Source organism: Struthio camelus, chromosome 5, assembly GCF_040807025.1.
Source record: "Struthio camelus isolate bStrCam1 chromosome 5, bStrCam1.hap1, whole genome shotgun sequence".
Taxonomy (NCBI): Eukaryota; Metazoa; Chordata; class Aves; order Struthioniformes; family Struthionidae; genus Struthio; species Struthio camelus.
Genome location: NC_090946.1, coordinates 53,050,544 through 53,184,583, shown reverse-complemented (window position 1 = coordinate 53,184,583; position 134,040 = coordinate 53,050,544). Strand labels below are relative to the sequence as shown.

At 37.5% G+C, this 134,040-nt stretch overlaps 2 protein-coding genes and 1 long non-coding RNA gene across 7 annotated transcripts; 1 reads left to right on the top strand and 2 right to left on the bottom strand.

Moving 5' to 3' along the window:
• Positions 1-37,178: 37,178 nt before the first annotated feature.
• On the top strand, positions 37,179-54,665 carry LOC138067496 (uncharacterized). Of its 2 annotated transcripts, XR_011141573.1 has the most exons (4): positions 37,179-37,314; positions 40,615-40,777; positions 46,218-46,256; positions 52,110-54,659. It is a non-coding gene; the product is annotated as an uncharacterized lncRNA (long non-coding RNA). The 2 variants fall into 2 exon arrangements; XR_011141572.1 differs by lacking the exon at positions 46,218-46,256 and having other exon boundaries at positions 37,199-37,314; positions 52,110-54,665.
• Positions 42,792-100,377, bottom strand: SCFD1 (sec1 family domain containing 1). Its single transcript, XM_068946384.1, has 25 exons — positions 100,274-100,377; positions 95,335-95,405; positions 94,382-94,470; positions 93,256-93,346; positions 92,280-92,402; positions 90,975-91,062; positions 86,623-86,712; positions 85,076-85,131; positions 84,030-84,115; positions 82,008-82,107; positions 78,470-78,609; positions 77,393-77,483; positions 76,956-77,029; positions 74,704-74,785; positions 66,500-66,596; positions 62,616-62,686; positions 61,482-61,561; positions 60,858-60,920; positions 58,049-58,124; positions 54,324-54,377; positions 50,637-50,689; positions 47,192-47,225; positions 46,025-46,090; positions 44,015-44,083; positions 42,792-43,006 (listed from the first exon to the last, which is right to left on the bottom strand). Exons 1-25 carry the CDS (start codon positions 100,302-100,304, stop codon positions 42,983-42,985), a joined length of 1,899 nt encoding a protein of 632 aa, XP_068802485.1. The 5' UTR covers positions 100,305-100,377; the 3' UTR covers positions 42,792-42,982.
• A 956-nt stretch (positions 100,378-101,333) lies between these two features.
• G2E3 (G2/M-phase specific E3 ubiquitin protein ligase) lies at positions 101,334-124,492 on the bottom strand. 4 transcript variants are annotated; one of them, XM_068946383.1, is made up of 16 exons: positions 123,883-124,492; positions 121,537-121,591; positions 120,917-121,014; positions 118,503-118,604; positions 117,739-117,863; positions 116,370-116,535; positions 115,555-115,661; positions 114,055-114,171; positions 112,572-112,696; positions 112,329-112,461; positions 111,470-111,595; positions 110,043-110,353; positions 109,183-109,364; positions 108,474-108,646; positions 106,560-106,759; positions 101,334-105,959 (listed from the first exon to the last, which is right to left on the bottom strand). In XM_068946383.1, exons 2-16 carry the CDS (start codon positions 121,571-121,573, stop codon positions 105,727-105,729), a joined length of 2,235 nt encoding a protein of 744 aa, XP_068802484.1. In that variant the 5' UTR covers positions 121,574-121,591; positions 123,883-124,492; the 3' UTR covers positions 101,334-105,726. The 4 variants fall into 4 exon arrangements, with proteins under 4 accessions (XP_068802484.1, XP_068802483.1, XP_009668197.1 ...); XM_068946382.1 differs by having other exon boundaries at positions 124,230-124,349; XM_009669902.2 differs by having other exon boundaries at positions 121,537-121,595; positions 123,883-124,339.
• Positions 124,493-134,040: the final 9,548 nt, after the last annotated feature.

Genomic DNA, 134,040 nt, shown 5'->3' with positions numbered 1-134,040 from the left:
GAATAACTGAACTGTGGGAAAGGGAAGACAGTTTTAGGGACCTATAGGAGTAAGACTTTAAGGTGCCTAGAGAGAAAACAAGAAGGTTTTTGTAGAGTTTAGGAAACAATAGTGATTAATGGGGATTTTTCAGGATTCAATCCCTGATTTATACCTAAATTCTATCTCCCTTTTTTTTTTTTTTGAAAAAGAAAGAAACCCTCAGAAAATAGTTTGCAGAATACAATAATTGTAAGGGTTATTTGTATTGTCTCACTATCGAATCTTTGCTATTTTTGCTTCTTATACATCTAACAGTTGCTAAAAAAAAGCATCTGTTTTGATTTGTAGAAAGCATCTAAAATTGATTCTGGATTTTATGTAAGTAATATATCTTACAGTATTGCAGACATTACCTAAGTGTAAAATATTAATTACCATTACTAATTACAAGACTATAACAATGAAAAATCTATCCTTCTTTTGTAACCTTCTCACAAAGCCTAGAGGAAGTATTGTGGTTCAGGGATGAGAAAATGGCTATAGAAGAAACCTAGGTATTATTGCGGTATTTGTTACTCTACATGTGTTGTCTCAGGGAAGTCATCTACCCTCATGTGAGTCTGAGTTCCCTCTTCACCTATTCAGATGTGGTTAATGACTCTGAATGTGTCCATTTTTGGATGCTTAGCTTGGGGTGTCATGAAGACCTAGATTAGCAGACAGCTAATGACAGTGCTTTTTTGAAGATTAAGTTCTGTTAATGTGTTTCAGATTGACCATCCTAAAATAGATGTACTTAAAAACACTGATTGTTTTTTGAACAATCTTGGTCAGTGTTCTTAAACTATTACATCACAGTTGGTGAACAGTCTCTTTTCCATAAAAAGAGATGTATTTTTACTAGCATTTTCAAAATATTTTTCTGTGTGCAAACACTGGAGGAGTCTTAAATAATGAATGAAGGCAAGGATGAAGCTTCACTTTCTTCTGCTGCACATTTGTTCTTCTGCTTCTCTTTGGACAGAATTAGACTATGCACAGGAGCTAACTGCCAGTCAGAAGATACATTTTTGCACTGAGAGCTGGGGATGCTGGTCTTTGGGGTGAGACCTGAGACGTGCTTTGTGGAAGCAGATGATGACTTCCCAGCCATTTCAAATTCTGTTTCTGTGGGTAGCACTTTTATAGTCTGAGGGCTCACCTGTCTGTTCAGTCCAGAGGCCAGAGGTATTGCTTCTTATTCCAAGGGCACAGCATATTCCCTTAGAGAAGTATGTAGCTTTGGGTAAGCGAAGTGCATTTTTCTGCTTCATATAAACATTATGTTAATTCTGAATGGGAAGTGCCTAGTCAGAGCCTGATTGTAGTCATATCGCTGTTGTTGAATGTGTGGCTTCTGTTATTTCTGGCTCTGCAGTTGGTGAACATGCTGTTCCTTTCACTTCCTTTGGTAATGGTCGTCCGCACATTTTGAGGCTAATCCAGGGTACCACACACACACACACACACACACACACACACACATACACGCCTCTTATCCATTCTTCAGAAAAAAGAATTCTTTGTCTTTCCTTCGTGCAGACATAGATATGCATACAATATTCCATAATGATTCATAGAAAGACATTTTCTGATTAAATTTATATGAATATGAAAGGAACAGTGAATTCAGTTTATCTTCTTATATTTGAAGCAGAATGGAAGTTGCAAACAACATACCCTCAGTTAGAATTTGAATTGTTATCTTTTCTCTTGACTGCTGTGATTCTTGAAGAGAAAAGAAATACATGAGCAATATGTTGTAAACTGCATGAGATACAAAAGGCCTCTGTAACATACACTTATTGTCATGACAGAAAGGAAAATTTTGGCAAACCTAACCAGTGTTTGGCCATTTGACAAGCAAGAGCGTATCACTGATTGCCCAAAACCAGAATCATGCAAAATCATTTGCAGCTGTCTTGCATTTCGTTGGGACCTCAGATTTTGAATATTATAAAATAATGAAAATCTAACCTAGCAATAGTTTATTTATGGAAAGAATTTTTTTTCTGAGTATTATTTAGTCATCTATAAAGCTGGTTGAAGAGAGGGGAGGTGTTTAGGAGCCACTTATCAGTTTCTAGAAAGAACAGTAGTTAAAAAAATTATTATTAGAATATTTTGTTTGTAATAATAGTAGTAGAATTTTAATAACTATGAAGTAAAGGGCTTTATGATATTTCCTTATGTACTATTACAGTATTGAGATTCTGATTACACTCAGAGGTTTCAGAAGGAATTGGATTCCTGTTATGACCTGTGCTATATACGGACTTGCAGAAGAATAATCATTAACCCAGGGGACCTTGTATTCTCTAGGAGATGTTAAGTGTCTCTTTTTTTTTTAAGGAAGGGCACTATTTTTTGTCATTTACAGTGATGAAATTTCAGTTTGGGTTTTGCTTCTGCATTTATATTATAAAGATTTATATAAAATATTTATGCATTTTAAACATAAATATTTATATTTTTGGATGAAGAAAATCCAAGCATTTATTTTGCTGAGTGACTAGTTTCTGTGTTCGGAATTTGATTTATATCCCCCAGTTCAGCCCCTTAGGGGCCTCATTCAAAACTCATAGTAGTTGGTGGGACTTACCCCAACTCTTTGCCTGTGATAGCTACTCATCTCCAGCAAAAGGTGAAGTGGTAGGTATTTGTCTCCCTCATTACTTTATCAGCCCATCCGTCTTTTCATTTTTCCCTTCAGTAGTTATTCCGCTGCATTTGCTGACCAGGGGAAACGCACGCCACCGTAATGCCAAGCTATGGGCTTTTAGAAACACACCCACCCCAGCAACTGCATCTCTCATTCAGACAGGACAGACAGTAGGCAGAACTGAAACTAAAGTGCCTAACATCTTTCCTCTTTAATCCCTTCTCTTTTTATTGATTGTTGTTTCTTTCTTTTCACACTGTATTCTGTCTTGGTAAATGGGTCTTAAAAACTTCCTCAGATCTTGCAATCAAAAGAGAGGAAATACTTTCTCCTTCAAACAATCAGAGAGAAAAGATGGAGAAAACAATGCTTCCTTTATTTTTTAAAAGGTATACTTAATGCTGAATACACATTTTCACTTCAGTGAAAACTGTTTTCTGTCAGCTACCAATCTTTTGAAAGAAATGTAAACTATTTTTAAAAAAGCAGTGCGTAAATCAGTGGTCATGCATTTTTTCTCAAGGAGAGAATTTTTAAAAGCAGATGCTGCTATAACCTTTTGTAATAGAAATTTAAAATGCTTTATTCACATCTAGCTGGTATATGTTTGTAGGGTTAGAATCACACTGTTAAGTTCAGAAGTATTGGGGAAAATATTAAGAGTAATATGGATTATAGTAATTCATGAATTGGAACTGTTTGGGATGACAGTGTTCACCTTGATGTCTCTGAGACTCAAATATCCAGTAAAGAAAGATTTAAAGGCTTCTTTGTTTTCTGATTTTTGTTTTAATGCCTTATTTATTTCCCTTCTTTTACAATGGTGTCTATATTGGCTCTTAAAGTCTTATTCAGATCATGATATCTAAAGAGAGGAAGTATTTTCTTGTATTTTCCAGGTTGGCAGAGGAGACACACTAATTCTTAGAATGTGACTGTGACATGAGATTTGGGGTTCCTGTTTTATTGCCCAAGATATTATCAGCATTTACTATCTCTGAATTACATATTTATTTGTACACATCATGACTTTTGCTACTGCGATGTATGTCAGTTCCCTTTAAGGTAACCGTTCTAAGACACAAATTAATTGCAGTTAGAACAGAGTGAATACCTGAAAGAAAATGGAAATATTTTATTTCCATTTTATCTCAAATTAAATCTTTTGTTTTATTCTTTTTTTAAGTTAAATGTTTAATTTTAAAAAATGGAATTCTGAATGAAAAATATGACCAGTTTTATTTTGAAAATGTCAGTAAAAGGCTTCTACATTTCTGAAATTAAGCATTTGATTTTGAAAAATTTGGAATGACATATTCTAACCTTACTTTTAGTTAAGAAAAAAAAAGTTAGAAAATCTGAAACTGTTCACCAGATTTAATCTTATTTTGTAAACCATTCTGTCAAAGTTCACTTTTCTGTTTAACTTGTTGTTAGCAAGCAAAGTTCCTGCATTGTACTTGTATGCATTTGCTAATGTCTGTGAAATAAGCTGAGTAAGAAATGTTTACATGAATTAATTGGTATAGTAGGTGATTATAGTGCAAAAGCAAAACATGCATTCTGAAATTTTTTAACTCAGTATATGTGAAGCAGCGCTTGTCAGATGGAAAAAATAAGTCAGTAGGAAAATTTTGTTTTTCGAAACTATGGAAATATGAACATGAAACTGTAATCAACATGACTAATAGACAATATAATTAACATGAACATAAAAAATTATCAAAAGTTTTATTTATACCATAAGGGGCTTGTAGCTCTGAATGTAGAGGGAGAAAAAGCATATGATGGACAGAAAAATCTGGATGAAATATGAAAGATACAGAGATAAATCAATACATGAAAAGACCCAGTCTCTGAGGAAGTCCTGAGATTCCCTGGTGAGCGTCCTTTTGCTGCTCCTTTCACAGCAGGCTCCATGCCTCCTTGCAGGAGGCTGAGCATTTCCTGACGGTGGCTGTGTCTCACAGTGGGTTGTCCCCTATCTGACACCCAACGGCTTGAGCCTGATGGGCACCACGGAGTGCTGGGGGGTTTGGGCTTTTTGTCCATTACGTTTGATTTGTTAGGGACAGGCAAGGCTATCACTATGCTAGTGTGGGAGAAACCAGTTTGCTTCTCCACTGGAAAGCGCATCTGGAAAAAATTTTTTCTTGTCAGCCACATTTGAAAAGATGAATAGAGTATGTCACCTTGTAGGCAGGTATTCACAAAAGAGTCCTTAACTTACACACTGGTTACCTAAAGAGGCCAGTCCTGAAGCCAATGAGAACTTTGAATAAGGACAGATCCCAAAGCTTGGTAGGCAAATCTGTGATCAGTACAAACAGATTAATTTGTAGTTAACACTTACGGGACTCAAATGTCTACACAGCCAGCTACTTCTTGTTCTTCAGCTGCCAGTGGCAGGCGTGGCAGTCTCACATTTTTTTCCCTGGATTTGGCTCTCCAAGATATCTGCTTTTATTAGCAGCAGTTGATCTCCCTGTAATGATGTGACCAATTTTTAGCTTTGTCAAATTTCTTCCCAAGAACGGTACTTCATGTTCACATTTTCTGTTTGTATCACACAACATGCCTGTAAGAGCTGATTTATTGCAGGTGCCTCTTGCTGCGAAAGATTGTTTTTACTTTTTGTGAACAGGCATATCTTTTTTACAGAGGAAGATGAGTTACATTTTCTTGACTTTTTCATTTGTTCCACAGCAGTTTAATTAACATTAATTTGGCAAATTCAAAATAAGAGTGTGTTCCAGCAAATAAAGCTGTTAAGAGACTGCTAAAGGAAATTTTAAATGTGTTTTTTTATATTTCTAATTTGACAAGATTCAAATGCCTACAATTTTTTAACAGAACATTAGTAGGAGATCTATTCTTCAGTTTTGTAAATATTTTTTTGCCTCGGTAAGGCCCACAAGACCTGGGATAAGGCCAATGCAGACCAAAAACAAGTTGGCTGAGACATGTGCAGAACTCAAGGCCAATATAAATGCATCTATGAAACATATGTGTATGAAAAATCTAAGGAAAATGGTTTTAAGAAGACCACCAACAAATAGATTACACACGAACGTTTCTTCCTTCTGTTTGGAAGAGAATAATCGCAGAGATGTTCAGCCAGTTTTAGTTGTAGATTTTCATTTACTAGATAGCAAGAGAAACTGTCTAATCTGAGAGAAATGTTACAAATAAACTATTGTGGTAAATAGAAACAAACATTAATTAAAAAAGGTTTTCATAAGTGAAGTGGTATTAGAAATACATACATATTTTAGGATGTTACTTTATAGTGTACATCTCTGGAGAAATGTTTAATCGTTTAGCAAATGCTATAAGCATTTGTGAAGCTAAACGTATTAAATATATTTAAGCTACTGCTACGAATGCTGTACTTCATAAGAAGATTTTAATAATGCATTAGTTGCTTTGAGAAATATCCTAGCAATATGAAAAAAGCACTTTGATGTGGTAGGTAGAAAACGAAAGTGTTGTTGGCAAAAGAACCAGGAGCTGTAACCCTGAGTCATTTCGTGTGAATCAGTCTGGAGTTTGTGACAGTAAGCGCAGCTTTGCATTAGCAAAGTTTCAGCTATTAATTAGGATTAATATTGTATTCCAGCTTTCGAAGAGAAATGTGACACTAATGCAAGCATGTATTTATATGACAGAGCTTAGAGACAGGGAGTACTTGCTCTTCCAAAATCAAACACTATGGGAAGCAATTCTTTCACCCAGGTGGGATGTGATCGCATTGTCACATCTGGCATATACAGAGCCACATCTAATTCTTTTTTTTCCTTGCTTCTGGGAGAAACAAGCCCAACTGCAAAAAACAAAAACAAAAACCACCTCCCCCACAACCCCAGCTACAAAAAATACATTGTGCTGCAGCTGTCCCTTACTTGCAGTTTCCCTGTCCTACCCTTTGTTGTTAGAGATGCTGCTTTCATTTCATATTGAATAATTATTAGAGCAGTATTTTTAAGAATTTTTTTCATAATGGCTAAATATTATTTTAGTTAAAAATTCGCAATTAAATTTTAAGGGCATGTAAGTCTTTCACGCGTAATCATGCAATTCAACTGTCATAAAAGGTTCAGATTTGAAACTGGGATAATTTCATAGGGACATGTGTAATATTGACTCAGCTAAGGTAATTTTTGCATTAGAAAGCACAGTGATAAAGAGATAATTTTGTGGGATTTTTTTGAAAAAAGTAGAATTTATATAGTGTATCTCACAGTCTGAGTTCTTCACACACTTAAAATACAATAACCCCTCTCTAATGATTTAAAGTTTATCAAAGAAAGCATGTTAGTTGTGATGCACATGCACACCATTGACAGCTGTAAGGATTAAAAAGGGAATGTTGGCTATAATTCTCTGAGGAATATTCATTACCATCTTGTTTTTGACTGCAAGCTTGTCTGATAATTTAGAAATTAATCACCTTTGGCTTCATCTGAAGTTAATATAGAAGACAAAGTCGTAGCAGGAGTCTCATTCAGATGCACTTCATTGATGATAGAGGGAACCAAGCTTCCTCTTAACTTGGGAACCCCTCACTAGTGTGGCTGATGTTTGGCAGAGTCATAGTGAAAGGGAAGAAGATGATTTAGGAGATGCCAATCCACCTTCTCCATAAGTAAGTCCCTTAAGTGGCCTTGTGCCTGTGACTCCAAGTGTTGTTTCCTGCCATTCTTGTGGGTGACTCAGGATTTCCACCCCTTCATTAATATCCTGTCTCCACAACTGGTAGGAAGGAAAGCATGGATTTCCATTATGTGTCAAGCTGTGTCAAGCAAGTACGTGGAAGCTTACTTCCACACAATGCCTTGGATATGAATTATGGAAAGGGTAGCTGAACATGTGAGATGATGTGTTGTACTGAAAGATGAAATCTGGGTGGTGATACAGGACCAGCCAGACCAGAGTTTTCATACACTAAGGATAGATCAGGTGATAGTGGGTACAGGAGCAGTCAGGAAAATTAGAGATGGGTCAGGTGCTATGCATGTAAGAGTAGACTGGAGGAAATATTCTGTGCATACAAGTGTATATACATGCATTGGCTTTTTTGTATGGGGGTTTAATAAACTGATACATGTATATAAATATATATGTATATGTATATACCATACAGATACCCATATGCTTGTATTTATAAAGTCTGGAAACTACAAGGGTAAATATGATGGGTTAGTAGAAGGGTTTCAGCATGTTAATTTGAAGGATAACAGAGCAAATAGTATTCAGTGAAAATGTTAGCACTGAAAATTTGGGGGGCAAATGAATTTTAGGAAATACTAGCATTGTGTCAGGGCTATTACTATAAACTTCTGTTGGAACAGCAGTTGGTGACAGATGTATTTTGTGTGCGTGTGACATTTCTGCGGCAACAAGATGTCATCTGGTGTTTGGAAACAGAAGCGGTGAACTGTTGGCATCAGGGGAGAGGCCAAGTGAGGAAAGTACAGGAAAAGGAGCAGGCAGAAAGTGAGGTGTTGAACAAAGATGACGGGTAAGAGGCAGAAGGAAAGAAAAGGCAGGAAAAAGAAAATAGACTGGGTAGTCTTGTATTTGTTGTTTCTCATGCCTGTTTGTCATTTGACTTGTTCATCTTATTCTACTCCCCTCAAATGCTTTGAGGCTTTTGTCCTAGCAGGAGCTACAGGAAAGAGTGGACAGACAGGATGAAGACTTAATGACTTAATTGAAGTGTAGTATTGTTAACAAGGCCAAAGCTTTTTAGCTTCATAGCAAAGTATCAAGATTAAATAAAACCCCAAATCCTCAATGGCGGAAGGGTCAATCCCACATCAGTCTCAGAGGGTGTGAGAGGGTTGCAAAAGCGTTAAAAATAATCTAAAAATATAGATTATAATAGCAAATACTGACATTCAGTTTGGGTACAGAAGTACCATATGCACTGCTTGTTTTTACAAACTGTTCTTACAGCTTGTTCTTCGGACAAGCAGTCAGGTGCCATATGATTACTGGAAAACACACGGAAGAGCTGAGAGAAAAGCCAGTCCTAGGACAACGGCTTTTCCCTCGCTGCTGTTCCCTGTGCTGGGAAACTGTTTCTCCGAACTCAGAGTTCCTCAGAGCAACTCGTCCCCAGCAGCCTGGAGAAGAGAGCTGCTTCTGAGAAAGTAGGACAGGACTCTTCCACTAATGAATAAAAGAGAAGCTCTCGAGACAACATTTTCTCTCCTTCTTTCATTGTTTGCAAATGCACGTGCATACGCACCTCCTCAGTCTCTGTGGATATACACTGCCAAGTCTCAAGTAAAGCTTCAGTCTCCCGTTTTCCAGCCCTATGCCCCTCTCCATTCCTAATGCAAAGTGTCTTCTGTTTTGTGTACCTGTATTTTGGTTATCTCAAATGTACTAGTATTTCCTCTCTGTAATTAATTCAGATGCTAGTGCTGAGTGATACCATCATTAGGAACATGGGCTGCAAGTTACTGTCTCACTAGCGCTGGAAGTGCGTGCTTCTGCTCTGGATAGCTGCTTTGCAATTTATTAGAAGACTTTTCTCTCAGGAGTGTCATGGAAACCCAGTAGTCAGCTTTGACTGAGTTACTTAGAAGAGGTCCAGTTCAGTGAATTACGCTGAGAGGATAGAGAAGGTGAGGAAAATAGTTATTTAAAATTGCAAAATATCTTCTCTGTGTGTCTATTCAGCTGCGGGGACACAAAAAGAAAGGAAAAGGCTTAAGCGTTTTGGAACCTCGTTGTTCTCTTATGGGTATTACAAAAAGAGCTGTATTCTCTCTGCCTCATGTGTCTGAAACAGAATTGTTAAATAAGGATGTAGTTTCACAATAGTCTGCCTGTAGGGGCAAAGCCAAATTAAAGAGTCCTCTGTTCTCCCCTGCCATGCCGTTGGCAACTTGTTCTCATCCTGTACTACAACACCCTTCCCCCTCGACAATGGTTTGGGAGGCCGCGCTGAAATGATCCAAAGTGATCCAGATTAAAAATAACTCTCCAAAAAGGTTATTTTCAGTGGTCCGGTTTACCCTGTGCTCCCACAAACAGTTGTTGTGGCATAACTGAGGGGGGAGCTGCAGCGGAAGGGCAGGACACGCAGCTGGAGGTGGGAGGGAGCAGCTGAAGCCAGCGTGTTGTCACCCTGTGCCAGTAGTCCCAAATGTAGGAGGGACTCTGCTGTTATTAATGCCTTTGCAGCTATGGGTTTGATTCAGTTTATGCTGAAAACAATAGGCTTCTTTACATTGATATTAGTCAGAGGTATTAAGAAGGTGGCCTTCTCCTCAGTTCAGCTCTCTAAAATGCACGTTGTTTTTTCATTATTGGTTTTTTTTCTCTGAGAGTGCTTTGTTGTATCAGTCCTAGTCAATAAATCCACAATTATCCTACATAAACCACTCTTTTCCATATTTGCTTGTTGGATGGTTTGTGTTGATTGCACATTCTCATGCAAAATTAGAAATCTGCAATCAGAAATGAGCAATATTCTGGCATAACCCAGCACAAAATTCACTTCTAATTTGAGTACACAGCTAAAGCAGATGTGCTTAAAAGTGACGTAAGTTTGTGGATGTTCAAGGTATTTGAAATCTCAGCACTCAGCTGGGGGTGTTTTCTATGTTTCTATGTTTTTTTCTATGTCTGAATCACAAAATGGACTAGATATAAAAAAGCTCTGTTTTTTAGTACATTCGTTCAGTCACTTTTTAACAGACTGAATCTGATTTTTGAAATATTTCTTCTCTTGAGCTGGGATTCTATGTTTTGCATATCACTTAAGTGTCACATGGCACGGCATTTTTATAATACTGAAATCAGAAACCTTGCAGGAATGTTGTCTGTTGTGGGATGCTACAGATAATCCATTTGGCTGGGAATAGGAAGCATGTGAAGGTGAATGAGAACAGGAAACATGAGTTCACTTAGGCTGAGTGGGCCCTTAATAAACGGTCTGCCATCAAACCTGACTAGCTAGCCAGATTTAGAAACCACTGTACAAATCAAAAGCTGAAAAAAAAGTAGATGGAGGTGTATCTCATTTCCAGTATTAAAGCACGTGTAGTTTTTTAGTCTTTCACTGCTAACTCAGTAATTTAATATGAAAGTACTGATTGTATTAATCTGTTATAAATTAAGAACTGCCACAACTTCCAAGGACTAGTTATATTTTCTAATCTTGGACAGAATGTTCCTCAACAGTGTTCATTCTTGAGCTTCAATTCATAAAATTCTTCTGAATCATTTTGATATCATTTTGATACCACTCTGTTTTATGATATCCGCTCTGGATACCATCCACTCTCTGCCCCTTAATGTGCTTTTATGGAGAAGTGCTGTCTTTCACAGGCACATCCAGCATATGCATCCAAAGAGATGCAATTTCCTCCTCGTGGTTGAGGAAATTGCAAATCAATTGTCTCTTTCATGTTGAGATGTTTCTCATTTTCAACACAGGCTTGGCAGGTGACAGCATTTGTGTGTTTCAGAGAAGGACTGAAAGCACGCCCATCTGAGCAGCCTGTTTCTGTGTAGAGCAAAATCCCCTTGTTTCTCCACGCTGGCTACAGGTTGTTCATATTTGCTCTATCAGATCAGCAACAGTATCCAGCAAGCTGTATCCTCTTTATGATATCTATAGAGCAGTCAGAAACTGATCCTAGGGATTAAAAAGCAGACCTTGTATTTAATAGGTGCTGACCCACATAGGGATGAATTTCCAGCCCTCTGACCACCTGTCACTCACATCAAGTGCAGTGGGAGTTGCACAGACTCAAAACCTCACATAATTTGGCCCAGGAATAGTGGAAATGATTTGTAAAATGAATTATTAGATGGGAAGTTCTCCATGCAAATTGTTATCTGCGGAATTATGTGCAGAAAAGCTGAGAACGCTGCTTGAAAATTTGATCCTTATGCTGGAAATACTGGTTGGATATCAATGTGGGAATCAAAATAATTTCCAGTGTTTCCCTTTCCATTTCATCAATGTTTAATCAGAGGATTATTTTAAAGTTATATTAAAAGTAAATTCAAAAAAAAAAATGCTGATGTAATTATTAAAGTTGCAGCTGATGTTTTTATTATGCTTAGAAAAAACGTTAACTGACTCCCTAGTAGAAATGCTGGTGCTCATTCGACCGTTTTGTCGTCATTAGTACTAGGACACACATGGCTTCAGTGGTGGGTGATTTTGCTAATTTTCTTGGTGCAGATGCCATTTCATGGAGGGAGTAGAGATACGGGCAGGTAAATTTCAGTAGACTTTTAAGTAACTATTAATAGAAGGATCATGTTTTTAACAAAGTGGAATAATGAGAGAAAAGTAGAAAGTTAAACAGTTTATAAGTATTGTTGAAGAAACAGGTCTGTGATATTACCAGTTTGGTGAGACCATTACAGTGCACGTAATCTCTGCAAAAACAATCTATTGACAGGCACATACAAAAATGATCTGTAAGAAGCCAACCACCACATTTATAAAATAATGCTTCTAAAAACATGCTTCGAACACTGTATCTGTTCATTCAAAACAGCAGCAGAGGCTAAGCTCATCTGAAATCGATTTTGATCTTGAGAATTACTTAGAAAAAACTTTGAATTGAATTTTAAAAAATCAAAAAAAGAAAGCTTTATAGAAACAATATTTTTTGTAAAAAGATTCTTCTGTTTAGTGATGCAGGGGTATTTTTGTTATACTTTCTGTATCCCATTTCCTTCTCTTTTAAAATTAATTCTGGTAAGCCTTAATTTGAATCTTTATTTATCCACATTTATAGGTAATACCTCTACAGAATATATGAATTATAATTTCCTTTTGTTTTCTTCTTCTGTACAACCAAAAAATGGTCACATAGACAAATGAAGCAAAATATATATAAAATAATATAAAAGTATGATTCTTAAAGGTAATGTGAGTTCCCCAGTGACAAAACATTTTCAGTAATATAAGCAAAACCCCTTTCATCTCCTGTTCACTGCCACTGAGAGGTCATGGGTACATGAAAGGAGTAGTGATGCAGGTAATTTACGGTTCTGGTAAAATGACAAAGTTCTGGAATTTTTAGGCTGACTCGGGAAAGGTGGCAGACCCTTTTCTCTGAGGCAATGAGCACATGCAGAAAAGAGTTGCTCTTTTCTTAACAAAGATCTTGTATGTTCCCTCCCCCTTCACTTTTCTTACATGCAGGCTTTTCTGCATTTCTCTGTTTTCCCCTTCATTAAAAAATCTTATGTACCCACTGATTGTGAACACTTTGTTTCTAAAAGTCCTGACTTTATATATAGAGATACTTTGCTTAAATGGCTTACATGGAGAATTTGTTCCACTTTCCCCCCTCAGTTTCTGAGCATCATAGTTTGTTTTATGAAGTTTATCCTCTTGCCCCTCCCAGGCCAACTTCTCTACTTGACTGTTCACAGAATATCTGAAGTCAGTATTTGGTATCTTGCAGAAAGAACAAGTGTCAATGACAGAGTTTGCTTTCATTGAAGTTATACATGCTTTATTTGTAAATTTGCCGCTTTATTTGTAAATTTGCCCTTCATTTTCCATTTTGAAGTACTTAGGTACATACTCAAAATCTCCTTTTTGTGGAGAGTGGAGTTGTGATTCTCCACTCAGTATCTGAATGGTAGACTAAAAAAAAATGAACAGGATTTATTTAGCAGTTTTCAAGTCTTTCTTTTGTATAATCTCAAAAAAACTAACCATTAGCTTCCCAGAATCCTTTGGAAAAGTAGATCTTGTTAAGGCCATCAGACTCAAACAGATATAGAATTCATTGACCAGGTTATGTTTGAGTTATGAAGCTAAAAACATTAGGAAATGTTTCAGTACATTCAAACACCTGATTTTTTTTAGTTTCTTCATGTCTAAAACCCCTTGCCCTCAAATTTGTTATAAAAATTCTGTCCTGGAAGAGGATCACGCATGGGAGATTTAAGGTGTCAAGATATAATTCTTCAGTAAAGTTGGTGTTGAGATCTGGGCTTATAATAGAATTGAAACTATTGGCAGTGTAAACAACTAATTTTCACTGATGTATGTAGATCTGTTACTTTTGGTTATGGATTTTTATTAGCAGATGCTTAGCATATCCCTCAGGTGTGCAGTTCAAACCTTTCTGATGTTGCTGTCTACATTCATGGGAGAATGAGTATAATCAAATGACTTTATGATTGACTAGCTTCCCAGATAGACATAAAAGGTTGCTGTTATTAATGTTCTAGGATGCACAACAATAAATATTTCACTCAACTGTCTGTAATGCAGTCATGATTTCCTTCTTTCCTGTCTTCTTTGCATACTATATTTGAAATGTACTTGTAAATAGCTAATACCTAAATTCTGATCTCATTATTCTCCTTATGTGAAAACTTTGTTCTAGAGCTGGATGTGGTGATATCTAATGGAGTAAGAATTCTCATCATCTTGAACAAGGGCATCAAAATCTACCTCTTCTTATGAATCTCCTTTTTTAGTTTGAGCGCAGAAAGGTTAAGTTAAGAAGTGAGTAGGAAAATATTCTTTTTTTAAGATTGCAGAATAAATTGAGGAATGCTTGTGTGTGATAGTACGTCATCTTTATGTGTAGGCCATCAGGCATGTGTCCATGCTGAGCACAAAGCGTGGCTTCATTCAGAACTGACAAAATTGATATACGTAACTGACAAACACAACTGACAACTTTTGCATTGCGACTGCTTATTTTAAGAATGAAAATAAAATCTCCTTTCTCATTCAATTATTTAATTCTGATGAAAACCCTGAGGTACCTTGAAACTTTAATAAGACCTTATAGATAGAGGGCCAGAGTTTTGAAAGAGAAGGATTTTTTAAAAGAGGTGAAGACAAGAAAAGGGAAAGTATTTCAAACTTCGAAAACAACATGAACATGTAAAGCCAGAAGTAAAAAGAGAGAGATTACTAAATGCAAGAAAGGAAGTGACTAACATAATGAGATCTTTTTTTGGAGATCTTACATTACTTAGACAGCTTATTATAAAGTATTACATACTTTAGTCATATGTCTCTAGCAAAATTTTGTGGAGTGCGATATAATAAGAATATTGTTCCACCTATCCAGAATACTGTCAAGTCAGTTAGATTTGAGTTAGGTTTGAGTTAGGCTTGAGGTTAGATTTGCGTTGGGTTTCTAGACACATAGACTATGTCCATATTTTTTAATGGGCTGTGTTTGCATATGTGTTCAGAATGCTCCATGAACAAGGAGCTGTGTGTTATATTCCCTGAATTTATGAAATCTGAGTTTGAACCAGACCCATTCTACTACCCTTTCTCCTTTTGCCCTGGCCTGAGTTTCACTGCTTAGCGATCCACCTGGGATTTCCCAAGTGACTTGTTCATTCCATGTGTTGTGGACAATTATAGATCCCTAGATATCAAAGACTGACAACATACTAACTTACGAATGCTGCTTCAGTGCTGCAAAACTGTAAATTTTGGTATTGCCATGCGCAGAGGACTAGACTCGTGAATAATATACCTTTACTGCCTACACAGAAAGGGCAGAATAGCGCATAAGATCTGAAAGCAGCTTGTCTTCACTCCTTGCTGTACTTGATCATGATTCGTTATGCTCTAAATTTGAACATCACACTTCACCCTCCTTTGCTAAAACCTGTGGCCCATCTTGGTTAGTTGCACCCACTTCTCTTTTCCTGGTGTATTTTTGGAAAAGAGATGGCTATGAGTGTATTTAGAGGCTTGCAGTCAACCCTGAACTACACCGCATGCAAGTTGACTTGCAGCCTGGTACAAGCCAGGTGGATCACTTATAACTTAAGTGAAAAAGGTTTAGGTTTCTCAGCTTATATAAAAATTTTTGTACCTTATTTTCAAAGGTAAAATCCATCCACACTTCTCTTCTTAGTCTTGATAAATAGAGACAGATTTATACGCAAATGTCCACTTGAAACTAATCCTTGCACCCTGCGTCTGCCAAACTGCTGGAACTGCACCCAGCAGCTAGAAGGCTTGGCAGAACAAGATATCTTCATTTACATAACATTCTGCCATCGCGTTACTTCGTGGTCTGGAAAAAAAAGTGGTGCTTGAAAGTTTATAATCTGTTACTAAGAGACTTTTGAATTATAATGTAGATATATTTTACCACAGACATTAGGAATAATTTGCAAAAGCTTAGAGCATGATATATGAGCTGTTACATTTCTCATGCCTTGGTGAGAGGTACAGTAAGAGCTGAAATGATTTATTTGCAAGCGTTTCTGTGGTTTTCCCATCATCAGGACAAACTACGACTTCTGACAGGGCCAGATGGAGCTGCGGTGTGGATGGGCAGCACAGATTCTTATCAGCAGTATAGAGGCCTCTAGTCCTGTTAGCCTTGATCTCTTGTTAAGCTGGCACCAGTCGTCTCTGCTGGACTACACAGCCTGCTCTTGGGAGCCTGAGGCTGTGTTGCTAGCTCTGCTACTTCTGGAAAAAAGATGGTTACATCTCCAAGCCCCCCTTACTATGTCTAAAATAGGGATAATAATTTTCTGTTTGGCAGGGTTGCTGTAAGTCATCAGTATTTGTACATGTTGTAGCTGTTGTTATTAGAGAGTTGGGGACCACCATGATGGGAGTATTCTGACAGACCAGGTAAATCTCAAAACTTCAGAAAGCATTTATTTATACTCAGCTAACAGGTAACCAATCTGTTAACTACTAAAGATCAAGCAATCAATGTATTAGTCAGGCCTTAGGGATATGATACTGCACATGAATGTCACATTGCTGGCTTCAGTGGCTATGGTCTTTGATGGTTCTTACCTCAGAGGCTGAGATGGCTGGACTCAAGAGCTCTTCTGCAAGGGAAGCTACAAGGTTTTCCAAACTCCGTTTTGCATCACTGATGTTTATGTACGCTTTTCTGGGGTCAAGACCAGTCTGGTCCAAAGGATTGCTTCCTCTTTTCATGGATCAGCCTCTGTTCTGGCTTGACGTGGTGGGTATTACCACCTCAGTGTCACCATCTGGGTGCTGGAGTATTCTAGCTTACTCAGAGCAATGTTACTTATTGGCAGACTGTGTGCTGGTTTTCTGATTCCTTCTAATAGTTGTGGGCTGGGTACTCTTACCTTTGTTTTACTATTTTTATGCATGTATGCTGAACCAGCAGATACTACACAATATTTTGCTTCCTATTCAAATCAATCGGTCTTGTGGTATGTCTGGGAACAAGCCAACTAGAAGTAAAACACAAACAGGCCTTCATGTTATGTTGAAATCATCTAATGGAAACACCGTAGAAAGGTAAAATGTTAGTGTGGTCGCAAAAATATGTAACATTCTGAATAGGGATGTAGAAAAACTAGTTTAAAAATACATTAGAAAATGAAAGGTCACTAGCGCCTGAAAGGGGCTAGCATGCAGAGCTATGACATGTTGTCACCCTTCTGAGCATTAACATAAATATTGCCTCTTTTGTGAAAAAAATGGCTGCATCTGTAGTGTGGAGAAGTTACGCTCTGCAGCTTTGATCTCTGATGTGTACGGCGGCCGTGACCTGCGTGCATCTCTGGCAGATTGTGAGTGTGTGCACTGTCCTCTCACGTGTTCTGTTTTACTGCAGAAGGAAATGGAAGTGTGCCAGGCTGGAGGAAGAAAATCCTCCCTAATGGGTTCCCTTGGATAGTCAGTGAATCAGGAGCGTGGGTACACACACACTTGCCCTACGACTGGGCTGTGTCCCGCAGGCTGCGCACCTGAGACCAGAACTAAGAAGCACGCTGTGGATGCAGCCAGTGAGAGCTGTATCATGGAGGTGAATTGCCTCACCTATCCACTCACTCCTACTGAACTTGAATTAATTCCCCAGTTTTCTCCTTCAGTTCAAGCACACCAGCACACTCTCATGACAGTTGATCTTTGCCTGGCAGAAACGGCTGCTGACTGCCTGAACTCAAGAGACACATCCTCAGCTGGTGCAGATTGCCATAAGTGGAGTTCTAGCAATTTACTTCACCTGAGGATCTGAGTCGTACCTTAGCTTGTTTCATGAGCCTTTCTGTAGCTTTGCTGATTAGTTTCTTTTCTTTCTCTTTTCAAGTAAGCTGAAAATATCTATTCTTATCCTAAAGCTTTACTGAGCAAGTGCTTTTTTCCCTGTTAAAGTCTCTGTTGAAAGCGTTGCTGTATCTAAGGATGTTCTGAAGATTTAACACCTCACAGTAAGTCAATGTGTATTTTGCTTGTGTTATATCACACTTATATTAAATCTGCTAGCATTTAGCTGTTCTAGTTGTACTTCTCATTCAAGCAGGTGTAAAACATATAGTGGAACATGAAAGTTCTGTGTGTATTCAGGTGTCTTTCAGCAAAACAGTATACACAAAATAAATAGTGATGCTTTTTTTGTTTTTTGTTTGTTTGTTTGTTTTTCTCTCTTGGACCATTGTGTGAAAAGCCTAGTATTCCTTTGTGCTATTTCTGTTTTAATTGCGTAAAGTGCTTAGGATAATTGGAAGCTGATTTTAGTAGATACGGTAGAAAAACTGTTTGTTCAAATGGTAATTTTGCAACACCCCTAAGCTTGGGTACAAAATGGTTCTAGCTTGGGAACTAACGTTCGTGACTGTGATCAATCTGTTTAATGGAGCTTAACAATTTGCATAGTTAATCTGATTTCCCCAAAATACTTAATTCCATGCAGGTTGGAAAGCATATGCTTAGAAAAGTACATTTAAGTATTTCAGAAATGGCAAGAAGTTAGAGGCAATAACATAGCAGAATAACAAGGAGTGTTGGAAGAGAGGAGCAGGGGAGAAGTTATGAGATCAAGGTTTAGCACTACTTCAGTCGTTTGTTTTATGAATTTCAGATATCAAAGTGTTAATGTATTTTTTGGTGAAATATTTTCTAATCTAAAGCTTTGTTTCTAGTGATAATTTAGCACTCCAGCTGAAATAGTAGCTAGAGTTAATGACTGCAGTCTTTTATATCAGGGGGAAAAAAGTCACACAAAAGGTTTTAGGCTATGATTCCTGGGAAGAACAAGTCCAAGAAACGGTGAAATAACATTGTGGAGAAATGGTTGCTTGTAAATAAGGGAACAGTGTAAATGAAGCGGTTTCGTCTGTGTACAGAAGCTAGGGAAGGATCCAAAATACATTCTTGGGTTATTTTGAAGGTTAAAGAATTAAAGGATTAAAAGATTTTTATTAGAATTGGAACAATTTTGGAAAGCTTACCTAGCATGCAATCTGTTACTCTTTAATTAAGTTTCCCAGGGTGGTAAAGTGAATGGGGAATTTCAACAGCAGTGTGTAAGTGTGAGGGAGGTGATAGTGAAAAATAAGCAGTAGCGAGTATGTTAGGGGTCCCTTTTAATCAACTGCTTACTCTAAAGATGGGTAGGGAAGAGTGAGCCATACTAAAATAACAGGAGAAGGGGCAGCCTGCGTAGCCCCCAAGCTCAAGGAAGCACTGGGGCTACTTTCTCCCCTCGCTCCTTTGCTCCCGCTGAAGGAAGTGTGCCTATGTTGTACAGAGCTCTGGGGAAGAAAGGGGGTGACCTTGAAGGTAATTACCTCTCCTGAAGAGAAAAAATCCCTCCTTACTCCACATGAACCAGTTCAGCTCTATGCTTTCTTAAAGAGAAAAATCTTGTTTTTCAATAATTATATGAACGATGCGAAATGAACAATGTATGTATCCACTGCTGTTAGAATGGGTCTCTCGCACTCCAGCTCCTTGTAAAAATCTTGATATGGTCACATGAAAACTTCTCTCCTGATCGCTTTGGGGACGGTTACTCCTCCAACTGTACTGCATCCTGACGTACGGCTGGTAGATGTAACCATTTCTTGTTAATACACAACCTTAATGAGAGTTCTGCTGGGAAGTTATCAGGAGAATAACTGATCTGGCAGAAATGAAGCAGCTTTAGCTAGCTAGCTACCATATGTAAGCTACCAGGTGCTTTTCAATTAGTATCATCTTAGACTTGGTTCGTTGTCACCAGATTTTATGCTATCAGTCAATGCTATTGAACCGCGCTTTTCCAAAGGATTTTGTTTCCTTTGAAGTTATGATGTTGAAATAAAAATAAAACCACTACAAAGCCCATATGTTAAAGAGCTTCCTCTGTTTGTGCAATTCAACCAAAAGTATGTTTGATTTTTTTTTTTTTTCATTAAATCAAAATGGGTTAAACTATGATGTTGTTTTATGTTGCATTTTACAGCCTTCAGTCAAAATACTTATTAAATATGTTTAACAGAGATAACCTTAGAGAAGAACATAATGCACATCTAAGGCAAATGGAACTGAGGGGGGGAAAAAAAAGAAAACTGCAAGGTTCTTAGAGTTCTGGGACTGCTTCAGAATATTCTCTTTCAAGTGTCTGTATGCATGTGACATCCTAGCTTCTTATCTGTATGTTACAGGGCACTGAAAGGATAGACAGGGCAACTGAGCAAGCTCTGAGAAGCTGTTTCATCTGTGTCTTAATAGTCTCCTTGGTGTGAGTTCACTAGTTCCTGGAATATGCCAACTGATATAAAATTCCACCCTCTCCCCAAAACTTTCAGACCTTTGAAAGGGATAACCATCTTTTCATAAGAGCAATGGTATTATAGGTAAAGGAAATTCTTAAAAAGCTCAAATATTTAAATTCCAATTAAGTCTCAATTAATTATGGAAATATTTCTTTTCATAAACTTCCCATTTCCTCTTCCCATTCCTGTTGCTTTCTTCATGATGGGAAATGTTTTCCAAACTATTCCTCTCTCCCGCATGTCACCTGAAGCAGAGGCTGGTGTTTGTGAGTCCCTTAATTGTAGATAGGTAAGAGGCTGTAATGTGTGTAGGTAGTGGCTCTGCTGGATTCAGCTGGGGATACCACCTCTAATTCTGCAGTATTCTGCTGGCTCTTCTGGCCTTTTCTGAAATATGTAGCTTCTTAAGTGCTTTCAATAGGTCCTTAGGGATTTACTTTCTTGGCTTTTGTCCATGATGTTTTACATGGGGAGCTGTTTGTTTTTGTTTTTGGACTTCTTGCAAGTAGTTGTGATGTCACTTGAGGAAAATACAGTGAAAATCCTATCTGTGCAAGCGATGGTGGACTGTTGCTAGAGGCAGAGCGGTGCTTCAGTCCCTCCTGGACAGATGTGCAGATTTAACTTCATATTCTACTAGTATTCCAGCTGAAGTCAGAGTTAAATCCAAGACAAAGTCTTTTCAGGTCTTCGTCCTGAGAATTGCCTTCTCTGAAGTACTGTTTCACCAAATCTATTCTAGTTAATGTAGCAGTAGCCTAGAAGTCTGTTGAGTTTTGGTAGGCTCTCTAGGGAATGCTGTAAATGCTAAGTTCCTGAAATCATTGCTTTGGATGTGCTTGAACCCTTCTTGGGAAGTCTTTTAGGGCATCTGCAGTACATGAGCAATCCCATAACGCCATGTCTTAACAACAAATCCTTGTTTACCAATCATTTTTCTGTGCTTTATGACCACAGCAGTGTGGGAGAAGGAATTAGGCCTAACAGTTTTCCAGACTCTTCTTTGCATTTGCTGCATCTTGCTGCATCCTGCTGCTGTTGCACCTGGTTACTCTGATGTGAATTGCATCATGGAGCACCCTTCAGAGCCACTGACATCCTGTAGAGTAAAGGGCTCTGTGTGATTGATGGTCTGGAGTGCAACATTACTGATCTCCCCTTAATCCTAGACTGTGAAGGCAGATGTCCTTGCCCGCTGGCTTTTTTCCAGAGAGACTTTGACTCCTTCATAGGATCTAAGTCCTAGTTGTCACCAGCCATCTTTTGGATAGCTATATCAGTGGAAGACTAGAGAACAAACGTAGAGTGCAGAAAAGGGCAAATCTTTCCTAGTGCCTGGAAGTACACAATCAGTTGCACTTTTGTCCAGACACATCCTTTGAGAAACTTGTGTCTCAAGGCTGGAAATTACAGCTATAGGTGCGATTACATATCCTAGACCTGTGTTTTTTGCTGTCTGCTTTCCAGGAGGCTTGCTCAGAGAAGAGCTATGGACTGTGCAATGTAACAGCCACTGCCTGTGCCCTGCAAGCAAGCAAATAGTCCTCCTTGTGTAGGAGAGTTTGTTCCATTCTCAGCCATTTTAAGTGTTGTTTGGAGTGAGTCACCCAGGAACTGGGGAAGCCATAAGATAAAAGAGCTGCCAAGTCACATCAAGACCTCTCCTTCCCTAGGTTATGTCATGTAAGCACAGCAAATGGTCCTGCTGGTTACCAGTGTTTCTAGGAATGCAGTAGTAATGCTTCACTGGGGGAACTGGTCAGAACACTGGCTGTACGATACTGCCCGTCTGTAGTCATCATGAACAGACTGATGGGACAAGAAATGATAGTAATAGCTATTTCTGGTCAGCAGGCTTGTGATTTCAAGGGATGGAGATGAACATGAGAAAGTCAAGAGAACTGGAGAAGTTTTACTGGGATATAGTATCTTGAAATTGGCTAGTTGAAGCTTGACAGGTCTGTTTGCTGTTTTCCAAGTGTGAGATTGACTCAGCTAGTGTCTACATTTCATATACTCTGTGACAGTCGCAGTTCATGTATTTGCAGATCTTGCCTCCGGGTTGACTTCTCGTTCTTGGCTGTAGGTTATGTCTGGAGACACAAAACAGTAGGCAAAGTGTTATGGTGCATACTGCAGCTGCAACTATACCTCTTAGTAGTACTCTACAGTCAACAGGCAGAAGGCACATTTTTCAAGGAGCAGTGTATTGCTGTGATCCCTTCTCTCATCACTTAACTGCTCATATGCGTGTAAACGACCAACTCACTGAATGTCAGCCCTGGGCCCAATCTTGGAAATTCTGCTCTCTTATCTGTCAAACCTCTCGTAAAAAATGGATGTGTAAAAACTTGCCAGGTGTATGATAAAATTTCTGGAAAACAGCTGTTTAGTGGTTTTTTTTTCTATAGAACACTCTTGCTTTTCACTTTGAAAGCACCTTGGCTGCGGGTATGTAGGAACAGGTAAAAGCGTGCTGCTGAATTGGTGGGTGATGTCTCAGTTGCTGCCTGTTCAGATCTGCCAAGGAAAGGACTATGGAAATCTGCATGTATTACCGTTCAGAGGCTGGCTGATCAGGCCTTTGGTAAGCTGTTTTACTTCAGTTTTTACTGTCTGCGTAAGGCTTGTTCTAAAATAGCTTTTTAAACTTTATTTTTAATTAATTTTCATTTAACACATACAGTGATGTCCTGATTCAGGTTCATGGTTATAAAGTTAAATCAGGAGAAAAAAGCAAGCAAGCAAGTGAGCTAGAGGAAAGAGGCAGCAGTTTGCATGATGTGTTGAAGAACAGTGACAGCTGAGTTTATTTAGAAAAATAACCAATGTGAAAACACTAGATTTTACTGTATATTAATATCAGATTGATGCTCTGGCAATCACTTTGTGTAAACAAAGTTATCTTTGTATTCTGATTTTAATATTCCTTTAATGGCAGGTAGCTTTACCAACTTCGGTAGTGCTGTTCCTGGCCGCAACATTAAGTGTGCGCCCTGTCAAAAACTTACTGTTATTATTATGCTCACTGAGCTTTAGAGAAAATGGAGTCTTTTTAGGGTGTGGGTAACTCTTATGAGCAGACACAGAAAAATGGGACACTTAAAAACATCATGCTTCAGAAAAAATGTAGATGGCTCTCTGTCCTTATTTCACTGCAAAGTTTGTTTATTTGGTTTTGTCTCATTTTTAAATGATGTTGGTATTATTAAACTACTAACAAACTTTATCCTATTCAAATAAGTCATTTAGAATACTTCTTGTCTGCCAGTCTCAATAATAAGTGGTCCCCCAGAAAGAGCTGAGCACAATTCTTTCCATTATTATAATAAATATCTACTCTGAATTATCAAATGAAATTTAGGAATGCTATTTAATCTGGATAGCATCTAGTAATAATCTTTTTCCAAGACTTATGCCCAAAACATGTTCACTTTATTTTAAGCATGATTGAATATCAACTATATAACTTTTTGTCAGGCCTTGTGGAGGGGATTTTCTCACACGCTCATCTATTCAAAAATTAATTTTGCCTCTTAGTGCCCAAATCTGTCCCCTTCTTTCTCCTTATCGATTTGTTCTCAGATTTGTTCTGCCCACTGAATCTTGCTTTTCCTTTTCCCTCAGCTCTGGGTTTACTTGTTCTGTGCCTGCTCTGGGGTTAGTCTTTCTCCCTGCAGGGCCCAACCCAAAAGGTGAGACTCTCTATGCCTCTCTGGGAGAGGAAGAAATGGACTTTCTCCCACCAGGAGCCTGGACTCCTGATTCTCCCATTTCACTATACTGGATCTCCTGTAAGCTAAAGCTTTTGGCAGAAGAGAGGAAGAGAGTACCTGATTCTTGTAATATTTCCTCACTGAGTGCCTTACTGTTGCCTATCCGCTACAAAGTACGTCATCTTTTCTCTCTGTTGTGGTTTAAGATAGTAGGTATTAGAAATTTCTGTAAAATAGTGTTATAGGCTTCTAAATAAATTTGCTTCTGCTTTTTTCCCCCTCATTCACTTTCTAGGGACTGACCTTGCCACTATGTTTAAAATTGTTTTTTCATATTCACTGACCTCACCATACCCCAAATACTTCACCCAATACATCTGTAATCTTTCACCAGGGTTCCTTTTTTATTTTATTGTATGTATTTGGAAAAATAGAAATAAATTAGAAAAGGCATTTAGGAAATTTTGCTGCTTCAGAAAAATAAGATTAACTCACCACTTGAATGCTTTCCTAACTTAACTCTCTTGGCTCATCGTATTTCGAAAACAGCTCAGTGTAGAACTTCCAGATGAGCACATTGACTTGAATCTGTTGGCTTTGGCAAGTATTAGTAGAGGCAAGTAGGTTCTCTTTTTGTTGGTAGTGATTAAGTAGCTGTTGTTGAAATTACTTAGTTGTTAGAACAGTTTCCACATATGTAAAAGCCTCTGAAAGGTTCATAAACAAAGCCAAAAATAGTAATAGTAATTTAACTCCAGGTTCTGTGGCACTATGCAGAAATTACGAAAGTTCTGCAGAAATGTCAAATTTACAAAAATTGCATTGAAACAAACTTAATTTTTAATCTAGACTATTAATATTTTATTTGTTTATTTTTTAATATTACCCTTACTGCAAAATTTTCAGAAATGCTGTGAACTCAAATGAGAAAGAACAATCATAATATTATTTAAGGTATTAAGAAATCTCTATAGTTTTTTTGTGCAGTTATTTAGGCCCCTGGAAATTCAGTAGCGGTTACAACTGAACCTGGGCAAGGTATTTGCAGTGAGTGACTTTTTAAATGAAACTGGTGTCTTTGGTTTTTCCCCTCAGTCACAGACCCAAATTTCTTGGAATCTGTTTATGATTCTAAGTTATTCAGCTTTTTAAAAATTATTTTTTCTGTTAGTATGTGCAAAATTCCTTATTCACTATAGCCAGCTTGTTCCTTGGAAAGCATCACCCATGCGTTCACCCATGCGTCATTTCCTGGATGGAGGGCTCTTCAACCCTTGCAATGTCGCAGGGGGTCAGGAGTTTGAACGTTGGCTAAAACCTGAATAATTAGCTTCACCCATGCTCCTGACAAGAGTATGTTTTTAAATTAAGCCTTTATAAATACTATTTGCAGTACTTGCACAGTGTTATTTTCACTAAAATCCATATTTTAGACATATGACTACTGACTGTTAACAAAATTTACCTATATCATCACCCACTGAATACTGGAGACAGAAATTTTCTGTGTCAGTGATTCCAGAAACTAATAAAGTCAACTTGTTCTGGAAGGACCAAGCTTACAGGAGCTACTCAAACTTTTGATCAGGATGGACCCTACAAAGCTATTCTAAGAGGTCTAATTGTGTATTCCTTATCAAAATAAGCATAATTGTATATTGGATATTTTTCAATTAAATCACTTAAAATCAAGGAAACATTAACAAAGCTAAGAATGGTAAGCAGTATGCTAAATAAGAAATAAAAACACTCTATGATTTCTAAATCAATCAAAGTAAAAAAGAAAACAACCTTAATTTTAGATTGAAACTTTATACTGAAATTATAGAATAAAAGTATCTTTTGAATTTTAAGATTAATCTGAATGAAACGTGAATGATTTTTTTAATATGGAAGATTATAAATCCCAAGTAATTTACTTCCTAGTGAATCTAAATCTCTAATTTGAAGCATCATGGACCTCTGTGAATTGATTTGACAGACAGGAGTCAGACAGAAGTGAAGTGGGTTATCTAACTTCCATGTCATTGTTCCTGTTGAAAATCAGAATTATTCTAGATTTTTACTTCTCTGCTGGTCAGAACATCTTATTTTCTAAAAGGCAAGTGTTGCCAAGGATTAAAGCCAAAATAGCATGTTTTCAATTTTACTCTAAGTCTACCTAAAGTTATTCTACCTGTTTGGTAATAGAGTCTCTATAGTGCACCTTTTTAACTGAAGTTTAATCTAAATTTCTATTTGCAAAGAAGGCTATCCCTACTACCCTTGATTGCAGCCTCAGGGAAGTACTGGCTTTCGTGCTGGGTTCTATTCCATTACTGTGTTTAGGGAAAGTATTGAAGATTATATAAATTCTCATGTTTTCATCTCAAAGTACTGCTTGCTTCTTGGGCTAATAGATGATGCCTCCTGCAACCGTTCAGAAGGGCCTCCTTGCCATCGATGTGCTTTCCGTAGATGTGCTTTTAGAATAGAAAGCCGTGACTGCTGGAATTCAGAAGGTCTTCAGTTAAAATACGGAAATAAAATGCATCTAATAGTTGCAGGCACTGGACTTGCCAAAGTCCTTCTCAAACTTCCTTTGTGAAAAACTTAAATATCTGCATGTGATTATGCAGTGAGTGGAAGATCAGCAAAAAATGAAACTGTTTTTACCACTGGAATTTTATATTTGCCTGCTTTCTTACATTTGAGGTTTTAAAGTGCAGCTTGAAAGTGATTTAAGTGGTTGGGGGTGGGGGGAAAAGTTTTCAAGTATCCCCTTTACAGCTTCATTATGTTACTGATTTTCAGGAAGGAAAAAACAAAACAAAACCACCAAAATATCTCCTTTCCCACTTTCTTGTAGAAAGAGCAAAATTCTTTGCTCTCCTGGCACTTGTAGGCTGCTCTTGAAACGTTAAGTCATTGCCTGACAAAATGTAGGCTACAGTAGAGTCCATCTGTACATCCCAAAGAAATTGTGCATGAACCTTAATGTAAGCTTAATGAAACAAATTATTTTAGCATGGAGTAGACTAGCCTGTTTGTCTGACAACACATACAGGCATCTCTTTCAACAGCAGGAAAAGAGTAGTTGCAGAAAAAAGTTTCCGTATCTGTGCTTGCCTACAACATATCTGAAGGCAGAGGGTGTATTTTAAGATTGCCATATCTAATGGTTCCTATTTATATCCCATATAAGATCTCATTTAAGATTCTACTAATGAGTTAAATAAAAATATTCCCGTACTGATTTTCTTTTTCTTCTTTTTGTTTTTTATATTAAAATTTTCTACCTGAAATCTGCAGAACTTCACAGGGGGAGATACTTGCCGTTAGATCAACAGACTGACTCCGTGTGAACAAATTGTTCTTTCTTCCCACGCCTCAGCAGGTTCTTGCTTTTCTATTAAGGTGATTTAAATGAATTTTAATCCTCTGGCTTTTGACTATGTCCTGTAGTATGTTAGTGAATGCCAAGTGGGGATTTGTAAGCGAGAAAGAAAATCTGCATGTGAAAAATGTCTGTTGGGGAGTGAGCAGAGAGAAGAAATTAAAGCAGAAAAAGAGAGCTTGGTATAGTTTTTTGTTTAGAGAAAACTAGTAAAGGGTGATACCATTAGCAGTAACAGTGATATAATTTTAGTGTGCCTCCATAGTTTCCTGGAAGTTGCATAGAAAATGCTGAAAAGATAAAAGCCACAGTTAGGATTAAAAAGCAAGCTTTTTGATTATGGCTTATGAAATACTGATAGAGTTTGGACTACTCTGTTGAGATCAGTCAATAGTGAGATGGAAATCTACACTGGAACAAAGTGCGCTGCTGCAGAAATTTTTTTCTCTCTGAAGCAGCTGGTATTGACCCTCCAGTAGTTACTGGGCTAGCTGGATGGCTTGCCCTTGCAGATAGCACTGTTGCGATCTCATGTGTTTTGCTGACTTCAGTTGCAGCAGAACTAAGATGATGGTGAGCCCTTTTGATAAAATATATTTGTTTTTGTATAAAGCATGTGCATGTTTTACCAAAATCAAATTAATCTGAAAATATGCAACTTTGAACTTCACTTACAACTCTTTGGAGCAGTGAGAAATCACACAGGACCACGTGAGAGTGAATATGATGAGCATGCAACAGACCTGACTGATGACAGCTTTAAGAGCCTTAATTTACTAAGGTTGTTAAAATTTTCTTAGTGAACTATTTATGGAGATGTCAGTAGGCTTTTTTTTGGTGTCTGTGGTGTCTGTGATTTCTTTGTTATTTATAGAAATAATTAATTGTGAAAACCAAAGGTTTAATAGCAGCAGGAATTCATGTACTTAGTCATAGTTTCTGACAAATTAAACTGTAGAATAGAGTGACTTCCTGAATGTCAGCTTTTTGCACTACACGTACAGATACCTACTAAAGAGGCTGATGCAACTGGAGTTTTCTCAGAAGCAGAGAATCCTGCACTGCAAAAAGATGCCCAGCAGTGCGACACCTCTTTGTATCAGGGCTGCTTCACCCTCCATACAGAAGCGAGAAGAAAACTTTCTCTCTCTCTCATGACTTGCACTGTAGTCATTAGTTGTGAGATTTTTAAACAAATAGATTTAGCTCAGTTGGTTATTCTCAAATGTCGAGATTCTTTACTAGAAACACTGGACTCTAGAAACTCATGGTATTAATTCAGGTTTTCAGATAAGCTAAGCATCTTCACAGACAAATCTGCAGCTTCTGGATGGGCCCCTTTCAGTAAGGGCAGTGCTTGAACTTGATGCAGCTTTGTGTATTCAACCTCACAATGAAAGTGCTCTCTTTTTGTTTACTGAGGCAGAAATAATAATATAGTAGCTGTATTTCTGGGTGCAATTTTCTCAGTAAATATGTATCTACATCTTAAATTGTAGAATATATATGTTAATGTTCTGCTGCTGCTTGTGCTGGAGACAGATTCAAAGTTACGTTATTTTGGTTTCACACTGTAAAAGCATTGTTGGCAGAGTAGCGTTAGAGCTAAGGTTTTTTGGCCTGTTGCTTCAGGCTGTGATGGGTAAAATAAGCACTGGAAATAGTTTGACTCTGTTTCATGGGACTAGTTGGAGTATGAGTAAAATAAGGATGTGTTTTGCTGTCCACAAACCTGTGTAAGCTGTAGGTGCGAGGAGGATACTGACAGTCTGCAATCTGAGCGCTGCGGAGGTAACTGCAGACTGGCCGCACAACTGCTCCCAGGCCTCTTGCTGAATTGGAAGAATTGGTGAGATTCGGCAAATTTTCGCGTTTCTTGCATTCGGTGGTTCATTTGTTCAGACTTCTTGTGGAAACTTAAGTTCATGCCAAAAAGCTTTGTTTAATTTTTCATTATGAATAGTGCCATTGCTTCGATGAAGGCCCAATTTCCAAATGAAATCTGTTTAAAGGTCAAATATAGTTCATAGCATCATTATTCGCCTCGTGTGCTAGTTTTTTGGGAAGTGCATTCAGACACCTGATTGTTGCCAAAATATTTTTGCAAAGCCAAAGCTTTTATGCTGTGTTCTAGAAATGTTAGTTTTGAATTCAAGTGAAATACATTATTTTACTAAGGCTGCAGAGCGATGTATGAAAAACAGATAAGATTAGCACTGTTTATGCACTTTGCTTAAATAAAGCACATTTTGCTCTTGGAGGTACCTTTCTTGGCCTCCTGCCCTTCCTCCTCAAACAAAAGTCTTTAGCTACACATAGCTTAACATCTTAAGTACACTTAAAAATGGTAATTTAAAAGCCCTGTATAGCCAAAATAGTTCTGTTCCGGAACGACTCACAGCATGATATTTCAAACAGAACACCCAACTACTAAGCTGTTCTCTGTCACCTCAAAACATCTGCTGAAAAACAAGGCTATAATAGATACATTGTTCTAAGATGCACTTTTTTCTCTTGGCTGAGTCTTGTTAAATAGCCTGTATTTCATTTCAGGAGAACAGGGTCCTTTTCTCTTGCAGCAGGAAAAACTTTCCTCCTTTAGGGATGTTACTTTCTGTGCGAGTGTGCGTGCTTTCTTCTACTTCTCCTCTTTTAAGAGACTCAAATTAAGAACTAGTCTAACTCAAGTGGTGGCTTTTCCATCCTCTTAGCCACTTCTTTTCCATTGTGCTTATGGCTACCTATTTCCATCCCATTCCTTCCGTTGCACCTATGTGGTCAGTCCTCATGATCTGAACGAGTAGGATGTCTGTGCACCCTGCTTTTGCGCCTGGTATGCTTTCCCCCGCTCTTTGTACTGTGATTCTGAACGTCCGTCACTCTCTAGGTTCTGTCTTTCATCCACAGCCCTTGTCCTCGAAGTAGGTACCATGTATTCCTCCTGCAAGCACGCTGTAGTTCTGCAGCCCGCAGAGCAACAGCTGCCCCTCAGAGAGGGGACAGCTAGATCAACCGGGTGCTTATGCTACACCTCTGGCTTCCATCCGCAATTCCCCACACCCCATCCTTAACAGTAGAGCGTGCAATAAAAGTAAGTGTGCCTATTCTATAAGGACGCTTTGTAGTTACTTTGAGCTTTATTACAGGTCTAGAAATTTAGAAGTTAAAAACAGAAACTAAAAGGAGCTTTGAGTTTCGGAGAGCTTGTAATTCGAGAGGACCCTTCGGAGGGGGTCTGTGGAGAAAGAATCTCCTGTGACTGGGTGTTTTTGTTTGTTTGCTTTTTGTTGTTATTGTTTTTTAGTTTAAGATTATCTACAAAAGCATCTGCTATGAGCTAACCCCTGAGAAGTGACTTTATCCGTAGGCAAACTGGAAATAACATTGCTGCTGCCAGATGATCTTTTAGCTAAATTCTGATCACAGTGGGGAAAGGAAAAAGGAACACCAAGTTACGAAAAACACTTTTATTTAAAAAAAAGTCTATTTCGGGCTAATTACATTCTATTTTAAGAATGGCTCATACTACCCACGTACCAGTCAGGTTCAATACAAGTAGCAAGTAGAATAACTTGATGTCACTTGATTAGTAGTAATTTTGTTTTCACTCACATCATTAGGTAAGCTCTTTTCTCATTTCAAAACAACTGCCTTACTGACTTCTTAAATTTAGACATGTTCTAAATTGATACATGGAACTTTTAAGTATCAGACACAGGTGAAATAAAGAAAGCAACACATTCATTTAGTTATAACTTGGGTCATGGAAAATGTTAACATTCCTGAAACCATGCTTTGTTTTGTTTAATTATGAAATTGCTTCTGTCCTTATGCGTGTGGAAATATTTATAGCATATCTGTCATTGTAGTACATGAAGTACTGAAATTTTAATGAATTCAGGGTTGAGCAAAAGAACACATAAAGCCCTGTTATAAAGATCCTCCATGTAGATATTTCCTGATGGTTAATCTTTCATTATTTTTCAAGAATTTAATCTACATAGAGTTGCATATACTGGCTGCCCTAAAAGACTTGAGAATTCAATTCTCTTGTATCTCAGTGCAGCTGGTTGGCATAAACTAACATTTTCTTTTGCTTCCTGTCAAAATAGCTAGAATGTGCATATTTTTGTAGCAAAAGATTATTTTAATTTTTAGCAAACTTCTATCTGATAGCTGGGCTTGGTTAGGATTTTCTTTCCTTTGAATCCAGATTTTCCTGTAGGTAGCAAGAACAGCAGGACCAACCTAATGTTTTTAATCTCCATCTTTTGTTATGACTGCCAAACCATCAAGTCCTTTGTGTCCCCACTGCTTTATACAGTAGAACTGTAGCTACAGCACCAAACAACATGCAAGATCTTGGAGCCACCTGTAGTCATCTGAACTGTATTTTCTTTGTACTTGTGGCTTCTGTTGACAAAAGATCTGCAAGTAGTCTCTGGGTAGGCAGCATTCATTTTTGCTGGTATTCAGTACTATTGCCTAAATATGTGAATTTATGCACTAGTTCCTCGGTAGCTGATTCTTCTAACGATGCTTGCAGAGTATCCCCTAATCCCATGCCTGGCGCAGCCTGGGCCATGCGGCATGTACTTTGTGGAAGCTGGAAGCTCTTTCTGGGTCTGCTGGGTAATGGATGCTGAGGTTCAGGGCTCAGTGCCCTGCTCCTCTCTTGGCTGCCCACATGGAAGAGAGAAGGGGGAGAGAGATGGCTCCCACCCTTGGCCCATCACATGAGATGGGGCCCACTGTTACTGTTGAACCCTCAGCTCTCGGCTACAGCGTCGAGAGCATGGGAGCTGGAGCCCAGTGTCTCTGCAGGCATGCTGACCAGGGGGGTCATTGCTTTCTGCCCCTGCCTTTCGCTTTAGGGGAGAATCCCCCTCTTGGATTCGTGCTCCTCCCAACACTCCTTCTGAGATCCCTCACCTCTTCCACGCTGCTGCTCAAGCAATCCCTGCCCACGCTGCACCCAGGCCTCTTGGCAAGGGCCTGATTCTCCCTGTTCCCTTTGCAAGACAGGCTGAAACCGCCTTGGTATGGCAGCATTCCCTGGTTACAAATCCTTGCCGATGGTTATGCTGAGTAAAGATCCTTTTAATATTTGACTGCTCCAGAGCTCTCAATGAACCAAAAAAGTTACCTCTGAGCTTTTCAAGCTCTCCAAGCCCTTCCTCCTGCTTGTATTATCCCAAAAACTTCTAATCTGGGCCTTCAGTTGGGAAAGGGCAGGCGGCTCATCTGGAAAAGCCACTGCCCATTTCACTCTCCCTCCAGCCCCTTTCTGACCCCAGCCAAATTCCCACCTACCCAGCAGGTAACAGCGTTGTCTGCGCTGTCTGACCATGGTACTGGGCCTTACTGTGAATTTTGTATTCTCCTGGCGCTCCTCAAACTTCAGATGCACTAGAGTTTGAGGAAGTGTGCCATCCTCACTGTAGAAAACGCGTGTATTGCAAAGCTGAGATCCAGGCTGTGCTGAGGTTTGCAGCTCTAGAAATCATGAGGTCATCAACACAGTCCTAACTATTCTTCAACTAGCAAGAAAACTAAGATGCTAATCAAAATGCATCTGACAAAGGAAACTATCAGTAATTACTTCCACCCCTTCCTTGACTGTTTTACTAGTGTGGAAAAAAAAAAAAAACCTCCAACACTCAGAAAGTATGTTTGAAAAGCTGGTCTTGGAAACAGTGACTGGTCACTTACAGATACAGAGTTCTCAAAATTACTGGTGCAAAATTGGTCTTCATCTTGCATTTAGGAGCAGTATGCAGTGCAACCTTGTCGGAAAAAGAGACAGAACAAAATCTGAATACTGTGTGTAAAGAGACAAATTTTGGGGAGTCAGCAAAACATTTGAACAAAATGGAATCATGTTAATGTAATAATTTTAGGTGAAAGGGAGAAGGAGACTAGAGTAAGAGTGCATTTCAGTTAATATACTTTGAGGCCGTTTAGCTTTTTAGTTGTCACTGTGAAACTGAATATCTCAACAGCATCAAAAAAGTAAAATAGTAACAAAACGATGGAGACAGTGGTTCTTGGTCTCCTGCTGAGGAAGCTTCCAAAGTATGCAGTCCTGATTTCATCTGATTTCATCTTTCATCTTCCTGAATCTAAGTCAGCCAGAGCTAGTTTTATTTTCATAGTACTGTTTTCACTCCCCAGATGGCAGTTTATTAGAGATAGGTAATGGAAAGGTCATTCTGTGCCAAAAGATTCTTCTAAATCTGGTGTGTTTTTGCTTTAGGAACTTTAGATGTACAAATATTTCTGTGGGTTTGGGAAGGCAGCTAGCTGTTTCCTTTGATCAGGTATCAATGCTAGCATTTTGGGGCTAAATCCTTGTCTCTGTCGGGACACTGGAACAAGTTTGAGGCCCGTATGGAATTTGGGGCTCATGCCAGTGTAGATGAATGGACTTTAAAAACTGGCAGGCTTCATAGAAAGGCTGCTGAAAGATAGAAAGGATACTGGTGAGCATTGGCACTTGAAGCCCACATGCTGACAAGACAGAGATTGGGAGCAGGGAGAGCAGGCCAGGAGAAAAGCAGAACAAATTACAGACGACACCTAAAGGAGGAAAATGAATTTGGAAAACATCACGGATTTGGTGTTTGTGGTGGTTTGAATACCACAATTACACAACTACATCATTTTTCATCAAATTGTCCCTGACTCTTTGACTAATCTGAAACCTATCCTAAAGTACGTGGACTGTGGTTTCAATCATTTATATTCCAGTGAATTGAGGGGGAAGATGGAAAGAAAAAAGACGTAAAATTAATTCTAATTAATAAGAGAGAGATTCTCTCACAATAAATAATGAACAACTTCTGCGCAAGAGTGACCTCCTCTTGGTTCACCTGGTTTCGTGTGACTCCCTGAGTCTGCAGAAGCTCAGCTTTTCCAGAGAGGAGTAAGATGTGGCTAGAGGTGTTAGCACTCCCTCTTCTCCGTGAGAGCACTGAGCTGCTGATAGCGCTGCTTTTTCTTGCCCTATACAAATCCCAGCCTCCCCTGCCTCGAAGGTGAACACACACTCTCATTCACTTTTTGTGATTCCAGAGGTGGCTATGCCTGGACTGCTGGTTTAGCTGTTAAAGTTTAGCTCTGATAATTACTGTTTATCATAATGCAAGAATATGTTTAATACCTTGTACATTTCAGTACTTGCAGTATTGTATGTGTTCTGTTGTATCACAGAACAGTTGAGGTTGGGAGGGACCTCTGGAAATCATCTGGTCCAACCCCCTTGCTCAAGCAAGGCCAGCTAGAGCAGATTCCCCAGGACCGGGTGTTGAATACCTCCGGGGACGGAGACTTCACCATCTCTTTGGGCAACATGTTGCAGTGCTCCGTCACCTTCACAGTGAAGAAGTGTGTGTTGTGTTGCTGCTGGTGGTGGTTTTTTGTTTTTGTTTACATTCAAGTGGAATTTCCTGTGTTTGTTTGTGTCCGTTGAGTCTCATTCTGTCACTGGGCACCACTAAGAAGAGTCTGGCCCTGTCCTCTTTACCTACTCCCATTGGATATTTATATACATTGATAAGCTTCTCTTCTCTTGACTAAACAGTCCTAGCTCTGTTATCCTCTCCTCAAAAGACAGTTGCTCCAGTGCCTTAATCATCTTCATGACCCTTCACTGGACTTGCTCCAGTATGTCCATGCCCCTCTTGTATGAGGGAGCCCAGAACTAGACACAGCACTCCAGATGTCTCACCGGTACTATCTATATATATATGTATATATATTTTTGTTAACATAAAGTGTGAGGATTTGAGGGAGAGGAGGGTAAATATTTGGTGGTAGAGATTCCTTTAAGCAAATGCAAGAAATATTAAGAAATTAAATCATAAACTGAAGGATTTTTCATGTTGCCAATGGCAGCTAACGTTTCTAACCGTATGTTCCTTCTGCGCTATCTAGAAAAATAGAATAATGCAATAGTATAGCGCGGAATATTTAAAGAGAGTGAGTAGTGAGGTGACAGTTTTCTGCCTCATATTGAGTTCAGAGCACTCATTCAGAGTATTATAGCTGAGAATCTATTTTTAAGCATGTGGAGGATAGGAAAGTCATTGGGAATAGGCAACTAGGTTATACCAAGGGCAAATTACACCTGCTTCAGCCTAACTGCCTTCTTTGAAGTTGCTGGCTATGTAGATGCAGGGAGAATGGCAAATGTAATATAACTTGCCTTTTGTTAGGCCTTTGATACAGTCTCTTTGTTCAGATCTGGTGGAGGTCGAGGCTGGAAGAATGGACTGCTCTGGAGGTAGGTCATGCCCACAGTAAGCAAAGCAAACTGCGTTGGACTACATTAGGAGGAGCATGGCCAGCAGACTGAGGGTGGCACCTTCGGTCTAGGACCTTTTGGGGTCCTAGTTGAAAAGAGGTGGTCTAGTAGAAGGCCACTTTGGTGGGCTGTGACCTAGAGCGCGCAGCTTGAGGAAAGCCTGAGGAAGGTTGCGTGGGCTGGCAAAGAGGAGCTTAATGGATAATCTAGTAGCAGCCTACAACTACTTGAAAAGTAGTTACAAAGATAATACAGCCAAACTGTTTTCAGTGATGTCAATTGATACAACAGCCATGAGCTTGTGGGGTTGAATGTTTGAAAAAGCTTTTTCACTAGGAGGGTGGTGCAGCATTTCCCCAGAAATGTGGCATCTCCATCCTTAGAGGTTTTCAACACTTGGCTAGACAAAGTCATGCTGACCTGAGCACATCAGCAGGATATATTGACAATACTTCCACTTAGTACTACCACTTCAAGCAGGAGGTTGGATTAGATAATGTCCAGAGGTTCCTTCCGAACAGCATTTCTACAATTGTTGCAGAAGAACCTCTTCGAAATTGACTGGCAATAAATTGCCACTCAAATGTAAGGCAGTACATGTTTGGGAGAAAGGAAGAAAGCAACATATAGGATGTCTGCTTGGACTGGATTTCTGCCTTCTTGAGCTAGAATGTGGAAGTATCATGAAGAGAAAACATAAATGCGTGTGTGTGTATATAAGTATAAAATAAATAGTAAGATGGAGACTAACATAGCAAGCTAAGGAAGCTGGTTTTCATGTTTGCTTCCTTTTCTTCATTCATAACTGCTGTTTTCCTGAGCAGATAAACAGTTTCAAAAATATATTTCAAAATGTAACACAAGATAGCTCTCTGGAACGGAAATAAAGCCTGTCAGGCTGCTGTAAATAATAACTACAGAACAAGGTGAGGTCCTATAGGCTGCAGAAGGGCTCATACTCTGGAGCTGGCCAGATTGCAAGTAGCAGGGAGCTACAAGAAATTGCCTATTGCTACAACTGTGTGAGAGGAGAGGTGCATGCGAAGGACAGATTCAGGAGCTCATAGAGTGAACCAGAGCTAGGGCTTGTATCTCTTAGGGACACCTATGGCTGAGGAGAGTCCTAATGGGCCTCTGCTGACCACCCATGACCGCCCAGCTGAGAGCACACCTGCAAAAGTTTGCCAGGCACAGAGGGGGAAGTGGCAGCAGGGGCTATCTGCACAGCTCTATGAAATCCTAATTCAACAACAGGAAAAGGTCAAGCAGGTCTGTTTGCTTCAAACCACAGGACCTTTGTACTGCTCCAAGGACCTAATCTGCTCTGATAGCTGGATGTAAATGGTGCTCAGGAAATGGGAGATGCCATCTGCAGGACTAAATATATCTCATTGTGATCAAAAAATGCTAAAAACAATAAAATTTAACATTTCGACATTCAAAGGAGACTCTGTGAGCAAATTTCCTGTCAGAAATGCCACAATGCAGAGGCAAGCAACTTAGATTTTGGAGGAAAATGTATTTTTTGGGGAAAGCGGAAGCCCTCTCGCGCAGGTAGCGCGCTGGCTTCTCGCGCAGCGTGAACTCTCGGTTCGGGCAGTGACGTGAGCTCGGCACTGGGTTGTCGCAGGACGTGTGCTCTGCACCGTGTTTGTACAGCTGGGGAAACTGGGTGAGAGAGGTGAGGATTTGCTACAACATAATTCAGGTTAGTACAGAAGAAGGCAATCTGTTAAGAACTTCTTATTTTATTGTCCTCCAGTCTCATAGCAGATCACATTCGCTGGCATGGAAATGTCAGTTCAGCATGGGTAGCGGTTACAAAAGTAAATAAGATGTTAGGCGTTATTTGGAAGGGAACAGAAAGTAAAATACAGAATAGCAGTTAGGTGTTATATAGCTGCGGGGGGGGGGGAGAGGAGAAGCTGTTGGAGGAGGGTTCGGGAAGGCAGGCTGGAAATGTTACTTGCAGTATTGCTGCAAGGCCATTCCTGCTTAAAGAAAGAGCCAGTCTCCCTGTACTGGAGAGCTTATCTTTGAGTTGGCTGCTCTCAGAGAACTCACCTGAGGGCCAGCGCGTTGGCAGCAGGCTAGCGCGCCGTGCTCTTTCACTGTGCCAAACAAAATTAAAAACAGTCCTCTGTACTGCAGTTATGAACGTGCAGGGGTTTGGGGTTTTTTTTGAATGGCTACACTATGGCGTTTAGGAGCAGGTAACAGGATCTTTCCCCATAAATTACCAATTCAAAAGATGTTTGAGTGACTAGGGCCCATGGCTGATTGATGAGCTATGTGAAACGCATCGCTGATGCGTCAAGCGTGGGCTGACATCGCGACTGGAGCTCAGTCACCTGTCAACAAACGCAGCAAAAGAGCAGCTCTCCTAGAGGACTGGAGCACATCACTAAGGGAATCTGAAGAAAATATTGTGCCAGCAGTGTCCTGCTTCATTCACTTATAAGAAGAGAGGGTTTTTTTTTTCAGTGCTAGGGAAACTGGTAATACAGAATATTAGCACAGCTCATATACAAGCTGTACACGCCGAATTGTGTGTTTACCGGCATAACGTTTTGTGATGGCTACAAGGACAGAGAAAGCAAGAAGGAATACTGCTGTCATGAGAGGTTCAGGGATGACAGAAGACGATGCCCTAATTCAGTCTGTTTTGTGTGGTCCCTGTTCGTGGTCTAGAACACGGCAGCATGTGAATGTATGAACAGCTATTTGCATCCGAAACAGATACAAACTATACTTATTTGTGGTTTGGAATTTTTGAGAAGCTTGTATAAGACTCAATACTTGGAATCTACTTTAGAACAATTTAATTTTATGTTTGAGCTGTAAGAAAAACTTTTGAGCAGAGCTCCTATATCCTTCATATGTAAGGTGCCAAATTTGAATCTTTAAGATGTTGCAGTTACTCTCCATGTTTGAAATGCAGTAGGAACTGAGGAAAAAGCTTTATGGTATATAGATAGATTAAGATAGATAGATAAACTATGGAGAGTCTGGATACCTTTGAAGTAGGGCATGCATGTCTCAGTAACACGTGGTCATATCTGAATGCTGCTGAGAACCGGGATTTCTACTCAAAGCAAGTCCCTAAACAGGCTGATTTTTTTCCCATTCATAAACAAAATGGAAATCAGTCAAATAATCATCTACTGAATTCACTTGAGAAAACAATGAATGTTTTCTCTGATGTCTTAAGTTTCAGAGTGGCGAAATCATTGCTGCTATAGCTAGTTTTTCCCGTAACACTCGAGCACTCCCTGAGTGTAGCTTCCTATAACCTAGAGCTGTCTGTCAGCAATGAAACAAGCCAGCCAACCAAAGACAGTGGCTAGGTCTCTTCCTTCACTGTCAGTAAACAAAGGACAGGAGCTTGTTTTGGCCCAACGTTTTTTATTGCAGAGCTGAAAAACTCAGTCTTGATAATTTGGAAGTTAATTCATAATGCATCTACGTATAAACCTTTTTTAAAAATTCCTATTTCCAAAATACTACTATAATTACTTCAGTCAACACATTGGACTAACCATTAAGAAATAACTTTGGATTATATCTTTTAATATCATTAAATCCTGCGCTTAGTTCAACTCCAGTCACGGAGCTTTTTGTGCACAGCAGTGTTGGCTCTCCAATTGTGCATGACAGAATTATTCCTATTGTTGGAAGTACTGCTATATTTTGTGGAAAAGCAGAAGTTTTAGCTTCCGTTCAGCTTGACAGAAGCACAAGCAGTCCTAGCAACGTTTCTATCCTAACATAGGAAAGAAAGACCGATTTGTATCGGTAAGTGATAGTGTTGTGCTAATAAGGGCATATAAATCAAATAGTGGTCTTCAGAGGCTCTCCCCCCACTCCACCCCACCGCATTCTGCTTGTTTTTTATTGTTATTTTTTCTTAAAAAGTCTCACTCTAAAAACCAAAGGCACTAACTCATCATTAATTCACAAAACATCCACCTAACTATTCACAACCCTTTGAAGTAAAGCAAGAAGAACAAAAAAGAAGGATTATTATTTCAAGCTGTGAGTTTTAGATGACAAGTATATACTTCTTGGAAGACAGATGAGCAGATTTGCCACAGCTGAAGACCAGACTGCTGATTTGGTTCCTGAGAATAGATAGAGCAGCTGAAACCCAGCCTTGGTCTGCTTCTACGTTCCTGAAGGAGAAGGTAGCACCCAAGGAAGGGTTGCCAGTCCTAAGCTGCCAAAGCTAGAGTTACTGTGCCAGAGGGCAGCCCTTCCTCAGGGGTATTAACAGAGAACCGTGAGAATGCTCCTCCATGCAGCCACTTAACATATTTAGCAACATGAATGCTGCTGCGATTGCTTTACTTAAACATTCAGTGTCAGAGCCCAGGCATGTGGCTTTCTGGCCCTAATCTGTCTTTTAAGCAAAGGCCTTTGAGGATGTGAAGGATATGGTCACTGGCTATACAGTCAATAAGTTTGCAAAGGGGCCAATTTACTTTTAATTTCATTTGCCTCTGCAAAGTATGTAAAAGCTTTTACATTCCTTGCTCCACAGAGGTATGAAGGGAAAAGGGCCACATCATAACAAAAAACAGCATGTAATAATCAGGCTGTGTCAGAAAGGAAGACCCATGATGGTCATGTTTTACAAAGACGTAGTAGTAAATACGAGGTTTTAATGTTAACACAGAGCTTTAAGCGTAATAATATAGCAAATATGAAAGAAAAAAGAGAAGAATGTTTAAAATACTAAGATTGTATTTATTCATTAATATAAATTTATTTACTCAGTGCATGTTCACACAACAAACCTGAAGAACCAGGTATAAATCTGGACACAAATTAAACCTGCCTCCAGATGCAATATAAAGGCTGCAAATTAAGTTTTCAACTAAATTAATTTCTGGTATTTTTAATGAGCAAAGGAAGATGGAACAAGTAAAAGCTGTATAAAAGCATGTATCTCACCTGTCTATCAAAAGAAGCAGTTGATACTGCAACTGTCATATGATTTTATTTTCAGGTACCTTATTGCTATATATGTCAAGTGAAGCGAGCAATTCCGAGCAATAGTCTTGTGCCATTCCTGTTACCTGCCAGAGAGAGCTGATGTTGGCCAGTGCTGCAGACAGGCTGCTGCGCGAGATGGGCTTCTGCGTGTACCAGCTATGGCTGTCACTCACCAGGTACGTGCTTTCACAAGGGGAATGTGAGTAAGAACATGTTTGACTGAGTTGTTTATGAACAGATATTTGAATAATCTAAATAAATAGCATAGTCCTGTTGGCTGGCAGTTTACAGTCACAGACCTGAATGAGCAAATTCTGTAAGTTGTGATTTAGCTCCCAGACTGCTTGCGCTCACATAGATAAGATCTGTAGGGTTGTACTACGGCTTTGTCAAGAAAATTGATTCTGTCCTTTTGGACAGAGGTACTGTCCAGTATATGTACTTTTGACATTTCCTGGCTGAAAAAAACCCAATTATTACCTAGGCATGAAGCAGCCATCCGTGATTGACTGTAGAATCGAGAAACACCTATCAGCCGGACAGACTGGTGAACAACTCTGTGCTTAGTCACACTGGAAAACTGCTAATTCAAGTTGCTAGTTTTTTCCTCTGAAGTTAATAAATTACCTGGGTCTGTTATATCGGAGAGTCCTAGACAAAAAAGCAGTCAACAGATTTGCCAGAACTTGGGTGTCAGCTGCAAGGCTAAAGCTCTGTTTTAACTGATTTTCCAGGGGTTATTTCAAACTCCTGGAACAAACTCTAACGGGAAACAAGAACCACCTTAAACCTCATTTTCTTTTCCAAATGCACTTTTCTGACCTTGTTTAGCAAACAGTGCACGTGTAATTATAATGCACATTATATTATTAAGGAATTAGAGGAATGATGAACCGCATTTGACAGAGCGAGACCTCTAGCTGGCTGAAGTATTGGAGAGTGCTCACATACAAGAACTATGATTAACATCAGAATAAATACATTTATTGCATTAGTGAAGTTAGTAGTTTAGAGCAGTAGTGTAGAGTGGCTTGCATTACGCTGCTGAGAAAATTAAATAACTATTACTTTTGGATAACATGGTTTAGATTATGCATATTTTTATTGCAATACTTCTATTTTAAGGAAAAGATCAGCTGCACTTCTTGTATAGATGTTCTAAAAAATTTCTACCTGGGGAAAGAATACTGCCTGTGAAGCAAAAATAGCATGAAACATAATCTGAAGAATACAGCAAAAAACACTTGTAAAAAATTCACACTAAGTCAATAATTCTTATGATTTCACAGTTCGTTAATACACAGTGTTTTCTTTGCATACAGTAAGGATTAAGTGTTTTCTTTTCACTTTTTGAGTGTGTTAGGCTTCATTCTGAATACACTGTTATTATTATTGCTTCACCAGTAGCAGTGCAATTCTCAGAGGGAACATTTCTAGAGGCAGAGAGGCCCTATAAAGTAATTGTGTTGTCTTCTCTAAATTTCCATACATATACTCTCCAGAGCTATCATTACTGGGAAAACTTAATTATATCAGCAGATTCGCTGACGTACTGCCCACACCTAAACCTGCTCTTCCTAATGCAATTGTAAAAAGTGTATTTTAAATGTTGGCTCTAAAACAGTTAAGAGCTGTACTATGAGTGTGGCTTAGTTTCTTCCCAAATATAACAGTTAAAGCAGTTACAATAAAAAGTGCAGAAAAAAGTATTAAAGTTTTCACAATTTTACAGGTTGAAACTCTGACTATGTAGGCAGGCAGGCAAATACAGATGCTCAACCTTAGAGAAGACCGCTAAATTACTGTATCAGAAACTTGTATTGAAGTGACTTCAAGTACAACTTCAGACCATAAAGTTAAAGACTGCACAAATCCAAAGACAAGTATAAGGCCTTTGCTAAATATTAAAAAGGCAACAAACAGAAGTAGTACTCTTATGCTAAGACTGTTTAGCTGTGGTCCTAAAATGCAGTTGTCCTTTGCCATTTTGTTAAATAAAGAGAGCCTGCCTTTCAATAAGAACATGTCTCCTAAAAATAGACTTTGTCTTCAAACTCTTGTATTTACTCTAACAAAAATTATATACAAGAGCCTGAAAATGCTAAACGTTGCAGATAGCTCTGTCATATGCCATAGCTAATATGGCATTTAGAAAGTAGTAATGTGAAATTGACCCCCACCAAAAACATAGCAGGTTTTAAGGTTTATTTCTGAAATGTTGTTATACACTATATTAAGTACAGATCTTTTTTAAAAAAAGAAACAAATTAATGGAACGGTTTAAGTTTTAATGTAATGACAAAATTATAGATATGGAGATATCTGAGTGTTGTAACAATTCTTTGTTGTCATGCTGCCATCCAGGTAATGGTGTTTCAGTCTTATTTCTGGCCAAGCTGGGACAACTAAAGTTTAAGAGACAAAAAAATAACATTAGGTTGCTAATCTTATTCTTTCAGTTAAACTAATAATAACCAGTTCATAGAGTAAGCTTCTTCTGTCCTATAACATTTGGTTGTGTCTTGCAACCAAAAGCATGGTAGAAATAGAGAAAGTATTTAAGGCATACACTCACAGGAATGGATGAACCTCTTTAATATCATAAAATGTGAATAAATTTAAGTGGTAAGAGTCTAGTACACACAGCCAGTCTCTGAGGAATGAAAAAGTTAATTAAACTGACTGAAGAGCTGTAATCTGTTTTGTCTCTTTCAAGTGCAACAAGAACGAGTTTAGTACTGTAAAACGTAGTTTTGAATAAGAATGAATTTATTCTCATGTTAGCTGGAAGTAAAACCATAGATGGTGACAGGGACCGAAGGACTATTAGTTGCTGACCAAACATGAACAATCTGAATTTTGCATTTGTACTAGAAAGAGGCACAGAGAAGTAATGGCAATGACAACTTCATTAACTGCATTAAAAGACTGATTTTAATAGGTATGGACAACTTTGAACTACCTCTAATTCTTATAAATGGCAAAATTTAGGACAACGGTTTCAAAACCACAGTTGAGCTCTTCTGAGTTACTCTACTGAGTTACTGAGTTATTAAAATGACCTCAAAAGATATGCTATTTGTAGAGAGTGTCAGGAGATATGGTTTTTTTGTTTTCTGTTTTTGTTTGGTTGGTTTTTTAAGGATTTTTGTTAAGGCTATTGAGAACTTATTTACCTGCATTACCTGTGGAACTAACATTTACAATACAGGGCTTCAAAAGTTAGTAAAAGCAATGACTCCAAACCTCCACTTCAATCAAGTTAATACAGATGACACAAATATGTGTTAAACTTTTAAAGCAATTTCAATTAAAAAAAAAAACAAAAACTTGGTGAGATGTAAAGGTAAACAACTCAAAATACAGCTATATAAGTAATAAAAATTACAGAGATATTGCTAAAGGTAACCTACTTGTTTTATAAACTGTGTGGCATTAAAGAGTTCACTGCAGCCATAAAGCACGTGTTTTCCTTGTTTACCCTAAGAAAAGACAATGGGAAGAAATCAAGTTTTTAACAGAGTAGCAGAAGTGGCTACATTAGTTTAAAACTAATTGTGTATACACAGGCACACACGCACGCTCTCACTCACACTCTTGATAAAGTCCTACATTGATGGCCAGGAAAAGAATAATAATTTGTCCACCAGCAAAAAAAGCCCTGTAATTAAACTGAAATTGAAAACAAGAGACCCAAAGGCAGAAAAAAGTTTAAAAAAAAAAAAAAACAACCCCGAGGCATTTTACACATTTACACCCACTGGAATCCTAAGTTCTTTGATGTATATATGAATGGCATGGAGACGGTAACAACTTTATTGGGAAGGTCATCCTCTCTGTTGCCTCCACAAAAAACAGCCAAATCCTTGCCCTCTAAACTAAGTGGACATTGCTGTAAGAATAGTAATGACATATTTACCACTCCTGTTGTGATAGAACCAAAACACCTCCATCTGTAATGCATTTCCATACTAAGGTGAAGTTTAGAAGCAGCATTTTTTTTTTTGTAAAAGGATTTTGAAACACACTGTTGCGATTAATTAAGTTAGATATCTAATAACCCTAGTTTGATGGTTTACTGTCAAGCAAGTACTATTAAAAAGGCTGCCAAAGTGCCACTTTAGCATTTTGAAAGTGAACATTAGCACAAATAATACAGTTTCATACTGAGTTGTTTCCCAGTTTTGAGCTATTAATCCCATCGTTCCTCAAAATTCAGGGGATAGTCTCGAGAAATCTGTTTCACTGTTAAATTATTTTGCATTTTTCCATTTTACTTAGCTTTCTGTGATTAGGAAAGGAAAACCCTTCTAGGAGAACTCTATATTTACGACTAATAAATGAGAAATAGTCAGAACTGGCAAGACAAACACAGCCTAGAATAAGCCTATCTGCAAAGACTGTTTTTTCTGATCGGAAGTTAAAACTGTATTTATTAAAGAGAGAAATAGGAACATAAGCCTTCACAGAATGTTTCTGTTTCATAAATACTATCAGTTTTGCTGTTTCAGTAGAAAGTAAGAGAAGAAGATGCTAACAGTCCATAGTTGGTGCTTGCATGCTAACTGGGGAGCTAGCAGTCTTGGTTTAAGTACTCATCTTTTCTTACATTTGAGTGATTTCTGATAATATGCTATTCTTATCACTAAGCAGGGTCTTGAGCTTGGGTTTTCCCACATTTCAGGCTAGTTGGGGTGGAGTTACTTTCTGTTTTAATCCCTACACCTGAAAAGCTCAGTTTTTGATCTAAACTGACATTTTGACAGGTCCTATTTTCAGCAGTGTGACTGAACAGCACTTGTTTCTGCATAGTACCAAATACATTTTTAAAAGACAGAAATAATTGTGAAATGGGACTGTTACCTTCCATGCAGCTCTAAAATACACATTCATGTACACTTGCAGTGTGTCATATATATTCTTTTAAAAGGGTAATTTTAAATAAAAACACTTAATGTTACTTAGAACATTTAAGCAAAGGAAATTATAGCTAAATAATTACTGGAGACAAGTTTAAACCCCTTCACATCTCAGATAAAATAACCTTAAGTACTCTTCAAAGTCCAGTATGTTTTGACTGAAAAATTATGTTGGATCTAAATTTCTTGTGCTAAACTGTGTTGTCTAGCACAGGTAAAGACTGAGACTTATTGTCCTTTCTGTCCTGATGCATAGTAGTAAATTATGAAAGGCAAAATAAGGCAGAATTCTGTTTATTATTTCAATTCAGAAGGGCAACATGTGAGCAAAAATCTTCATTTCCTACTGTTGTTTTCTTAGGTATTTTTTCCACGATCGCGTATACAATAAAGATATTAAGGTTAATTTCACAGAAGCAATCTTCTAAATATGTTACATAAAGTCTACTAAAGCTGGCTGCTATCAGTGTGTTGCCACAATATAACTGCCAAAAGTGTACGTACCTTTATGTAGTCAACAAGATTTTGATATTCAATATAGTTGCCTCCTCCGACTACAAATACTATTGCCTAAAATGCAACACACAGATATTCAGAATATGCAATCAAATCTTAACATTTCAGTAGTAAAATATATACCAAATCATTAAACACACAACAACAATTATCCTAATCAATCATGCTTCTTTCTCAGAAGAACTGGAAACAAAACTACTGGCATCCTACTTGAAATAAGGTAGGAGAAAAACTTTACTGGTATACAAAGTGGCAAGCAGAGAGCTTTTAACATGTCACTTTCTTCTACTAAGAGATTTTGGAAATTTATGCCGTTTCAACATGTTGTTCTTTTTCATGTGGTGATGTCTCCAGTGTCCAAAAGAACCGTTAAAAATATTTCTGTGGATCCTTAAGAATTAATTTGGGAAACAAATAAAATACTTTTATAATTATGTGACTACATTATATGAATTTTATATGGACTTTGTTCCTACTGTCATAGTTGCCATGACCGTCTGTTAGACATATATGACGCCTCATGGTATTTCTTTTCTTCAAGAGGATAATTAAGATATTTTAAGAGAAAGCAAAGACACTGACAAGGCAAACATTTTGCATCTGAAACCTGGTAGTAGATAGGTAAGATTGTTACTATTTCCAAATGTTTATGTTAAAAGTAATAAAAGTTAATGGCATAAAATTTTATTAAATGGAAAGGGAGGAAATGATGACAATTGCACTTTTTTTTTTCCCTTAAATTACGACGACTGTCTAAAGTACCATCACTTATCAATGATTGACTGCATAAGGACACACAAAGGATGACATTTGGAGAGCATTATAAAAGCCTACTATAACAATGGGAGTTTTAAATTTCTGAGTACCAATTACGGTATTATTAAATTCCTGTAATTGCCTCCAGAAACATTTTTTTAAATTTTTTTTTCCTTCAGGATTAGTTAATGCTTTCAGTCCTTTGAAGATGAAAAAGATTTCTTCAGAGTAAGTGCAAAGTACAACTAATGCTAGATGTAATTAGACTAAGTGGTTTTTGCAAACAGAAACTTCTAATTTTCTTAATCATGATCATTAAAAATGACTGATACTTTAGGGAAAAAAGTTGATTTTTTTTTAAATACATGAACACTGAAAAATAATTTCTACGTGACTTACCTCCTGGAATGGATTTTTGTTTCTTGGAACTGAACTGTAAGAAAAATAAATAAACTACACTTTAACTTGAATCTTACTTGACACTGATTTAAGTACACAAAATAAGTTATCATATACAAATCACATTTATGGAATACTGTATAATGTTAGACAAGGATTTAAAATAGAGTAGTAATTGCCTTTCTGCATTCATCTTAAGTAAATAATTTATTATATAAAATCATTCATTCTACAGGAATGAATACATGAGTAAATAGGAATTTTACTTCTTCAGTTTTAAAGCTGTTATTTGAATCATGAGCTTTATGACAACAGTTCTGTGGGGCTTGAGCACAAATACAATGAAAGATATGTTAGTAAAAAACTCATCAACATTAGTTAAGGTCGTACATAAAAGCACGGGTCGTGACACTCGGGAATCCTACCTCCTGGCACCTTCGCTAGGTGAGCCGGCCAGCCCACGAGGCCTGCCTGCAGACTGACTTACTGCTCTTTCTTTCACACTCTTAAAAAATTACTACAGGCAGCAGCTGCCTGTGCGCTCCACTGTCAGGTTCCATGGCAACAACAGCAGGATTAAAATGATTTATACAGGAAGAGACAAGTTACAGTTTGAGTGGTACAGATGCTTCCTCTCCATTTGATTACACAGTCTAGCTGCCCTCAGGGAGAGGGAGAGGAACCTCGCCTCGTGTACCACCGTGCACCCTTGAGAGGAAAGGAAAAGGAAAAAGACTGCTCTGAAGCAGCAATCTGCTCTCCTTCCTTTTTTGCTCGCAGGCTAACACTACTTGCTGCCTTGTACTGGCCTGCAGCCCCAGGCCAGTTTAGTCTGTCTTAGCTGCCTTGTGCTGGCCTGCAGCCCCAGGCCAGTTTAGTCTGTCTTAGCTCCTAAAACAAAGCACTATATTCCCACTCCAGCTTATCTTTCCTTTTATTCCAAAAAGTTTTTCCAGATACCTGAAGTGACCAATACGAGCTCATGCAACATAGCTCCCAGTGATGGCGAAAAATAGGTTTTAAGAGGCAGCAGCTAGCTTTAAATATGTTGTTCTGAATCTGCTGTGAATGCTACAAACCCCACACATGCAGAACTGCTAGCCTAAGTCTCCCCTTATTTGAATATGATATGACAAATCGACATACGTTTTTGGGTCACCCTTTCAGATGACAAGCCCCGTTTGTGCTTTACATAGCCTCTACATAAGCTATAAAGGTGTTGGTTTGCCAAGACTGAATTAAAGTAATGAAATCCTCGCTCTGTTTAAAAATAATAGGCAGAAATACCAGTAGTCCTTAAAATGGCAGAAGTAGGTGTTAGAAGAAAATGAGTCCTCTTAAGGAACATTTTTTTAACACTCTTGCATGAATTATTCTATTGAATATTGATATTTTCAACTAGTAATATTTTGTCAAGTCACTTAACCTCTGTTTTTTTGATAATCTATAAATATTTGTGGTACCAGCTAGATGGGAGAATGAGACAAATGAACGTCTCTATGGCGATACTAGAGTTTTGTTGTCATGCTCCAATTTGAGTTAAGGCAATTTGAAATCTTTAAAGTAACCATGCAATAGATGATACATATTAAAGCAGTAAAAGTAAGATGCACATCAATATACAGTCCTCCAAGCATCTTTTCTCTATGTAAAAATTAAATACATCTGACATGCAGACAGTTGCATATCTAGAAAGTGCTCAGTTTAGTGACCATTGTTTTTATGTAACTACATATTAAAACTGCATGGAATGCACTAAAAATAATATTAACTGTAAAAACAAAAAACCAGTAATGACTACTGCATTAGAAGTCTCAAAAGCTGATCCTGGACACTTGATTTTGATAAAGTAATGGTGCGCATCAACCTAGTCTGTTGAAAAACCCAATGGAAAGACACACTTTTTTCTTAGCCCACCAGTATAATTTATAACAGATACATCAAGCGTAGGGTATAATCCCAGAGAAGAGACCTTTGGCAGGTAAGCCTCCATCAATCTGTTCAAACAATCCATATTTTAGCTTTACAGAATGAGGTTTAAATATAAATTGCATTGCATACCATTAACCTAAATGTACTATTAAAACAGATTCCCAACATTTTCTCTAGGACAGGGATACTGTCTCTGAACTACTATTATGACATCTTGAAAAGTTAATAAGAAAACTAGGCTAATTAATTTTTGCACTTCCAGCATAGGGGCCCTCCAATCAAGACAAGGTTAGAAAAGGTACGAGAATATAACTTGAGTTCATTTAAAAAAACAAAACAAAACCCAAACCAAAATTTAAAACCTTCTTTCTGTAATAATTACTACAGCCACAGAGAATGACAGATTCATGAACTGCTGTAGATGCATATCATTACATTGTTTAAACTAACAGAAGGAACACATATAATGGGTAAAAATGCACATTTATGTAAAAAAAGCTGTCTTTAATAAAACAAAATTATTTGTCTCAGATAAAATGCTCTAAAATGCTACAAAAGGAGAATGAAAGAACAAAAGATGCAATTAAAATTAAACAACATACTGTCAATTTTTTCTTTAATACTTTCAAAATCTGCTTAATTTTGGAAGTTATAAAGGCTGCAGTAATACTTTCAAATAAGACAGTCTATGGAATTTGTTTTTCATTACCACTTTTGCTATTGTAAATACACAATATGCAAATATTGTAACTATTAGTCCAATAATAAACTTCTGCAATTAAATGAACTGATTATTCTCCTACAGCTCAGATGGAAATTATTAGAAAGGTTCACCTTTTGTAGAGGTGAGCTTATCAGCCACGGGTATTATTCACAGAAGTAAAAGTTATAATAAATAAATAAGCCCACTACAAATTCATAAACTTATTTTTCTCTCTTTTTAGTAGCAACGTAAATTACATCCCCTTCTCCTTTCATATGTACATGAATATAAAATGTGCATCTGTCTATACAAGAGCAAACAAACTCAATTTTTAATCAGTTTTCAGCAAGTTACTAACAAATTACTAAAAAAAGAATGCATTCACATTAAAATTTTAACTGAAAAGTGAAGGAAGAATTATGTTGCACTATCAAATGACTTCAGTTTAATACTGAATGCACAAAGTTTCAAAAAAACCAATCAGTATTACTGTAAAGACTTCTAATATTTATTATTGCTAATACAATAGCAATATTGTACATAGTACAATATAGTACATATTCCTGTGTCTCCACAGACGTAGATTTTAGCAGTATGTTCAGTCATTGGAACAAAAGTTTTTGTGTGATATTACAAAAACGTATCTCGCTGATCCAGGCTCTAACTGTAAATATCTTCAACATCAACTGCCTTGACTTAGAACTAATACTTAAATACCTTGTGCAGTCAGTAAATAAAATAAAAATGAATTTCTTAAATTATCCATTTCACGTAGCAGAAGGAAACAAGCAAATCTCATAGTAAACTCACCTGTCGCTACCTCGGAGCATCTTAGGGTCAAAATATCTGTAGTCATCTGTCTCCTATTAAAAAGTAGGTTTTTAATCTTAAAGATCATAATCTCAGTTTAAGAATGTTTGCTTATATATTAAGTACAATTCAGACCAATGCAATTTTCCATTTAGAAGTTACACCGTACAAAATTAGTTGTGATGTCCATATATATTTATAATGTTTATACGTAACTGAACCAGTACAGTATAAACAGTAGTTCTTCCACAAAAGTTAGAGCCACGAAGGGTGCTATTGAACTGACTCTGTGTTTCTGGTTCATTTAAAATCCACTATTCTGACATTTCCAAAAAATATATAGGTTGCATAATAAAACCCAGCGGAAAGGCAACAGGCAGAAAAAAAAAATTATTGTGTCAACAGCTTTAGAGGAATATCATGTGGTTAGTTATGAATGTTAAAATTTTCCAGGTTACAGCGATCTCCTATTGATTTAATATTATAAAACAAAACACTTTTATGGCAATGATAGCTAAATATAGCATAGATCAAAATCTGCTACTATTATGAAACTTACCCTTTTCATTTCATGATTTATGACTACTATTAAAACAAAATTAAGTTTGTGAAGAAGTAAGTTCTACAAGAACTGTCTAAATTACACAAAAAATTTTTTCTTCGTGCAAAACATTGAGACTTATCCAATATTTTTATTGGCAACAAACAAGATTTTTGCCAGTTATTATAGATGAAAAACAAAGCTTCTTAATAACCGCTTCTGACAGCTAGTTGGCTTTCATCTGTTTCTATACTACATTTTCAGCTGGGTACTGTGAAGTTTACTTTATGGATAAATTGCATGCGGGAGTTAAGTTGACTTCATTTGTGTGCTACATGCAGGATCTTTCTGTTTTGATGGTTCCATATAGCAGAAATAATTCTTCTTAATTTCCAGGATGGTGAAAACAAATTACAGGATGGTATTTTTGCCTGTACGAGTTGTTCTTTCTGTTCCTGCTTATGAAAAACTTTGAAACCACAACTGTGCACTTGTTTGGCCTTCCTAGTAGTTGTCCTTCAGACAAAACAAGCAGCAGAAACCTGAGTAACACGCAGAGTGATTTAAAGACAACTGTATATTAGTTTTGCATAGCATACTATTCTTAATAATTTTAAATTTTTAACTGACAGGAATATTTGTGAATGGCTGTGGCACAACTTTTACCTGTAGTGTATTACTTAATGCTAAATATAAAAAGCAACAATATAATTTAGATGTATTTATATTCAATTAGCATGACTTCTGAATAATCCATTTTAATTTTGCATAAAAGTATAAACATTTATCTGTATGTACATTTCATACACTGACCACTGTGGTTAGCTAGTAAGATTCAGTGAATTATAATGGAAATTTTTCTCTGTGTTGTTAAAAAAACAAAAAAACAAAAAACACACACCTTAAGCTCCCTCTGCCATGTCTTTTGCCAGCAGGGCAACGGCTGTCCATTCTGAGTTTGGAAAGGACCTCAAACGTCAGAAGAACAGAGGCCACACGGGTGTAAACTGACACACTGTCCTTATCCAGATACACTTCTGTTGATCCAAAAGCAAGCCTAAACATATTTCACAATGACTCTCTGGCTTTCTTCTATTAGCTGAAAGGGAAAACTTTCCTACAGGTTAAGAGAACTATTCTTTACGGCTCCCCTGAATAGGGCACTTATTTTTGGGTCATGAATTCGAGTATCTGACATGACAGTGAACAATGACACCTCTGTCTGAAGAACTGCCTCAATCTCAGCTTTCAAACGAGAAGGTCAATGTTTTCTCCATATTATCAAAGTGATCTAGGCTGTTCTCTACCCAGTACAATTGACAGTATCAAGTCAACAGAAATAAAGCATATTACTTGCAAACTTTTCAAAAGCAATTCCTAAACTTGTAGGTTGAGGAAGTTAAGTGTTTATCCGATTTTTTTTGGTTTCAGTTTTCACTTACTCTAAGTGACCAGTAGTTTTAATTTCAGTTTTCCATAGTAAGTGTTCTGAGTGACCTCTACTGGTTGACAATATAAAATTAGCTAAAAGGTCTTTTCAAACTTGTGGACGTTTTTCTTTCATACAGGCAGATTTACTAGAATGGTGGGGGTGGGTAGCAGGGGAAGGAGATTATCAGTCTCTTGACAGCGCTGGCCTGCACAGCATATCTTTTCCAAGTCTTGCACATACAGGCAACAACCCCCCCTTAGCCCTGAAAACATCAATTTCTTGGTGTGTTAACTGAAAGCAAATTTTCTGCCTAACAATCTCACATATATTTTTAAGAAGTAAAGTTTAAGAAAAGGCAGGGGATTACCTGCATGTTGATTACTTTCTTGTTTTACTCTTTCTTATCTCCCTATTACTTATGATTAATAACCTATTATTAATACAGGCATACCTACATTTCTGTCATAAGCACTGCAGTAAAGAGTAAAACCTATCATTAAACCTGCTGGACTTGAGTAGCTCAGGAGAGGATGCACAACTGACCAGGGAAATACTAACTGAAGTATAGGCATATCCTTTTAAAGAGGCAAAGATGGATCAGTGGATGCAAATGGTCCAGGTCTGAACAGCCAGAAAGCGTGAGCTAACTAGCAGACAAGATCCAGTGTGAAAATTCAGCTAGCCCTGCCAAGTCCATGTGTTCTTTGTACGTCTTTAAAAACATGGTTAAGTAAAACAGTGTAAAAACTTGCTTTTGTAGTGCCAAGAATGTTGTTCAAATGATGAGATCAAAGCAACTTCCCCTTTTCCTTACCCCTTTCTAGACATACTGCTAAGCCAGTGGGATTTTTAATGTCATTAAAACAGGAAGATCAATGAAATGTGGCAGGCATATTAAAGCTTTTCAAGAGACTTTCAAAACATGATTTTTAACAACAAGTTCACGTACAGTATGGTCATATGTAAGAATGCTGAAGAAACTCAGTATATAGTGACAATAAAGCAGGCTTGACTATACAATATGTAGACAAGATTTGGGGCTTTTTTTTTTTGCTGTAAATTCTAGCAACTCTCTTGACCATGCATCTAAAGTTTAAGCTTTTCAAAAGTTTATAACTAACTTAGGCAAATCTGAGTAAATTTTCATAGAAACAAGGAGAAACAAGGGCATTTCTGACACAAAACCAAACCTGCCTGCAAAGTGAAAGACCCAGATAACACTACTTTCCCATAAATAAAGATGCGGAAAACACAGTTTTATGCAATATACTCAGTAACTAACTGCTTGACTTCTGAAATTGCACTCTTGGGGAAAAAAAAAAAATCATTTTAACACAAAGAAAATATCAGGCCACAAAATTAACTTCGAGAAATTTAAAAGCAACAGGAACTGGGTATACTGCAAGAGTATTTAGAAGACAAGAATAGAAAAAGAACTCAAAAACAGTACTTCTGCTCTCACGCCCAGCAACAGAAATGTAATAAGAAAGTGATAAATAGGTCAATGATATACAATAAATTGTCATCATTTAGAAACTCTTTGTATGCTAAAAATTCTGATGCAATACTTACAAAAACGGTTTTATTATTGAGACATAGCATCATTAGATTTAACTGCTATATCAAGTACAAAGAATTGCCATGACTATTCTGTATCACAGCCTGAAGATTTCATTTGTCTCATCTCTTTCCACTTGAAGGCAGTTATACTCACAGGGTTTGACTTCATCTCCATAAGGTTGTCCAATATACGTGTGACTGGTAGATTCTGTGAAACAGAATGTGAAACTAATGGAATACTGAACTGTTTACTAAACATTTTTCACAGGTACACTATAATTTTCGGAATAAGATATTCATAGAACATTTGAAAAGTTACTTTCAACTGTTTTGCTCTCATGTTCTGTAGAAGTTGAACATTTTTATCATCACTCAAATTACTTTCTGTACAGAACAGTTACTACGTTTTTCCCCCATGTTATTTCTCAAAGAACAAATACAAAGCTACTTAAAAAAATTACTGAATCAAAATAAAGCTTCTGCTACAAAGCACAGTATTTTCCTCAGCAGTCCACATTTAATTTTGATCCCCCTTTCTTCCCCCTATTCTCTGTTTAAATAAAAAACCAATTCAAATCGGAAGACTTCTAGAAATTCAAACATGAATAGCTCTCCCAGAAGTGATATGTTGTGCAGCTATATATGCATTGTAACATAGAAACTTCCCAACACTATATGTCTAAGAAGGTTGATTTGGTTTCATGACATGAAGGAAATGTTTTACCAACATGGCTTATTTCATCTAGTGCTTTTCTTCTCCTACGTGTATTTTGTAAAGACTGGCCGAATGCTCATCTAACAGTTTGCAAGCTGAGGAACTTGGGATCCGCAAAGGAGCTATATGGTGCTTTCTAATTCTAGACCCCTGGGTTACAAGATCTTTGGCTTGTAACAGCTTGCTCACTAGCCATTGTTATGGTCAATCATGAAAGACGATCTATTTTAGGAGAGTTTTAAATTCTCATTGTACTATATAGATTGGGCGAAAGAGTGAACAAGAGGACCAACATGTTAGTAATTACAGTAGTTAACTAACTAACCGTACCACTATGCTTAGGAACGACATTTGTTAGCAACAAGTTCTTTACCCCTGAATTCCACAGATGTTCTTTGTATGAAAAATAAACAGAAGTTCCACATGAACTACTAACACCGGCAGAAGATATAACAAACAATAGAAGGCAATGCAGAAACAAGAAATGGTCAAAGCTTCATGTAATGTACACTGCTGTTGAGCATTTTTTCTGTAGGCCAAACTGCTTGAAATTCAGGAAGTGTTTTGAATATTGAATGTCAGGAAGTGAACCAAGTGAAGAGTCTCATGTCCAAATGTATCTATAAAGCTGTTTTCTAATAGCTAGCACAAATACCAGTCCAAACCAGGAAACTCAACTGAGCAACTGCACTTACCTGGAATAACTTAAGAAAGGATTTAACTTACTGTATTGCAAAATAATATGCTTGAACTGTTTTGGCAGAGTATTATTTTTGTAACTAGTTTTATTTCAGTAACAATATAGTATGTCATAATCTAAGAGAACTTACATTTTTTTTATCCAGTTGCACTTTTTATGGCACAGTACATTCACTGTACTACTGCTTCAGTCTTTTTATTATAGCAAATAGAAAGCCTTCACGGCAAATGTTTCTTCCTCTTTAATAAAGTAAACACATCTAAAGTTCAGGAGGGAGAGTCTATTACATACAGAGTGTTAGCAAAAAGGAAGCAGCATGTTTGACCTACAAAGCTGTGTCCTAGAGCCCCAGCAGATGGGGTTTGCTATACTAGCAAAGCTGTTTTCCTAGAGTAGGCAGAAGAACAATGTTCCTATTAAAAAAAGAAACATTCATTTCAAGTTTTGGTTGTTCAACTCAAATTGTTGTACCATAAAAAAAACCACACCACACTGCACTTTGGTTTATGTTTTGAATTCCTAATCTACAGAATACTTAGAGGCATTACAAATGCAATGGCATTTGCAGAATGAGAAAATTAGTACTTGTAATGAACAAGCAAAAAGAAACCCCCAACCCCAGGAAAGCGGATTTTTTTGCTTCTTTATATAAACAAGTGTTTGGTTCGAGAGCATTCATTGGCAGGGCACGCTAAACAAAAAGGAGAAATTCTATGGTCAGACAGCAGTGCTCTCCACTGGATGCCTAGAAAAAGCTGGGATGGGCTAATAAATACATAAAAACCAATAAAGGCTTATGTGAGAGACAAAAGAAAATAATAAAGAAACGACAGCAGTGCTTGTCAAGCAGGGTGAGGCAACTTCAGACAGACTAAGGTCTACAGAGCAAGCTGCTTTCAGAGCCTAGTTCCAGGAGTGTTTTCTTAGAGAGCCGGAGCAACAGCTCGCTCCTTCTTTACTTTTCTCCCACAGAGAAGCTGATCTGTCCTCCGACCTGAGCACAGCGCACAATTCTGTATTAGTGAAAGCTAAGTTTCAGACTGAAAGAATTCCTACTCCAGAGGTGCAAACAGAGCTATGCTGCCCTGCTCTCCATCTTAGTTCCCACCAATATGCTCCACAGTCATCATGCAATTGTAATTCACGTAAATTCTGCTCAGCTCCAGACCACACTGTCCTTAGTTCTACCAATGGCAACCTCCCATCTGCCACTCACTTTTTATCTTTCTGCCGCAAAGCAGCCACAACCTCCATTACAGTTTCTGTAAATCAGCTTGTTCTTTTAGGATATTTTTAGTCATTTTTTGCATGTAGCTCCAAAACCGAAGAATTTTTGACCCAAAGATATGTACGTCATGCTCCATTTTTAAAGTCAAGCTTGGAGCTACCATGATGCTTGTTCACAACTAAATGGTAGCACTAAATGCCGTTTGTGGGCTCAAAACATGCTGAAACAACCCAAAACCAACGCTGGTATAACAAAAAGGCTTAAACCCCCCAGGCTAAATGCAGAAGAAATAGCTCTGCTGCAAGACAGACAATTGTTCCCTAGAATTGCGCAGGAAGCAGGAACAGAGGAAAAAAAAAAAGGGCTCAAGGGTACACCACCACCCCAGGACTAGGAGCACAGTGAAAGAAACCACATAATTTCTGGTGCTTCCACTGAGAGTGATAATATGACTAACCATCTTTTTCTCAGAAATCCTGAAGTTCAAATATTTCAGAGTTAAGATTGTTAACAATCAATATTCAGTAAATATTTAGCTATTGTCACTTGACAAAAGTATATCTCAGATAAAACAACATGTCCTCTACAGGAAAGCAGGTTTCTGGTAACCAAAATTTCAAATTCAGCTACAAAAATGTTATACAAAGTGCATACAGATGTCTTGAAAGTACCTTGAAATTTGCAAGAATTACGCTCTGAAATATTCTCAAGTTAAGTGAACGTTCACAGGTAGGCCATCTCATAACACACACTGATTTTCAAGCATATTTCAAGATTGTGGTTGCGGTGTTTTACATATGTTGTAAATTGGAAATGCTTGAATTGTAACTGAACACAGAGAATGAACGCCTTCAGCCTTTCTGTCACTCTAGAATAGTCGTACTTGATACGTGCTGTTCTAAGCAGAAACATAGAGGGGTTTTTGTGTTCATAAAGGTCTAGTCTATTTTAAGTATTCCCCAGCTGTTCTTTTTATAATGCTGAAATCAGTCTTAATCACCCATATTGGGATCTAATTCCTTACAAATGGAGGTACTCAAAGACAATCTGAACATTATTCATTGCTTGCCTAAAAACTGAAAGCTACAAAGCAACAAATGTATCTACAGCATTTTTTTTACTACTGCACAACTAATTTCATTAAAATTTGTCAGGGACAATGAGAGTCATTTTTCTAAGTGTTCACAATGCTCACTCAATAGTCTAAAATTTTTATTTATTAGTCTTTAAACTTACTTGTTGTTTCAGTACCAAATTCTTCACTCCTTCCATCACAAACTGTGATCCTGTATTCATAACACGTGAAAATAGACTGAAAAAACAAAATGAAGATAACGTGTAAGTTTAAAAAAAAAAAAAGATAAAAAGATGCTCACTTCATCAACATCCTTTCTTTACTCAATGAAACAATTTTGGAGTTGAGTACAACTTCGAAGGAATCCCGCACACATCCTGTTTTTAATCTAACAGACACTAAAAAAATGGTCTAATGCAATAAAGGAGCGCTTTCAATCCCTGTATCAGTTAAAGTTTGCATAAAATTCAATATTTCTTTTCAAAATCCCATCATCTTTTATGGAAAAAAAACAACAATGCACTCAGGAAGTTATTTTGTTATTCCCAAATGTCAACTAACTATACAGCAATAAGCTAAGTGGTCTACATTCATCTTTATACAAAGGCGATAATTTTTTTTTTTAGTAAACATTTAGTGATTTCATTTAAATAAATTTTATATTTACATATAAAAATACATATTTTGTTAATTTAATTAAAAAATAACATACTTCATATCTGTTGCTTACTGAAACAAATTTAGAGCTGCAGGAAAAAAATAGTTCTCGCACAACACCAGTTACAAATAAAAGACATGCATATAGCTATACCTCTGACTTCCAGTAAGTTAGGTGCTATATTTACATTAAAACTAGCCAAAAGCAGCCAGACACAATTGTTTTGAAATGAAAAAAAATTCAATAAACCGCTGATCTACCATCATGATTTCTCCTCTTTGATGCAAACTCTGAGCAGCCAAAAAAGAGCTAAAATATATATACTGCCCCCTTTCTCAGTTACTGTGAACAATACTTTTCCTATCATGACCCATAACATGCACATGAACAACTCCAAATTTGAACATCCTAATTTCACAGGCAGATTAAACGTGAAGAAATCATAGTAAATATCTTGTATTCCTTGTGCTTCCAGATAACTTTTCAAGAGAAATGCAAATTGAAACAAGTACCTTTCTAATAAGGTTTGAATTTGAAAATCCACATTTTTACATGCATTCTTAGCTTTACGTTTATATCCAACTCCCATTAGAGCTGATGGGATTGAAGCACCTGTCAACTGAAACACTGCTCAGAACTAACAGCTAAACAAACTTCATAACAGCTGTAGCACAGAACTCAACAATAAAATCATTAGATATTTACAAAAGATTGAACATAATAATACAGGACTGCCATGTGGAAACCACCTACTTATAAAGAAATGATTGGAAATAATATGTTTTGTTGTTAAGAGTTAAAGTAGGAAAAATTCAGATTAACTCTTTGCCCCCAACCTACACATACCTAATATAACCTATAATCATAGACTAAATAGACTTTGACTAAAACTGTCATTAAAGGGTTATTTTAAATGACAAGTTACTTAAAATATAATGTTCTTCACCAATAAGATGCACGTTTCACATGACGAAAAAAGTGTACGGGACAGATTCACAAAGGGGCTCAGGCACAGACAACCTTCATCAGCGTCTAGTTTAGGTGTCTAAATCCATACAGTATATTTTAAAACTGCTCAGTTATCTCCCCTCAATGACACAATCTCCCAGCTCCAAAAAACTGTGCATCCGGGTATACTCAAACTCAGTCTTTGCTTTACACACAGATTTTCAAAGAACTCATGAACTAGCGCTTTCCTCCACCCTTCCTGCCTGATCCAAAAAGATATTCTTATATCTTTGGGGATACGCAGTGGCACTTTTCTTTTATTGAAGTCAGTCAGTACAGGCAAGATTCACCCAGAAAGAACTAAGATATCCTACTTGTCAGATATTTTGAACCCCATAGTTCCCCCTCCCACACACATTTTTACCCTAATCCTTAATTTACAAAGGGAGTCTGTTGTGATGGAACTCATACATTGCTACTCAAGTCACTCAGGCTTTCATGAAATAAACCATCCTCCAAACCAGAGGGCAAGCAAGCAGAATGGGAATACACTAAGATAGCAGTTAGATCCTCACCTATCAGAGGAAGTCTGGAGTTCTAGCCTCTGATCCACTGAACAGGAGTACTCCTTTCAAGTGGATGCCCTAGTAACAGAGATGATCAGTATCTCCAACCTAGCAAACAGTAATTTTTCCAAGTGAGATAGCATCAGTGAACATGATGGACCCATGCTACCCCAAAGCCTCCTTGTGACAGTGCTTCTTCTGAAAGAATGGGGGGAATGAAGATTCAAATCCTCTCAAGAACAGAGTGACCCAAGTCCCATATCCTGTATTCTAGATGGGATATGTGTACCCATGGTGTAGACACAGTCATTGTGTTCTCTGGTCTTGTCTTGAAATAAATAAGTATACCTTTCAATATGATGTCAGACACCAAGTCCAGGAGATCCTAAGGGAAAAACTGGGCACTCTTACATCCCAGACTGTCTCTCAGCCCCGGAGGGAGTCAGTTTTGAATGCAGAGGGATGGGTCTCCATTTCTGCCACCAGGCTCAGCACATTAGCTGTTGTAGATCTATCTCCTCCTGATAATGAATTCTTCCCCTGTGGGAGCCTAAACATTTAACATGCAGGTACAGATACCACTGTACTAAGTTACTTTGTAGATTTAGTCACAGATCCTTCTATTTTCCTGAGTGCGAGTCCTGTGCACCGTTATGAAAATGATGTGTGCTTGTAATTTTGTCTTTTAAGTTAAAACTTTTTATAGATGGGGAAATGTTTTATTCTTGACCTTGTGCAGCACGAATCACACTTTCAGTACTTCTAAATAAGGTGACAGAATATGAATGAAAAACATACCCCAAAGGTTTAGGCGTAGTGTTCCCATAGCTGGTTGGAGCTGAAGCCATCTTAGTGAAAGCCCTGTAAAAGCAGGGGTAAAAATCAAACGCTTCATCTCGCTACATATCCTGCTGTAGAATGCTCCACGCTGGTCATTTGAAAATAAAACTACTTCTGCTTCTCAAACTCTTTCAAGTAGTAACTATTTACTACATGCATCACTCTTGTCTAGAGATACAATGGTTAAGAAAGTGAAAGGAACTAGATTTAAAGACTTTATAACATGTAAAACTAAAATAACTGATAGCCATCATGGCCCTTTGGTACAAACCAAAAAACATGGTGTCTGAACTAGCCCAACTTCTTCACCGAATTGCCTTCAGTAAGTTGTTTCTGGTTTGGATCATTAAGTACACTGCTTTACATCATGTTCAACAGAGTTCTGGCGTCATTCGAGTTTAGTTTTAAAATAAGTCTTGCACGTATTACCAAAACAATGACAATAAAATGTTATGCCAGAATGGATATTTAAGGATAATTTACAAGATCTCAGAAGTAACACATAACTCTCTGATATCAGTGCTGAGTTGATAAAACTACCCAATTATATCCTCACCTAGCAGGAAAAAAGACATGACTTACTTCCATTGTTTTACGTAGCTCAAAGGGGCAAGATTACATCCTGCATCCATCAATGCTTTTTTATACTGCTCCAAATCAACCTGAAATGATAAAGTGGAGAATTGCAGCTGGTTTAGACTACCCTCTTTATGTGAAAAGACGGATATCCTTATTTAAATATTAAATAAGCAGTTTAAAGCCATAGCATAAAGAAACTAAAGTTAAAAAGAAATTATTAAACTTAATCCCACTCCCTAACAAGTATGAAAATACAACTTAAAATGCATTTTCCTAGGAGGAGCCCTCATTAAATTGAGCAGTAGTTGCAGAATTAAATCCTGTGCACTTTCACCTTAATGAACAGTCTGTTATATCAGCACCTTTCAAAAACATGACAGAATATGGGTTTTTGTAAAATGTCACAACAGAAACTAACAAAAATGAAGAAGGGTTAGGACAGACTTATAGAGACTATTCAAAGTAAACAGATTAAAATAATAGATTCAAAAAGAATGTTTTTGCTTTGCCTAAACTACCACATTTTTTTCTACCAGTTTGAGTCAGTATAGGAGTTCATGCTAAACTGATTCTGTTGTCTATATTAATTCTGTATTATATAACATTTCAACAGTATAATGAAAAACCTCCTTGAAATTGATCTTCATAAACTCAAGAGAAATATTAAGAAATTTCTTCCTGAATTACCCATATATGCGAACAAGAAGCATTTCCTTTTTGTACCTGCTAGTCAACAGACCAAATTTATACTTTTGAATGTACAAGGAGAAAGTGAAAAGAATCATTTTAGAATTTTGTTATATTTACTTCTATTGAGCAGTGGAGCAGAATAAAAGAAAACATTCCAAGACGTGTCTTGTGGTAACTCTGAACTAAATATTTCAAAGAGGAAAGTCTTCAAAAGATTTCAAAGATTTCTTCATTCTTAGTAGCCTTTCATATCTTCAAAAGCATACCTAAACCTTTGAGAGCAGAGAGATTCCCTCGTAATACTACAACATTTGTTTAAAGTTTTACTATTACCTGAGCATTTTGTACTTTTCTTTAAAGAGAAGCAGAAATATCTACTCAGTGCTGAGATGATACAGAAAAATCCTGCCTGGCAAAATTTGGTGTTGCACGCTGTAAAGAACATACCTCTGAAGGTGCCTGAGCTGAGCTTATGTAATAGATCAGAAATAATCTCATTTTGTCTTCTGGAGTTCCTGCTGCAGTGAACAAAAGAGATTAAAAAAAAAAAAATTGTAACTATGCAACTATGTTAATTACCTTTCAGTAATAATATATATGTACATTCAGACCTTTAGCTATGCTAATAATTATTATACCTTTAAAATGTCTATGGACTTGTTCAGACTAAAAAATGGTAAAGAGACATTCAGCAATTTTATTGCAAAATTGGTTAGACTGGATTATTGTTCCTGAAGGTGTTATTGACACTTGCCTGTTTCGCCTGAAGCATCTCTTTTTCACATAACACACAAAATAACAAGTTTCCTAATGGCATTATGTCTCATTTTATGAGGGGATTGCAAGATCAACGGAAGAGACTGAAGAGAAAGCATACAAGTAAAAGCTACAGCACCTCATTTCTTTAGCTCTACAATTTGTTTATGCAGCTCTGTGGCTGAAGGTACTGAAACCGGCAAAGGCTGCAAAAGCGCCTATGCGAAGCTTTGGTCAGAAAAAACAGTCTAAACTTCCAACCTGTCTTCAGGAAGTATTTCACCTCCTGAATCACCTACCATCATACCATTCCTTGGAGAAAAGCATTGCTATGGGTTTTTGGATACAGTTATCAATGGGAATTAAAACTAATCTTTGCCACATCAAAATGATCACGTGATCATTCCTGTGTTACTTAGATTATAACCAACTGTACCAGATTTTGAACAGCATCTACTAGTTTCTACAAGACCAGAACCACTGTTAGCAAAGTTCATGGTTTCAAAAGTAAGATTTCAGAAGCAAAACTTCTTGAAACAAACTTATAAATTTGCAATTCAATACGTCATTAAAAAAGCCCGATACCTTTAGATATAGTACAGCACTAAAAAAGGCACTTTTTTACACTTGTGGGGCAGAAAAGAGATCATCTTTTCTCCCCACCCCAGCCTTGGAATGCAACAATCATGTTGCCAGCAGGGGATCATCTAACTTAAAATGTAACATTGTTTATAAGCGAGCAAGTGTTTAGTTTGGCAGAAGTTAAATAGTCCCTTCCTTAGTCCATTCACTGTCATAACAAACATTTATGAGTGGGTATAATTTTTGTGGGAAATAAGTTTTATTAACCTTTAACAAATACTAGTATGTCAGAAGAACAAGAACTGGAGAAAATCTGCATTATCAGAACCACAAGCCAGCTTTCAAGGTAGACTTGGATTCAACCTGGGTAAAAAAAGCACTTCAAACAGTCTAAATATACAGTGCAGCTGACCATAATTGGCTTCCAACTAGCCAGCTGATAGCTTTCTTCAGTACTTTGCTGATCACTAAGCTTCAGTTGCAATGAAATCGGTTGGCACCTAGTAGCATTTCCCTGAGTGAGCAGATTTATTGTATCTACAAAACTCCTGGAAGGTTTCTGCTCACAGGAGCGGTAAGTGGTCTCACATATAAGTGGTATTTTGTCTTACCAAAAAATAATAAATTGAAAAAATAAATCTGTGATTACATCTTATACCCTTCACTGAATCTTAGAAAACCCATTTTGCCTGGCAGGAGTATGTTTCTCTGAACAGACTACTGACATAAATCATAGCTGTGATGAATCAAAATACCCAGGTCCACTGGCTCTAAAAATGTTCACTACTTTGTTCTAAAGTACGAGCTTGTGACAGCATGGGTGGTGGGAGTGGGGAGCGGGAAACGTTTTGAGGACGACTTAACTAGAATAGAAACAATTTTATTCTCCATTCACAACCCAGCAGGAAGCCTTTAGGGCTACTGCCTAACTATGCAGTAACTCCAGTTTTATCAGTATTCCAGGATGCAATAATATCCACTGAACTAATGCAGCAGGCAGCTAATTGCCATGAGTGGTAGATTAGCTACCAGATAATAAGAAAAAGGAAATGGGAGACTGAACCTGCTAAGTGCTCAAGATTGTATGCTGCTGTGAAAAGCTCTACAGAAATCATTGTCCTCGAGGCAAGTATCCCACAGATAACACAAACAAGCAGCTCACCACTGAATGTGCTGGAAGACTTTATGTATTATTCCTTCAAAATAAATGTTTTCTGTTGGTATCTCACAATGAAGCACTCAACAGGAAGCTGGCCATTTTTACAAGACAGCATGCCCTTAAACAACCTCTGTGCTTTAACTTAAATCCTTTTATCATGTGAACTTACCTTTATTCTAGGGAAAGCATGTGAAATATTAAATTAGTGCGTTACTGTAAATAGCTCACTGCTTAGCTTATGAAGGGAAACTCAACCTGGAAACATCTAATCTTTCTCTTGTTTGAGAACCAAGCACTTTATTAATAGGAATGCTGATATGATGCATCAAGCTTGGAAAATCATTTGATATATATTGCAATCCAAAAATGCATAGAAAATGTGGGTTCAGAGAAAAAGTAACTGATCCAGCAGGAAATACTTGGAAGCATAGTTACTTCTGTTTTCATATATAAGCATCAGCTGTTTGTGCACACATAATAGATAAAATCAAAATAGTACTTGAACACTTAATTCTGCACATGAAAAAGGAATAAATTGTACTAATGCTAAACAGAAGTAGAGATTCTTATTAGTATTACACATTCATATTAACAACAGGTAGCTGTATTGAATTACTTTGTCTGACTACAGATTTTCTGAAAGATCTCAGACTGGATCTGATCTGAGATTTCTAAAACTTTAGCTAGAACTTCCATCAGTCATGTATTATTGCTTTTACTGCCTCTGACTCCGTAGGCACAGAAAAAAAGAAAAGATTAAAAAAGAAACACTGTAGCACTTATATATGCTGTTTCTATAATAGGAACCATTCTAGAAACTCCAAACATACATTATGTCCAGTACATAGCTACAAGGCTACACCCACAGGCATGCAATAATATATATTTTTTTTTGTTAGAGAGCATACTGGGAAAGGAGCAGAGACCCTGCTCGGTCTCTAAAAGCTCAAGGTTTGCCAATACACTTACTAACTTTGTCCACTGCAGACAGGCCTGTGGTCATAACTTCAGTTTTATAACCTTGTTCTGCAGATTATTTTGTTCAAGCTGACTAGCATCAGAGCATACTGGAAACCATCAGAGGGTTATAACAACTCTGGTTGTGAAAGGCTGCAATGACAGTGATCTGAGGCCACTGCCTCTGTGCTATGGATACTATGAAAAGCTGAGAACCCATTCGGGTCTCAATCTTTTGCCAATATAGAATCTAGGTTTCACGCAGTATGCAAAGCTTTGGGTATGCATAAAACAAGCTGGGATGCTCTGCTCTTAGATGCTGAAAGTAAACAGAAAGGCCACAGCTAGATCACGGCATATAAAATCTCTTGTGGGTCTCTAAGTGAACCAGCCAATTTATGTTTTGCTTCTCTTCTCTCCACCTTCTCCCATCCTTTTCCTCACAAGAGCGAAGCCACCTACGCTTCCACCCACTGGGCTGATCAAATCCTGTGAAATATCCATTTTCACACTATTTGTGAGGTTTGTAAGCTTTATAAAATATGCAGAATTCTAATAGAACAGTATTGTTTAGGCTACACAGTTTCATGCTATCTTAGCATGTACTAGAGAAGCACAAAAAGTTTACATATTTGACCTTCAAAAACAAGGATCTAGGAAAGGATTTTGAGCTGCACAAAATTTGCCAATATTTTGGATGTTACTTGACTTAAACAGTATACTCTACTGCTACTAAAATCTGTAAAAAACTGTTTTCTTTACAAGTCTTGCATAACTTACAATAAACATAAGCTCTTTACCAAAACTGAAATCATAGCAAGTATAGATTTATTGCATCTCTTAAAGTTTACACCAAGTCTGGATTTAAAGTACGTACCATCTGGGTCAGAAATCATGTCCAGGAGAGATTTATCCAGAGTAGATTTGCTCATTATTTTTTCCTCATATTCAAAATACACATCCAGCTTTCGAGTCTGTTTAAGAATTAAGTGTTGGAATTAACATATTTATATTGCAAAAGAGTATTTAGTTTCTCCTTAAAAAGATACATGTTTTACTGATCAAGACTACTTTTAATAATTTTAAAATGTAAATTAACAGGAAAAATTTAAGGCTTGCATTATAATAAGCACTTACTCAGTGCTCTCAGAAAACTGATGCTTAAGTAACTTTCGTATCAAAAGTAAAAACTCACATTAGGCAAGGGAAGACTGACATACAAATATTAAACTGGAACAGGAGCAGTGTTTTCAGCTATGGTGAAATCATAGCTGAAAACTACATGCCATGATATGTACTGCTATGCTGTAATAAGATGTAATAATGTTGAAGCATATATTGAGTCAAATTTATACTGAACCTCAAGTCTCTCAGTCAACAAGGCAATTAGTCACTGGTGATAAACGTAGGAAATTCCTAAAAATATGAAGTCATGATCCCAGAGAACAGTTGGCAGTCTTCCACTTGAATCCAAAGGGCTTGTATTGAAATAACTACAATAGATGAAAGTCTTGCAATAACTCTTTCATGTCAAAGATGGGAGAGTTTAGAATAAGGTTATCTGACTAACTCTGGAAAAGAATCTCTTATTATACAGCGACATGTTTAACAATCACGTGGGCCGAGGTGCACAAGTCCTTTTTTTAAGGAGGATGGTATGTCTATTGCATAGAATTATGAGGTAGAAGCTTTACGGAAGGCATCACTTGATCACGCAACTAATGATTGCACTACAATGCATCTGCATAAAGAGCCAAGCTTTGCACTTCTCAATCATCAAATCTTGATCTTTTAATCTAAACAAACAGAAAAATACATTTCAAAGCTTAAACAAAAACATAAGCTCCAGGACAGATCATTCATTCTGAGGATCTGAACATTAAAACGGAGCATCACAACAAATATTACAACTACTCAGTTTACAAAACCTTATTATCTGGCAACTAGCTAAATCCTTATGTTTGGATGCACTCAGCTATGTACTGGTGCAGAGAACAGACTGGGAGAGTCCGTGTCCATCTCACGGCCTTGGAGGTGTTTCAGCTCCACATTGTGGCCATTGTGAAACTGAACTGATATTGCCAGAGTAAGGCACAAGTCTCTAGGTCTATACTTGGGCTGAGAGAATTAGGAAATTTTGGCTGATGTTGCCATGGCATGCAAACTGCTATGGCACCTTCTAACCCACTGCAGAGGCTGTTTTGATGATAGCAACACCAAATAAGAACTTTAAAAATTTTTCATTTATTTTTGCATCCTACTAAAAAACACCCCTGACATCACAAATAAGAAAATGGCATTTTTAAAAACAGTTTAAAAAAAAATCTGCTTCTCTAGCCTGAAGATATTTCATCTCTGAGTATTAGAAGTTCATCAGAGAAGAGTTAGAGGTGAGAATACAAAATAAGAGAAAAGGTAAGTCCCAAGAGTATTTTAATATTGAAAGGTTTTGGCAACCAGCTTATGCAAGGAACTACTCGCCTGTATATACAACACTTGTAATTCTCATTGGCTATCTATTGAACTCACTTAGAAAAGCAGTTACCCACAGAACAGCAACTTAACAGTCTCTGTGGCAGCTTGTACCTACAGTGATAAAAGACACCTATTTCTGAAGAAAACAGTTACCATTAAATGTGCTAAAACAATGACCACTCACTACTTTTAAGGGACAGAAGGACATCTTCTTTCCCTTTTCACAGCAACTAAGACTACATATGTGTATGAGGTGAGCAAGAAAAGAGCCAGAGCTCTTTTCAAGCTGTATTTACCTAGAGCTCAAATAAGAGGAGATTATTCACAGTCAAATTTTAGTTATTGTGTAATACCTTGGATTAGCAATACCTGATTTAGTCAAAAGGTAAGGTGATTATCAGTGGCTATGTTACACTAGTTTAAAGTCTGAATAGACCTGAACTACCCATCTTTTATCAAGTCCTCACTTTAGATGCCACTTGGTATCTGGCCTATCAGACAAGTCCTGTGACTTCAGTTCTACAGTACCTTGGAGACTGCTTGCATTATAGTTTCCTCAACTCCCTACAGAGAAATAAAACAAGTGCAAACAAACCACTACAATTTTTCTAGTCTTTCACATTCACTTGCTTCCTGTAGTTAACTACACTTCTGTCTCTTCACATGGAACAAATTTCAATGCTTTTAAGTTTAAAATATTTTTTCCAGACAAAAGGCATCTAACAAAGGATTGTCAAGAAATCTGGAAGCTTCATCTTATTAAGATAAATGCATTAGTGTTGAATTTGGCAATACACATATTATGTTAGCTGGTGCTCTGTTTAAGACAAATTTATTCAGATGGGGTGTAATACTGTACGATATAAAAAACACATACTAAATAATTCACTATAATATTTGTTCCATATTTAAGTTTTTATTAACGTGCTATTCTTACAGTTCAAGTATGCAAGATTTTAAATCATAAAAATAGATTTACAGTTGTCAACTTTGAGCACAAACTGCATAAAATTCTTCTCAACCACGTGCAACTTCACAGCTATTTGGCTAAGGCTACCAACCAAAACAGACTAACTACAGCAAAGAAAATTCACTGGTTGAGTATTTTTGCTACGCTTTGAACCTAAACAGAAACCTTAATGGCATGTGTATACTTACACTCTTCAAGAATTTTGGTCAATTACTTTAAGTGTGCACTTGGCACTCTTGGAGAAAAAAAGCCAAACTGAAAATCCTAAAAAACTCTGGTCCTTTACTTCTATCCACAGCAGGGACACCAGAGGTAGCAGCAGTATAAAATTTTCTGCATTCTCTTGTTGATGTGACATAAGTATGATCTAAAGAGATGGATCAATATGGCAAAATGAGTCTGCTTAGCTTCTTCTTCACCAGACAACTGACCAAAATTTCTAGCAAAGGTGCTAATTAGTGCAGTATTTTTCTTACACTGGTTCACTAGAAATTAGATGGACACCAAATTAAATTTCATATAGATTACTGAATAGCCTTAGAAACTACTAGTTACCTTTTGACAGATTTCCCAGATATGCCACATCAATGAGACAGTTACTCCCCGAAAAGCCAACTGTTCTAAGAAGTGTTGATATGAAGCAGATGTTCCATTTAATTTAAGTAATTGCAATTTTGCTCACTCATTGGCAAACTTACAGACAAGCCAGGAAGAAAAGCTGGGGGATAGGAGCTAAACAATCCTGCAGATTCCATAAGAAAGCAAGGAAGAGGTTCTTACTGATCCTGAGCTGGTAAGCAAGGTGAAGCAAAAACAGTAATTAAAAAGAAGTAATAAAAAAAAAAATTCAAGATGCATTTATATTTGCAGTATTCCCTCCCTGCTCTTTATTTCCTAATATAATATCTTATTCTACAGTAACACCATTCAGTAGACCTTTCTGACTGCATATTCATGGACAGGACCTATGTTGCAGTTAAAGCTCCACATTTCCTTCCTTTGACTTGTTTTCGTTTTTAGGTGTTTTGTGGAAGCTTTCAACATAGCATCTTTAGAAAGAGTCTGTTAGTAAACCAAAAAATCTGTTTTAGGGAAACTGACTGAGGCTCTGGGGATTCTGGCAGTCAGATGAGGTGAGAGCAGTGGATGTTATCTATCTTGATTTCAGTAAGGCTTTCAGCGTTGTCTCTCCTAACATCCTCATAGGCAAGCTGATGAAGTAAAGGCTAGATGACCAGACAGTGAGGTGGACTGAAAATTGGCTGAATGGCAGAGCTCAGAGAGTTGTGATCAGTGGCACAAAGTCTAATTGTAGGACAGTAACTAGCAGTGTACCTCAAGGGTCAATAGTGGGTCCAAAACTGTTCAACTTATGGCTGGATGATGGGACAGAGTGCCCTTAGCATGTTTGCTGATGATACAAAACTGGGAGGAGTGGCTGATACATCAGGTGGTACCGTCATTCAGAGGGACCTCAACAGGCTGGAGAAACGGGCAGAGAGGAACCTCATGAAATTCATAAAGAGAAGCTCCTAAAAGGAAGTTCAGAGCCCTGCACCTAGGGAGGAGTAACTCCACACACCAGTACAGGCTGGGGGCTGACCTGCTGGAAAGCAGATCTGCAGAGAAGGACCGAGGGATCCTGGTGGACAAGAAGTTGACCCTGAGCCATCAACGTGCCTTTGTGGCAAAGGCGGCCAGTGGAATTCTGGGCTGCATTCAGAAGACTGTTGAGGGAAATGGTTCTTCCTTTCTACTCAGCACTGCTCAGGCCACACCTGGAGTGCTGTGTCTAGTTCTGGGCTCCCCAATACAAGAAAGACATGGAGCTACTGAAGCAAGTCCAGCAAAGGGCTACTAAGATGATGAAGGGACTGGAGCATCTCTCCTATGAGGAAAGGCTGAGAGAGCTGGGCCTGTTCAGCCTGGAGAAGAGAAGACTGAAGGGAAATCTGATGCATGTGTGTAAGTATCTGAAGGGGGGGGTGCAAAGAGGATGAGGCCAGACTCTTGTTGTGGTGCCCAGTGATAGGACGAGAGGCAACAGGCACAAACTGAAACACAGGAAGTTCTGTCTGAACATAAGGAAAAACTTCTTTACTGTGAGGGTAACTGAGCACTGGAACAGGTTGCCCAGAGAAGCTGAAGAGCTTCCATCTTTGGAGATGTCCATAAGCCATCTGGACATGATCCTGGGCAACTTGCTCTAGGCTTGAGCAGGGGGGTTGGCCTAGACACTCTCTAAAGGTCCCTTCCAACCTGTGACTCTGTAACTCTCCACCCGAGTGCTCTAATCCAAAACAAACACAACATTCCTTCCTTTTTAAGCAGAGAAGCAGGATCCATTTAAATGTGTTGGAGGGTCACTTTGTAAGGTCTTGTAGCAGAGTCACCTATCCTCTTTACAGTAAAAAAGCTTTTCTTTTTAGAGAAAAAATATGCAGAAAAAAAGAAAATAAATTCTCAAAGAAGAAATTACCGGAAGGAATCTTTCAAAGACACTAACAAAAAACGACCCGGCATCAAATAAAACAGCAGAAAATAACAGCTGCCATAGAAGTCAATGGAGTAAGCGAGGCTTGTCAGGAAATTATAGCCTGCTCTCATCAGGAGGAAGAAAAACTTTGGGAGAAGGCTGAAAGAGGCAGATAGATCTAGTTCCTTTTGACTGAGCTGTACAGAATTATCCAAGGAATAACATGAAAGAAAGGCCACTATAACTGAACTCATCAAAACTGTCTCTTATTGGGAACTTACTTAATAATCAGTTCTGAATCACACAAAAATAGCCTGGCTCACTGACAGTGACATATACTTCGCAGCACACGCTTTTTCTGTTCACATGGTAAGACAAAAACGTGACTTGTATTAAAACAGAGTAGATAAAATAGTGGAATTCTGTCACAAAATAAGAAATAGATAATTTGAAAGACTATTGGCAACAGAGGTAAAGGAGTTATTCAAACTATCAGTCCTTGAAATCAAGCCAAGTAATAACTGCAGAACTGGACGTATATGATAAAAAAATTACATAAGGATTAAAACCCCTAAATCTATCAGCAATCTAAGTTTGACAATAATCCACATAAAAATTTGCCACTTAGGTTCATAGGTATAGCATTCTAGCAAGATGTTATCTAATATTCCCCTTAGAAAAGTCTAAGTATATCCCTTTCATATGTCATAATTTAACATAGTCCAGTTATCCTAATATTAATATTAGGCAGGCAAGCAAAGACAAGCGTCACTCAGAATTCTAGAGCAGCTAGAAAGACATCCATCGTTCTATCCTTAGAACGTTTTGGGCACGTTTCTTTTAGTCCACAGCTTCTTCAGAGCAAAGGCAATCAATGCAAAACAAGGATTCATTTGTTCTAAGCACTGGCAATAAATATTTGATGGTTCACTTAGTGAAAAAAGTAACGCATTCTTTCCGTCTTTTCACTGAACACGTCGATATGCCAGAAAACTGCCAGTACCCCTGAGTAGGTGATTAATTTCTGGTTTCCTCTTACTGTGTCTCAGAAAATGATCCAAGACAATGTGCAAACCAGCTTTAAACTGAACACTAAAATATGACCATTAATAAATTAAACTTACTTAGTTGATCTAGAGCAGCTCTCAGATAATTCTTTTCACTGATTCTCATATGCAATGAAGAAAAATGCTTAAAAATTTACTGTAGTAAAAACCGTAATGAATAATGCAAACAATGCATTTTAAAGTATAATTGTGCTTCCAGATTATTTTAAAAGTGAAAATATAGCATCCTGAAGAAGAAAACAGATTTATATGATACCTCACTACCCTCTTACGACCTTGGCACTTGCCCAACATTTTTTTTAATCTTCCTCTTAGCCTAGCCTGGTTTAATTATTTAACTGTATGTAAAACCTACTATCACAGACTCAAGGTGCCATCAGAATTTCTCTGTAAACATTGGCTGAGATATTGTTTCTTTTGGAAATGTTTTTGATGGCTACATTAAGTAACATCTCAGCTTACTTTAGAATTCTACAGCTCAAGTTAGAAAGATACTGTTTGTAATAGGAGGATGAAAACAGGGGAAAATGGATGGGACAAAGCCATTAGAAGAAACTTCTTATTTGTTTAGTGAAAAGGTTTTGGTGAAGGTAAATTCCAATGGGAAAAACATGTGCTTCCACATTAGTATGAGTTTTTAATAGTTTTCTAAATATTTGGAGAGGAAGGAAATGATTCTAAATCAAAAGAAATGATGATACAGAAGCATATATCATCAGCATACTGAAGAAAATGCATGTCTGTTTATTTTGTGATCTTGACAGCTATACAGTAAGAAGATAAGGAGCTTGAGCACTTTGCAGTTCCAGAATTAAGAATCATTTATGGAGGAATCTATCAGCACTCCCTGGGAGCTTTCTGATACGACCCTAAGGTAATTCCTGCCACCTCTCTGTAATAGAAAAGTGTGTCACTAGCACGTAACGGAGAATCAGCATGGGCATGACTCCAGTCCACTGCCAGGAGGACACAGGTGATAAAACTCATGTCATTTCAGTCCACATCCTGCTCTGAAACCTGGCTAGCACATTAGATAAAGTACTACTGGTGTAGGCCTGCCACAGGCCTACATAAAGTGACTTTATACACCAGGCATCAAATAAACCACCACTGTAAATCTCCATTTTTTTGCCATGGTATTAATGTACTGCTTTTAAGAGCTGCCAGATCTGATAATTGGCATGCCTAATACTGCAAAGGCATATAAAATCAGCCCCCACAGTAATAAATCAAGCATATAGGGACACACTTATATCTCCTCCTCAATTTAAAAACTACCAATAAGATTAATTTCTACACTAAAATTCAGAATGAGTGCATTTACAGCAGTGAGTTAAGAAAAAAGTAGCACCTAGAAGTAAAGACAGACTTCACAAATGTTACCAAAGTAGGCTTCAACACACATTGCCTCCTATGACGTTATAAATAGCATTTTCTAACTACTGACTTTCAATGAGACCTGATGCCGAAATCACTTTCAAGAACAGAATTCCAATCTTTCTGCCTCAGGAGAACAGAAATTATAGATGAGCCTTTCAGAAAGATAAATCTTTTAAATTCTCCTACTAGTAACCATAGTCTTTACTTAATACTGAGACGGGCTGCAAATGCTTTGTTACAAAAGCAGCAGGAGGAAGACAAACATCCTTCTGAAGTGCTTTTCATCTAGTACAAATTATGCAGAATACACACGTAACACAGACCCTCCTGGAAAGACCGGTTCAGCAGCTGGCATCATTATTTCACAACTCAGGAGACTGCTTTCATGTCGTGACCAATAAAACACTACTTTCAATATGTGTATACAGAAGACAAAACTGCTTAGATTCAAATCATAACTTGCCAGGACATTTATCTGAAGCAAAGCAAAGTCTTCTTCAAAAATGTATTTAAGAAGGACTTCAACCCACAATAAAAGTTTTTGCCATCATAAATAATGCGTAGGCATTCAAAATTCAATCCAACTCACCCTTCAACGCTAAATAATGTTATAAATGATTTCTTTCAAAGCTAACACATTTCATTCATTCACTTGTTCAAATATATTTCTCCAGGTAAATTGTATTACAGAAAGAAAACTGAAGCAATCATACCTTTATATGCTCCAAAACAGCAGTTGCAACATTTGTATGGAGATCAATTAGCCTCTTCTTTTCCAGTAGCTCTGGAAGAGAGCTGAAAAAATTAAATACAAACTAACCTGCTGAGTTGCCCAGTTAGTTGAATTGTATATTGTACATAGTTGGTACAACAAAACTATGGAACAGTAAGGTTAGAAATAAAAAGTTAGAAAGTATAGATATAATAATTCTCATACTAGAACTAAAATATCTACATGGAATATATTGAAAGGCTTTTTTTTTTTTATCTTGACTTGCAAAAGACATATAACACAGGTAACTTAGCATTGCTATTGAAAGCTCATGATCAACAACAACAGATATTTGTCCTTCTTAGCTAAACAAATAACCTACTAGAATTCTGGTTTATCTAACTAACACTTAGTTCATTCCTGATACAAACAGGAGTGCAGTTATCTGTCAAGGAAGTCACAGAACCTCTGGATGTCCTGGAATGTGTCACAGGTGCTACTGCATATGACACAACTCTTTGCATAAGACTCAAGATTGAAGAGAAACCTTTTGCAAAAAGGGGAACTGAATGGTTAAGCTTACTTTGTAGTAAATGAGTTTCTTAAGATGTTATAAGCTATGTTATTTCCACTGCTGGGATCTGGGCATCGCCGGTATAAAAGCTGGTTTCTTTTGATCAGCAGTAATTGTATCTGCTCAGGGTCTATATACAAAAGAACTGAGAGCAAAGACGACCAACTAAATGTCAGTGCATCAGTCTATTTAATAATAATAAGATGATAAGGCACTGAATTACATCAACTACATTTCCTGAAGATCCATAAAGTTAAGTAACCAAACTTTCCTCTTTAAGTAATTATAAACGTGATGTCACCTATGATGATTGGTCCTTAATGACACTGTAGTTGGAAGGTGGTTAGGACTGCATTGGTAAAGAACTGCATCGAGAAGAGGCAGGAGAATCTCTTGTTTAGAACCTCTGTTTTTAATTATTATTAGATATTCCAAAGTTTTCTAGAAACCGTAAAGCCTCAGAGGCTGAAGCATGTCTTTTTCCTACTAAAAAATGATGTACGACAACAGAAGAGCAAAGCCCAGCTAAATTCTCCCTGCAGAAACACGCCTAAATGGTAGATCCTTAACAGTTCTCAGCATAATCCAAAAGATTAAGGCTCAAATATCGCAACAGAAGAGCTTACTGCGTTACATGCTTTTCTGAAGTAGGACAAGATTTTCCTTAATAATGCCAGATTACAGGAAACAGTCATGAAGAGACTAATTGAACAGCAAAACTTCCTGAGAAAGCTTTAGTCATATGTGCTGCCTTTTTTTTTTTTCCTCCTTTTCGCTTAAGTTTTTGATGCTTGTCTCTTTCACGTCTTGCTGCCGTAACCCAAGAACCAGCATCCTGAGAACTTGGAAACATTTGTTGGCTTGTTTGGAAATGTGCGATCAAGACATCCTTTGTAATTCCAACCAAATGCTAACTATAGCAGAGCATATAAACAAATTTGGGAACTCACCGAGAGACAACTAATTAATGTAGACACATAATGGATTTACAGGACAATGGGCATATCACCCTACCTATACTCAGAATTTTTCTAATTCCTTCCTTCTGCCTCACACTGATAATTGGGGCCTCAGTGAAGAACAGCAAACTGAACATTTTCCTTCTCCAAGGCAGAAGCAGAATGAAGAGGAGATTTAGAGTTAGCAACAAGTCTAAATCTCAGACTTTCAATCTCATCCATAGTGTCTAGGTAGCCTTTAGCAAGGTAGTAAATTTCCACTGCAGAGTTCTGAATGACTATAATTTTGCTAACAGATGTTAATATATTAACTACAGTAAATACATTAATCAAACATTGTGCAAAGAAAGCAGATGCTTCAAGAAGTGGGTTTCACTGGCAGACTTTTAAAAAGGAATGTAGAGGTAGCTAGGTGTTTCCTGTGAGAGAATGCAAGCAAATCCATGATGCAGTAAAAACATTCACCACTGTTCATGAAACATCACAAATTCATGTTTATAGGGCTTAAACTGCTCTCAAAGTTACATGAGTAAGTACTCGTCAAGAGGACGGTCTTAAAATTTTCCAGAGTAATAACACACTTAAAAGTTTTCTATTGAGCTGAATAGCCTATTTTTAAAGCTATTAATTTCAAAGGCTATTAAAAGTGAAATGGCAGAAAGAATTAGAAATTGTTCCCTATTAGCTTAATTAAACAATAATGTGTTATTGATGACTTACCTAACAGCTGAAGTTAGCTTAGCTGTATTATCAGAAAGCATACTTATTGCTCCTTCATCCTCTCCTTCTATACCCTGGTTTTGGGGAAGGATTTGAGAAGGGGAATAAAAATAATCATCATAAATATGAAAACTACACATACAAGTATAGTCACTGCATTTGTAACTTGTTTTCTCATACTGATATTAATGTCTGGATCATGTTTTGCAGTTATTATGGAAGTAACATAAATGTAATGCCAAAAAATACAAGAAATTGAACTTTATGAGTACTATGAAACATGGTACTCCCAGGCGTACATTTCAGCTTACATCATGCCTACAATTATCAGCATGGGCTCATATTTGGAAAAAAACACAACAAAAGGTTCCTCCCCCCAGCATCTATACAAGTGCTATTGTACTTTACTTAAAGCAAATATATGTGATAAACCTTACCATGATACTTTTAAGTCTTTTGACTTCATCTTCCTGGGCTCTGTAGGACTCCAGTTCTTGCTGAACAGACTCAGCTACCTCTGGAAAAGGACTAATGTAATACTCTGTATTAGGCTCAGTTAAATTAACAAACTGAAACACTAGAACCAGACAAGGCTATATGATCAGGATGATAATGGGAATGTATTTCAGAAATATCAATACACTACTAATCATGCAGCAGACTCCAGTGAAAATAATGACATCTTACTGAATGTTTACTGAAACTTTCCAAAGTATATTCACTTTCTCTACATTTTATGTAATTCTGATAAAAAGTTTTATTAATTTTTCTGATAAACATGTCAGCAGCAATAGTTGTGTGCTCTGTAAAAAAAAAAAAAAAAGCAGATATACAACAAATGCGGACAATGAACTGACCATTCAATTAAAAAAACCAAAACTTCTAATATATTTCCAAATAAGCTTACAAGTAGAACTACCAGAATATGAAGGAATCATTAGAATATCCTCACCACTTTTATTTTTTTAATGATTTACTCAAGGAATTAATTCTACATGTAATGGATTATCCCCCTAAAATTTAGTATTTTGTAAAACAGATGGGACAAGCCATATGAATGAGATTGCATCTTTCCTTAAACGCAATAAACTTACAGGCAGACACAACTCTGTATAGCTATTTGTTCATCTGAATAAGAATAAAGACAACACCCTTTTCTATTTCTTTTTGTCTCTCCCAACCAAGAACTGTTCAGGGCCCCAAAAATATTTTAGCAATCCTAGCACAGCTATTAGTAGGTCTTCTATGATGGCTGCAACTTTTATTGCGGGTTGAAGCACTTCTAAAACAGTATTAGAACTGTTATTAATACCCTTAAAAGTAAGGCTTAAATGGCTGCACTATAAAAAAAATATACCTAACTTTGTAAGATGATACAAAACTTCTCCAGGCATATGTTATGATGTGTGAGCCTCAGCTGCAGTACCTTGATCTAACCATATGCCCTTATAGCCAAACAAAACCAAAAAAATCCTTCCATACAAATCGACTAGATAAATATCTATTCAGCTTACCTGCCTTTATGCTTTTGCCAAAATTTATCAGATGCAGTTAAGTCATAGGACTTCTTATTTTTTTTCTTAGGTCTAGCACCTGCTGGAGAACTTTCCGTTCCTGCCGATTCTTCCAAGTTAACTCTATTTAAATGGAAATCCTAAAAAAAGAAATCTTAGTTAAACATTCGACAGTTTTAAAATTATTTCATCACTATTTTATACTCAGCCAATTATTTTCTAAAATATTTTCTAGAATGAACAGAAACGCAGCTGTTTATTAAAATTTCCTAAGAGGGCAGGAAGCAGTTTCCTAACTAACCAGATAAGAACAACAGCCATGTTAGAATTCTAAAATTACTCAAACTTTTTGAAAAACTACCAAACAAAGCAACAAATTTCAAACAAGAATATCTGATTGTCTCACAGGCAGGCAATCTACTTAAATTAAACTGATAGGAATACTGTTTTCTGCAGGGAAAATAAATTATTTAACAATAACTGAGCTTTAACAGCTGACTAAAAATTTACCATCATAAAAGTTTCTGTGTTGCAGACAAAATGACTGAATTCCGCTTATGCAATTACTCTAGATGTATCAAAGCTGCAAAGATCATGACATGGGCAATGAGAATATCCATTGTGAGGACTATTTATCTACACCTTCACAAGTCTTCGTCCCTCCCTCCCCGCATTTTTTAAATGCTAGTGAAATAATGACCCCCAATGAAAGTATAAAAGTATTACTTGCAACAAAGCTGAAACTTCCCTGTATAGCTTTTCTTCTTCCACAAATGCATGAACCAAGAAACCACATTTTCAGCTAGATGACACAGTTACTTATGCTCACTTGCTATATCATCATGGTCCTTCCTGTACACGTTCCCTTCCTTTCCCTGATAACATTTGCCGAGGACAGCTCTCTCTTTTCCGCAGCATATTCCCTTGTTTCCAATACAGAGCTCAGCTAGTACCCCATTCACTGACTTTACTCCTACTCATCAAAAAACATCTACAATTCCAAAGGAGCTCTTTGCTTGTCAAATAATGATAAAAGGAATCAAATTTCGGACTTCACAGAATTTCTCCAAAAAACTTTCAGATTTTGTATTTTTTTCCAGAAATACAATTGGATTTTATTATGCTCATTACGATATTCAAAACTAGATCATTATAAGTGAAATCGTCACATAAAAACAATTAAAAAAGTTAGTTTTAACAAACTAACCAACCAACCGAGTTTTACTGGAAACAAAAAGAAACAGCTACTCAAAGGAGGCATATGCAGTCAATCTAACAAGACCTGTTTAAGTTTTCAGTAAAAAGAGAGTATTTTTCACTAACATTTGTTCACTAAAAAGTTAAAGGCAAAAAAAAAATCACTTGACTGAAAACTTGGCTGTAATTTTTTAACAGAGATCTATGTTTTGACTCAATTTAACTCAGCAGTGACCTGAGTTTCCAAGTTAGCTTTTGCATTTATTAGCTTTTATCAAAATGATTCTTCTTCTTTTATCAAAATGACTCACTCAAGTCCTCCTCCTCTCCTCCTCATTTTATCTTTAAAAGGTTTTCTATCCACGCCACCCACTTTTCCCTGACCACTACTGGAAAGTATTTTAATCACAAATGGCAATCTTTTCATTCCATTATTATCTAAATAGACACAGCAACAAATTTGTGGTTAGGTTATCATTTAGTTCAACATCCCACAGGGCCCTTGGACTATTAATTGAGAATTTAAATGAAAAATTTAATGTACATAATCATCACCTTGGTAGCATTTTCACTGCTGTAATTTAGGGCCTTTTAAAAGGCTATAATGTTCATAAAACATTATACTCAGTTTGTGAAGAACTTGACATGCTTACGTTTAAACTGAGTAACTTGCCTGGTTTTGAAATTAAACCTTTCCCCTTAACATGAAACACAGGCCATTCAGTTACAATTTCATTAGACAGATTCCACAGTCCTATCAACTCAGTCAAACATAAGACACAACATGCTACATTCAATAAGTTGTTCCAGAGAAATTACTGAAGCCTGATGCAGCACAGACATACCCAGTGGTCCTCAAGCCATTCTTTTAGCGTTATTCTGATACCTCTCCATAACACGCAGCATTAGTTATCCTTAGCTTCCAAGACATCTTTGATCCCTCTGCATCTTGACGCACCAAGTCCTGCCTCCAGACATGCCCGAGGCCACCCAACACAACCTTCTCTACCTACCAGCTGAGTAAGAGGCAAGCACACAGAGGTAGGCATGTATTTACTAGCTGGTCAGCAAGTATTTGCTGATTGAATGGCAGACAAGCAAAGGAGCCTAATAAGTTGCCCTTGTGCAATAGCGTTTACATCTATGACGACTCTAATGTGGGTCTCCCCCCTCTTCTTGTCACTGATTCTCAAAAAAAAAAAAGAAAAAAAAAAGAAAAAAATTTAGTACCTCTAATTGCAAGTCTCCAGGTGGTTCAACAGTTATTGGAAAAAACAGTGGAAACCATATTTTTTCATATATGCCTTTCCTAAAGAAGGCCCAAGGTTTTTTTTTTTTTTATTTGTAAATACTATCCTTTTGCTTCAAAGAGGAAGGGACTTTTCATAAAGCACATAAGCAATGAGATACACAAAACAGAATTCTAGAGACCTAAAACATCCTATCTGTGCTAATAAAACTTCATTACAGCAATGCAAGTTTTTAGACACCATGATGTATTACTATTTAATTCACAATAAACTTTGAATGCAAACACCACATAACCTTATCAACATGTGTTTAACGTGTGTATATTTTACATGTTCCTCTAACAGCCTCAATCCTAAAGGCAAAACGTTTCTCAGAAAAGCTACATATTGAAATGATTTGCATGGTAACACTACAGTATAAAAAAAGTCCTCAAGATATTATTTTTACTCATATTATCTTTTATTATTTCATTCCATAATTATGTATGAAACTCATAAATCCCAAGTAAGCAGTATTTGCTTTTGTTCAGTACATTTCTACTACTGGTTTTATAAAATAAACTCCAGAAAATGAATGTGCTTTAAAGACACGCGAATTTCCAAAAAATTATCCAAAAAATCTATTATTATTATTACTAGATTCCTCACAGTAGGGTCATATAATACTTGGCATTTCTATACTAAACAGCTACACCACCCTGTGGAGAAAAACAGGAACAGGCACTTTCAGAAGTTCTAACTAATACCAAAAACAGCTTAAAACTTATTAAAAGTATTTCATTTTCAAAATTGAGTTGCTTCTGACGTAATTTAGGGCTTACGCTACGTAAAAGATCATGAACTACTGAAAAACACAGTAGGGTTGCTGAATTATCAATGTTTTGATAATATCAGGATTGCAACTTTTTAATTATTTTAGATGGTATTGTCAAATAAACCTTCTAGAGGAAATCTTCCAAGCTGTCTTTAACTAAACAACCTCCAAATAAAACAGACCAAACAGTGTTTGATTAAGAGAAAATATGGTATTAATGTTAATGACAAACTGAATGAAAAAATATTTTTGGTAATAAGATCAGGTTTATTCTTACCAGTACATCATGCACTAAAGCTTGGTATGTCCAAGTATGATGTAGAGGAGTTGCTAAATCTATGTTTCTGTCAACAAGGACTAATAGGGGCCTTTGGAAGCTGAAAAGATGACACTGCATTAGTACTTCTTTAAACATGTTTAGAACATTCCAGTAACATCCTGAGTGACATCAGCCACCTTCCACCTCAGATTTCAAGTTAAAAGCCAAACTGTCTCTACAGAGTTTCTCCAGCCTTCCCCGAAGCAACTGTGGCTGACCACTGCCAGAAATTTCATGAATCACTGTCCTAGCAATGGTAAAAAGATATTTCTGTTTGTACTAAGTGAAATTACCACTGCATAACAGTCAGACAAAAGTCAAAACACCAAGCAGTAACTAGCCGTTCAGGTATTAGTTAACAGCTTTCTGGTGTGGATACATATTTGAATTCTAATCAACAGTGTTCCGCTAAGAGCTGAAGTGGGTCACATTCAACCTTAATCCTCATTATGAACCTTAAATATAAAATCTCGCTCTCAAGTGTTTTTCATTTCATTTTTCCTGTTTGCTTATATAGGAAGTCTATAAAGAAAAGATTATGAACTTCTGAGATGCACTGTAATGACTTCATCAATACTCAATTTTATGGAAAAAAAATTTCAGATGAGCCTAAATATCTTGGGGTATGGTTACATAAACAATTTATAGTGAAGACAGAAACTATGAATTTACAGAACATTACTGTAACTATCCCATAACACACATTAACCCCACAGTAAATGTGAGAGCTAAATTACAGTGCATTTGAAGAGAATAAAAGCATGCTAATTCCACAAATTAGCAAAATTCTGGTTTTCCTTGCCATAAGTACTTTCATGGAGATGAAAACGCTCAGGAGCCTTATTCACCTGCCCGTATCATTCTGAAAAGCAAATTCAAGATCTGAAGCCACTTAAATGGTTAAAGGTTCCCATATTTTTCTTTTTTTGCATCTTGCTTTTCCGAGGGTAATGATGCTATATTGTAAGAAAAAATCAGCTACCCTTTTTAAGGAAAAACAGTGGTTACAATTCAGCTCCCGTGAAATGAGGGAACTGGGATTTCACAGCTACTCGCTCTCCTTCTACTTTCTTACAGCATTCAATCTCACTTTATTTTGCCACACTTTCATATGTTTTCCTGTCTTTTGTCAAAGTGCTCTCTTGATTTGAGAAAAAAATACCGTGTAAAGACTATTTTATACTCAGCTAGGAGATCATAACCATTTATTTCAGCTACAATCTTGCCAATAGTTCTCCTTACCTTTTCGTGTACAGTGTAAACTACCATAATACCCACCCCCGCCCAGGTAGCCTGTGGAGTCTTCCTTAAGATCAACTATCTGGGGGCAAAGGGATGCGGGGGAAGCTACTGAGAACACATATTAGATGAATGGAAGCATCTGCAATGTCTTTTCCTACCGCTCCTTCCCTGCAAACAATTCAGATGTTGGTGACTTAAAATTTCTTAATTGCCTGATGATCCAAGTGGCAGTCCTTGTATAGTCCTTGTGTCCTCTGCTTCTGGTAGAAGCAGAGATGAGCTAAGAGACACCTGTTCTTGATATAATTGCAATTGATAACAGTGCATACAAGTGAGAAGATGTGATTTTTTTTATTTTTTAATTGACTAAAGGATGTCAACAGATAAGTTCAGACACCCAGCTGCCTATTCTAGCCCTGTAAACCATGCATATTGGCAGGGACTTAGTTCTTGCTGAGTTTAGAGGTGAATGAGATTGCCTGCTTCTTTATAAATAATTTTTGACTCACAGCCTTAACACTGCATACTTCTTAGCTATGAAAGTTTTCAACCTGATTATACAAAGAGATAAGAAAACTTACTTAGAAGAACTTTGATTCTTTTAATACAAGCAAGCTACTCAGAATTTCAACCAAATCTTTGTAAATAGTTTTCAGTACAGTGATTTAATTCTAAAGAGATCTTTCAGACAACTGAAATATGAAAAATGTAAATACAAAGTTATTACTAACACCATACCTGAACTGGCCAGCTCCAAGTGTGTCACCTGTAAATAGACTGTTTCTGGCATCTCTTAGATTCTCTCTGAGCTTCTTATCTAATTTCTGAGGGGAAGAAAAACAAAGCAGCTTTTAACGATCACTGGTTTTCTAACGTTTTTATACGAACAATGTTTAAAGATTGACTGTGCTTTTTTTTTTTTTGCGGTGAATAAATCTGCAGGAAATTTAGGTCGACAGCATGCTGAACCCAGCCCGAGAAATCTCTTCCTCCTCCTTTCTCCCTCCAGCATTCTAGATCCAGGACTGTACAGTAGATACTTCCTTTATGTCCACTAACCACCCTCCCAGGCAATTAGCACCCTCTCTCTAAACACACGAACAAAAAACGCTAATACGAGGTACCAACAGGGAACCATAGCTCAAAAGACCTGCAGAAGCAGCAAATGGGCTGTCAGACACTGCCACAGTGAATGTTTCATAAGGATGAGACTACTGCTCATCCTTATGAACACACGCACACTGAATACTTAGTTTTAATCAGCACAAGGCATTTTTTAATCATCATTTAGTTTGGCAATTTCATCTCTACTTGATAATCAAGTTTACTTTGATATAGTAAAGAAAGTCTTATATCTATAGGGTTTCCCAATAAGATAGCTAAAAATTTCTTACCCAGACACACAGAAAACCCCAAGCCATACAGCTGCTTTTCAGACAGTGTGGGTATAGCTTAATGGTTCTAACTATAATGCCTCTCAGAAAATTTAGATCATTCCTACTCTAGAGTTTATTATTCAGATTTAAGTTTCTCATCAGCTGACTCATAATATTCCTAATCCATAATATCACAATATCATAATATTATGATACTACAGTTTCTACAGATGTGTTCCATGGAACCGAAATCAGAGAGGAGAACTGGTTTATCTCCTTTCCAGTTTATTTCCCTCATTAAAAAAAAGCGTATGATGCCACTGGATCTCTGTCTGGTACTGAAAAAAGTAAACATGCTGTTAGAAAATTTTTAAAACAATGATACTTGTTTAGAAAATAAGTTCTTACCACAGCCACCATTTCAGCTGCAGTTCCTCTTGAGCATCTGATTATAGGAATAGCTCCTAACAAAAGAGGAGGTCAATTTTTTTAAGTGGACAATACAAATTACATTAAACTTGTCTCTTGCAGTCATTATCTATGAAACCAAAAAAACTCTATTGAACTATACTGAAGTTTTACAAAAGTAAATGAGTATCTCATGCAGGCCTTTGTAAGAAGTATAGCGTAAGTAAAAAAGATAGCTAATATACTGTGGAGGGGAAGAATAAACCTCTCATAAGTAAAATAATCTCATATGGAAGTGTTAAAACTGAACATTTCAGAACCTTAGAAGTTACTTGAAAATAACAACAAATTGTAATATAGCAATAACAACCAAACAGCGTTATCAGTTACAACTCACTGCAGGGGAATGTTCTTTTCTAAAAGACATTTTCCATTGGATTGCAGGTTTCAGTATCTTTAGCTGTTTCTGGCTTATGACTATAAAAATATGAAAATTGAAATACCATAGAGTTTAACTGGCTCAGTAAAAGAGATTTAATTTGTATCAAGCTAACACTTCCAAGAACTCAACAGGTTCAAAGAAATCTCTCCTGAACAGATTTCCCCATAGAGATTCCAAAGTCTCCTTGAGAGAATTCATTTTCAAACAGTGAAAACTGTTATGGCGAGTCAGTGAGTTTAGCATTTGAATGCTTTTAATTTTAAAACCAAGAAAAACAAACTACATTAACTGCAACACTAGTTTTAAGATTTATATATTCATGTCACTGCTTCAAGTTAAAAGTGACACTGATACATTGACATAATGATAAACGCAAAAGATTTCGTCTTTTATATTACTTTAAAAATGTTTTTATTTGTAGTTTTAAAACTGCAGTATGTTACAAAACATTGTAATACCTAGCTGGCAGCAAAAAACACAAAAAAATACACTTTTTGGTGGGAATTTCGGCTTCTGCCCGTTTTCACTACTGTATTTAAACTATTAAGTGGTGATATATGAGTTTCACCACCTAATGGCAGTAGATATGAACAACTACTGAGTAGCGAAGGAGAACTTACGTAGATGACACCAGCATGAAAATGTATGAGCTAACCATCAAGAAAACTCACAATAAACCAAATAAATGTAAGATACCTTTATACTCCTTAGCTTATTTCAGTTACACTGTTGCACAGTTTGTTTTAGAGGATTTTGCTGCCTTTTTTTTTTTTTTTGGCGAGGCATAAATCCAAACTCAAAGCGCTGCTGATTTTCAGTGTAAACTAGCATTTTTGTAAAAACAATGAATTCAAAACCTCGCATTTCAGCAGTATTCTTCACCCATTGATCTTCAAGGCTAAGAGTCAACTCCTATGTAGGACGGACTTTATGTACAGCAATAATCTTGGCAACTCACACAGTGAACTATTTAAGACTTTTGCAACAAGTATACTTCCACCTTTCCTTGGTTACTTTAATCACTGAACTTCTAGGTATCTAACTAAAAATGCATCTCTTCTAGAAAGAAAACACATTGGAAATATGCTAGAATTTGAAGACTTACCAAGCGTAACAAAAAAACAGAAGAGACTATCAACAATAGTGTCCATTATTGTCTCCATTTCAGTGTCTGTTATATCTGGTCTGTTAATGGCTAAAACAATGAGGAAAAAGGTTAAGAATAGGGTTAAAGAAGCTCATAATGCCATGTTCATGCTGAGAAAGTGTTCCATCTCTTACCCAATGGCTGCAAATAGCCAAAGCTTCTGTTGACAAAGAGATCAAATGTGAAATGCCCCTTTTAGCACTTCCGTTACTTTCTTTTTTCAAGTCAGACATTTGGAGAACTTAACTACTACTCATTGTGTAAGGTTGCACAACCTTCCCCCCCCCCCCCCCCCGCTATCTCTCACAATGTCTAGTACAACTTTTTGATTGTATTATCCTCACTGTAAGTAAAAACCTCATAGAAAACCATGTGTTATGAAATATGAATAGCTGTCCACTTGGAAACCATTTTTCAGATGTGAAATCTTCAAGAATTAGACTTTTGTATTTTTAAGAGAATTACAGTATGCTGTTATCTTTATTTAAAGATTCTAAATACCACCTCCTGCAATGGAGCTCCCATTTAAATTTTCTTAAGAAAAATGAAATTACTGTCAGTTTCTAGTCTAGGGAAAATTCCCTAAAACACTTCATGCTACAGAGAGAAAGATTTCCCTCTGCTGTTTAGGTCAGTAAAAGAATTGCTTAGCAACACTTCTGGCAAATAAGTAATACTGACAAGAACATAATAGCTGACAGGAAACATCAAATCTCATCTTATCACGGGTATCAAGACCAGCACTACCTCAGGACTCATGCTATAAATCCCCCCTCCTTTATTTTATATTACTTTTAAAAAATCTGTGAAGTAGTTACCTGTCTTATCCCCTTACCTCAAATAGGAACTTCACTGCTCAGAGCATTAATAAGCTTTCCATCCCAAATTTATGCATGGCCAGCCATAATCATTCTCTAACTTTAAGGGTGATTTTTTTCTCCCTAGCTTTTGTCCTCTGAAAACTTTACAGAGATTAATCATATTAGCAGTTTTTATTAGTAGCTAGATGTAACAAGTCACACTTATTTGGCTACTAGGATGACAACAGAAATAGGAGTGCTGCCCTCAGCACCTTTTTCATTCTGTGTTCCTCTTTCTTAAATGTCAGTACCTAGAAACGCGGACTGTTCCCAATACCTGCATTTTCCTGTAACGTCCAAGCTTTGACATTAACTAGGGTTATCGCTTTCTGTAGTTATCTCCAACTACTGGTCTCCCAGTTTATTGGGGGAAAATAATCTTATTTTTATTCCTGCACTATTTTCAATTTTAAAATTCCATTCCCTTCCTGTTATGTTCAAAATCATAATTGATGCTGTTCCAATACTCCACATACTATCAGTGCCTTCTAATTTTGTCTAAGATGTATATTATATGAGCACATTCCTTTTTTTGTACTATAGCAATCAACAAAAATACTTAATATGACTGCTTAAGTAAGACCAACCTTTCAGAATCTCATAAATATTCTTTCAGCAAAACATTTTATCAAGTTTTCCCTATATTCATCTCTCTCCAGCCTAACAAGCTTATTGAGAATGAAGCTATTATAGAAAGTGGGGTTAGGTTTTCCTCCATTTTCTTGTTATTTTACCAAATCAATACAAACGTATAGAAACATTTGAATAACATCCTCCAAGAACATCCACGTTACACCAACATTAGCCACTCTTCCTTCTACACAGTCACTGAAAAACAGAACGAGAGGGAGGCTGAGGGATCATCTAGTCTGTCCTCCCACCCAAAGAAGAGCTAAACGTATGTTATTTCCGTGAGTAACCAATTCCTAAAGGGCTTCCAGTGATGGAAATGCCATAACCTTTATAGGTAATCTATTCGAATATTTCACTATCCTTAATGTGAGAAAATTCTCCTAATATCTGACCAGAAACTTTCTTGTTGTAATTTAAGCTCATTACTTCTACTCCATTACTACATGGACAGAGAGAATACACTATCTCTTTTCTTGCTCTGAAAGCCTTTTACATAATTGAAGAATGTTTTCATGCTTTTTTTCCTGACATTACTTCTCTGTAAATGCAGTCATACAGTCAGCAAAACAGGAAACTGAAAATTAGCCTTCTTTGCTGTATTAGTGCCTAGTTCACCTACTCAGTTGAATGTGCGGCCACATGATCGCGCTGCCACAAGAACAGCAACCCTCTTTCAGCAGCAGATTCCCAGTGGCTTATACAGATTATGAAACTCCACACAAACTGGCAGTTTCCTGTTAGGGCCACTCTCAAAAAGGAGAGGAGACAACTTCTGCTTCGGCCACGCGTTCCTGCTGCCCCCCTGTGTCAGATCTAGAGCTCGTGCACTGAGATCGGCTCAGTGCTATAATGGAATATGCAGTCACTTCTGTATGGTAGGTTAGATTTCTGTTTGATCCGTTTTTAGTAACAGCCCACGTTTAGATTGGCTTAAACAGAGTGTGAAACCTCATGGTGTCTGGCAAATTTCAGCAACTCAGGAAAGGAAAGCAAAACCATAACTCATGGCATCTGATGGCTAAAAATGGTGTTCAGTCATTTTAATTCAAATTCCTTGTTAGCTAGCAGGAATCCTATGAGACCTGCTCAACTCAAGTATCTTTACGTACGCACAAATGCGTCACAAAAAAATTATTACCACAGCTCTTGACAACAGATGTTCATAAATGGAATAAAACCCCAGTGCGAGACAGAGCTTAGTAGTAGGGAACCAGTTCTAAAGAAGGGTACTGACTTTGGAAATTGGGCAAGAGAGGGGAAAAGCCCCACCGCTAAGTGTTAGGCACAGAGACTTCTCCTCTCTCTGCCTGGTCGTTAAAGGAGAGTATTCGGTGCATCCAACTAAATCAGGAATTAACTGTGAGGGTATAGCTAGACACTGTGACTACGGTGAAGAAGTTAAGAACGCTGTTAACGGATGGTTGTCTTCCCTCTGAATTGCACACGTTTGCAACTTTGCTGCATTGGATTTGTAGATCACACAAATGCAGGGTGAGCTGGTATTTTCTACAGAATGAGCCAACTAAACACACACATTCTGCAGCTGCAAAATTACTAACTCTGATGTAAAAGGGAGGCAAAGGTGAGGGAAATGACAGCAGGGGCAGCAAGACAACTCACCCTGCAGTAGCCAGCCATTAGAGTAAGAGGGGCAGTGGATGCAGGGTGATAGCTTAGCACACTGAATGGGTCAGGGAAGCACAAAAATCAGACCAAAGGAGGGAGGAAAAACCACATGGCTGCTGATGACAACTACTACATGCGCTGACTCAAGCTGCAGAAGCACTGTAGCCCACAGGCTCCTGACCTAAGGCTGGCATAAGCAGCCACACAGTTTTCCTGTTAGGTTCCAAAACAGGGGTGACAAAAGCCTCAAGATAAGGGAAAAAAAAAAAAAAAGAAAAAGAAGTTGTTCCATGAGGCTGACTTCGCCTGCAGCTCTCAGATTTCATGGAGAAGCTGACAAACAGCTCCTTGGTTCAGGTGCTCGTAGAAGCCATTGGCATTTCTTACTTTCTATACTCTCCTTCCCCAGATTCTTCCCTGCACTACTCCACTCCCTGATCTTAACCATCTCTCCTTTGCCTATCACCACATGATTGGATCCCTCTTTTCATGTCTTGACTGGGAAAAGCAGGTGCTGACTGGTTACTGTCTAGTAGGTACATACAACTCTTTATCGACTCAAAGTCATTCTTCTGGCTTTACCTTCCTTACAGTCACTTGATCACAACAGATCATTCACACAGATCCTTGAGAAGTGCAGAAGAGATATGACTAAACAGTAGTGCCTACACACAGCAGCCACCCACACTGTTTCTCTATATGTGTAAATAAGGAGAAATATTTCCTAAATAATTCCATGCATAAAAAGCCCTACAATCCATATATAAATCTATGCTACAACTTCCCTTTACTAAATTTTATTATTTGAAAATTAAAACTAGAATTTTTAAATGTTCAACAATCTTAGAGAGAATCTATATCTTAATTCTTTTCCTAAGTGAAAATATGTATTTACATTTCACTATAGCAATAGTCACATGGTAAAGATGCTGTATTTATGACCTAAGAACTGCCTTCTTCATGATTTTAAGCTACGCATCTAACAGATTATCCTGATGTCCGAACAGGTCAAAGATGAAAAAATATATGTAGATGGAGAGATTTGTGCATGAAATCTACATTATAGCACAGTAAAGAGTCTGGAATTAGAAAGTCAAATAGAATCATTGTTAGATATTAACCACAACTTCAGAAGTAAACACCAACTTTAGATATGCCAGTATAACTTTTGTACAAATAAATTTTACTTACCACGATATGAAACAAGCTCTTTGTTTTGGTTACACAATACAAACATATCATCTTCCAAAGTAATAAAATTGAGATACTGATCAAATACCTAGAAATCAAGGAACAATGATCAGAACAGTCCAGAATAAAGTATGAAATATCTATTTGTGATTTACTGGTACTGCTGTCTGAACCTCAGTGTTACAGAACTACATGTAAAACATTGTACAAACTAAAAAAGCCTGCGTAAGCACTGAGTGATAATGCAGAGTATTAGAAGCACTCCTGAAGAGTGCTCAAAGAAAATAATTCAACTTCAGGGACTTCTATGGATAATTTTTTTGTAGTCAAGCATCACTGAAAAAATACATATGAAGGACAGTGTAATATTATAGGTTTATTTTTTACCAGTATGAAGGACTACAACAAACAGTGCTGAGCTCTCAGTCAGGAGAGATGAAAGAGAGGGTAACACCTATACAATAAGAAATTACATCTCATACAGTTCCAAATTTTCTGTAAAATACTTGTACATTCCGGAGAAAAAAATGAAACCTCTTTATAGCATAAACTATGAATGGGATAAATAGATGTAATAAAGTTAGTCAACAGCATTACACCAATTTACCTCTGCTGAGGATCTAAGGCTTAAACAACATTAGTAGTTTTTCATTTAAATTCACAACTGTTTCTTTCTCTCACTCCAATAGTATTCCCCAATAGGGATGAGAAAAAGCAAACGTATTTAAATACATATGAAAATAATTATTTAATGATATGTAGCCTTGGTAAAGGTGTTAAACAAAAATGAGAGATTATATGCCAGACACTGATCTTTAAATCATAAAGGTCTAGGAGTGTAAAGTATCACAGTGTATATGTATGGAACATCCACCTCTACTGTACTTTGCCTCTTTAAAATGACAACTGCATTCATACATTGTCCTTGTATTTATGAGCTAAAAACTCCACACCATTAAATATGACTGGATGCAGTCACTGAGTCGGTGAGATCGGGAATGCTCGGGAAATACCACTGTATTTCCTCCCTTATCATTCACCACAAAGGTCTTGCAGCATTTGGACTTTTGACTAAGATGAAGTGTAGTACTAAGCAGCATTAGTGACATGACTGTAGATTCCCTTATTTTCCCCAATAAATCCATGCCTGTCACTGAATCAAGCTATATAAAAGAAAAAAAAAATCATTTATTTTGTTTGTGATTCAGTCAGAAAAGCTGTGTGGCACAGAAGTGGCCAAACAAGACTAAAAGAATATCTGTAATGGCAGGATCTTTAATATTAGAGACCGTGCAATTTTCTTACCTTAGCCACTTGTGCTACTGCATTAGCACCTATGGCAGCGTTTGCAATATCTTCCAGTTTACTTCTTGAAATGGCAGAAATAAAGTTTAAATAATATGATTCATACAGCTGATTTCGAAGATCCTAAAAGCAAGGAAAATCACAACCTTTTTCCTGAATAAGTACTAATATATTTTTGAATAATTAAAAAACAGAAATACTTTAAAAAGGTGATGGTCCAGTATCATCACCAAATTAAATTTTCTGAAGTGCTTAGATGCCTAGTTCATACACCGTTGTATGTAGTGTTTTGACTGTAATTACTAAACAAAACATACCTCACATAGAACTACAAAAGCCAGGAAATTAAATTTAATCTACCAAGCAACAACTACTATTCCACGCATTACCACTGACAACAATTATCCTTGGCTATTTTTTCTTCCTTTGGTAAAGATATCAACTTTCCATCAACTCCTCCCACAGAATCAGAATTGCTGAGGTTGGAAAGGACCTAGTCCTATCCCCCTGCTCAAAGCAGGGTCAACTCTATCAGGTTGCTGAGGGCTGCGTCCAGCCAGGTTTTGAACATCTCCAAGGAGAGAAAGTCCACAACCTCTTGGGGCAACCTGTTGCAGTGTTTGACCATCCTCACATTAAAAAAGGTTTTTTTGTTTTTCTGTTTAACTGAAATTTCCTGTATTTCAGTTTGTGCCCTCTTGTCCCCTCATTCCCAAAACTCACTCTCCAAAACTCCATAGATACATTTACTCTTCTACTCTCTGGGAATCAGACGTTTTCCACGTAAAAATGTTGGGAAATGTTTTTGTATGACACAGATTTGCTAATAAACAATAGAACACAAGCAAAGGTATGTTCAGACACGCACGGAAACTGGATACAGAACAGTCACGTTCCCTTCAGGGCAAGATTACTTCACACGCTCTCTCTCTCTCTGCTGTGTCTACTCATTTCAGATATCGAGCATGCAAGCTACCTGGCAGATTCTGTCAATATTTTCTTCTGTTGGCATTACAAAGTAAACAGCTGGAACATCTGGAATAGCATCCCGATCTGAATGTAAGAGCCTGAAAGGAAGAAAATAAATCTCTAATGTGTCCCTCTTTAGAGCTGTGTAAAATTGTAACGCTAAAGAGATCACTTATCTATATAGAAACAATCTAATTCCCTAGAATTTCTCCTTACATTTTATTTAATTAGATTTTAGTGAGAGCACAACATGAAAAAAATGCAAAATCGCATTTAATTTTTTTTGGTAGCTGCGTATGTCAATGGAGAGCTCCAAAATTGATTAGAAAGTTGAGAAAAAGCTTCAAAAATCTTCAAGACTGATTATTCCATCCAAAGAGAGCTAAAACATTGCTTACAAAAAGTTCATATACGAACTGCTATTTGTTGGCCAATTTAAAGCATGACAACAAAAAAACAGTTTATCTTATATTATTAAACTTGCTTTTCCTGCTCTTCTAAAGACAGATAGGCAAGGTGCTAACATGTTCCTATCGCATTTCTGCAGATGTGTCAATATATTAAATTGAGTTTCAATTTCCAGCCTTCACTCAGCAAAAGTTTAAATTTTTGAGGAACCTAAAGGTATGTTCGAAGTGCCTCCATGGCTATTACCACAGCTACAGAATGACAGTGAACTAAATAAACACAATTTAAAGAAAGAGAAATCAGAAATCTCTTAAAATAATACTTAAACATTTCATATCTTTGACAAGATAGATTTAAAGTCTGTGTGTAAAAATGTATGCAAAGAGCATACAACAGTCCCATCAAACCACTTGTGCCAAAAAAATCTTAACATATAATGAATATAGAGGGATTTGTACAAACAGATGCCCAAAAAACCCTACAGGATAATTTTTAATGTTTGGACAGGGGCCTCCTGTACTGAGTAGAAAATCCTACCAAAGACTATGATATCACCAGTCCTTGATTCTTAATAATATCATTTGATTTTAGGAAAAAGTAAGGGTATAATCTTTATTTTAATAGTTGTCCATTAAATGATTTTTGGATGTATTGTTCATGACTTGTTGGGAATATGAGATAAACTTCTTTTATAAAGTCTTTTTTTTTTTTTTTTAAGTACTTACAGATGCAAAGTGATTCCCATATCTCTCAACTCTTTCACTGACAGCAAAGGTGAGATTATATCTTGGCCAAATCTGTCATAAATGAGAACCTGTAAAACAGACATGGCTATACAGATACACTCCTTCTTACAAAGCAGTAAACAGAGCGGATGAAGAAGCTCAGGTTTAAGGAACTCCTGCCACAACTTTGAAGATGCTAAACATTTTCCAATTTATAATAAATCATTAATTTATCACGGACTTCCTCTCCATTTGTGCTTACTAAGACAAAAAGAAAAAAAAAGAAAAGAAATTCAAAGATAAGTGGAAAAAAATTCATCTCTTCCTTCCGAAAAATGTCAGTCAAATAGGAATCAGTGGCTGTCGGCAATTTGTTACTCTAAGTGCAGAATTTCTCTGACTACATTTCGAGGAAACAGAGGCAGAAGCAGAGGAAAATACAGGAATTAGTAATAAAAGACAACATAATAGATGAAGACATAGAATATTTGCTTTCTGGTAGCAAAAATTTCTTCAGAATCACATGCTATTTATTTCTTTAAAGCTAATGAAGGCAGCTTGAGCTCAGCTTATCCTAAATTTAAAGTTTTCAATAATTTTCCCTTTCTACAGGTTTCTTCTTGACTTTTGTGAGTACACCTGTAAGGTCTCATCTAAATTTATGCCAACAAGTTATCAATGAGACCTAAACACTTTTCAAAATGTTCTCCCTATTTGCTTATTAAAATATTTGCCTAAAGAATCAGTTAGTCTTTGGCTCTTTAAGTAACCAATTTTTCAAATATGTATCATCTTCAGAAATTCTAATATGCAATTTCTATATATTCATAATAGGAAAAAAATATTCTGTACAAGTTAAGAATATTAACCTAAATTTGATTTAGTTAAATCTGAAAATCTAAACTTTCTAGAGCACTGCAAAAATCTGCTGTTGCAGTTCAAGTAGTACTTACCTTCCATACTGGTTCTCCTGTGCTGTTTTTAACAGGAGGAACATTGAAGTTCAACATACGTTTCAAAGCCACTGGAAAGTAAGTAGAATAATGCTTTACTCTCTTTACACTTACACCACTTTGCACAACAACAGAAAATAAACACCTTAACAGGCATTAATGATAATAGTTCGTTTGGGAGGGAAAAACCCACAAAATATAAATACAAGCTACATTGTCTATTATTTTTTGGCAACTTTTGACTGACAAGTGACGCGTATCAGCTAGAATTCATGGGCTTGGGGAAACACTGCAAAAGGGAAAAAAAAGCAGGTCCCAACACATTAAGAAAGAATCTATTTTCTTTATTATATGGGCTGTACTCTGTCACAGTTTGCCTTGAAAAATAATTTCAGTATCTTTCCAAAGGGTGCACTCTGTACATTAAGAACTAGTTTGCTCCACCTTTCCCACCAAACTGGAACAACGCTATACCCACAAAGCCAAAAATACCTGTCTGCCTGACAACAATTTTGATGCACACACTGAAACATTTTGAGAACCTTTAGAAAACATCAGAAGAAATAGCTGCTCTGAGGGATATAAAAATTCCTCTAAGTCGCAGTAGGAAAACTCTTAGAAACACTAATTTGTTTTCATTTAACATTCCCATTCAACACAGGAAACGTGGCAGATTCCTTAAACTACCTCTAACTTACAAATCATCTAAATAAGGAGCCCTTCCTCATTTACCTGATTAGACAATACACAATGTTCTATTATCTCATCTTTGACTAGAAGCAAAAAAATATTTGTATCAGTACAAGTTTGTGGCTATTCTCTCCAAATTCATGAATAAAATCATCACAAACCTCACAAAGAGGAAAAATGTTCAGAAATCACAGCAATGTACACCAATTTGCTCATAAAGAGGTAACAGTAAAAATGGTTCTAACTCTTACACCAAATGAAGCTACTGAGGGTACTCAATGCAGCTCCCATGGAGTTCACAGGATCACAGGACAGCTCAGCCTGGAAGGGGCTCAGGAGGTCTCCAGTCCAGTCTCTTGCCCAAAGCTGGGCCAGCGGTAATGTCAGACCAGGCTGCTCAAGGCTTTTTCCAGGTGAGTCTTTAACGCCCCCAAGGATGGAGATGGCACAACTGCCCTGCTCAATCTGTCCCAGTGCCTTGACTGTCCATGCAGTGAAAAAGCATTTCCAGCTCGAACATCTCTTGTTTCAATTCACACTCAATGTCTCTCATCCTCCCACCATGCACCACTGGGACACGCCAGGTGCCTCCTCCTTGATGGCTCCATGGTAATGGAGCGCTGCTACCTTGGTAGCTTATGGGTCCCACCTAAGCTAGCCTCTTCTCCAGGCTGAATAAGCGCTGGTCCATCAGCCTCTCTTCACAGGGCAACTGTTCCAGTCCCCAACCATCTTGACAGCCCACTGCTGAACAGACTTCAGTTCATCAATGTCTTTTCAGCCCCTTGAGGGGCAACATTCTATATATGGTCTCATAAGTACAGAATAGCAGGGGACAACCCCTTCCCTCAGTCTGCTGGCTATGTTCCTGCAAATACGCCCCAGGATGCTGTTGTGTGGCGGTACGCTACCGACTATAATAGTTCACTGTCCACCGCAACCCCCAGTGCCTTTCCAGCAGAGCTGCCCCACTGCTTGGCAGTCCCCAGCCCGTGCTGTTGCAAGCGGCTCTTCCTTCCCAGGTGCAGGACTTTGCATTTGTCCTTGTTGAACTTCATAAGGTTCCTGCTGGCCCATTCCTCCATCCCATCTAGGTCCCTCTGGATGGCAGCCCTGCCTTCGAGAGTGTCAACTGTTCCCTCCAGTTTAGTGTCATCTGCACACTTGACGAGAGCGTACTCTGACATTTCCTCCAGGTTATTGATAGAGATTTTAAACAGGACAGTCTGCAGGATGGGCACCATGTGGTGCTACAGCTGCTACCAGCCTCCACATACAGTATGACTGATTAACCACTGCTGCCTGAGTCTGACCATCCAACCATTTTTTTTCTCATCCAACTGTCCATCCACCCAGACCATAACATCGTAAATTGGATGCAAGAACACAATGTCAAAAGCCTTGCTGAAGTCAAGGTAAATGACAGCCTCTGCTCTCCCTTTGCTCACAAATCCTGTCATTTTATCACAGGATGCAATCAGGTTGGTCAAGCATGATTTACTGTAGGCAAATTCATGCTCACCTTCTTAGGTGATGAGAAATATTTTCCAAAAGGACTTGCTCCATGATTTTCACAGGGGTCAAAGTGAGGCTAATCATTCTGTAGTTCCCTGGATTGTCCTTTTGCCCCTCTCTGAAGGGACAAAATTTGATTTGCTTCTCTCTAGTCATCAGGGACCAACCCTAGTCGCCATGACTCAAAGATGATGGAGGTGGCCTTGCAAGGACATCAGCTAGCTCTCTCAACATCACTGGATGCAGCCTATTGGCTCTAATGGACTCATACGGGTCAAGCTCTCCCAAGTAATACCTGCCTCAACCCTCGTTCACTGCTCGTAGTTCTTTCTGAACCCCTTCCGTAAGCACAAAGGCCTGTGAAACCCTGCTGGTGAAGACTAAGGCAAAGAAGGTATTTGGTATCTCAGTCTTATCTCTGTCCCCTGGCACTAATCACCCACCCCAGTCAGCGATGGTCTCACATTTTACCTTCCACTACTAATGCAGCAGCAGCAGTTCTTCTCATTGCTCTTAATAACCCTTGCAAATCTCAACTCCAGTTGAACTTTGGCTTTCCTAACCCCATATGCACGTGCCCAGGCCTAAAGCCCTCCCTTACAGACCGTCCCTGCTTCCACTTCCTGTATACTGCATTTTCACATTACATCACCAGCAATGAAACTGCTGGCATGTTTACCCTTTACTGTGGCAGGAGGCAAGCTGGTACTGAATACTGGATCTCGCTCCTGGACCCAGCCTTCTGCTTTCCCCCTTTTTTTTTTTTTTTTTAAATCATGGACCTCTGAAAGCTGTCTACAAACAGTACCTTGAAGCTTCCCTCCCTCCCTGCCAGCAACATCTTCTGTACCTCACAGCCATGTGAGCAATTTTGTATAAAGCTGAAGGGTTATGCGGGTTTGGTACAACTGGATTTGAAGCAGCTTCTCTGTAGAACTTACTACTTAAAGTAAAATTCAGCATCAGTTCTCTACAAAAGAAGATAGTAATCAGGCTATCGAACATGCTGTGACAATCATGACAAATGTTATCCTTTCACCCTTTATCTGGGTTTCTTTTTTATATTCACACCATCATTTAATTTATGTTTAGGCTGAGCGCTCCCTGGAGGGCAGACCAGGCTTTTACTTTGCCTGCACAACGACCTACTCTGACTGGTCATGGACCAGGACCAAGGTCACAACAGATAGTGCACATGTATGGTTATACAAATACTAAACGATAATATATCATCTCAATTTTCTGTCTGAGCATCTTTTAGTTGCTCAATCCACACCCTTGCAAATTATGTCTCCAATAGGCAAATTATCTCCCCAAGAGAAGACAACGTGGACTCAATGGTGAAAGATGACCAAAATATTCAAGTGGCAAGGAGAAGCATGAAAGAAAAGAACAAAGTTGTACGAAATAAAGACTCAAGGACAATGTGCTTAATCAGAAAGGTAAGAGAGTAAACAAAAGTAAAGGATAATAAAGGAACATCAAATAGTACTATTAGTGGTAGGAAATCAAAGGAATGAGATTATGATAAGTAGGCTTATGATACAGAAAGGCTGACCATACTAGTAAATATTTAAGGTCAATACAGAGACTCAGATTGAGATTCTCAGGCGAATGATTTTAGAAATTCCATGTTAAATAAATGCACCCAGAATCCTCAAGGCCACCAGAAAGATACTGCAGTTGTAAGCTATAGTCTTGTCACCTTTTCCTTGACAACTTCTGCAAACAAGGGAACTAAACAGGACTATGGAGTGACATGCTCTCCATTTCAGGAACGTGGTCAAAGGGAGGGCTCAAGGCTCCACAAAGCAGCATCATTCCTCCAGTTCTCTGAGATCTACCCTGGTCATAACCAAGTTAAAATACATTACTTAAGTTTTAATCCCTCAACAATTGCAATCAGAATAGGTTGCTGTTTGCTACAAGCACAGAAGAAGGGAAGTGCATGCAAGACGGAGGAGAAAGTCAATTTTGAACTCAGAGTAACGTGTAAGGATGAGCAGAATTACTATCCCTTTTACCCACAGATGACCTTCTGCATAATTAACTGTCATGGTTAATTTGCCATTTTCAGTTTCTCTCTGCGTTATCTTAGCATGAGCATCACAGCACCTTCAAACGCCGTTTCCCATTGATTCTTGCCGCACACAGCAAGAAAGCTGAAGCGAGAAGGGGGGCACAAGCCCCTCCCCAGCGCCACGGCAGCAGGGCACGGCCCATTTCCAGGCGCCGTGCGAGCCCCCTCGGGGGGCGGCTTCCACCCCGCGGTGGCACCGTCCCTCGGCGGCCCGGCCCACCCGCGGCGCGCGCGCGCGCGGCCGTTGGACACCGCGGGGGCAGCGCCCGGCCCGGCCCGGCCCGGCCCGCGGGAGCCCGGGGGAGCCCCGGGGAGCTGCCCCGCGGAGCGCCGCTGCAGACGGAGCTGAGCAGCGCGCCTGCGGCTCCGCCCCGGCGGCCGTCGAGGGGCGAGGAGGCAACGACCCGCCATCTCCTTCCCCAAAGGCTCAGAGCAGCAGAGCGGGAAGAACCCCCCGGCGGAGACGCCCACACCCCGCCCCGGGGCCGGCGCCCCGGCTGGGGGAGGGGGGCGGAAGAAATTGGGGAGAGAGAGGAAGGGACGGAGGAAGGCGGCCAGGGCCGCGGCGGGGGGCAGGCCGCGCTCGCTCCCCCGCCAAGCCCCGAGAAGGGCAGCTGCGGCGCCGCGCCGGCCGGACCGCGGGAAGCCGCTTACCTGTCTGCTTCTCGCGAATGCCGGCCGCCATCTTCCCCCGCCGCCTGCCCGGCCGCGGCGCCGCGCCCCGCCCACCGCCGCGTACGCAGCAGCCGGGCGACGTGGCGGCCCGGCGCGCGGCAGGGGGCGGGGCGGGGCCGGGCTTGCCCTCCCCGCCCCCTCCCTTACCTGGGCGCCGCCAGGTGCGCGGCCCGCGCCGCCCGCTCGGGCTCGGCCGGGGCCTTTCCGAGCCGCCCCGGGCCGGAGCACAACCGGGGGGCGGCGGGCCGGGGCTCTGCCCTGCGTGCGCCGCGCGCGCGAGCAGGTGGTCCCTCCGCCCCGTAACCAGCCCCCGCGGCCTCCCGTTCTTCGTTCCTGTCCTAGCCCTGCTTCACGTGCCAGCTGCCATTAAGAAAGCGCGTTTTGCGATTTGAAATGTGGACCTGCGCTTCTGCGCACACCAGACAAGGTTTCCGACAACGGCTCCGCTGCTTCCTTTGCCTCGCACCTTCAGCCTTAGGGCACCCCGGCCGCCACAGCCGGAGCCAGCTGTTTCTGCTCTACTAACAAGGTTGCATTTGCAAGAACAAATAACTGAAGATGCTCCCCGGCAGAAGAGCCTCAACACAACCGGGCAGCTCAGCGACAACGGCACTAGCCCCAAGAAAAGGGCAGATGGTTCCCAAGACGTTAGCTAGCTACAAGTAAGTCGTCATCTTCTTAAAGAGCCCTGCCCTAGGTAGCGTGGGCACGAGGCGTAGGTACAGGATTCTTTGGATTCTCTTCGCCTCAAAGTCACTGCAGCAACCGACGTGTCCTTGGAGAAAGCTGGGAGCAGGAACGTCCCTGATCAAACAGCAAAAACGGCCCCTGTGTGGCTACGAAGGGAAGGAGGGTATAGATGTTGTATGAGGCATAGAAAGGTATATATGTTAACCAACTAATGTACATAAATGCTACTGGAGATCTATCTGTGGTTACAGACGGCAGAAGCTAGTGATGCCTCCTAGAGCTGAAAAACGTTAAATTGACAGAATAAGAAGTCAAGCAGCTTTTGAAGAAAGTTTCATGTATAATACAATTCAGCAATTTAATCCTTTATTGCACTTTGAACATATACATGACAGTTATCTCCCACAATAAACAGTTCAACACTGATGCTACACCTGTCAAGTATGATGCTGCTTGAAGCTGCAACATTTCAGGCACTGATCCTGCAGTTGACCAAGTTAGAGCTACAGATATTTACAAAATTATATCTTCTTGTATAATATTACCACCATAGCTTTAAAACACCCACATTGTTTATATGATACAAAATTGCTCTGGGGCGCTTTTTTTTAAAACATCAAACTAGTATTTTGACAATGATTAATTTTCTGTATACAGACACGTCAGGAATAATTTTTACATTTCACTTTTTCTTTTATCCAACCGGCTGTTCCCTTAACTTAAGCAAAACCAATAAAACTTACACTTCAAAATACTTTACCACCAAGTACAGAATCAAGATAAACTTTGCAAGCACATTTTGTAATTTCCAGAGTTGCACTTTCCTCAAGAGAGTAAAAATCTTTGTATGTTTTGAAACTATTTTCAAAACACACATGCAGAATGTGATTGAGAATGTGCCATTTCTTTATATGCTGCTGTACATTTTAAATATGCCTCTCAAAATCCTCAACTCTTCTGTTTCCAGGGCTGAAGACAAAGAAATCAGAGCTGCAAAACACAATTCTTTAGAGTTGAAGTACAAATTGAAATTAATTTCTTTTCACTGTGACTATATTTTTAACTCGTAACTGTTAAAAATACGCTAACAGCTTTTTCTAGCAGGTATCCTTTACTTGGGTGAGAATAAGTTGTAGAAAATTCAGATTTTTAATTTTAAACATAGATCTAAAATACTTATTTTAATTACATATGCTAGGAGAGACCATACTAAAAAACACTAGTCTAGTTTACTAGGAAGTGAGCACTATAAAAAATAAATAGCTTATCAGACACTAACTCCAATGGGAAGCTTAGGCTTTGATGCAGAAACTCGTGGGTGAAGTTCTTTGGCCAGTCAATCACAAAGAGGTCCATAATAATCTCTTGTGGCCCTAATGATGAATCTTACCATAAATATGTAATTTCTAGAAAAATATATTTTAATATGTAACAGCTACTGCATATGCAATTACTCCTTGTGTTATAGAAATACTGATATAAAAATAAGCACCTTCCCTAATTTCCAGCTGTGCCTTATGTAAAATGAGAAAATTACCTGAGAATATTGCACTTCAGTGACCTATTGTATCAATTAAAAAAACATTATAATGACCATCAGGTCAATAGAGCAGCAGAAATTGCTCCCACACGTTTCAAATGAAAGAGACTGCTCTGTGTTTTGACAAACTGGAAGTCAGCTTATTCAATGCAGTAATAATTATAATGAACAATTCAAGCAAAATTAAGACTGGCATCTATAAATAAATGCTGAAAATGAGCAGAAAAAGACAAGTTCATCTCCTCCACAGTAGCATTTAGGAATGCAACTTGAATAGATCAAGGATTATTTTAGACTGTCTAGACAGAGCTGAACAAGACTAAAGAAAGGACAAGACAATTTGGTCTTGGACATGTATGTTAGTATTAAAAAATGGGAATAAGTTTTGCTGCGGAAAAATCTTTTCACACAGTATTAAAAAGTGGAATTGACAAAATCCAACAGCCTTTGCTATAGCACTATAGAGCACTGAAAGAGTTTGAAAGACTAAGATTTCTCTTGCAGCTACAAAAATAAGTCAGCTTTATCTTTATATAAAATGTAAAACTGCTGAATTTAAAACTGATAAGCTGTAACATAAAAGGCATGAGCTCTATTTTTATCTAAGGTTCTTTCTGAAGCCTAATGGTGGCATTATTACTTGTTTCTCCACTGAAGGAGTTATAATGCAGCTTATTTAGTTTCAAGTTCTAAACCATTTCGCTTGCCACTAGAGGTACCAGAAGTTCAGCCACTTCCCACACTCTGCTCACCACTTCTCCAAGTTTTGTTCTGTCCTGTCAGAGCAGAAACGTGACATAACATCACAGAAGACGTTAGCCTCTAACTAGGCAAAAAGAAAGAACACTGCACTTGGCACACCGCTCATTTTATATCTGCGGGAGACTCAGGGTTGAATTTAAAAAACATGAACATACAATGCAAATCCTTATTATGCAAATTAGCTTGCAACAGGTTACCTTCCTTATAATAAGACTATTCTAAAGGCAAATAAGAATATAAAGAATTTTGGCAGTATGACATTCAAAAATTATGAAAGAAAGGCAAGCACAGAATATTACAGGAGGAAAAAAAGCCCACAAAATCAGAAGACAATGAGAAAGTACTGAAGATTACAAGCAAATCGAATGACTTTTTTAAGAGCTCATTAGCAGGTCTCTAGAGATTGAAGTTTATTTTAAAGGGAACTTAATAGAGTTTTGGCTCAGAACCAGGAAAACACCACGGGCTCTGTCATTCTTTAAAATGTTCTTAATTCTGATGAGAGGGCAATTACTTTCAAAGTAGCTAAAAATAATCTAATGAGAAATGTAAAAATGTCTAACCGAAACTTTGGAAAAAATTGCTTAAAGAGACTTTAAAATTCAAAAGGAAATGCTATGGACGCTATTGCTACACACTTGTAGAAATAGGTCTCAAAAAAAAGGAAAAGAAAAAAAAAAAAAGAGTAGCACATTCCCCAAAATCAAGAATTGAAAAGATGCTGTAGCAGCTTAAGAAAGTTTTTAAAATACCTACATATTTTTAAGTGAACTGTGCAAGTTAAATATCCATCAGCCTTTTCATGTTTAAACTTTCAGAGCATAGTCCCAAATAATGAAAGTCATGACTACCACTTCCACAATTCTTCTGTTGCAGTAGGCTGCTATGTAACTACCATTTAGCAATGCAACTTTTTTAAATGAGAAGAAAAAATATAGCTCCTGTTAATAAACCAGAATCTCAGACTGGGTTATTTTAGGCTTCTTTTAAATGTCCCTATCCACCTTTATAATTTAATGTGGATTTGCTTTTCTGCCAAGACATTCAAAAGGAAAGTAATTCTGCTTGTATTTTCAATTAAAAACAAGCTTTATTAATCAAAGTAGTTGATTATTTACTTTTCAGTATTTTAAGAATGCAAGATTAGACATATAGATCAATCTATGTTTCAGACATAGTATAGATGACCAAATACGGGGAAAAAAGTAATTTCAGAAGACTTGCATCCATTTAAAAAAAAAAAAAAGTTGTGCACTTAAATACCCTTTCAGTTTCATAGTCTGAGTATTAGTAAAATTAAGATGTTACCATATAGGAACTTTACTACCTATTAACACTGAATATCTATTAAGGCCAGATATTTGTTGATCCAGACACCTGCAGTCATACTGATTTTTCATGGCTTAATGTTATTTATACAAATACTACAGAATTGGTATATATTTTACACAGGTGAAGCTGCTCAAAATGCAAAGTTGAAAAGGAGTTCAGAGTAACAACTAGAAAAGCGTCAAGCACTCAAAACTTGGTTTACACTGCAGCTTAACATCATAGTTTTAGTACATATTCCTATGAAAATACTGACTTCCATGCAAGAATCATGTTGTAATGAGCAAAATTTTATGCATAACTTTCATACTCACCGACTTTCATATTTATTTTTGAAAAAATGCTTATTTTTGCATATTAAAGATTTACCTTAGCATTTATTGTTTTGGCTATATGTGAAGTTAACAACTACCGTATAACAGTAGAATGCAGAAACATGTGCAAATGCCAAAGATTTTATTTAACAGCAAAAACTCAAGTTAAAACCAGATTTTGTTCTTGCACTTGATTGTTTTGTCTAGGTATTCTCCAAACTTCAGTTATATGTTAATGCACTAAACAATACCTTTAAAACTCCGTATTTCCTAACTTTCATAGGTTTAAAGGAATCATCAACATATAAATGAATCGGTGAAAAAAAATTAGTGAAAAAGTATACACAAAGCAACTGGAAAAACTGCATCAGTTTTACTTAAGAGACACAGCTCTATAGCAGTTATCTTAAAAATACAGCTGATAAAAAAATTATTTATGAAAGTCAAAAGTATGCAATACGTACACATACTTAGGTCTTGGAAATAGCTAAAAATGTTACGGAGATGTGTAACAGTTCACATCTGTCTATAGCGAGAGTACCAATTTTTAAGGACTGTGTTGCAAGAGACTGCTGGCTCTTGAAGCCAGCTTCAAACAGGAAGATGATTCAACAGAAAATATCAAATTTTCATTTCCAAATTGTTTTCCATCTTGCATTATTACCACTTTTAGCATATCTTCAGGGGAAAAGAGGAAAGAGGCAGAGAGCATGCCGTCTGAAAATGCAGTAGTTGCAAGCAGACACTCCCACAGAAAAACTAAAATTTTCCAGCATCCAGTTTAGTAACAAAAATATTTATTCTCTTTCTACTCTTAGTGTGTTTCTAATGGTGAACTCCATTTTATTTTTAAACTGCTCATAAGTTTTTGTTATTGGGAGCTCTAGGCAATTAAGGAGTCTGTTTCCAACAGGATACCTTCTATGCAAAAATTTAACTGTGGGTTCAGGATCAAAACCAACAGGTGGTATAGAAAAAGAGCCTGTTCCAAAGAGCAGAATGTCCTCCAGTGTCACTACAGATTCACCACCTAAAAAAAAGAGGATTGTTAAATCATCACTTGCTATTACTCATAAACCATATCCATACAATAAGTGGGGCCGGGGGAGGGGGGGGAGAAGGGAGAGATAGAAAAAGAAATCTACAAACTCCAGATCAATAAGTTGAATGAGTTTGCAGGTGTAAGTAAGGCCAAATAAGAAAAATCCAGTTGGGTTAGTTCAGAAAAACCTAAAATCAAACAGAAAAATCTCTTCTGCAAGATGGGAGACCAGTCAAACCTATTTCCTACCATTTCTTTATTCGGAGACTAATTATAAGCAGAGCCAAAGTAAGGAGATTAAAAGGATATCTTTTCTTCACCCCTCAACTTACTTTCTAAACCTGACAGGAGTGCTAATACCAATCTTTCAGATATTTATCTAGCTCAAATTTGGTTGTAATTGGGCAACAGTTTCCGAAATTATGATCGAGAAGGAAGATGGGAAAGGAGAAACAGTTAGAAACTGACAGTGACCTCAAAACCTTTATCTATCACACTGAACTCTAAAAACCAAATCCTACATGTATATCAGCAGCTAAGTGCCCTGGACAGGGAAGAAGGAGGGGGAAAAAAAATTTTTTTACTTACTTTCCACATCCTGCAAATAACCCATCCAAAAATCAGCACCTTCAGCTTTTTTTATATCTGATGAGCAATGGATTGTAAAGAGATCACAAAGAGTTTCCGCTGAAAGCCTTTCAGGTTTATGACACAATATGCTAGAGAACGCATCTGGATGCATCTGCATTTTCTCTAGCACACCAAGAGTTTTCAGACCTTGCCTAAAACTAGGAGCGGAAGGGGGGGGGAGGGGAAAAAAAAGCAGCATAGATCAGGAAGTCTGTAGGTAGTTAACTCTATTATGTTTTACACAGCTGTAACACTGGAGACAAATCTGTACAGTGTCCAAATTTTGTCAGTAAGGTCTACACAGTACCATTTTATTTTAATCTTGGAAAATCAGTTTAGATTAATTAACTCAGATTTTAACAATCCAAATATTACTGTGGAGTTTTTTGGGAGGATGAGAGCAATACACAGAAGTGAACTTTCATTTCTCTGGTGCTTGACCATATGAGCATGGTCTGCTTTTTATTTTTTTGTGAGAACATATTGAACTCCTGTGTTACAAATAACCCCTTTGAGAAAACAGTTTCAACTCCCTGTCTTCAGGCAAGACTAAGTTTCTTAAAAGCTAGACTTCATTTGGCTTCTGGAGTCTGCAAGAGTTTGTATGGTATTATTTATCTTAATTTTATTAACAGCTCTGCAGGTTCAAAATGTTTTCATCACTTAGATGTGCTGGATAAATTGTAAAGCCAATTTGGAAGGTGCTTAATTACCCTATAAAATCTGAACTACAATGTAAGCTGTCAACTCATTATTCCTTAAAGATCAAAAGGCTGAATTAGTAACATTCAAAATAATCACATATTGGCATTATACAATCAGTGATGTTCACTTGCATTTAGACCTTGATATTTACACACAAATTTTCTCTCTGCTCACTTTTGCACATTTTTAAGCCCATCTCAGAAATATTCAACATTGATTTTCTCCATAAACAAGCTAATTATTGCCTTTCACTTTTTAACTGGCTAGCTCAGAATATGAGAAATAGACTGGTCAAACATGCCACAAAGGACCTTGATTGAAAGACTAATTACTCTCAAGTCTAAGTTGTCAGAAAAACCTTATACACAGAATCAGTTTTTCACAGATCTTTGGGAGATTCAGTCAATTCAAATTTGCCCAAAGTAACACCATAAATGCATTAAAAATAAATCCGACCATACTTTCTCGAAAAACTGGAATGCTTTTTTACTGAGTAGATGAAGAATTCAAATTAGAAATGAAGCCAGACACCAAATAAAAAATGGTTAACAATTGCAACTAAGTCCTCACTATATCACGAAAACACCAGTTTCATAAACCAAGTGGAAATAGCTGGTATGGTGTTCTTAACAAGCTTTTGAGAGCTGCTTACATGCTGAAGTAGTCCAGCCTACATGTGTGCACACAATCACCATCATAGTGGTATATAACAACTCCATAGCTAGAACTCTGGACAATTCATTAAACATCTAAATGTATTTTTAACACTTAAAGACTCTCACTTTGAGCAATTCTACATTAAAACTGAACATGGATTAGAGAAATTTTGTGTTGCAAAGGTCTTTGTCAGGCTACAATTTACAACTGTCAGTCTCCCTGCTTTGTAATGTTAAAAATACAAAAAGAATATAATCAAGGCAAAGTGCAACTGATCAGATACTCAATACAAGACAAAAATTAAGCAGAAATGTAGAGAAACAAATTTTTCTTTCAGTTAAACTAATGAACTAATTAACAATCACCACTTAATCTTTTGCAAATGACAGTATAGTTCATTGGTTTAAATGGAGAATAGGTATGAATGTGTGAAATTTAGTTTTAGCAACATCTTCTGTATTTTAGTGAGGAAAAATCCAGCAAGTTTCAAAACTCACAAACAAAACAAACCTTTCCAAAGGTGAAATAATTCTCTTGATTACATGATGGATCAGTATGTCATTCACCAACACATTCTTATCACATAAAGCTGTTACAGGTCTTAAGCATTCAGCAGCAGCAAGAAATTCATAGCAGTCATGTACTGTTGACTGTAGGCTGGCCAAACTATTTGCGTATTTTATCTGCATCAGAAGATAAGAATTATAAATGTTTACCGCAAGTACATACACATAAAATCAGTTTATCTGAACTAAGGTTATATTTAAGCCATTCTTTATCTCCCAATATAAATTGGAACTACATTTGTTCCTTCAAAAGAAAAAAAAAAAAGTAATAAAAAACCCCATCCCTTTTATTCAAAATAGCTGTCAACAAAAATACAAAAGCAGATGTAGCTGTGAAAAAGCCCCACTGTTGGGCTGGGTTATGCTACCAGGTAACATGAGTAATACTAACAGGAAAGGTCTCTATGGCTGATATTACCAGTAAAATTTCTACCAAAAGTAGAACTAGCCATGTAAAAAACGATATGGCACTATCACTGATTACTGCTAAGGTAGAAGATTTTAAAGGCTAATTATGTCCAAGTAGCAACTGGAACATAACTTTGATTTACAAGTTCTAAATTCTGAACCATGTCCTCTCCAAATTACAACCCTCAATCTGGTATTTTAAGGCTCAAAAACAAGAAGTTGCCAGTAAGTTTAGCTTTATTTACCATTTTTATTGTTTGTGCTACACCAACATCAGCAACATCTTCCAAAGCTGGTTTCACATTCTCCGGACCATAGACAAGACAATTGAACAATGTTTTGGAAAAGAAACCAAGAGATGGGCCACCATGAACCAGAGACACTGCAATCATTTTGCCAGCTTCAAAATACAGATTCTCTTTGAGAGCTGCAAATGAAATAAAGTATATGTAAAAATCTATTGTGATCTTGACGAATTTGTATACAAAAATCTCATAACACAATTCATTCACGCTTTAGGAGACAACATATAAAGCTTGCCGTCTCCTGCTGGTTGAAACAAAAAAACTGATAATTTTTACATAGAAGTACCAGCTACTTAACTCTTCCAGTACTATTGAGGTTTAGGAGGACATATAGCTTCCTCTTCCAGATTGTACCCAATGCACATTTTATTCTCAGGCATAAGAACTCAAAAAAGCTAGCTTTGGATCTTTAGGGAGTATGCTTTCAGAGATAAATTTTCTAGAAATTTGAGAAAAGGAAAATAAATATCAGAGAATCAGAAAGGATGAAATCAATTTGCAGAGAACAAATATATATGTTCCAAGTCTCATTGTATGCTTACATTTTGTATTGGTTATTATCAACTTTTTTTAACTACACCAAACATTTGTTTAAAGTAAAGGATACTTAGTTTAAAGATGTTCATATTACAAAAAAAAAAAAAAAAACACACTCAAACTTTTAACAGTGAAAAACAAAGTGATTCACAAAAATAATTTCTATCTTTCAGGGCTACAATCTTGAACTAACAATCAAGATGAAGTTTTAGAAATGCTTAAGATTACATAGTCTTTGATTTATTTTTGAACAAAGCATTTACCTTGAGAATCAAGGGACAGATTCTTTGCAGAAGAGCCCTCAAACAGCGATGAGTTCTGAAGATGAAGCATTAATAATTGGAAGAAACGGTGTTTTGATCCATGAGAAGTATCCATCTTCAACCTATTTTTGCAGCTTGTGAACTTTATTTCAATAGTGTTTGTAGGACTAAAGTTGCGCTGTCTAAATCCCTTTAAAGCACTATTCCAGATATTTTCTGTATTGATGTTAAGCCTTGTAGTTTTTGTATTAACTTGTAGCTGTAATTCCTTCAGTATACTAGACACCTCCCTTCTCTGCTGTCTTAGATGCCTACAAGAAAATTGCACATATTTCCAAATGATTCATGATTAACAACAGTTATATTGAAAACACTGTACATTCTTTTTGGGGGAAAAAATCTGCTTGACCACTTTGGTATAAACTAGATAGTATCTAAATTATACGAGTAAAACACTTCATATAAATTCTATGAATTTTAACTCTGTACTGGCAAATTACTTTAAAATAACTAAGAATTAGAGAAAAAAAGGAAATAGAACTAATTACTTTGGCATAACATGAACAGTTATTTTCTCAATTGAATTATTGCCAAAGTAGTCCCATATAATTCTTGCACCATCATTCTACGTTTGAATAATGTGAAACAAGTGAAAAATTAAAAGCACTTGTTATGTTTGTGTTCAAGAGATGTTTTGCAACCAAGTTAGAGCGCTCCATTTAACAGCGCCTGTGAACTACTTGCTAATATTTCTTTGTCATCATAATCAAAAATTTGGGTGGGACAAGTGTTGCAATTCTCATTAAAAAGCCCTAGAATTCAGTTAAAATAAACAGTTTTGCTTGAGAATTAGAAAATGAAAGAATTTTTAGGTACACTGCCTACTAGAAATCACTAATTCCCTCATTAGAATTTGGTCACATATTATAGGTAGAATTCATAAATTAAAGTAGTAACAGCAAGACATAGAAATTTTGTATCCTTAAATATACTATATTTAAACATGTTATTTTACCACTAATTTTAGCATAATCACAAATTAGCCTTTGCAAATGCAAAAGCACTGAAAATTCAGCACACGTTTAATTTGAAGTAGTTAGGAATTTTTTTTTTTTTTTTTTAAGTACCTCCCAAAAAGAGCTAACCATGCTTGGGTAAGTAAAAATGTACATTCCAGATTTTTGATCCCTCACTACCTAAAAATTTTAAATATGTGTCATTCTTTTCTCCTCATCTCCCTAGCACTGAGAAACAACAGAAGCCGTTACAAACTTATGACTTTGGTTCTTGAGAGCAACCATTCCATTTTTCTAGCGATTTTTTTCCCCCCCCAGGTGCAGTATGATTGGGCTACATTCTGTAGAAAGTATGACATAAAAGCATGTGCTAGAGCATTCTTCAGTATAAGAAAAAATAAAATAAAATACTTTTTCCTCAGTGACCAGTTCCTGTTTGACATCAGTGGAGATAAGGACATTGTCATTCTGTTGGATGCTGGAAGTTCTAGGCGCGAGCAGGGAGTCAAGTTGTTCTGGCACATTATCTTTGGTGATCTACAAGCAAAACAAAATATTTAAAGAGGAGTTACAACTGAAGAATGCATAAACACTTTCTATTTGAAGGTAGAAATATATTTTCCCCTTGGTTCAGTATGAAATCTCATTTGCACGTTCATTTAAATGAATTTGATCAGTAGCTGAACTACAGTTTTAGAGAGAGAATAATTCAGTGCTTTTTATTATATCGTGGTTTTAGGGTCTGCATTTAGTTGCATCCTAGATAAGAAATGGAAGTCCTTTTACATTAAGTAAAAATTAAGAAAAGATTTAAAAATGTCAGTTTCCACAGACTTAAAAATTTCTACTACTGCAGAGGAAAAATATGACTTATATAAACATTAAACTAGATTCCTAACACACTATTAGCATGTGCTAGAAAATCAAAAGATACCGGTAAGCAACCTCAGCTCTAAGTTTTGCCATTTGTACATTCAAAGTTTCCTCTAAATTGTTTAGATTGCTTTTAGAAGGATCTAATTTTACTTGTCAACCTAAAAAATGGTTTAGATGCCACTCAATGTGAATTTGCATACAGTCTATAGCAAATTTACACAAAGTTTATGGCTTACTCTCAGAACTTCAATCAATAAACTTTTTTACTCAAATTTTACTCAGTTTGCAACTCAGTAAAAGTAGTCTTTCCTTCGCAATAAGCTATCACCTCCTCACGCTAAAGTATTATTTTATGTTATAATCTGCCTCAGTTTGAAGACAAAGATTTACACACTGGAGAAGAAAGCTGTGTTGAGATCCAGATGACTGCCGAGGGCACTTTGGAGAAGGCTCTTCCAACAAACAAGTGGTCACATCTGTCTTTTCAGAGGTAGCCAAAGAACGCTTTTGCTGTTTACTATAGTTCCCTGCACAATGAAATAAATATAATTTAATGAGTTTGCTAGGTGTTTAATTTTATGCATATATTATTAAAATATGCTCTCTGAAAAAGTCACTGTAACATGCATAATGCTACCTGATTTTGCAAAGATACTCCTGCACTCCATGCACTCCCAGTTTTGCTCCCATGATTTCATAGATGAACAGGCCAGGTGAGTTCCGCGGGAACCACAACACTGACAGCGCTTTATTTCCCATTTACTAAAATTAAAAACTCATATTTAGACACAAGAACAACACTAGTTAGAAAGAGGAACATTCAACGGTAAATCCAACGGGCACTAAACTAACAAAGCGTCATTTGTCAAGCCAGTAAGTGTATATAATCAATGGAAACTTTCTTCAGAGAAGAATACAAGTTTAAAAAAACAAACAAAAAAAAAAACAAAAAACCACCACAAACACGTTCTCACACCCTGAATTAAAAGAGGCTATGAGTTACTGTGTCCCCCCAAGGACAACAGTTTGCAGCTACTGTTGTCGCCTCATGTTGCTCGCCAGCAACATCCCCCTTATTTTATGAAGGCCTACTCTCCAGCATTTCCAAACGCTGTAAAGTGATAATCAGATTATTCTTACATGTTCCAAATAAGATTCTTCATTAACAACAGTACTTAAATATCTGTTAAATTACTTGTCTAGATTTATGACACTCTGCTTAAGCATATTATAAATGGAACGATGCGACTGATACTAGTTCGAACGTTGGAAGGCAAAGGTACAGCTCTTAAGACAATCCTGACACACACAAATACTAAGAATATACCCAGCGATGCTTGGCCAAATCTGTACAAAGAGAAGTTAACACACCTGCCTATGGAAAATAAGCTACGACATTAAGACAGAAACAAATCTGCACAGTAGGGGCCCTGCCTGATGACTCTGAGCATACTCATCCCAATAGAAGATATAGAAGTAGTACACAAAAAAAGCGATAAAAAACAAGGCAGAAAATGGATGCGCTGAGTGAAAATTGAACAAGTGGTAGAGCAGAATAAAATGTTTTATGTGATTGTTCAAGCCCCTCTAAGATACCACCATAATTCTAGTTGCCATTTGGGTGCAGAGGGATAGCCTTCCCTCATTAAGTGACTGGAATTACCCTCTAAAATATTGACCAAGATCACACTGTCACTGGCAGAATTATTTGGCCAAAATCCCACTTTCAAGAATATAGGCTCAGTTGCTTATCGAACGGTACAAAAGCTTGGCTGTCACTCGTAAAGTAGATCGATCATACACTACTACTTATAAGCTAGGTCTAGTATGTCAGCGAATTTCTTGTAAAGGAATTTTAACTATTCTAAACATTATTAAATAGAATTAATAAAGCTGTGAATGACAGACTCATAAGGTATAGTTCAGGCACATGCTATTCTATATGCTGTTATGTTGACGTACAAATTCCATTGCATTAACATTTTATTCGGAAATAGTGTCTTGGCTTGACCTAAAAAGTTGATGCTGAAAAGTATTACTTAATTAAAAAAAACAAACACACACCACCACCACACCCCGATTCCATACCAGGTTACATCTCCCTAAAACAACTGTCATACCTATCAGGTTCATTATAGTCTCTTCCTTTCTTGCAGAGACATCTTCTAATGTCACAGTGCTGATAACACTGCAGTAGGTCTTGATATGCATTCTCTTCAAGTTCCCAAGATGCATCCCTATAAATAATGACAATGTGGAAGATCTGTGTATTACAGCTGTGTTCTGATTGTTTAAATGGGTTACTCTGTCTTTGAAAAGACACAAAAAAACCACTTTATCTAATAGCAACATGAATGTGGCAACAGGAATCAAATTATGTGATTTCAGACAATACAATCATATACTCGGACAACGGCTAGACAACTGGGAGAGGGGAAGAAAAAAGAAATCTAGGATGAAATAACAATCTTACAACACAGAAGTTAATCTTAACTATCTGCAAGACAGTCCTCAGCTAATCTATAAGCATTGTCTGTTTTTTATATTACTAGGTATCACAATAGTTGCTATCCTAGGAAATCACTCTGACAAAATAAGTTTTTTTCCCTGATAAAATACACGCAAAACCTCCTTTACGACATCTTTGGATTCCCATACTAATTACACAGTGTTTTTATTTTCCACTATTCAGGGAAATCGTGAAGTAGGAATAACAAAAATGCTGCCCTAAAATATACACTGGCAGACTTTTTACTGTATAACATTATTTGGATTAAAGTATTTATTTCTGCACTATCTCAACGTGTGTTTCTCCCTGTCTCATATCCTGCTTTCTCATAGCAGACAAGAATATTAGTTTTGGCAATCTAATGAAATTGCCACTGAAAACGGTATTTTGAAAGACAACTCAGTATTTGCCAGGCCAGTATGGCAAAATACGTCAAGTATTTTGACTGCTCCTCTCCAGGATCTTGGATTTCTGTCTCAAGAGGGAATTAACGATTGTCTCTGAAGAGACTAATAGCTATTGAAGCATAATTCTAACAGGTAAACATCACTGATTACTTTTTGCCTTATCTCGAGTCCCACCAAATGGTGGAAACTATCGTAGAAGTGAGCTTATAATATTGGAAAGTTTTTACATACCAAATATATCCTTACAATCCCTTAGGAGAAGAATGAAGCTGTATAGATGAGTAATCAGGGAATGGTAATACTGGATGGCCAGACTATCAGATACATAATTTAAAGGCAGTCATTAAAAAGAACGACAGATAAAATACACTTCTCACCAACCTCTGAGTTAGTGTGAAAGGATCACATTTAAAAAGTGTTTTGATCTTTTAGATGTGTCCCTGGTTAAACGACGACTTTGGAAATGACCTATCAAAAATTAGTCTCCTGCTCTGCGCTTGAGATAACCGATTTGACCTTTTACAGGTCTGACGCATAACTAAAAGGAAATAGGCTACTTCTCACCAACAAACAGTTCTACCCCTAAAGGTAGTGCTGAGGTTTCACGGGCTTCAAGATGCAATTGCACAGAATAAACAAAAGAGTTGTCACACCTTATCAAAGTAAATTTTTATAAAACAGGAATTATTTACTAAGTTACTTACTTTTCTGGAATGTGTATGCCCATTCTCAACATTTCCTTCTGAAATTTGTCCTTGTTATTACATACTGTACACCTAAAGAAAAATACCCCAGCACTCAACGCTTGATACTGTGCCAGGAAAAAAACAAAACAAAACACCAAACCAATTATTGAATTATTACCACTCTTAAGATGCCAATAAATAACGCTTCCATAGCTATAAGCATTACATTCATGGACGTTAAGGCTGACGTCAACTACTTGACTTCAAAACAAATGTTGGGGATTTTCTGTTCCTTCAGAGGGTAAGTGACTCAGAGTTCACATCCAAGAATCAGGTTCATAAACAAAAGCACAAGCCTTCTTTTCTGCCAGCTTCTCTAGATCTAGGAATTTAGGTTTATAAAAAGAACTTTCCAATTTTTTCCAGTGATGGACTTCGGCAAAGAGAACTGATTATGGATAAATGACATTTTTAGCACTTAGATTCTGCACATTGTGACCTGGAAGAAAGCAGCTACCTAGGTTGGACTTTTTTTCCCCTCACGTTCTGGAAAATAACTGCAGCCATGAGGTGTATCACACATGCAGAAACATGGAGAGAGGAAAAATCAAACAAACAGAACACCCCCCTCCCACCCTTCTTGTAAAACATCCCTCTCCAAATCACAACTTCAATATCATCTGTCTAAGCTTTTTTATTTCCATGCCTGTTGCCAAAATTATTCCCAAGTGATTTTTACCTAATTTTAAGCAGCTGTTCTATTATTTCAATCGAGAAACAGAAATACAATCTCCACGGATGCACAGACAAAAGAAAGGGACAACCTGCATTACCTGCAAGCATTCTCGATGAAACCAAGCATTTTTACAGCAAGGACTTTTCAGTACACTGTACAAAGGAAGCTGTTCAACCAAATCCAGGCAGATTGTACACTGTGAAGATTCTCTAGATTCCTTAACTGAAAACTTTTGGACTGGTTTATGTTCCCAACAGTAAGACCTAAAAATAATAATTTAAAATTCTTAATCTTTGTTTTCATAAGAGAAAATTCATCATAAGAACTGAAGATAAAACTAATATGCTATCTTGTTATTTGCTTTTCATGAATAAGTACTTCGGGACAAGCAAAAGAAGGCGTACACAAGTAAACAAATTATGCATCTAACAAATCAACAGAACAGTAGTAAGAAAAACATGTTGCCAACCGATTTTTGGTGGGTTATGGGGAACATATACCTCCTTTCCCTCAAATACTTCTGATCCAAATAACGTGTTTCTTACCCGTAAAACCTCAGGTTCTTCCTACATTTCAATATGTTACAATGATATTAAAAGGTCAGTTTTGAATTTGCACAATGATTCTGCAAAGTCTAGGTAGCATGATAAATTTTAAAATTGCATACATTTTCAAAGTAAAAAAAAAAAAAAGCAAAGAAGTTCAGTTTTAAAAGAAACCCTTTTGAAAATGCATTATTTTTACATATGCTTGACTCAACTAAATATGACTCACGGTTTTATGCTAAATTAAACAACTGCCTCCCAGACTTCCATCTATCAGTTCTGCAAACTCAACTTGTAGTAGAGAGAATAAAAACGTATTATCAAACACACTCAAGGCCATTTTGACTACCATTAGGATGCCATGAAGATGGTAGTAAAAGAAAATAACCTTTTATATAAAAAAGATATAAAGTCAATTTCTCCTGTAGTCTCTCTCTGATAAGCAGTTCCAGAAATTTTGTTTTGAAACACAACAGAACGGCATGCAGCGTGTTTGGACAGCTGAGAGGGGCAGCCAAACCAAGGGAAGGAAGCAAAAGGTTTTTACTTGTCACTTTAGCAAACACAGAAGAGACACGCAAACCAAGGAGAAAATCCTAGACGTTCTGCCATTAGTTTCAGAATTCAAGATTTATCACTCAGTTTTATAGACAACTTAACTATTTATAGAAGCATAGCATTATATCTTTAAAATCACTGCACACTTAGTTTATCTATAATAGGTATGTAACTGCTTGACCTTCATGTCTTCCACAAATTATTTTTCTGAGCTAATTCAGATGTTATTTATACTTCAAACACTTTGAAAAAAACATTTTTAATAGAAAAAGCAACCATATAAAAACAAATCACCTCCCGTTTAATAAAAAAAAGTATCATTATTATGAAAGTAAAAAGGTAACAACCCCCCACTCAACTTACCTAAAGTCTTCCATGAACTGGAAAATACATTCCTTTTGGATTCCACAGGGAAAATGGTAACTTCGCTTGCATTTGGGAGCTACACATCCAATTGAAGCACCCTTTTTCTTACAGATATTACATTTCTAAGAAGAATTTGGTTTAGAAATAAAAGAAAATAAAAGAATTAAAGTCCAACTAAAATTATGGGAATACAAACAAAAGAAAAACCACAGAAAGCGTGCAAGAAATATCAGTAATGCAAACTGTTACGTTATTCAGTAGGTGTGACAAGAATCTTGCATTTTATATATCTTCAATCTTTGAAATGTGCGTAACTATTTTACAGAATTTCTGATTATGAGTTTTTATATGCATTTTGACTGTGACATGTAAGCTGAAATACAAAATACTATACCAGTAGCTACACTTAATTACATCTGCAAAACTACATAAGGTTAGTTTGAGACGCAACATATGTCATGAGGCAATACGCACATATGCTCTCATCCATTTATCTGCAATATAAAGAAAAATATTAGGGAACCTCCACAGGTTTTGTTTTACTGTCCCTTGCTGCTTCCAGGAACCCAATATACGCATTACTTAAATGTCAAATTCAGATGCTGGTATAGGTGCTCAGCACTGCCCATGGGAAAACAAAACATAGGTGCTCAGCACTGCCCATGGGAAAACAAAACAAACGAAAAAACTCGCAGATGACACAAGTGCACTTAATGAAAAGTTACTGTTTTTTCTTTGTAAACCAAAGACTTCATTCTTACCAGTTTTGCAGCTCTATTTACTTCTTTTCGTATATCTCTGATTAAAAAGCCATATACACCTTCATCTTCTTCTCCTCTCTGCCAAATGCCACTTGACATCAACTATAAAAATAAATTAAAATACGTATTTTAAAAAATTCTGCTACATAAAGTATTAAGATTACCTGTGCCATGTTTGTTGAATAGCAGAGAAAAACGTTCCAAGACAGCTTTCACTGTTGTGTAGGATAGGCTTTCTTGCTCCAAACATTGATACTGGAATCACTACTGAAGTCTGTCATGGCTTATGTACATTTCTAAGACCTCGATAGTATCTAGTCTGAGGACAGGCCTAAGGATTCCAGAGCACAACATCAGTAAATGACCAGGTAATCTAATCCTGTTTAGATACATACAATAATTCAAAAGCTGATCCAAAATAACTAGTATTTTTGTCTGGTATGAGAAAAGAGAAGTATAATCAGTGATACGAAAATAGATATACAATATAAATATATTTGTATTTGACTATACAAGTTAGACTGCTTCAATCAATTTAGGGAGTATATATACTTGCAGGCAAGCAAGAATCATTTAAGTTTCATAACATCAAAGTCCTGTGTGATACTGTAAGGCCAAAGATGGTGTATTTTAACTTTCCTTTTTTAAGTATAGGGACTACTCAGATAATTGTCAAACAATTCCTTTCAGCATATAAAACTTCAGAGAAGAAGTGAGTTTAATCAGTTCATATGAATGAGGATTGTGTTGAGGAGATAATGAAGCACAGTGGGAAGTATCTGTACTGAAGTGTAATCTAAGAGGAAAGTAATTCACTTTAGAGGAGAAATAAATAAAATAAATAAAATCAAATACACTGGCAAGTCAGAAGACTCAGTTTAGATTCAACAGTTACTTAGGAACGTAGTTACATCACAGACTTCAAAATAACTAAATGGCTTCATGATCTGATGCCTCCTGTATACTTTCTAATCTCATTTTATGTTTTCTTTTTTTCAGAAGTGAAATTTCAGTATGGCACTATTTTCTAACCACAAATCTTTTTCAATATTTTCAGTCTTAAGAAATGTAAAGGTTCATACTAAAATCAATTAGGAGATTTTTCCAAGTATCAGGCATCCAAGCAAAGAAAAATGAAGTGGTAACCCTAACTGGCCTCTTTCTAGAAAAATTATTTTCTTATATAGTGCTCAATATTTGAATTAAATTATTATTATTAAAGAAGTAGGCTCCAAAGCTAAGAGATATCTGCAAGAAGCTCCTTACAGTAAAGTATCTTAAAAATTAGCAATTTGAGGCCTCAAACTCCATGTAAAGCGTGCCCTCTCTCAGCTATTACGAAAAGCCATAAACTTCTTTCCTCGTTTGAGCAGGAGCATATCTACCCCATCCCACATCAGAAAAGCGTGGGCTTCCCTGGGCAACCTGTTCCAGCGTTCAGTCGCCCTCACAGTAGAAGTTGTTCCTTATGCTGAGACAGAACTTCCTGTGTTTCCGTTTGTACCTGTTGCCTTTCATTCTGTCACTGGGCACCACTGAGAAGAGTCTGATCCCATCCTTTTTACATCCTCCCTGCAGATATTTATACACACTGATAAGATTTCCCCTCTCAGTCTTCTCTTCTCCAGGCTAAATGGTCCCAGCTCTCAGCCTTTTCTCTTATGACAGATGCTCTAGTCCCTTAATCATCTTAGCGCCCTCTTGAGATCATGTTAATCAACTTGGAAAAAAATTCAAACAGTACTTGTTTATTAACACAATTTTTTTGTTAAAAGTTTTGTTTTAAAGAAAAATGTAAAGCTTACAGTTTGAAAGTTAGTTCAAGTGGAATATGAACTTCAGAAATTATCAAGTGTGATAATCAAAGTGTTCGGGTTTAGATTACATCCATAACTTTGCCCAACTTTTATTGAACTGTGACATACCACAGCTGTAAATTATCAGTAGGTGTCATATCACTAAACTGAAAAGTAGGATCGTTTCTCTAGTGTTGCAGCGTACTCCGTAATGTCACAGAATACCTCACCGCCAAACAAGAACCAATGATAAAACATGAATAAACATGAAAGCTTTTCTCTATGGTTTTCCATTAGAGGTGGAATTTTGAAATACGAAATTGTTCACTTTCTTTTAAGACACACCTTTATTGTTGTGATTGGTTGGGGTATTACCTAAGTAATTAACTGAAATTAATGAGGAACAGAATTTAGCTCTGAATAAAAGCTTGCTGGGGTTTATTTACTTAGTTTGCTATACCTGACACGTACAAGCCTTCTGGCCTACAAGTTAAAGCTGAAAGTTCAAGACTTCCAACAACAGCCAGTTTGGACAAGTAATTTCTACTTAATAAGCATTACATTTACTTTTTCCTCAGGTAAAACAGATGAGCTCCAACATCAATACCAAATACATACCAAACAGTAATAATGAACAGTGAGATTGTATTCCACATAGGTTCTCTTTTCGCCATACTTTTCAGGGCAGTCATCTGTCCGTCCACAGAGAACACAGGCTAAAATACAGAACTGTGTTTTAGGATGCTTTGTCATATGCTTACGTGCTTTTAAAACATTCAGGGATTTGAGACAAGTTTGGTGTCAACTAATCTCTGCACTTCCTAGCCCACCAACCTACTTCTACAGACACGCAGTATTCATCTTCTCTTTAAATCTCAATAGAGATATAGAACTTTTTTAAATCTAGAAGTATTTTCAATCCTCTGATATCAAGAACAGTCATAGTAGTGGAGAGAAAAGAGATACTGCTTCAACCTAAGAAGAAGTCTCGAACGACAAATCTCACACACAGCTATGTGTAACCTGGCAGCTGAATTCCCAAGGATACTTTTTTAGAACATCTGCAGAAAGGTCTGTATGAACAAATCCAAGGAAATTGACAAGAGTTCTTTTTAATTCCCTGAGACATGTTGTACCAACACAATTTGACTCTTGATAATTCACTCATTCTTTGAGACCAATAATGAGCTGTAGATGGTGTTAAAGATGTATATCAACACAAGAGAAACCTTACTTACGTGAGCTTTGAATGTCACAGTGGCTGTTTTCATTCATTCTAGTGAATTCTTCTAGCTGTCTATCATGAAAAAGAAATGGCACGTTACATATGTCTGCTGCATTGAGAATGACCACCAATCATTGCTTTCCAGATTTACTTTCTGTTGAATTCAAAAAAATCCCAAGACTCAGCAACATTTTTAAAATGGAAACAAGACGACTAATATCAGAATTCATCTGTTCTTCTGAAAGATAGAGGTTCAGAAAGCTGGATGAAGATGTTCAGAAGAAATACACCCAGACCAATGGAACATGCAACAACTTCTCTCTCTTATTTCCCCAAATTATCAGCAAGATATTTTATGTATAAAAGTCCAATACAGCAGCTAGTTCTTTCGAAAAGAAAAATAGAAGAATTTATAGTTATTTTCAACATTGAAAATAATGATCCAAGTACAACCAAGGCAGTGACTTCTGTTCAAATTAAAGATTTTATTAGCATGAGTATCTTAACGAGAAGATAAAAATTTCTCCCTTTTTTGGGGAAAATGCAGGATCCTAGCCTATTCAAAGAAACCTGATCTAAGTCTACAAAAAAAGCTGTGAAGAATACAAGGCAGGGAAACACAAGGGAACGTGCACTGTTAAGAACTATACGCCTTATATTCTAAAGAGGAGAATAATCTGTTTAGAAACATGAGCCAAACTTGCATTTCTTTCAAACATCATATGACCCTAAAAATTAGATCCATAACACCATTAGTCCACCTCAAAAAAAAAAAAGTCTTCACCACAGCACTAATATGATTATCCTTTCAACAGTGCAACAGAGCTCTTCCAGGAAGATATCTGCAGATCTTTGGCGTGCCTCCTCTTCGGAGCTGAAGAAAACATTACAAAAGCTTGGGAAGATAAGAGTCATGGGAACGCTTCCTGCAGATCCATGCTTGACCTTGCAGGCAGGTGAACAACTTCCTTGATAAAACTCAAAGCGGGCAGGGGAGGCAATTGCAGCAAGTTCAACCTCCAAACTGAAAGTCTCAGACTCCCTGCTTTCAGAGCTTTGGTATTTACAGCTTAGATGACTGCCAGGTAAAGATGGCTTTAGGAACAGCTCTCAAGCTGATCCCAATTACTGCAAATACAGCATTGCAGCCATCTGATTAGAGTTTTAGGAAAGAGGTTGCGCCAAGGAGTGAGGAAGAGGGGGGGAGAAAAAGGAGGCAGAACTCTCAGGCAAAAGGCAACTGTTCTGTGCAACTGCACTTCTTTAAAGAAAACCAGAGTAGTTGTATAAACAGAAGATTTTTGCCAGAAGACACTCTAAAAGCAACAAAACAAACAACGCTGCAACCAATTCAAGTGAAGAGACCCTTAAGAACACATATTGCACTGTCAGACAAATAATGAAATGAGAATCCAGTTCTCCCAGATATGAACTTCCGCTTTTCTACATTAAAAAAAAAAAATCAACTCAGGGACATAGAGGAAAAGACAAGAATATCTTATTATATCTTTTCCTTTCTTTTCGGGATTTCCCAAAAAAGGTCACAGCCCTCAGTCTACTATGGTAATGCAACAGAATATAAACATCTGTATAAACACAGACTGGTTTCTCAGTTTAGTGAGTACTGAAAAAAGCCCTATAACATGGAGAAAGCACGTATTTGCCTGGAAACAACATAACTCCCTTCCCCCCTCTGCTAGCTCCAGCAAAAGAGAAGAAAAATGCTACCCACCCCCAAAAAATCCTACCACCTTTCTCAAACTCGTCCAGGATAATGAGTCCTGGAGTTCACATTTACAAGTTAAAGAGCCAATGAGAACAACCGTAGAGGCTCCATGCATAAGTCCTACAGCGCTTTCTACAGAAACAAAGCAATTCTATATTAGTCTATTTGCAAGACAGGAACACGTTATCACCCAGTGTTTATAGAACTAAAGTGTAAATAAATCTTATCTACCATGCCTAAATAAGCTAAGCCAATTCGTCAGAGTGGCACGAAGTTTTGCTAAGTGCTACTAGAACTGTTTCTTTACTGCTCCAGAATGCAAGCTTTCTTTTTTCCCCCCGTGTTTTTAATTGGGGGATGGAAAAAGCACAAAAGTAAGAGGCAAGATTTCAGGTCTACCTTTTCCATACCACATGAACAAAGCCTACATGGAACCTCCCCAGATACGATCAGTTAACGATGTGTCCTAAATTTACATACGACTGGGTCTCCAGTACATCTCGCCGTTTGTTTACAACAATGCTACGTCCTGAAAGCAGCCCTTTACCCAGCGCACGGACTGGAGCAGGAAAGCTCCCTCCACGCTTGGAGGAAGAACAACCCCGACAGACTACGATTCATAAAGTCACTTACTGCCCGAGTCTCCAAAGGCTTCAGCCTCCGACTGGCGTGACAGGGAGAGCGGGAAGATTTTCTCGCAGTTATTCCGCTATCGCCTGCCCAGAGAGGAGCGGCGGGACCCAGGCATCGCTGGCTGCCCGGAGCACAGCCTGGGAGGCTGCTGCGCGGTCTCCCCTCGCGGGGCAGAGGCTCCCGCCCCGCTGCCAGGGCGGTTTAAATTACCCCGTCCCTCGCCACAACGCCCCGCCTAGCTCTCCTAGCCCTTTCCAAGGCGTCGCTACCCTCGGCTCGGCCACCCCAAGAGACCTTAGGCTAGAGGCAGCAGGGCAGAGCCTCAGCCCAGCTAAGGCGTTACTCACCCGGCAGCCGCCCCGACAGCACCGCCGCCGACCCCGCGCTAACCGACACACAATTCAAACCCCAACATCCGCCAGCGTCCCGGAAGCGGCGAACCCGCCCGCCCCGCCCCGCCCCGCCCCCCAGATCCGTCACATCGGCACTCAGCCACTTCTGTCGGGCACGCCACTTCGGCGGGAGGAGCCTAGCGATCTCGGCGACCGGCACTTGACTGGGGCTGACTGGCGGCGCGCGCACAGGCGCCGCTGGCTCCTGCCCCCGGCCCGGCCGCGGGCGTCGCTGCCGGGGCGCGATGGCGGCGGGCGGGCGGGCGGTGGTAGGGAGGGCCGCCCCTTCCCTTCCTTTCCCTTCCCTTCCTTTCCCTTCCCGCCGCCGGGAGGCGGGGCGGGGCGGGCCGCGCCCGCTTCCGTGGCAGTGGCAGTGGCGCGCGGGCCGTCAGCGGCCGGCGGGGACGTGGCGGAAGGGCTGCCTGCCGCCGGGCACGGCCAAAACCCTGCCAGCCTCGGTGGCCAGGCAGGAGGGTTTTACCGTCCCTCACTCAGCAAAATAGCTGGGCATAGAGTTTAATAAGAATAGGATCAGGCGCAGGGTTTGGACAGACAAGCGTGCTGAGCAGCAGCTTGTTTACACACAGCTGCTCCCTGTTATCCCCCTTCTGCTCCATTTTCCTGTGCTTGGTCCTAATCTGCCTTGATAACCACCCTTTCCCCGTTTTTGGCGTCCCCCCAAATACTCCAGAATACGCTTTGCACAGTCACACAAGCACCCTCACACATAGTAAGTTTGTTCTTGCCGTGAGGCTTTTGATAATCTTGTTTCCCCCTTCTTATCAACCAGTACATAGTTCTGGCTGAACCTCCTCAAGGCTTTGACTGGTTCCTTCAGTCATCAGTGGCCTGCGGGATCTGTTTCTTGGTATTGCTTCCGTTGTCTCCTGTCCCTTCCGGTTTCTGTGTCCGGGGGGGTTAATTTATTACTTCTGTCTCTTGTCCAAGTCTTGTATGCTGAATAGCTGTTAACCAGAGAGCCTCAAAAAACAGATTATCCTGACGTATCCTTCCACATATCCTTACAAAGTGTAATTCTGAAAAAGAAGAAAGACACCTTGCAAAACAGGGCAAGAAGTAGAGATAGGTAATTAATAACTTGCTAAAAAATTTTTTTTTTAAATTAGTATCGGTTTTCCTAAATGTGCTTCCATATGATGGGTGATCTGTTTTATCCGATAAGCTAACACCTATCTACTGTATGAACAAACCAGAATAAATTCAGTCTGCTATGTGGATTTCAATCTAGATTTTGAAGATGAGAGTATCACTCTTGGCTACCCTCTTTCTGACTTGTTGACTGTTCTACTGAAGGAGGTGGCATTGTATCAGTGTGAAAGAACAACTTTAAGGCTGTGTTCTGAGAGTTGGGCCTTAAACCCGTCTCCACATTCTGGATGAATGTCTTAACTAACGGTCTGCTGAATAAAGAAAGGATTTTGTCATTATACTAACTCCACCTTTTGTAATGTATATCTTAACTCTTTTACTGTATGCTGATAATTTCTGTTCTGTTTGTTTTTCATTTCTTGATTTTCATTTCAGCAAGGAAAAACCTAAACATTTTTTTCTTTCACCCTCTATCAGTTATTCAGGTAACCCTACCCAGAAGGGAGAAAAAGCTCCAAAGGAAGAATTAACGTGTGAATGTATCTGCATGCCTTGCTGTTTTTTACGGATTTTTATGAGGGAGCCTCAAACGTTAGCCTGTACTTATATACAAATCTGACAAGTGATAGCATCCTCCTCTAAGCACCCAAAGTATGGTAGGCTGTCTGGAATTCCAAATCATGTATGGAGCTGCTCAGTGATGGCTTGGCTTCCTAAGTTTTTAGGGCCTAGTTATGCAGGCAGCCTTTTATACCTGATTTCCATGGCTATATATTCATAAAAGTTAAAGAATAACTAATCAGAGCCTTATTCTTTAATTGTTTGTAGGAAAAACAGAAAGGTGGACAGTTTAACTTAACATTTTTTTTTTACCATCGCCTTTTTTAGTTCCTTTGTTTTCAGATGTCCCTTTGAAAAGTATTAGCTTGCTATTTACCACAAAACACAAGTTTTTTCCTAGTCCTCTCCTATTATCTCCTCTGGTCCTTGTTTGAATGTTTTGGTCTAAAATCTCTTCTGATTGTTCCCCGTGTCTTTTAAATTCAAACATACCACCTCTTGGCAGCAGGATTTTTCTCACAAAACAGCAATTTTAGGTCTCTTGGTATTGGGTTGCTCAGATAATAAGCAGGTATGTGAGCAGCAGTGGCTGGGAGTGATATTTCTCCTGCTGTGAGACTGTGTGGTTTCTTCACCCAGCAAAGCTCAGATACAGCCTGCATTACTGTGTTCCATTGTGGGGCATGAGTTTATTGTGTTTATATAAATGCAATACCACTTTGTGCCATTCCTTGGCCTTTCAAACAGGACATAAGCTCAGTTGCTTATAATTTTTCCTTCCTGAGCTAAAAGTTTAAATGGTCCTTCTCTTTTAGTATATCTGAACAGTGAGTAATGATCAGCACTCCACTAAGGGCAAGCCAATTGCATCTAATAGATGGACCTAGGGGAATAACCACAGTATTGAAGTGGAAGTGATTACAAGTATTCTGTCTCTTATCCTTTCTGAACTTGAGAAAATACTTAAAATTACTTTTCTACGTGTCACAACCAAAGAGTTATAGGTCAGATACCCATAGCTTTTAAACTTATTTATTGAGATTTTTAGGCTAATTAGAGAAACTTAAGAAGCTTCTCCTTTACTTCCAGTAAATAAAAGGCAGAAAAACTTCCATGATCACATATTTACTTATCACGTATTTACTTATCATCGCCCAATCTAATTAAACAAACTCTAGCCTGTAGGTGTAAATGTTTTGTTTTGCTTGAATAGTTTATGTTTTGTTTTATGTTTGAAAGATATACTTAAATGTCAGTGATACTTGCCATGTAGAAAGTATTTTGTAGAGTGCTTAACTGCAGATTGTGCGTGATGCTACTTAGTGAAGTATTTGATTAAGATGCAAACAACCAGTGGCAGTATCTGTTCAGACAGTAAGATACATCCTGTTTTTTAAAGCACAAGAAAACACTGCCTGTTCTTCTGTTTAGGCGTTTTTCCTCTTTCCAAGATATGAGTGTAATAGTAGAAGAAGGTTTTAATATATAGCTGTAAGACCACAATGTTAGAATTGCATGCTGAGGGCCAGCTTTGGGGTGTAAATCCAAAGGCAAATAGTACCTGACGCTGGCTTTTGTAGTACATTAAATAAAGCTGCATTTCTTACAACTGTTTGTTACATCACTTACTGTGAAAAATAAAACTGTGTATTTGTATTAAGTTCTGCATTTCATGTGTAACATTCCTGCATGTTAAACTAATTACTATATTGATCTACATCTTATTTATGAAGAGTCAGAAAAGAAGTATAGCTGGAACTCCTACTCATATCAAACTGCTCATATCAAACTACTCCCATCAATTGACCAGCTAGATAGTACAGAGGCTTTCATGTATCTGCAATGATTAATCTCTTGCTAAGTTGCGGTTGAGTCGTGCATGAAGACCTGAAGTCATCCTGTCACTTCAAAACTGGGAAAGAGGGACTTTTCTGCTTTATTTTTCCGCCATCAGTCATGTCCCAGAGATTAAGACCCTGTGAAACTCTGAGAAATTCCATTTTTTTAAACTGTTTATCTACCAAGTCACTCTCAGTTGTCTAGATAATTATTTAATAATGCTATATTCATCCACAGATATTGGTAAGGACAGCATGTGGAATACTGCTTTGTTCTAATAGAAAAAATGTACTGAACACATGGAATAGCTTGGGAGAAAGAGCTAGTAGCTAAGAAATCCAGTGAATTTTCATTCGTACTCTTGTCAAAGGAAGGCAGATTTGAGCAGGAGAGGGCTTGGGTGTATAAATTCTGTGAATCAACTGTGGTTGATTAAAACCAGGAGAGAGTAAAAGAGCGTCCTATTGATGTGTACTATTTATACCTTTTTTAGAAGGGCACTTTGTTTGCCAAGTTTACTCACTCAAAATAATCTCTGGATAACTTTTCCAGTGCATAGTTTCAAGATCTACGTTTTAGACAGATTAACCTGTAAGACTGTAAGCTCTGAAAGCACCGTACAGTTGTAATCCTTTGCTCCGTGTCCTAAATTTTAGTTGCTGTACAGATTATGACTAATAGGGTAGTGATGAGTCAGATCAAGCTAGAGTTGAACCCATATTATCCTGGTTATGGAGTGATGTTTATTGCTATCAGTAATTAATAACCTTCTCTTAGCTATGGAGCAGTCCACAATTTACAGATGGCTTTCCAAATTACTGACGGGGAAGCGTTTTGTATTTTTCTTTACATAGAATAGAACAGTATTTGGGACATTTTTGTTATCCCGTCATGGCATATCTGGAGGTGAATATTGGGTCTGCTTCCTGAGGTTCATCACATCACCTGAACACTATTACTGTTGTGAAAACAGACGTAAAAAGTAAACCTTGTTTGATGTCCACATTCCCCAAGAGACTCAAACCTTCACAGTCTTAAAATCACTGTTGATCTCCATTTCCTTTGATTCTGATCATTCTGGACTTCATTTTCCTTTTTGGTGGGATAATCCACTCTGAATAAACATGCAGCAGCAGTACATGCTTCCCAAGTCTCCAAAACTTCACAAGCAAGACTTACATTCTAGCTGTCATAGAAACAAGAATATCCCAAATGACCTCATTTGGATCAAACGTTTTTGAAGAATGGCAGTTATTGCCCTGGAGAGTGGACCTCTTTTTATTTTTTTCCTGCAGAATAGGGTAAAACATTGGGCAGTGGCACAGTAAATTTCTTCATGCCATGCTGCCACTTGGATTGAACTGTGCACTAGTAGGGACCGGGTAAGCAGATCAGGTTTCAGCAGTCTAATGAGACTTTATATTGTCCCAGCAGACAGCAAATGTGATTACTTGTAATAGCTCAGATGCAGCGATATGGCTCTATCCTCAAAGTTACAAAAACTTCATACGTCTTTACGGAGTGCCAGTCACTACCAGTTTGTTCTTGATTTGAGCCAAAGACCTCCAAGGAGAAAGATTCTGCCTCTCTAGTCCTGGTTCTCTGTGGGCAGACCACTGAGCTAAGGAACTTGGCAGATCTCGGTTCTTTTCCTCATTCTGGCACTGGCCAAAATTGTTTAATTTTCCTCTGTCTTAGTTTCCCAGTCTGTAGGGAATGAATAATGATATTGATTTTCTTTGCAAGATATTTTGAGCACCATTTTTTAAGAGCTCTGGGCATTATTATCGACTTGAGTTCCCTTAGAATAAAATTTAAACTCTTAAACATAGTTTTAGAAACTGATTTAATTCAATACTATTAAAACCTCAAAAAAAATTTCTTACATCAATCAAATGAATTGCTGTTGTTATCTCTTGTTATTTCTTGAAGTGTAACAAATTAGAATCAAAGCTTGGAATATAGTTGCTTACAGGAGCATAGTTGCGAGTGAAAATTACAATCACCACTAGATGGAGTTAATGATTTTCTAAATTATTCTTTTTAGATCTGTATATAATACAGAGTTGCAAAATGATTATCATCACTGTTTGAGTTAAGTGGAATATGATAATTTAAGTAGCTCACCTGTATCTTGTTATAATTGCACTATCTGTTCTTCCTTAAGCTTTAAAATTCTATGAATTTTTTCACCTCATCTAAAATATTTTTTCCAATTTGATGCAGAATAACAATATTTTAATGGAATTCTTTATCAGACTTACAACATCTGGTATCAATGCTCACATTCTCTATTCAGCAATGTAAGTTGCTGTTAAAAACAAGAAGGTTATGATTCTCTTCAAACCTGTCCTTTCATAGGGTAATTTAAATTCTGCTGGTTTCATCCTTTTTAGTAATTTTTAATAATAATTATAATTATAAATAGATAAATCGCCTCATAAAGAAATTAGGTGAACTACCATACTTACATTTTTTATTCCAATATTAAGTAAAAATATTGTTATATAGTGTTCTGAAAAACAACTTGGAAATCAACAATCGTGACATCCCAGTAGTTACAAGCAAAATGTGATACGTTTACAAGCGCAAAGATTTTTCTGTCAGGATCTGTAAACGTCATCTTATACCAGGATTATTTTCAGCTCAAGTGTCATCATAAGTGAAATTCTAGTAATTTTGTTCTGATACATTACTCAGAATAGAGTCTAGCTCGCTTTCTTCCTTATCTGAAGATAGGTAGCTAGCCAAAAATTTCATTCATTTTTATTCCATTAAATATAACTTGTTTTCACCAAAGAATTCTCTAGATGTGACAGCTTTCTTCCCATGGACCTTTACTAACATGTCACTCCTGAAATTGTGCAGAATATAAAACCATTGTCAACCTCATCATTTTGTGAGATTTCTGCCCTGCAGGCAGACCCAGTATGGTCATCTTTTGTACAAAACAAAAAAGGGAGAAAAGATTTCCCTTCAACATTGCTCTTCTTGGACTACAAGTGCTGGACAGATTTTTAATGATTTGTTGAAGAAAACCACTTCATTTCTGGCAAAACAAACACGTGGCAGTGCTTAAAAGGGGAACTCTTTCAGTATTTAGCAAATATAATCACTAGTTCACAACTCTGTTACCAGTGTTGGATCTTTCCTGACTCAGCTCTTAGGTTGTTTGTTTCTTCTGTCAAATAGAGTAGTAAAAAGAAAAATCTCACCTTACACTTAATATTTCCTTTATCAGGCAAATTAGGTAATGCTTTCAGCCTATTACTTTACCCAGCTTCTTAGAATATTCATTTATATTAATAAAGGAATTATTAATGATATTGTAAATTAAAGATAACAATTTTGGATAGGTATAATACACAGTGAAAAAACATATGAAGATATACATGATTTTAATATGACAGGAAAAACGAGAAAAGTGTAGCTTGAAAATCTATTGTTGGATGCAACTATACCAAACTGTAGCTACCTAAAGAAAGCAGCTGCCATGCCATTAATTATCCCCAGCAAAAAGAGATATTTAAAATAAATGAGGAGATTTATGTGAAACCCTTACTCCCTTGCTTTTCTTAATCTTCTTCACTTATTTAGTGAAAAATATAGCCAAAATCGGTGAGGAAGAAAAGAAAAACAGAGACTTATTTGAGTCAAAGGCCGATGCTTCGTTGTATATCTAAAATCTTAGCCCTGTTATTCCGTATAATATACTGTGCAACTCAAATAGTCATATTCAAGCCTACCTATATATAGCAAAGAGAGTGATTTTTCTATTCAGATTGCTGAAAACTAGACTGAGAATTCATTTAAATTCTGCTAATTACATTTGGTCAAGCATTGTCCAAAGCACAATTATTTTACAGACTAAATTCATATTCTTTTAATCAACTACTGTTGCAAGGCCATAGGTTTAAAAATATACAATATAATTACTTTCATACATAATGATGTAGCTAAGACTTTAACCGTTTGTGATGTCTTTTCACATCTAAACAAGCAAATGGGTTTATGCAACAATTATATTGAATAAAGGTTACACACTAACAAATGAAATGCACATTAGATAAGTTACTCGTACATAAGCTTAATTTTGTTAAATTTACAAAGAGATTATTTTTAACACATATGTAGGCTCAGTTAGCTATATGGTGCATCTGATGAGATAGTCATCTTCTGGAATAGTTTGTTTCACTATCCAATTAATTTCAAAATTATACCATATGGAATTGATGTGTTTGCTTTATGCATTCATAGCTGTTATCAAGAAGTTTAATGGCTTACTAACCCCCACCTGCGAATAAAGCTTTATCCTTTGTAAAACCAGAAGGATGTGGCAGAACAGAAGCAAGCAGAATTTTTACACCTCCTCTTGTCAGTCTGAATGATTCACTAAGTCACGGTAGGCTGTATGTGCTATATCAATACAATTAAATAATCAGTACCTGTAAGTTAAATCATTTCTTACACCCACTAGTAAAAATATGACAATAAAGCTATTCCCATTATAGTTTTCTTTTTTTCATTGAAAGTAATTATATATAGTTTAGAAACTACAGCTACAAGACATAAAAAGATACCTAAAACTTTTTCTCTGTAGGTAATAAACTACAGAAAAAAAATTTATTTCTGTAGATGTACAGTACGTAATTTTTACAGGGACAAGACACTGAGGGATGGCAAAGTGTCTTTTGTTTATTTAACTACAGGTCCTGTAAATATCATCAGGATCCTACACAAACAGTAGTTTTGACTTGAAAATTAGCTGCATGATGCAGTAGTTATAAAATGACCATATAAACAATTTCTTGAAGTGAAGCATTGTTTTAACATTTGAATACATTAAGTAGGAAGATGCTTATTCTTACTGAGTTGCATGGCTCGATCTTTTAATACCTATATTGGGTCTTGACGGCTCAAAGGACCTAGTAATTCCATCTAAAGCCTCTGGGCTCTCTATTGGTTTTCCATTAGAAACACAGGTGGTGACAAAAGCTTTTTGCTATCTGATGTCAGGGATCTTTATCGAAAATGAAGTTGTTGTCAATGTGGTAGCTATACAGCATATATTGTAATCCTTATGATTAATAAGAGTTAGTATCTCTAAACTTTGACGTTCCGGATCTACTCTGAATTATGTTTAGGCATCATGAAAAGTCCAACTCACTGTCTTTTTCTAATTTGATTTTAACAGCACCTTTAGAAAGTAAGATAACAAAGAATAAGGTTATTCTCTGCAGAATTATGCTCTACTGTGCTTCCTACTCTAGAGGTCCTTAGGCTCTCTGCATCTGAGAGAGGCAGATAAAAGGTAACTTCTACCTTTTATCATGTTTAGGTAATGAATAACTAGAGAATTCAACTTAGCTCTTTTTGGCAACATCAACACCAGATTACAAAACAAAGCATTTAAGGGAATTTTGAGCTCTAGATATGACATTTAGATGTTCAGTCTAAACAGATTTAACATAGATGAAAAGGCATTATGTATATTCTATACTCTCTTTTTGTAACTTAGGAGGTCATATGAATGAAGGGTGGATAATGAGAATCTAGAAGTAAAGAGAAGGCCTTCAGTGAAAAAAGGCTCAAAGAGGAAGCATTCTCAAGGAACTGTTTTGAAGGAAGGTTTCATTTTACCTTCCAAGTTCATGTCAGCATATATACCCTTGTCACCCTGGAACTCTATTTTTCCACCAAGAGAAAGATTGTAAGTTTTCTTTAGCGAAAGAATTTGGTCTTTTAGACAGTCTGTCCTTTAGTCATATTTAGAGGTGGTACAAATGTCTAATTAAAATGCAGACACATTATTGTCTGAATAAGGATTCATACCGAAGTCACTCCAACAGGGAAAATATTATATGATGAAGAGATTACATGGCTAAGCAAGGAATTTTGAGGAATACATCTTGACAGACTCCATTTGTTGGTTTGCAGTGAAATGGACTCCAGGCTTTTAAGGAATGAGCTCTGAAAATAAAAAACTCAATTTTCTATGAAAATTAAGTAAGTTACCTTGATTTTATAATATAGTGCGACATCAATTCAAAATACACAGAAGTGTCTGCAAGAGTGTTAGAGTCACAGAAAGGGAGACAGCCAAACTGGAGGCTTTTGGAGCAGGTATTATTATTAGTATTGATACATTATGGGAGATATACTTGGACTACAGGAAGCTTTTTTGGTTGGGCACGTAAGACAAGTAAAAGGTAGTGCTGAAAATAAAAACAGCACTTTTATTTCAGGGTTCACAGCT

Excerpts from the sequence above, each read along its gene's own strand:
- SCFD1 (XM_068946384.1), bottom strand. The coding sequence starts at position 100,304 with ATGGCGGCCGGCATTCGCGAGAAGCAGACAG. Across the intron at positions 82,108-84,029 it reads CTTGGAGCTGGCCAGTTCAG|CTTCCAAAGGCCCCTATTAG; the intron begins GTATGGTGTTAG and ends TCATCTTTTCAG. Across the intron at positions 78,610-82,007 it reads CTTTAGTGCATGATGTACTG|GATTTCCATTTAAATAGAGT; the intron begins GTAAGAATAAAC and ends TTCTTTTTTTAG.
- G2E3 (XM_068946383.1), bottom strand. The coding sequence starts at position 121,573 with ATGAATGAAAACAGCCACTGTGACATTCAAAGCTCAC. Across the intron at positions 121,015-121,536 it reads CTGTGACATTCAAAGCTCAC|CCTGTGTTCTCTGTGGACGG; the intron begins GTAAGTAAGGTT and ends TCTGTATTTTAG. Across the intron at positions 110,354-111,469 it reads AACTGGTCACTGAGGAAAAA|GCATCTAAGACAGCAGAGAA; the intron begins GTATTTTATTTT and ends ATTTTCTTGTAG.